This window comes from Stegostoma tigrinum, chromosome 15, assembly GCF_030684315.1.
Source record: "Stegostoma tigrinum isolate sSteTig4 chromosome 15, sSteTig4.hap1, whole genome shotgun sequence".
In the NCBI taxonomy this organism is placed as follows: Eukaryota; Metazoa; Chordata; class Chondrichthyes; order Orectolobiformes; family Stegostomatidae; genus Stegostoma; species Stegostoma tigrinum.
The window spans coordinates 49,223,322-49,367,500 of NC_081368.1; the positions used below are offsets into that span (position 1 = coordinate 49,223,322).

The window sequence follows — 144,179 nt, forward strand, 5'->3', positions numbered from 1 at the left end:
ACAAGATTTTATGTCCACAAGGGGGTCATTCCTACAAATATTGTCATTGACAGATTGTATCTACATCAGACAGATTGGTGAGGTCTGGTGAGGTCAAGAATAGTTTTCTCTTTGTTAGTTCTTTCATCATTGCTATTCGACTGGTCTGATGGGCATTTCAACTCCACTTGCCTGCACTCTCCCCATAGCCCTTGATTCCTTGTGAGATCAAGAATTTGTCGATCTCTGCCTTGAAGGCATCTAACGTCCCGGCCTCCACTGCACTCCGTGGAAATGAATTCCACAAGCCCACCACTCTCTGGTTGAAGAAATGTCGTCTCATTTCTGTTTTAAATTTACCCCCTCTAATTTTAAGGCTGTGCCCACAGGTCCTAGTCTCCCCACCTAACGGAAACAACTTCACAGCGTCCACTTCTGCTAAGCCATACATTATCTTGTAAGTTTCTATTAGATCTCCCCTCAACCTTCTAAACCCTAATGAGTACAATCCCAGGATCCTCAGCCATTCATCATACGTTAAACCTACCATTCCAGGGATCATCCGTGTGAATCTCCACCGGACACGCTCCAGGGCTAGTATGTACTTCCTGAGGTGTGGGGCCCAAAATTGGACACAGTATTCTAAATGGGGCCTAACTAGAGCTTTATGAAGTCTCAGAAGCACATCGCTGCTTTTATATTCCAACCCTCTTGAGATAAACGACAACATTACATTTGCTTTCTTAATCACAGACTCTACCTGCAAGTTAACTTTCAGAGAATCCTGGACCAACACTCCCAGATCCCTTTGTACTTCTGCTTTCCGAATTTTGCTGATGAACATTGAAGTTGCCCACCCAGAGTATATGCTATGCCCTTATCTCCAGGGCTTAGAAATTCAAGTTATGCTGAACATGGGAGAGTACACAGATTCATGAGCTGGAGTTTGGGGGTGCGAGGCATAACAACGTACTGCAAGGCAACGTATGCCACATGCAATCCACCTCAGACACTCAAACCGCATCGAGAAATGTTAAGACAGTTTTTACCTGATGACTCACACTTCTCAAGTGAGCACGAGCAGATGGTTATGGCAAGTACAGAAAGGAGATCAATGTTGCAGGACACAGCAAGCTCTGTTCAGCTCAACATAGACATTGGCCCTTGAAGCATGTGGATAAATAGCAGCATCTTTCAGCAACAGAGAAAAATGCCTTGTACTAACAGACTTGCCAAGGACATTACAAATGTGGTCAGAGACAATGAAGGAGTCCACTTCAAGTATGAGTGCAATAGTATTGCTGAGGCAGTGCAATAATTTTCTTAACTGGATAGTGTGGCCAGCTACACGATGCAGTGATTCCTCCTGTTGTCTGTATGTAACAGAAATTAGGATGTGAATTCACTTTACTTGAAGATCTCTTGGGGGTTTATTTACCGCTAAAAAAAAGTGCAGTAGTTATGGTTAGACATCGTTGACCTTGAGTGCTACAATACAGAGTGATACTTTGGTCATATGATGGCATCAAAGCCCTTGTTCTATTTGCATATTGAGCTCTTAAAGTAGCAACAGTCAAAGCAATAACAGTACATTCCATTTTATTTCCAAAAATTAATCTTATATACGAAAGCCTGTATTTCCATCTTCACTGTTCTGTTTTTCTTTTAAACCGACAATCACTGATTCAATACCATGTAATGCTTCCTTCTGCTACCTAAATGAAACAGAAATAACATGTAGATTCAGTTTACTTGATCTCTTTGGAGTTTATTTAAAATTAATACATGCAATACAGAGTAATCTCTAAATATATTCTTGACTTTGGGTGTTGCAAAGCAGGTTGACTGAGATCTTTGGTCATGTGATGACATCATGATCCTTGGTCATTCTGCATACTGATCTCTTAAAGCAATGTCATTCGTAAAGTGATAATACACTATGAGGAATGTCAAAAGTGGCAATCAAATCAATTTACATCTTGACCATGTCTGTACAGACTCCGTATGTCTATATGTCTGCCACCATAAAAAGGATGACAGATACCTTTAATCTTTGTTTTACAATCCCACATAGATCCACACCAAAGTGTCTCCTCCAAAACAATGATGCAGTGAAGTATGGCTGAGCCATGAGATAGATTATTGAAAAAACAGACATGTAAATTTGAACATAGCACAAAGCCACCTCCTCATTTGTTGCTTCCTTCCATCTCAGTCTCAACTCCACATGATTGGCCTCATGTATACCACCTTAGAGCAGCATGGTGGTTCAGTAGTTAGCACTGCTGTCTCACAGCATCACGGGCCTGGGTTCAATTCCAGCCTTGGTTGATGGTCTGGGTGGAGTTTGCACATTTCCCAGTGTCTGCATGAGTTTCCTCTGGGTGCTCCAATCTCCTCCCACAGTCCAAAGATGTGCAGGCTAGGTGGACTGGCCACTCTAAACTACCCATAGTGTTCAGGGATGTGCAGGCTAGATGGCTTAGCCATGGGAAATTCAGATTTACAGGAATAGGGTGGGATGCTTTTCAGAGGGGCGGTGTGGACTCGATAGGCTGAAGGCCTGCTTCTACACTCTACAGATTTTACGATTTATGCCTCGTTTCCTGATGCCGAGTGTGTCCTCATGCATTTGTGTGCTAACTGTTCACTTCAATGCCTTATAGCCCCTCCTCTACATAGAGCCACCACATGCACACACACAAAATCTTCAAGTGGACAATTTAAGAGCAGCTTTTGGGTATCTTTTGGGTTATTGTCGACCAACAATTGCACTCAACTTAGGGGAAATATTGTTCCTTAGTATATGGCAAGAGTGGTTCTTTCTGACCATGAAAGTATTCCATTCTGGTCCTTCACTCCAAAAATTAAACTAAAAACTCTGTGATTTAGTGATTGCAGTCCTACCTGCTATTGTCAACATCCTGCCTATCTCAATTACAAAATTAAACTCCCTCTTCTATTTGCCCATTATATCTTATCACATTACAGTGTGGATATAAATGTTGCCCTAATAAGACCATAAGACCATAAGACATAGGAGTGGAAGTAAGGCCATTCGGCCCATCACGTCCACTCCGCCATTCAAATCATCGCTGATGAGCATTTCAACTCCACTCTCCCCATAGCCCTTGATTCCTTGTGAAATCAAGAACTTGTTGATCTCTGCCTTGAAGGCATCTAACGTCCCTAATAAGTCGACAATCAGTCTTTTTTCTGCCATAATGTTATCAATTGAAAAAAAGTGTTATACATCTTGCCATCTTCTTCTTTCCAGTCTTTTTGACTGTGGTTTGAGGGAACTGTGCCAGATTTTTGTGGAGTTGAGCCAAATCTTGAGACCTTTTAAAATGGTCAGCAGGATCGAGATGTGAAATCTAGCCCACATCTTCAACAGATCCCATCGGGATGATAGAGAGAGGGGGTTAGGTATGAATCCTGAATTTAGCAATGCCTTTTGAAACTTAAAAGGCTGGTTATGTTGAGAAAGTTTTTCTAGGCCAGTGGTATAGACATAAACAGGTAGGACCAGGACAAATCATTAAAGTATTCACATAAGACCATGACATATATGAGCAGAAGTAGGCCATTTAGCCTACTGGGTCTGTCCTATCATTCGATGTTGGCTGATATGTTCCTCAACCCCACTCTCCTACCTCTACCCATAACCTTTGATCCTCTTACCGATCAAGAACCTATGTGTCTCAGTCTTAAATACACTCAATGATTTGGTCTCAACAGCCTCCTGTGGCAATGAGTTCTGCGGATTCATCACCCTCTGGTAGAAGGAATTCCTCCTTATCTCAGTTCTAAAGGGTCGTTCCTTTACTTTGAGCCTGTGCTCGCAAGACCTACTATGGAAACATCTTCTCCAAGTCCACTTTATCCAGGCATAACATCACACTTTCCCATATTGTGCAAAGAAGTGGCAGGTGGAATACATTGTCTTAGCCTGTCCATGTCCTGCTGTAGCCTCCCCACTTCTTCCTCATTACCTGCACGTCCACCTATCTTTATGTCATCTGAAAACTCAGCAGTTCCTCTGTCCAGATCATTAATGTATATTGTGAATAGCTGTGGTCCTAACAAAGACCCCTGCACACATCCACCAGTCACAGGCTGCCATCCTGAAAGAGACCCGCATATCCCTAAACTCTTGTCTTCTGCAGTCAGCCAATCCTTTACCCATACCAGTCCCTTGCCTCTAACACCATGGGTTCTGACCTCATTTAGCAGCCTCCTGTATGGTACCTTGTCAAAAACTTTACGGAAATCCAAATAAATTATGTCCACTGACTTTCCTTCATCGAACTTGCTTGTCACTTCCTCAAAGAATTCTAAACAGATTTGTCAGGCATTACCTCCCCTTGATGAAGCCATGCTGACTCAGCCCTATTTTACCATGCCATTTACCAAATACTCAACAATTTCTTCCTCAATACAAGACGCTAAAATCTTATCAATGACTGGGGTCAGGCTAACCAGTCTATACCTTCCTGTCATCTGTCTCCCTCCCTTCTTAAACAGGCATGTTACATTAGTCATTTTACAGTTCTCTTGGACCCTCCCTGACTCCAATGATTCCTGAAAGATCACCATCAATGCCTCTACTATCTCCTTCAGTACTCTGGGGTGTAGTGCAGCTGGTCCAGATGATTTATTCACATTCAGATCTTGCAGCTTCCCTAACACCTTCTACTTAGGTGATGGCCACTACACTCATTTCTGCCCCCAAATCTCTTGAAGTTCTGGTATGCTTCTGGTGCCTTCCATCCTGACAACTGATTCAAAATACCTACTCTATTCCTCCAGCATTTCATTGTTCCCATTACGACTTCTACAACCTCATTTTCCATCAGTCCAATGTCCACTCTTGCCTTTCTCTCAGATACCTTAAAAAACATTTTCTTCTATATTATTAGCTAGTTTACTCTCATACTTCATCTTCTCCCCCACCACCTCTCCCCCCAGCAACCCCTGAATCTTTTTTTCAGTTATCCTCTGCTGGTTTTTAAAGGCTTCACTGGCCTAGCACTAATCTGCACCACATTGTATGCTTTATCTTGTGCTTTTATGCTGCCCCTGACTTCCCTTGTCAGCCACAGTTACCTCATCCTTCCCTGAGTATGTTTCTTATTCCTTGGAATGGATTTTTGCTGTGACGTCCAAATTACCCCAGAAACTCCTGTCATTGCTGCTCCACTGTCTTCTCCATTAGTTTCCCCCCTTCCAATCAGCTTAGGCCAGCTCCTCCCTCATGTCTTTGTAAGTACCTTCACTCAATTGTAATACCATTACTTCTGATTGCAGCTTCTCCCTCTCAAACTGTAGTGCGAATTCTATCATATTATGGTCGCTGCCCCCAAGGGATTCTTTCACCTTAAGCTCCCTGATCAACTCTGCTTCATTACACGTCACCAAATTCAGAATTGCCTCTTCCCTGGTGGACTCTACCACAAGATGCTCCAAAAATAAACTCTCCCATACTTATTCCCAGAATTCCTTTTCTTAAGATCTGCTACTAATCTGATTTTCCCAGTTCACCTGTATATTGAATACTCCATGATTATTGCCTTTCTTATATGCCTTTTCTCTCTCTTGATTTATTTTCTTCCCCAATTCCTAATTATGCTAGGAGGCCTGTATACAAATTCCACCAGGGTTCCTCAACTCTACCCACATAGCCTTCTGACCCTGTATCCCTTTTTGCTATCAATTTAACTTCATTTCTTACTAGCAAGGCAACCCTCTCCTCTTTCTGTCCATCTGCCTGTCCTTTCAAAAGGACTCATATCCTTGGATATTTAGTTTCCCTGGCAAGTCATATCTCTGTGATACCCACCTTATCTTACCTGCCAATTTCAATGCAGGCTACTATGCCATCAGTTCTGCATTGATTGCCCTCCTTCTCATAGTTGTCCCTCTTCTGCTGTACCTGAAGTTAACCTCCTGATCCTTTCCACATTCTCTTTCCAGAACAAGTAATAGGACACTTTAATAATGTCTGCTGAGCCCTTCCCACTTTAACTTCTTCCATAATTTTTCAAGCAAATGAACCCAGCACCTCACTATTTAGTTCATCCCTAGCTATGCAATTCACCAGGATTCCTGTTCCAGCATGATTCAGGTGGGGCCTGTCCAACTGGAACAGCTGCCTCCTTCTCCACACTGTTGCCAATGTCCCATTCGTTCAAATCTATTTTTTCCACACCAATCCTTGAAACACACATTTATCTGTTTAATCTTCTTGACTCTGTGCCAATTTTCTTATGGTTCGGGTAGTAATCTTGAGATGATTATCTCTTTGGATGGTTTTTAATTTAGCCTCTAGCTGTTTGTATTTCCTCTTTATACCCACATTTCATCTTTTATTGGTACCTATATGGACCACGATAATTGGATCTCTCTTCTCCCACTCCTAGATCCTCTGCATCCCAACTGAGATATCCTGAACCTAAGCAGCAGGAAACGCCTTCAGGGCTGTCAATACTGGCCTCAGAACAGTGTCTATTCTCCTAACTATACTATTCCCTATTACAAATGCATTTCTCATTTCTTACCCCCTAATGAATGGCTCCCTGTACCACGGTGCTATGGTCAGTTTGCTCATCCTCGCTACAGCCCCTGCTCTCATCCACACAGGCAGCAAAAATAATCAAACCTGTTAGACAGGCTTAAGAGCTGAGGCACAAAAAAAAAAGTTGCTGGAAAAGCTCAGCAAGTCTGGCAGCATCTGTGAAGGAGAAAACAGAGTTAACATTTTGGATCCGGTGACCCTTCCTCTGAACTTAAGAGCTGACGCTACTTCACTACTACCTCCTGGATCCCTCTACCCGTCTCACTCATACTCACACTCTCCTGTCCCTGACCACTCACCAAATTCAAGGTAGTTAATCCAAGGGTGTGACTTCCCCCTGGAACACAGCATCCAGGTAACTCTTTCCCCTCCCTGATGTTTTGCAGTGTTCAAAGCTCAGTCTCCAGCTCATCAACTCTGAGGCAGAGTCCCTCTAGCAACCAACAGTTGCTACAGATGTGGTCACTATGAACCATAATGGAGTCCAGCAGCTCCCTTATCATGCAGTTACAACAGATCCCTTGGCCAGGCATTTCTATTTTAATTACTCTCTTCTTAATGGGATATTGAAAAATTTCATACTGGCCTTTTAGTTTGTAGTCTGTAAATATTTCCCCCATTTTCCTTCAATCTGTAAGTTACCTATTATATATAGTCAAATTAGTAGTTATCACCGACCAAACAAATAAGTTAGCTTTGATGCCACTCATTTGTGAACGCCTGATCCTGGACTTCAAAATAAAACCTTACAACTTTGAGCCAAAAACGCAAGCAAAAAACATATCTTCCCCTCTGCACTGACTTCCCACACTGCCACCAAACTCCCCAAACTATACACTCAATTGGGCTTTGTCTCTGGATGTGATCCCTCCTTCCTGACCGTGCAAAGTTTACATGGTGTTGCTAGTGCAGTCTTACCTGCAGGTCAGTGGGGCAGAAATTAGATCTTTTCTAAAAGACTCTCTATCTGGTTCACCTATCATTCTTGTAGTTGGCTAATGCACTGATAATTTAAATGTTGAATAATCACAACAATCAATCTATGCCAACGCTGTGAGAAGAATTATCTTTCCAAATAACTGTGAAAGTTGTTGATTCTTGAAAGGGTTTGTTAACTGCATCATGTTCCAATTGCAAGTACTTCAAATATTTATGTTACTGTTAATGTTGTTCCATAGTTCAACAGCTTCAGAGGTTTTATCACTTCCTGCATTTTGCGCGTGGTCTTTTTAGCATAGCAGGGACGCATTCACAAATTTTACATGCTGTTTAAGCAGGAAGGCATTGTCTTGCACAGACCTTCCCCGTAACTTTAACCTGAATTCATTAACTTCTATTGCAACATTTTGCTATAGAACTGGGGAGAAAAGTGAAAGTCGGTACAAAGGATGTGCATACCACAGTTGACAGACAGTAAGAAACTGAACACTAGACATTTAGAGGTTGGTGAGGAACAACTAGTGGCTAAACATGAGTCACCTGTACCATCAGTGAGATACAACTTGAGACTGGATGCTTGCTTGTCTGCCTGTGCAGTAGTAGGACAGAACTATATCTCAGTCCATAAAGGTCTTTTTTTTTATTTTAGTCTGTTGTCAGGACAGGAGTGATACTGAAAGTTATTTCTCATCACCAAGAGCAAGGCACTAGTGAAAAGATTTATACAATCACATGTAACCCATATTCGTGTTTAATACATATTCATACATAATATTCTTCCCCTGTAATGCTCTTAATTCATCTCCTCAGATGGATCCCAATGCTACCACCAATATTGATGTACCTATACCCACAAAAGACAATCTAGTATTATATTGACACACCTGTACCCATGAGTATTGCAGGTTACACAGTCAACTCTAGCCACCAGTACTGTATTACAGGGTTACAGAGAAATACATGTATCCACCAGTACTCTTCCCCCAACATTAAACAAAAGCCATGTGTATATACTAGAACTGCATTATAGGGTTGTCAAATATACCTGTACCCACAAGTGGTCTAACCAATATTAAATGGTCAACTCCATACCTACCAGTTTCAGGGCTGTACAGACGCATCTGTACCCACCAACAGTCTGATCCAACATTATTCAGGTGGAACCTGTACACAATAGTACTGTAACACTATGTTAGACAGTGTGACACACCAGTAATGCACCCCAGTGACAGACTTGCATCCAACAGAAATGGACAAAGACCACTTGTCCTGCTCTGAAGTTTCCTAGAAATAAGCATAAATGCCATGAACAGCCAGCTAGAATCATAGAATCCCTACAGTTGAACGAGGCCATTCAAACCATAGGGTCCATACAAACTTCAAACAGCATTACATGTGGACCCAGCCATTCCAACCCCATTCTATCGCTGTAATCCCATAATTACCATTGCTAATCTACCTAGCCTGCATATCCTGGTCACTATGGACAATTTCGCTTGGTCAATCTACCTAGCTGGCACATCTTTGGACTGTGGGAGGAAACTACATCACCCAGCTTAAACCCATGCAGACCCAGGGATAACATGTAAATTCAACATAAATCACTCGAGGCTGGAAGTTAACACAGGTCACTGACACCATGATGCAGCAGTGGTAACCACTGAGCCACCTTCCACCCTAAAACTAACTTATTTGCTTGCTGTTTGGATAGCTGTAGAAACATTGATACAGGAATGTCCAAGCTTTCAGCTATGTGTACGAAATCCATTTATGCAGTGAATGCTTGGGGAGCTGAAAGACTAAAATCTCAGGAATTACAGATATGAACAGATCTCTGTTCAAATTGGGGATTTATAGTTCAACCAATGTAAAGAGGACATCCATGTTTAATCAATCTTCCCTGTGTACACAGTGTGGTTTCACTCGTGATATTAAGAACTGGGTTTCATTTTCTGATCCTCCCAGTATAATCAGGATTTAGAACTAAAATGTAAGATGTAAGTAATTCCACCACCCCACCCCCCAACTTTTGTCTCAGATTGAGCTGGCTGGAAAAGAGTTCTGTTTGGAAGTATTAGCTAGAATTGGGCTTTCAAGATATCTGTAACACAGGGAGGAGTTCGCAATTTAGGATGTGGTCCTGCAGTAATAACTGGAGTCCCAGTTAACTACCACTGAATTTGATGCTTTTATGTCACTATCCAATATAAGAGTACTCTGGAGTTGATTTATGTATTGATAGAAATGCTTATAATACTGCAAGTATCATAAGGTAGACTTCGGCTGTCGTTTGATTAGTACGTTGAACAGTTGAAATTAAACCTCTTTAGAGAAATCAGACAGGCAACCATATTCCAAAAGACTTTTTTTTAAAAAACCGGGCGCCATCGAGGGGGTCAGATAGGCTTGAAGATGAGAGTTAAAATTTTAAAATTTGACATACGAGTATCCCACTTGGGAAAGCAAAAAAAAATCTGTGATTCGAGGTTTTTGTGCCACCCAGGAGCAGGGAAGTCACGAGGGGTGACTGAAGGTTCAGCACTAGCATGATATTCCCTGTAGAGAGAGTGGCCAGGCGCTGTTCTCTGCAGATGTGACGAGAAATGAAGTGTTTGGTCCCATGGGGGGGAGAGAAGAAATCAATGACTATTACATTTGAACTAATGTGTTGAATTTTTGGTGAAGAAGACTAAAATAAGAAGCACCTGCAAATGAAATGACACTGGTACATGTTCTGTTCCAGCCTGGTTGCCGTGGCTCCGCAGGTGAACCCCGCCCCCCTCTGTTGCCGTGGCTCCGCAGGTGAAAGGTCAAGGTGTTGGCGGCAGTGTCTCCGGATCCCGGACCAGCTGAAAGAAAGTATTGGGTGGTCGAATACAACTTGCTGAGGCGTAAAACAAAAGTAGGTGTAAATGATTGCTCCTTAGTCTGACTGATCTTGTTGAGAGGCGGGAAGAAAGCACATAAGCACGGAACTGTCATTGTAATCATGTTAGAAACAGTGAGTGTGTCTTTCTCATCTGCTCTTATTACTGTCTCTGATCCTGGCTCCAGTCACCAAGGGTTCAATTACCTTTAACCTAATGCACATCTTGTAGAGTAACCAATAAGCAAACTTTTTCTTTGAGGCACAACCACAGAAGTTGACTATAAAACAACACTTTTACGTTTTTAGATTCCCGGTATCGACTGCACCCTCAGGCCCCTATCGGGCTCGATGAGGATCATCATATCCCCTTATTTCAAAGCTGTTGGGCACAGAAAAGACAGCGGAAATACAGCCGTGTCTTCGTGTTCAGGCCAATTTAAGTTGCACATCATACTAATCAGAAACATGTGAACAAGTACTGAAGCCACGAAAGAAATTGGAGTAACAATTAATATCGGATTGCCGCATACTATGACTAAAACGAAATCTAAATGTTACTGTCTGAATCAGTGCAGCTGCTCCAGCTTTAGTTCAGGCTCAGTTTCACCATTGAAGGGCAAGTAAATTTCCGCATATAAGTTAATTACTTAAAAATAGCTTTTCATACACTGAAAACTTAAAAATTACAAGAATGGGGCCTCATTTCTACAGATTGATCGTAAAACTTAAAATTAATTGCATTTCCTTGTTGTACCTGCTTTGACATTGAATTCACCTATTGGAGTTTGCACTTCCTTCTCAGACCCTGCGCTGTTATCTTCGCAATCCTTCAGTCTGATTAAGGAAGTATACTGTTGTTTGCCTTGTTCATTCATGCCTGCTTTCCCATTTTACTAGATGTATGGTGGAGTCAGATTAAATTGAGGTATTGAAGAGGTTATTGGGTAATTTAGTCTGATAGAAATAATATGCCTGGGTATGGAGGAAAAATAGGAAATTGGTAGTAAGTAATGTTGTCTATTTTGAAGAGCCACTGCAGACACCATAGTCAAGTGGCCTTTTTCTATGCAACAGTTTTGGCATTGTACTTTTATCATTTTGTAGTTTAGCAACATGCTGTACAAGAAATTTTAAACATCTATCCCCGCAAAGGACAAAGTCTAAGAACTAGTTAGATCTCTTGGATGCCCTGCAACTTGTGTCCCATTATTTCAGCAGGTTTAAAAAAAGTCACTTCCAATTTCCAAATTTGCACCATAATACTGATTTCTACTGACACTGTGAACAGTAGTTATTTAGACACAATCATCTGTGCATTTACAAGAATAATCCTGGTTGAAATGGATATCATCATACAAACAAAAGCAGAAAAATGTCACAACATATTCATTAATGGACTAATGCACAGAATACAAACTTCAATTTTCTCTGCTTTATGAACTTGTTTTTTTTTTGTTTGCCATTATCCAGCCATAAACTAGAAAAAAGTCAGTAGAAGTAGAGTTGCCCTGCACCTAAAGGACACACAAATCTGACGAAGAGTTTTGGCCCAAAACATTGACTTTCCTGTTCTTTGGATACTAAGTGACCTGCTGTGTTTATCCAGCTCCACATTTATTGACTCTGGCTTCCAGCATCTGCAGTCCTTACTGCGTCCTAGTCATTTAAAACCACTTAAACTTGCATCTTAATTTACAGGTTTGGTAATTTTCAATTTTGCTGCACTATAACCTGTCAAAGCAGATTGCCCATATGTTGTTCCACAAGGGCTCAGATTAGGTGGTCAACATGGTACAGTAAACCTAATTTGTAGTGGTCCCAATTTTCCAACATCTGTTCAATTGACAGTTTATGCCAAGAATGGAGTCTTCAACATATCATGTAAATGTAATAGAGGAATCCTAACAATTTGCTTCCCTTTTACAAGAAACTATGCACCTTCAGTTAATTTCATATCTTGTGGTCTGTGGACTGACTCTTGTGTTTGCTGAAGACATTGAGGTTTCAGAATTTCAAGCGGAAGAATCTCCTCATTCAAACCAGGTGAGTGCTTTTCTGGTACATATTCATAGATTAAATGCTCCAATTTCCACCTTTGGCAATAGCTGTTGAATTTGGTAGAGCACTTCCTGTGCATAGTTGAAAAGTAAAATATCAGCACCGCAGCAGCTAGCATCAAATTCATCACACCTTTTCCTAGCTACAATTAGTTCTATAGAAGGGTCACGGGAGCTGAAATGTTGACATGCTTTCTCTCCACAGACACTGCTAGACGGGCTGAGTTTGTCCAGCTGTCTCTATTTTTATTTTTGTTTTTGTTACAGATTTACAGCATCTGTAGATTTGTTTAATTACAGGTTATGCTGATTTAATAGACGTTGTTACAGAGACTTTGAGCAGGACCAAGTGTTAGATCTCAAACCTTCAAGGTCCTAAAATTCCTTTGTCCACTAGTCCATACGATATCACCATTAGTGAATTAGTGATTAGTTACAGTGATAGTTGAGTACCATTAGTAGTTATAGCATTCCTCTATATTAACTCTTCTAGATCCATATGCAACAGTGACCACCATGGTTTTTGATACTCAATTGTAAACTAAGTAATGGATTACCTACTGACCCATCAGGAAAATAATTCCCATTTCTTTCAATTGCTGTATTGATGCAGTATCAGATCAATTTCTTTCAGGTTTTAATGTAATTACAGGATTTACATGGTTGGTTGGGAGAATTGTGTCTCTGATCTTTCCTCACTATGAGAAAATTCCTGATTATAGATTGACCTAATGCCAGATGGTGGCTGTGCAATATAGCAGTGACCCTAGACCAGAGAATTGAATCACTCATAGATAAGAACTTTCCTAAAACACAAAGCTACATATTAGTGCCATCTCATATACTCTGTACATTTTTCAGATTGCTTATAGGCCACCAAAGCCTGCCGGTGATGTTTACTTTGTGGCCTCCTTTGACGCAGATGGTCTTGAAGGGTAAGTTTGCCCAACAGTTGATCTCACTGCCTGTGTAATAAGTGTTTGTGTGTAATTAATTCACTTGTGTGGAATCTCTCATGACTAAATGAAATTGAACATACGGAAATGTAAAACTATTTCATAAATATTAAAGCACCAAAAATTTGATTGATTGATCAGATAAATGGGCTATGTGTAGTTAAAGATGGTCTGTCTGATTTTCAGTGTAAAGGCCAGTTGATAACTTGACTTTCCAGTTGTCGGCAGAGGAAGTAGGATGGTGCTGCTAGATTTCCAAATCCCTTCTTTCAACGTACTTTTGCTGCAGTGTTCTTGGTAAACTGGTCATTACATCTAGATTGAGATGTTATGGTTATGTCAGTTTAAATAAGATTTGTCTGAAACTGGTCTTTATGTACTATGATATACATATTGTCTGTAGGTACAGCCTGCACTAGTTGTAAGAAGTTGTTTGGAAGAAATGCAGGAAAAGTTGGGCAAGGAGGATTGTCCAGCATAATGAAGCCTTCGCAATTTTCTGTCCATTATGTTAATTTGACTGAATATTTTGCAGGCTGCAATAAAGGAAAATGATTCACTTTGATCTCTCTCTTGTTCCATCAAGTTAATTTTTACCCCAAGCATACACGAAGATTCACCCTTGTATTAACTGGTAATTAACACCTGGAAAAATAAAAGTTCCACTATTTCTTCTAGATCTTAAGAATCCCTTAGATTGTGAGAATGGGAAGACCGGAGTATGACTGTTTAAAATACTTTAGTTGGTATGCAGCAGTCATCCTTTTTAGTTAAACTATTAAATGATCCTGTATCCCTTACAAAGATATTTTCAGCCATGAAAAATTGGGTTATTCACAAATGGTGAACTAGACATTGTGATTAAAAAAAGAGTCTTTTTTCATGATAAATCTGTTTTCGGCTATGCTGGATTTAGAAAGTTGAACCAACAACTGATCTTAAATGCATCAAGGGATATTTTGTATTCAAAATTTTTTAAATATTGGGGTTTTCTACAATTCGGTCAAATTGTGCAGGTTCATGTCAAATTTGACATGGTCCAAAACACAAACTCCTAGCCATAAAGGCAACGATATTAACCACCAGAATGTTAATTGTTTTCCCAAGTCTTTGGAGGTTAACCAGAATATTCATGTTATCCTGACACCCACTTTGATGCCAGAAACAAGCATTTGCTTCAAGCTAGAATGACCACTAATTTGGAAGGACAAATATTGTTTTCTGACCAACCTGGTGCGAAATATCTCAAGGGAGAGGCAATAAATACCAGCCAACCAGTGATGCCCACATTCCACAAGAGAATAAAACAAAATTGACTTTTTTTTTCCTTCCATCTTCTCCTGAAAGCACAGCCTCCTTACAGCTCCATAATTGCATTACACAACCTTACCTACATAGCTCTTTCCCCTCTGTCAGTTTATATAGTATCTGTAGTGGATTCAATCATGGAAAGAACTACAACCAAGTTTAAAGGTGGACTCATGACTTTGAGGTCGCATAAGGCAGTTGCCCTTTATTACTCCTTCATGAGATGAGTGTCACTGGCAAGGCCAATATATATTGTCTATCCCTGAATCCCCTTGAGAACATTGTGGTGAGCTGCCACCGTTACACTACTGTAGTCCATCCAGATTGGGTGCACCCCTAGTGCCATACTCAGGCTGAAGAGACATTAGGAGTTCAGTAGGCTCAGCAGGACCCAAATAGTATATTGTAAGGAGGTTATTGCTGAGTAAATACCTCTTAATAGTTCAGTTGATGAGAGAATTGGTCACATTTGCATTTTGCAGATGGGACATACTTGTGCAATTTTTCAAAATTTAACGTAAGTATCAATATTTTAGTTATACTTTCCACAGCTTTGTTAAGGCTTTGATCAGTTCCAGAGCACAATTCTTCTGCACAGCTGGATTTTGTCATCCCCCACGGTCTTTGCAGGATCCAGTGCCTTCAGTTAATAACAACGAACAGTACAACACTGGCTCAAGGCCTTTGGCCTACCAAGACTATGCCAACACATGACACCTTTCTAAATTAAAAGGCTTTTGCCTCTACATGGTCTGTATCCTTCTTTTCCCTGCATATTTATGTATCTGTCAAGATGCCTCTTAAATGTTGCTATTGCACCTGTTCCTACTACCACCTCTGGCAGCACGTTCCAGGCACTTTCCACCCTTTGTGTTTTTAAAAAAAAACTTGTCTCTCACCCCTTCGCTGAACCTTCCCCCTTTTTACCTTAAACCTATGTTCCCCAGTAATTAATTAATATTTCTAACCTAGGATAAAGACTCAGATTATACACTCAATCAATGCCTTTCATAATTTGTAAACTTCTATGAGGTCACCCCTCCGCCTCTAATATTTAAGTGAAAATAAAATTTGTCCAATCTCTCCTGAAAGCAAATACCCCACAAACCAGGCAACATCTCGATAAATAATAAAATGTGAGGCTGGATGAACACAGCAGGCCAAGCAGCATCTCAGGAGCACAAAAGCTGACGTTTCGGGCCTATACAGCTTTTGTGCTCCTGAGATGCTGCTGGGCCTGCTGTGTTCATCCAGCCTCACATTTTATTATCTTGGAATTCTCCAGCATCTGCAGTTCCCATTATCTCTGAACATCTCGGTAAACCTTTTTTCTGTACTCTTTCTGAAGCTTCACCTATTCCTAGTAGTGTGGCAACCAGAACAGGGTGCAGTATTGCAAATGTGGCCTAACTGAAGTTGATTATGACTACAGCAAGACTTGCTAAGTTTTATATTCTATGCCTCGACCAATGATGACAAGCATGCTCCTCCTTATCTACTTGTGTTGTCACTTCCGTGGAACTGTGGACCGGTACGCCAAAATCCCTCTCTATCTTAATGCCTTTAAGGGTTCTGCCATTTACTACACACTTCCCTCCTGTATTAGGCCTTCTAAAATGTGTCAACTCGCATTTATCTGAATTAAATGCCATCTGCCAATTCTCTGCCCGAGTCTCCAGACTATCTATATTCTGCTGTATCCTCTGGCAATCCTTCTCACTAACACAACTCCCCCAGTCTGTGTCATCTGTAAACTTAATAATCAGATCACCTACATTCTGATCCATAACATTTATATACATTATAAACAATAGGCGTCCCAGAACTGATCCCTGTGAAACACCACTAGTTACAGATCTCCAGTCAGTAAAATACCCTTACATTGCTGTTCTGCCTTCTATGGTGACGCCAGTTCTGTGTCCATCTTATCAACCCTCACAGATCCCATGTGACTTCACCTTCTGTATCAGGCTGTCATGAGGGCCCGTGTCAAAAACCTTGCTAAAGTCCAACTAGACAACATCCACTGCCCTATTCTCATCAGTCATCTTTGTAATTTCCTCAAAAAACAATCAAATTTGTGAGACACAACCTTCCCTCCAGAAAGCCATGGTGTCTCACTAAAAAGATCGTATTTTTCCAAATGTGAGGAAATTCTGTCCTTAATCTTTACCAATAATTTCCCGATCACTGACAAGATTAACAGGCCTGTAATTTCCCGGATTATCCCTGTTCCCTCCTCAAGCAAAGGAATAATGACATTAGCTATTCTCCAGTCTGCTCAGACCCCTCTGGTGACAAAAGAGGATAAAAGATTTCATTCAAAGCCCTAGCAATTTTCTCACACCCCCCCCCCCTCGGTATTCTGGGATAGATTCCATCAGGCGTTCTGGGGACTTGTCGACCTTAATCCTCTACAAAATATCACCATTTTTCCTTTATCCTGTTCTTCAAGAAAATTTCATGTCCCCTTTGAGCTTGCCTAACTCTGTTTTAAGTTCTTTCTTCCTTCAATATTCTTTGAGGGCTCTGTCTGTCTTCAGTTTCCAAAGCCTTATGTATATCTCCGTTTTCTTTTTGCCTAAGCTCATATTTTTCTCTTGTCATTCAATGTTCTGAAATCTTGCCATCTTAATCCTTCACTTTCACGGGAACATGCTGATCCTGAACTCTAAACAAAACTGAAAGAACTGCGGATGCTGTAATTCAATAACAAAAACAAAAGTTGCTGGAAGATCTGAGCAGGTCTCACAGCATCTATGAAGAGATATCAGTTAACATTTTGGGTCTGATGACCCTTCCTCAGAACTGATGGTAGCTAGGAAAATGTTGGTTTAAATGTAGATAGGGTTGAGGAGTAGGTCAGGAGTAAATCTAGCCAGATCGGTATCCACTGCTTTGTTTGTCCAACTGTTCTTCTCTATCTTTTGGCTCTATCCCCATCTATCATTTTACTCCTGACGCCCTCCCCACAACCCTGTCTTCTGCATATAAACCAACATTTTCCTAGCTACTATCAGTTCTGAGGAAGGGTCACTAGACCCAAAACGTTAACTCTGATGTCTCTTCACAGATGCTGCCAGACCTGCTAAGCTCTTCCAGCAACTTCTGAACCTAATCAACGGGCCTTTAAAAGATTGCCACATAACAGATGTGCATCTGTTCTCAAACAGCTCCCTCCAATCTACATGCGCTAGTTCCTACCTAATATTGTGAAAACTAGCCTTCCCCAATTTCGTATTTTCATGCAAGGACTACTGTTATTCTTATCCATTAGTAACTTAAAACTGATGTAAATATTGAGTTTTCGAACGTCATCTACAAAAGTACCTTGCAAGAACTGTGACAAACACTACATTGGACAAACAGGCAGAAAGCTAGCCACCAGGATACATGAACATCAACTAGCCACAAAACAACATGACCCACTATCACTCGTATCCTTCCATACAGATGAGGAAGGACACCACTTTGATTGGGACAACACATCCATCCTAGGAGAAGCCAAACAGAGACACGCACGAGAATTCCGAGAATCATGGCATTCCAACCGGAACTCCATCAACAAACACATTGATTTGGAGCCAATCTACCATCCCGTGAGAAAAAGAACAGGAAATGACATCACCAACCCAAGGAAACCTAACCAGATAAATAGAAAGCGGGACATAACACCAGCACTTCATCGGAGGCTCACTGTTGATGTTACCTAGAATGGTGACAAAACATCTGGGAACAAACCTTCAAGCTCAGTGAACCAGCTTACGTCTTGAACAAAATAAAGACCCACTCTCTTGTGGACCGAGAGGGGGAGAGTGCTGTGTTGGAGGTGGAAGGAAGACGTCGGGTTGGCTGTGCACCCTTGCAACCAGTGGATATTAATGCTGGCTTCGGCCTAATGCTGGTTCAGGGGAGCAGCCAGCCTGCAGTGATGGCTGCGGCAAGTGCTCGTGCCCCAGGTCAGGGGGTCCGGAACACCATCCGTGTTTCTGTAAAGAAGGTGGATGAAGGTGCACCTGTGGACCGCACCTTCTTCGTGAAGAGGGTCCTGTTGGACTGTTGTGGGTTCGCTGCTGCGGACATTTACTGCCTGCAGGATTTCCCAGGAGGAGGTTTTTGCAATGTGACCTTCAGGAGTGCCAAGCTTTGCGAGCGCTTCCTGGAGGTTTTCAAGGAGAAAGGAGGTGAGGGCCCCCTCTCTGTATTGACCGCTGTCCCGCTGTTTGTGATGCCAGCACAGAGGAGCCGTATGGTGACTGTGCATATGTACAACCCGCATGTGCCAGCAGTTGATGTCCTGACCTTCCTCGGAAGGTATGTGAAGGTGGAAGGGGACCTAACTGACATCGTGGACCCCTTTGGCATCTGGACGAGTAAGAGGCAGGTCAAGGTGACGCGAGGATGGGCGCAGACGGGAATGTCGCACACCTACCGTCCAGCTTCGCGATCGGCGGGAGCAGGGGCTACCTGACCTATGCAGGGCAACCTAAAGTCTGCCATGCCTGTGGTAGGTCAGGGCACGTGGCGGCCGACTGCAAAGCCACCATCTGCAGGAACTGCAGGGAGGAGGGACACCTTGCAAAGGATTGCCCACGAGAGAAAAGCTGCAACCTTTGCAGGGAAGTGGGCCACTTCTATAGGGCATGCCCGCGGCGGGGTACCACCTACGCCCAGGTCGCTGGCAGGGGAAATGCGGGGCCAGCCCCCCCCGGAGGAGAGGAAGGCACCAGGGCCCAGCAAGGACCCCACTAATGTGCATGAGGGCCAGGCCGTGCAGGAGGGCCCAGCCCTGCAGGATGGGCCCGAGGCCAGCAAAGCACCCCTGCAGGCTCCGCTCCCCCCCCGACAACCCGGAGTCGATGGAGGCGGCAACAGGCGACCCAGGGGAGTGGACAACAGTCCGGAAAGCGAGGAGGAAGGTGCATCGACGGGCCCAGGAACCGCAGCCATCAGGCGGGAAGAGGCAGCTACAGGGGGGCTATAAGAGCTCCTCTGACGAGGAGGATTCGGAGAGGGCCCACCCAAAGCAGAAGTTAAAGATCTCGAGGGGGAAGGAAAGCAGCACCCCGCTTCCAGGTGACGGGAGGCATCCTGAGGCTCCCTCCGACACCCAGTCAAGTGCCGCTGGAGCACTGGAGGGCCCCCCGGAATTTCCAGGCGGGAAGGAGGAAACAGCGCGTCCCCAGCCTGACCCGGAGCCGGACCCCCCTGCCTCCGCACCCCTGACGGGGGGAATGCCACCCAGAAGGCAGCACGGACGGTTTCCTGAGCCCAGAGAGCGTCCAGCAGTTAGCCCGGGCAATGGGCATGAAGGGACAGATGGAGGGGCTGGACCTTGGACTTGGGGAGGGTACTGCGGTCACTGCCCACAATGGGGGTATGAGTTGCGAGCATTAATGTGCGCAGCGTCAAGTCACCCGCGAGATGTGTGTCCACGTTGGCCTACCTGACCACCATCAAGGCGGACCTCCTGTTTCTGCAGGAGTGCGGGATACCGCACCTCGGCAGGTACGGGAAATGGTCCGGCGCCTGGACCTGTGGGCCTTCGATCTGGTCGGGGGGTAACAACTGTCGCTCCTCGGGCCTGGCTATTCTGCTGCGGGGGCGTGACTTCACCGTCTCTCAAGTTCAGGAGGTGGTGGGGGGCGCCTCCTAGTGGCTGACATCACCTATAGGAATGCTCCCCTGAGGCTGATCAACGTGTATGCCCCAGCGGTACGGAGTGAGCGGTTGGCCGTCCTGCAGTGGCTTCCACCCCTGCTGGCTACGTCCAGGCCGGTCATCCTAGGCGGAGACTTCAACCGCATCATCGATGCAGATGGAAGATCTGGCGTGGGGACAGCGGGTGAGGGGAGTCAACTGGACGTCACGTCCAGATTCCTGATGGGCACGGTGAAGGACGCCAAGCTGCTCGACGTCTTCAGCTCCCCTGCAGATGGAGCGCAGCAGAGGTACACCTGGTCGCGGCCAGACGGGTCTATCCGCTCAAGGATAGACTTTCTGTTTGTGTCATGGACGTTCTCGGTCAGGTCCACCGGCGTCGAGCCGGTGTTCTTCTCTGATGACTGCCTCCTGCTGGCCGACTGTCAATTACAGGATGACCAGCCGGCCGGCAAGGGGACGTGGAAGCTCAACACGACTCTGTTGACCCCAGAGAACGTCGAGGAGCTTAAGAGGGAGTACGCCGGTTGGAGAACTGTGAAACCCCTCTTTGAGTCTCCAGGCGACTGGTGGGAGACGGTGAAGGAGAACATCAAGAGGTTCTTTGTCCTCAAGGGTGTTCAGAAGGCAAGAGAGAGGCGGGGAAAGCTGTTGCGACTCCAGAAAAGGGTGCAGAACCTGCTCCTTCTGCAGTTGATGGGGGTCCATGTCACGGAGGTCCTCCGCGAGGTGAGGGGCCAGCAAGCCTCGCTCTTCGCCGCGGAGGCCTCCCGGATAATCTTCTGGTCCAGGGTCCGCTCCGTGGAGCAGGACGAGACGTGCTCGCGTTTCTTCTTTCAGAAGGTGCACAAAGAGAGCTCTGTGCTTAGCCGGCTGAAGGAGGACGACGGCTCGGTGACATCGTCTCGGCCCGACATTTTGAGGATCAGCAGATCCTTCTATGCCGGACTGTATGACACGAAGCCCACGGACAGCACGGCCTCCGAGTCGTTCCTGTCGTCTATCACGGAGGTCTTAGACGACGGCATGAGGGAGTGGCTGGACCGGCCGATATCCCTGGACGAGCTGGCCGGAGCCCTCAAGTCCTTGCAGAGGAATAGGACTCCCGGAAGCGACGGCTTACCGGTCAAGCTGTATTCCGCTCTGTGGGGCCTGGTCGGCCAGGACCTGCTGGAGGTGTACGATAGTGCGCTTCGGGCAGGGGAAATGTGCAAGTCCATGAGGAAGGGCATCATCACCCTCATTTACAAGAGGAAGGGGGAGAGGGAAGAAATTAAGAATTGGCGTCCCATTTCACTTTTGAACATGGACTACAAAATCCTGGCCAAGGTCATAGCCAACCGGGTCAGGTCTGTCCTGGAGTCGGTGATTCACCCTGACCAAACCTGTGCTGTGCCGGGCAGGAAGATCGCTGAGAGCCACGCGCTCATCAGGGATACGATCGCCTACGTACAGGACAGGCGGGTGGACACCTGCCTCGTCAGCCTGGACTAGGAGAAGGCCTTCGACAGGGTCTCTCATGCTTACATGAGGGACGTCCTCTCCAAATCGGGGTTCGGGGAGGGCATCCACAATTGGATCCGGCTGCTCTACGCCAACATCGTTAGCGCAGTCTCGATCAACGGGTGGGAATCAGACAGTTTTCCTGTTAGATCTGGAGTCAGGCAGGGCTGCCCACTCTCTCCTGCCTTGTTCGTGTGCTGTGTGGAGCCCTCCGCCGCCTCCATCAGGAAGGACGTGAGCCTGAAGGGCGTGACTATCCCAGGCAGCGGAGGCCTTCAGGTCAAGACCTCCCTGTACATGGACGATGTCGCCGTCTTCTGCACCGATCGTCGGTTGGTGAGTAGACTATTGGACATCTGCGGCCAGTTTGAACTGGCCTCGGGTGCCAAAGTCAATAGGGGTAAGAGCGAGGTCATGTTCTTCGGGAACTGGGACGACCGCTGCTTCATCCCCTTCACCATCAGGACAGACTACCTGAAGGTGCTGGGTGTTTGGTTTGGTGGAGCTGCGGCGTGCACTAAGACTTGGGAGGAGCATATCGCCACATTGAAGCAGAAGCTGGGCAGGTGGACGCTCCGGTCCCTCTCCATCGCGGGTAAGAACCTGGTTGTCAGGTGCGAGGGGCTTTCGGTACTGTTGTATGTGGCGCAGGCCTGGCCTATTCCCTGGACCTGCGCCGCTGCGGTCACCCGGGCCATCTTCCACTTCATTTGGGGGTCGAGGATGGACCGGGTCCACAGAGACACCATGTACAAAGACCTGGGAAATGGGGGAAAGGGCGTACCGAACGCCACCCTCGCCCTGACGGCTACCTTTGTGTGCGGCTGCATCAAGCTGTGCGTAGATCCTCAGGACGCAAACACCAAGTGTCACTACTTACTGAGGTTGTACCTGTCCCCGGTGTTGCGAAGGATGGGCCTGGCCTCGTTGCCGCGGAACGCTCCGAGTAGTTGGACCGTTCCATACCACCTGTCCTTCGTGGAGAAATTTTTGAAAGGAAACACCTTTGACCACAAGGCCGTCAGGCAGTGGTCAGCACGTAGTATCCTCGGGACCCTTCGGGAAAAGGAGAGGGTGGATCCCGTCGTGTGGTTCCCCATGCAGACTGCCAAAGTCGTTTGGCAGAATGCCTCATCGCCAGAACTTTCAAACAAGCACAAGGACATTGCTTGGCTGGCGGTGAGAGGGGCTCTGCCAGTGAGATCCTTTATGCATGCCTGGAATCTCTGTGCCACCGCACGCTGCCCTCAAGGTGGCTGCGGGGGGGACGAGACTGTCGATCACCTTCTGGAGTGTGCCTATGCGCAGGAGGTCTGGAGGGGGATGCAGTGGTATTTGTCGAGGTTCGTCCCGAGCAGCTCCGTGACACGGGACTCAGTGCTCTACGGGCTGTTTCCGGGGACGCACACCGAGACCAACATCAACTGCGCCTGGAGGACCATCAATGCGGTGAAAGACGCTCTTTGGTCTGCCCGCAACTTGCTGGTCTGCCAGCTGAAAGAACTGACCCCGACCGAATGTTGCAGACTGGTGCACTCCAAGGTCCAGGACTACGTGCTGAGGGATGCGCTAAAGCTTGGGGCAGCCGCCGCCAAGGCGCGGTGGGGAAAGACCACCGTATGAGCCCCCTCATCCAGAAAAGGAAAAAGAACCCTATCTGGTAACTGGGCCCAGCTGGCGCCTTCCCCAACTGGTCAGGGGGCCAACTGGGACTGTGCGGGGTGACGACTGCCGGGGTGGTTTCTTTGCTTTGTTTTTTTTTTCTCTGTTTTGTATTTTTCCTTTAGTTGGTCTACGTACCCCCTGGGTAACCCGGAGTGGCTTGCATGACTGGGTAGGTGTATACATGTTTTATTTTTTGTACATTCTATGAATAAAGTATATTTTTTCAAATTAAAAAAAGTGACAAAATGTCTGAAAACGAACCTTCCAGCTCAGTGAGCAAACTCACATCCTGATGTAAATATGGTCATTGTTTCCAAAGTGTTACGGCACTGAAACCTTGATCACCTGACTGGGCTTATTCCCAATTCCAGACCTAGTATGGCTCCTTCCCTAGTTGGACTATATACATATTGCTTTAAGAAACCCTCCTGGATACACGGCACAAATAGATCATCAATTTGGCAATTCCAGCTTTTGCTTCATCTTCTGCAATGATGTTCTGAATTCCATCATCATTAAGGATAGGGAGTGTTTGTGGAGTGTTCTCAGATTGTCTAATTGTCCACCATCATTCTGACTAGTTGTGGTGATGCTGCTTTATGTTCATAGGATCACTTCAGTCTGTCTACAGAATGTTGCTCCTGCTATTTAGCACATGTTTAGTCTCATGTAGCTTCCTTGGGTTGATCCCTTGGCTGGATAACAATAAAGTGAGGAAATATTCTTGGCAGTGATCTTACCAGAGGAAACTGAATTATGATCAGGGACAGGAGCTAGTTTTTTTTTGTGATGTTCCTGCTAATTTGGCTGAGACCAGCTAACTTGTTGCAACCAAGCATCAAATCTTGGACTTTCTAGTCTGTGGCACCTCAGTAATGTAAGAAATAAAATTATCAAAAGAATTATCCAGTAGATTATATGTTGTAACATTCAAAAGATGTTTGCTGACCAGATCTGGGTATAAATAGTATTCTCGAACGTTTTCTTTTACAGTTTCTACTGCAATCAAACACTATGATTTTGTTAGCCTTTTACTATTGGTTGTTTTGCCTCTGTTGCACCCTCCCCTTCTTAACTGGTAAATAATATGAAAGGTGGAAGGGCCCAAGGATTACTTGTTGCAAGAATGAATCATCATGGCAGTCTGCTTAATTGCAAACAACAGTGGAACTATACGGCCATTAGAAATCAGAGCAGGAATACACTGGTCTCCCCACATCTGCTCCACCATTCAGTAGGATCATTCTTTCCATCCATTTTCCTGCCTCTTCACCATGACCCTCAATTCTCCTACTGATCAAGAACATATTTATCTCAACCTTATATATACAAAATGATTTCTGTCTCCACAGCTCTGTGGCCAAGAGTTTCAAAGACTCCCCCATCTGAGCAAAGAAATTCCTCCTTATCTCAGTCTTAGATTGGTGCCCGTTAATTCTGAGATTATGTCTCTGGCTCTAGACACTCCTGTCTTTCCATCTATTTTTATGTTGTCTGCAAATTTGGCTATAGTACATTTGCTTCCTTCTTCCAAGTCATCGATATATATTATAAACTGTTGCAGTCGTAGCACTGGTTCCCGTGGAACACCACTGGTTACAGGTTTCACCAAGCTGAAAAATAATTCCTTATCCTCATTTACTGTTTCTTGCTTGTTTCCAATTCTTTATCCATACCAAAATACTACCTCCAACACCACGGGCTCTTATCCTATAACTTAACCTTTTGTGAAGTAGTTTTTGACTTCTGGAAGTCCAAATGCAACACATCTATTGGTTCCTGTATTCCACTCCAGTTGCAACTTCTTTGATTTAAAAAGACACTATTTCCCTTTCATGAAGCCAAGCTGACTCTCCTTGATTAGATTATGATTTTCTAACTGTACTTGTTATTACTCCTTTGTTCCTCCTATTAAAGGTTTACATAATGTAAATTTCTAATTGGCAAGATTCCAATTTGGGCTTTGAAAAAGGGAACAGATTCTGACAGAAGACTATGCCTGATTTAAAAACAGGGCAGGGATATTAGTAAGTTAGCTAATCAGAGACCAGTGCTACAAGCATCAAAGTAAACGGCAACAAGCAAAGCTAACTGATGTTTTAGTATTCTGGGGAATATATATTGTTTTTATGTTAACTCATGGAATGTGAACATCACTGGCTGGGCTAATACTTATTGCTGTCCATACTTGCCCTTGAGAAGGTGGTGGTGTTCTGTCGCCTTAAATCCTTACAGTCCATCTACTGTAGGTAGAGTCTGCAGCGACAATATTGTTTACCGTATAACAGCTGAAAGATTTTGCATTCTTTTCTTCAGGTGGGTGAGGTCTGAAGCAAAAAAGGATGACACTAATGAGAGCAGATATAATGGTAAGATATATCTTTCCCTGTGAAACATAAATGGAATATTAAAAATAGAAAATAGGAGCCAGGGTAGACTATTCAATCCTTTCGAGCCTGCTCTTCCATTCATAATAATGATGACTGATGACCTAATTCAGTGCCCTGTTGCCGCTTTATCCCCATTCTCATTGATATAGTTCTTAAGGTTAAAGGGATCAAACTCCTTCTTGAAAACGTTCAATGTTTTGGCCTCCACCACCTCCTGCAACAGACAATTCCACAAGCTCACCAAGTGAAGAAATTTCTTCCATTTCTGTTCCAAATGCCCTATCCCAAATCCTTAAACTATCAGACTAGTAAATCTTTGTACACCCTCCATAGCCAGAACTTTCTTAATTGCCTTTGAACTGAGTGATTCCCGAGACCATTTCAGAGGGCAGTTAAGAATCTGGAGTCCCATATAGGCCAGATCAGGTAAAGATGAAAGATTTCCTTCCCTAAAGGGCAGTAGTGAATGAGAGGAGTTTTAATGACAATCAAAAATGGTTACTCAGTTGCTATTAAACTCACTTTTAATGCCAGATCATGTTGAATTCAAATTTCATTCTGATGTGGTGGGATTTTAATCCATCTCCCCACAGCTTTAATCTGGGACTCTGGATTACCAATATTCCCAGTATTCCACCACCTTCCCAATAACATGTATTCAATCTTCATCCAAGCTAATTCCTTTAGCTTAGCGATTCATCCTTCTATATAGAAAATACCCTGTCCTGATCAGTGATTTAAGCTGAATTATATTTAATTACCTGTTTGTTGTTCTTCCTTGGTATGTCATAATTTGATCCCCAACTTCACTTTCTGTTTTTTAGTTTTTCTTCATGTCTGCTGCAAGTTTTGACTTGCACTGGAGTACAGTACCAAAGGCCCCAGAAACCCTTTCTCAGCCATTTTCCACATCCTGAGTCCAAACAACTATTTGTTCATAAATGCTGTTCCCAAATGCAAGTCTTTGGCTCATTGATAATCAATGTGTCATCCTGAACTTCTCTCTTGGCAGTGATAGTTCATTGCCTTGTGCTGTCTGAGGCAAGCCTCAGAGGGTCTCCAGTCTACCTTTAAACAGGTAAAGAATCAAACCCATGCTGTTGTTATTATAAACACCAGATGACCATTTAACCAACTGAGCTAATCTGTTCCACAGACAATGATTTAGGCATGTTTTTAATCATGGCTGGTATTAATGATTGTCTAGATCCTGTCATCCACTCACTTGGACATATTGACTTGCTATATCGCACAGTACGTGTATGAAATCACTGAATAGTCTGCTTTGCAAATACTATATTGAACAGGGTAAATATATGCCAGCACAAATCTGGGGTACTATGCTTATGGTGCAGCATGTGATACTGAATTGACTGGCTTAGCGTTTGATAATAATATGTTCTTGAAGTAGTGGCTAATTGTGCTATATGATTTCTAGGAATGTGGGCTGTAGAAGAATCTTTTGATCAGAAAATGCCAGGAAACCAAGGACTAGTGTTGAAGTCCCCGGCCAAACATCACGCCATTGCTGCCTACTTCCAGAGACCCTTCCATTTCAAAGACCTGCCCCTCATTGTGCAGTGAGTATTGTGCTTTCATTCAAAGCTTCTTATAATTTGTCACTCCAGTGCATCAGATGAATGAACAGGACCACTACTCTCAGGTATTTAACTGTGAAGTACAACTCCATTCCCTTGCCCAAGTGTTCATTCTTTTGCACAAGTTTAAATAACAGCCTAGAACTTGAAACTTCCATCAAATAACGACAATGTTTGTCTATGTAAAGCTTAGTATGCCTTCAGAAAACCCAATACTGCAGTTTCTCAAAATCTGGAAGAAAAGTGTGCAAGAAGCTCAGCAGGTCTGATAGCATCTACAAAGAGGGATACTGAGTTAACAGTTTAAGTCTGCTCTCTACAAATTCTGCCAGACCTATTGAGTTTCTTCAATACTTAATGTTCTGATTAGTCTTTGGAAAGATGAGCACTTGAATGTTCAGCATAAGGACTTGCATAAATAGAGGAGAATCCTATTGCAGCAAAGTCACCAAGGAAGAAAGTTTAAATGTTTGTATTTTTTTCTGAAGAATATGTTGCAAATGGACAACTGAAATGAAGCACTATTTTGGTACATCAGCTGCGTTATATAGCTAGGACTTCAAATTTCCTTAGTTTATGTGGATTTAATCAGCTTTGTACCCAGTTGAAGCATCAGCTCTTGGCATTTCATTGTGTCAGATATGGGGAGGCCACAAAGTTAGCTGTGCTTACATATAGCTTCCACATCTGAAGCAATACTTGGGATTACATTATTCTTCTTTTACAGCTAAGCACTGTCCGTTTGTGAAACTTTGCAAACTATTGCACGTTTGCAACAGAAGTGTGTAGTTATTTCCAGAATCTTATCAGCCACTATTTTCACATCCTTCTTCCAGTTTCATAAGCCATTAAAATGGTTGAATTCCCTACCTAAAGTGTGAGTCAATCTTTGTTCGAGAGTTAAAACATTATTTGAACAGCCTGTTGATACTTGTTGCTTGAGACTTCACACTGACCCCGTTCCTGTCCTAGGCTACATCAGTGCATTAGCACCTTTCTCGCAGGGATGTTAATAACTCTCAAGAGTTTGAGGTATGTCATATATCCCTTTCCTAAATCTATAGATACTGAGGCTAGTTGTATTGTCATTCCCCTAGATAAGATAAATTACATTTTTTGTTTGATGGGATGTTCGTTGATTTGATGGCTCATTGGTTAATGCACCCATATACTGCAGGGCATAATTACAAAATGTGCAGCTGACCCAAACACTCAAATATAGTAAACCAGTAACAAAGATGGTAATGATAAAGAAGCTATTAACAAATGTGGTAGATTGAGTTTAAGGTACAGAAGAAGGAAGAAACCCAAATAAAACAAAAGCACAATTTTAAATGGGGCGCAGATAGACCATGGAGTCTCTGTGCAAAGGTCTTGCATATTCTACAGAACAGTTTAAGATCACTATTAAAAGGACATAAAATCCTTTGCTTTGCAATGTTGCAGCCAAGGCAGGAGAAGTACATCATCACTCAGTCCCACTATCCATGGATCACAACATAAAGTAAAAATAGTTTTCCATAAATGCCTCCTCTGTCCGATTTTAAATAATAAGATCTATCAACCGGATTTCTTAACGCAATCATGAATATATTGTCAAAAATTATTCAACAAAGACGCAATAACTGGTTAGCGTACACAGTAATACAGAAGTATAAATATTCCCAAAACACACATGCAATTGCACGCCATGCTCTTTAGGAAAATGGGGGAATAAAACAGATTCCTGTACAAAAATAGGGTTTCTGAAAAGAAAGAAAAAATCAATAGTTTGTTTTTGAGAGGCAAAGGATAAAGCACAGAGTATTTTATAGCCTGTGCTGTGATTATTCTTGCACGTGATCAATTCACAAAACATGCACCGTTGTCTCAAGCCTTATGAACATGCTTACTCAGAAAATGCAATTGTGAGAAGTTTCTTCAGTCATTCTTTCAAAACAAAACAAATAGTTTTCACTCTAAACTCAGCAGTGTTTTCTTTTCAGAAAGCGAGAGAGCTTATTCTTAGCAGGCTTTCCTCCAATTTAACTAGATAAAACAGATGCCTTTCCATGCCAATCAATGAATAAGAACAACCCAGCAGGGGTTTACAGCAAAGCAAACTGTCATCAGCATTCATATGATTTACAGGAAGCCATGCTTAACAGGCAGTCAAGGAAAGTGTCCAATCAAAAACTAAGACATACAAAGCAGCACACACTAAAGTGATTTTGTTGATTGGTGAGAAGGTTTGAGGGACTGAATGGCCATTTTCTGCTCTTATTTCTCATTCTTGCGAAGAAGATTTGATGGGTAGAAGACAATATTTATGGTAATAAAACAAAACTGCAGATGCGGTAAATCAGGAACAAAACCAATGTTGCTAGAAAAGTTCAGCAGGTCTGACAGCTTCGGTGAAGGAGAAAACAGAGTTAACTTTTTGGGTCCGGTGACCTTTCCTCAGAACTGGAACCTGAAACATTAACTCTCTTTTTTTCCTTCACAGATGCTGCCAGACCTGTTGAGCTTTTCCAGTACATTGGTTTTGTACAATATTTAAAGTTACTGAAGAAGAACCAAAGGCAAGATATCAAAAAACATTTAGTTATGCTCTAGAATGCTCTGCATGAAAGTGATCAAAGCTGATTGAATAGTAACTTACCAAAAAGAATTGGATAAATGCTTGAATTGGTTAAAACCAATTGCTTCCCCATAATCCAGCATTGAGTTGGGACTTGTTGAATAGCTGATTCAACGTACTAGCACTGACGTGAGGGGCCAAATAATTTCCTATTTACTGGATCATTGTATGGATTCTTTATCATCAGTTATTGGTAATATTCAATATTGTGGTCATGTAGCCTGTCACTGAGTTTGCAAAGTTAGTTATAGTACCAGTGGTTCACTGACTGGAGGCTGGTCACTTTTCCACAGGGATTCATAGAAATCTACAGAGTTTCATTGCTGGCCTCTCTCTTGCCTGTAGCTCCTAACAAGACATTAAGCGAGTGTATGAACCTTTAATGAGGAGAAACTGGAGAACAAGCAAACAAGAAATATTAAATGATTTTTTTTTTAAATGGTAGAAGCATCACTGCAGTTAGAATGCACTGGTCTCCAATTCTTATTCTTTCCTGTAGGTATGAAGTACATTTCCAGAATGAAATCCAGTGTGGGGGTGCATACCTAAAGCTCCTCTCTGAAGATGATCAACTCGACCTTGTAAGTTGTCCCGTTGAGAAGCTCAACATCTTTTCTTGTGGGCACTGTAGTGCAAAACATGTTATTACTGAATGCAACTGGGCACTGATTGAAAAACAGCATCTGCATTAAATATTTCATTAGTTGACTGGTGTATCTCTAACTGTAATGTTTCAATGGATTTTCTTTTTCTACATTAAGAGTATCAAGTAATGTAAGTCATTGTGCTGGCAGTGGTAGTAGCACAAGTAGAATTAGCTTAGTATCCCAGAGTCCTCTGGTGTAAATAGCACTAGTGTAAAACCTGAGGAACTTCTTTCACCAAGGTTGTGACTTCTGTCATTTTTCTTTTTGACAAGACAGAGGCGTGCAATTTTGCACTTTGTTTTGGAGATGCTAGTGTTGTAGCTGTATTGGAACATCTTGGCTAAAGCTTAGCTAGGTCTGGTGCAGAAGCCTTTAGCATTATAGCTATGATGCTGTTAGAGCCCGTAGCCTTTGCTGTATTTAGTGTGTTCAGCAATTTCTCTGTCATGTGAAGTGAATCAAAGTGGTTGAAGACTGCCATCTGTGATGTTGGAGAGACCAAAATGGAACATCCAGTCAGCAAGAAAGGTTATGACTCATGTACTGAAGTAGTCTCACAGTGCAGTAACCATTCAACTGATAAAACCAGAGTTTGTCAAAGTCCAGACTGTTAGTCAATGATTACAGGAAATATGGGGTTGTGGCATTTGGTAATTAGTCATTCTTGGATTGTTAGTTGATGATTACTTTGATCTCCATTGCATTGATAAGTCTTTACCCATCAACCCCAAACGCAATCTAAATTGTTATGTAGAATTACAACTGTGCTAAATGGGATAAATCCAGAACATTTCTAGGAACTCAACTGGGATTCGTGAATTGTACAACTGTACGTCTCCACAATCTGTAACCTCAATATCCAGCATATCCCGCTCTCTGCCATTACCTTTTTTATAAAAAGAAAGGGATCAACCCTGGATCAATGAGGAGTGGAACACGTCAAGACCAGCAAGTGGTATTATCGCTGGACTATTAATCCAGAGACCCACATAATGTTCTGGGGACCCAGGTTCAAATCCTGTCATGGCAGATGGTGGAATTTGAATTCAATAAAATATGTGTAACTAAGAATCTAATAGTAATAATAATAATAATAATAATAACCGTAAGCCTGTTGTCAATTGTTGGAAAAACCCATCTGGTTCACTAATATCCTTTAGGGAAGGAAACACTCATCCTTACGTGGTCTGGCCTACATGTGACCCCAGACCCACAGCAATGTGGTTGATTCTTAACTGCCCTCTGGGCAATTGGGGATGGGCAATAAATGCTTCCTGGCCCTCAGCCTGAGAATGAATAAAGAAAAAAAGGCATATCTATAACTGTGGTGTCAACTGGTGAGATTATATCATGGGAACAACATGCATGCTTCAACAGTACAGCAAATTGTGGGATCATTTAGTTCTATCTATACAACCGACAGATCAGATCAAAACGCTGCAGTCCTGCTACATCCAGTGATGAATGATGGCGAACAAATAACAAAAGATGAGAGAGCTCCGCAAATATCCTTGTATTCAATGATAGGGGAATCACCATGTAATGGCCTTAACAAGCCTGAAACATCTGCCAGATATCTTCAGCCAGAATTGTCAAGTAGATGTTCCACCTTGATCTCTTGAGGTTTTCAACTTTTTTTGAAATTCATTCTGTGATGAGGGCCATACAGGCTAGGCCAGCACTTACTGCCCAAAGTGCTGTTAAAAATTAGCTGCATCGCTGTGGATCTGGAGTCTTACGTAAGCCAGACCAGATAAGGATGGCAGTTCCCTTCCCTAAAGAACAACTGGGTTTTTCCAATAATCAACAATGGATTCATGGTCATCGTTTAAACTCAAATTCCACCATCTGCCATGGTAGGATTTGAGCTTAGGTCCCCAGAACAATGCTTGGCCTCTGGATTAACAGTCCAGCGCTAATACCACTACACCGTCATCTCTCAAACTTCATGATGTTAATCTTCAACTAATCTGATTCACATTATGTGATATCAGCATTCTGCTGGACACACTAGAAAAGAACAAATAGATTTCATCTTGAACTGGCTAGATGATTTCATTTTCAGAAGTGAGAAGTCAGTTAATCACCTTGTACCTCCAACTCAACTGCTTTACTTTTGCATGTTTCCTCCAAATTAACTAGATAAGTTAAGAACTTCTCTAAACCAGAACAAAGCAGAATCTACAGCAAAGAAGCAGTCTTCACCAGTCATGTGATTTCTAGGATGTTTTGAAGAAAATCTCACTGTCTGCAGTATACTTTCAACTACCCCTTTTAAAGAAACCATTCCAACAATGTCCACAAAAATTAAAATATATTGCTTTTCACAATCCTTTAAAACTTACATCCTTCAAGGATATTAAATATAAGATGTGTTTGTAATAGAAGCGATACCTAACACAAAGATGATGTTGTGGGTACTGAAGATAATCATCTCAATCTCTGGACATTACTACAAGAGTTCCTCAGCATTATGTCCTAGCTCTAGCCACTTTCAGCAACATGATCAATGCCCTTCCCTCCATTGTTTGATCTGAAGTAGGATGTTTGCAATGTTCTGTTTGTAATTCCTCTGATACTGAATCAGCCCATGCTTGTATGCAGCAAAGCCAGAATAACATTCAGGATTCAGTTGACAAACAATATTTGTGCCATGGAGACAGTAAGGACTGCAGATGTGGAAGCTAGAGTCAATAAATGTGGAGCTGGAAAAGCACAGCAGGTCTGACAGCATCCAAGGAGCAGGAAAGACAATGTTCTGAGCTGAAACCTTTCAACAGGACTCGGGAGGGGGAGAGGTTGGGACTGGAGGGATAACCAGGGGGGTTGCAGTGGGAGAGAGACTCACTGAGCCCTCGTCGAAGGGAGGAGGAAAACTTCTTCAAGGTGTGCATCATTGACACTTAATCTAACCATCTTCCTCAATATGCAATTGCATTATCTTTCTGAAAGCCACACAGCATACATCTTGGAATTACCATTCTTCAGAAACCTAACTGGGCCACCATTGTAAAGATTGTAATAGCTAGAACATGTTAGAGGTTGAGCATTCTACAATGAAAACTCATTGTCTGACACACCAAAACCTTTTCACCATATAAAAGGCACAGTCAAGATAGTGATGAAATTATACCCCGTTTACTTGAAGGAATGTGGCTTCAACAACACTCAAAGCTCAACACCACAAAGGACAAATGTTGATGGACACCTCATTCAATACCTTCAGCATTCAGTCCCTTTTTTAGCCTCCACATCCTGGCAGTGAGGATGCACTGTAGAAACTTACCAAAGCTCCTTGCGCATGTTGCATGTGAATGGGAACACTGATTCCTTTAAGTTCTCCGCTGTGTTGTGTCACAGCCCAACTTAGAAATGCATCACCTAACAATGCTGTTCAGTACTTGAAATATGGAGGAGGCAGCAGTTCAGAGAGACTGCTCGTTCCCATTTTCCAAGACAATTAGACATTGCCAATAAAGCTCGCTTTTATTATCTATGCTGACATCCCAGAAAATAAATGAAAAATGATGGTTAATGTCAGTTCCACGTATCAATAATTATCATTAATCAAGGATTACATCAATAGATGATTATTAATACTGACCTCTAACAATGTTTAATGTTTCCAGTTATTCTAGACTGTGAATCATTGATTGCCACTGATATCGTACATCTTCAGAGAGCAGATGGGTACCAGCTTGATACCGAGTCAGGAGCAGTTAAAATAGTTTGAATAGGTTTTAAACATGGCGACACAATCTGGATGATTTGAATGACTCGCTTGTATGTTCCTTTTTATAAGTTTTAACACTGTTTTTACAGAGGCAGTTCTTTGACAAAACTCCTTACACAATCATGTTTGGACCAGACAAGTGTGGACAGGACTATAAATTGCACTTCATCTTCAGACATAGGGATCCAGTGACTGGTGCATATGAAGAAAAGCATGCCAGGAAACCAGAAGTGGACCTTCAGAGTTACTTTATCGACAAAAGACCTCACCTGTATACATTGAGTAACACAATTCTCTTAATCATTCTAGAGCAATCAGAAACAGGTCCACAAGAGGGATGACAATCTTTAAGGGAGTACCCTCAATGGGTTAGGATTAGAGTGAAACTTGCAGGCTTCGTTTGTGAGATAGTAATCATTAAATAATGAAATAGATCATGAACGAATAACACGGAACAGGCAAATTGACCAATCCAAACACACTTGAATATAGCAACTGAATAATCTAGCAACCCTCTAGATATCTAATGATAAAAATAATAAACTGTATAGTAATATTAAAAGGTGTGTTTAGACAATCTGCAGAGCCAACCTTCTTGTAGCAAGTTTAGATTAGTAACAGGTACCAAAACCTAGCTACATTGATTTATGTTCACCTGCATTTAGTTATTATACCTTAGTAAGTTTTTATTTTAATATGATACAGTATAATTGCTGTACTTGAAATTACTTCTGTCTTTGACTTATTCTCTTTTATCTCTCTTTTTCTCTCTCTACGTCCAATAACAATTTAAAAATGATTGGTGTAGTTGTGAGACCTGACAACAGTTTTGAGATACTAATAGATGAGAACAGTGTGAGCAAAGGAAGCCTCCTACAAGACATGACTCCCCCTGTCAATCCTCCCAAAGAGATTGATGATCCCAACCATCAAAAACCTGAAGACTGGGATGACAGACGTCGGATACCTAACCCAGATTCAGTGAAGCCCCATGACTGGTGAGAATTAAGCAAGATCAGGTTTGGTTAAAATGTTTTTGTATTTACTATTGTCTCTATGTACACTAAAGCTATTTCTGGCACTAATATTAGAATTAATTTATCGTGAATTCAAAGTCAACAAGCTAAGCCCAATAGTAGAGACCGACAAATGGATTTCTATCCTCTCAGGAACACTCTTCTCCCAACGCTGCACACCAATGTGGAATACAGAAATAATAGAGAGCATCAATTTGAATACAGTGACATAACTCTTCCTAACAGAGTCCAGCAGCACACTCAAAGGCTACCCTCTGCTGACATTAAGGCCACAAGTGAATAGACGTGAACAACCAGGAAATACAAAGAGATCCTTCTGCCAACGCCAGCAATCACAAGTAAATATAGAAACCACCACCTTCAACAGTAAAGACTTTGATTGAATACAGGAACAACCTTCCATAATACAATTTTCAAATGACTGTTTGCAGTTTCTGCTGGCACTAGTGGAGTCCCAGCCAAAGAGCTCGATTTCAGTGAGAAGAATAGTGGAAGAATCGTAATTGTCTTGCTGATCCTAACTGCAGCTGAAATGCAGCCAATTCAGAAAGAGATTCGTGACGAGAATCCAGAAGTTCTTGGTTCAAGTTCATAACATTGGGTATGAACCTGAAGGAGCTCAGCTGTATTTTCTCCTCTAGTCACACACCTTCTAGTATTGAAGTTGGGTGTCAACTTCAGAAAGAAAGTTGATTGGGAAGAAAAGAATGCACTGTTTATGATCTTCCTGTCCAACTGATTTCAAACTCCTCACCTGGGTCCTTGGGCCTATGTAAAATCTGGAATAGTTAATATGTGCTGTATTTCATTTATAGTCCTGCATGTTTTTTGTGTAACTTGTATGAAGATATGTCAGATATTCTTGTGTCCAGATGCTAAAGGATGTCATCATATTCTCCATGACAGGGATGAGGATGCTCCTCCTTATATTCCAGATTCCACAGTTATGAAACCGGATGACTGGCTAGATGAAGAACCAGAGTATATTCCAGATCCCAAATCCAAAAAACCTCCAGATTGGTAAGTTCCGAATTACTTCGGATTGATTATAGTTTTCAGATAGCCTCTTTGACTAGGCAGTGATTGTAGTTACAGATCTTTGGTGCACATCAGTCCTTCATCACGTGTATGATATTTGCTACAACGTTTCTGATATTCTTTCATATCCTAGCTTTCACTGTAACGTTCTCTGATACATTCAGTTACTCACTGGAATATTCTTCATACATTCCTTGCCTCTCATTGTAATACAGTTTCATCTACCCCACAAAATTCATTGATATAACCTTCATTCCTCACTATAAGAGAGTGCACATTGGGTTATGCTAACCCATGCATGCCTGATCTCAGAATCCTTGATAATGATACAGTCCCAGCAAACACTTTGTTCACTTTGAACAAAAAATATTTGCAACACATATAAGTTTAACATTACAATTAATTCAAAATAACGTTTACCCAAAGTTCTGCCTGGAATTGTTTTAATATCAATATAATATTGTTGTACTTTACAGGGATATTGATATGGATGGTGAATGGGAAGAACCCAAAATCCCAAACCCAAAGTGTAAGGCTGCAGGCTGTGGAACCTGGAAACCTCCCATGATCCCTAACCCTGCCTACAAAGGCAAATGGAAAGCACCAATGATTGACAATCCCAAATACAAGGTAAATTAATTGATGTTACAGTCTTTCTTACATAGCTGACATTTAAACTTCCCTTCTGATTCACAGAATGTATTCTTGGCAAATACATCACATGTGAAATTCCAGAATATCTTTTGTGAATTTGAGTCCCTGCAGAGTTAGCTGACCTCAGTTTAGCAAAGCTTTGAGTTTGGGTTTGATATGTACTCTTGGTGCTGTTGGATTAAATAAATTAAAACCACCACAACTGCAGTCGAGACCCATTGAAATGTGCTGTACAGCGCTTCAGATTTGATGAAGGTATCCTACGTGGTCACATTGCTGAGAGACATTCACTGGGAGGATTGACTATTTGGATTAAATACTGAAGAACATGCAATCCCTCAGAATCAAACAGCAGTGACCATCAGAAGTGTTTTCACATAAGAAAGTGGAAATTTGACAGAAATAAATTGCGGCAAACTTTGTTTCAACCAACGCTTTTATGAACTGACCTCCCCTCAGTAAACCAGCAAAAGTTTTATATACCTCAAAAAATTGGAAGTTTACTGTATTATTGCAATTTCCACAATATTCAAGTAGTTAGTTGAGGGTGTAAGTGAAAGGGCTGTATACCAGTTAGTTTTATTTAAGGCATTACTATTTAAGTAATTCAGTGATATATGTAGTCCCTGCATTATGTTTCTACATTGATTATGTGAACATCTTGATCAAACAGAATATTGATTAACTGGTACCTTCCGGGTCTCATAGGTGTCAGTTAATAAAATGTTTGTTGTATATAAGGAGATGGGCTTAGCTGTGTATTAAGGGAGAAGTTGTACCATATGATGGCTGTGGTTTTAAATCATTAGACTAATTGTGTAAAATAACAGAGACGGCTTTGTTTAATTCTTAAATAATTTGTCATTTAAAAAGTAGATTGTAAGAAGCAGGTCATTTAAATTTTTCAATATCAGACCTTTATACATTTCTTGCACTCACCCTGATTCACAAGACTACTTACATTTATCTAAATTATTTGATTGACCTGTCCATGACAAGCACTAACAACGATTGCCTACTTACTGCATGCTTGTAACTTGGTGATTGTAGTTACACATGATAGAGAAACTTACCATCTTGAGTTTAAAATGTAATGCTGTGACAAATTCTTCTCTGCAACATACTTTTCTCTATAACAATCTGCTTCTCACACCCTCTATTCTGTAACTCAGCTGTTTATTACAGAGGGCAGTGGAGGTAACTCAGTCTTCCCTTCTCATTAATTTACTTATTAATTTAGAATTCTATTTGTTTATTGTAGCTTGCTGCCTCTCCATAGCATTTGCTTCACTCTCTCTTTCTTTCTCTATTAATAACATAATTCAGAATCTAGGTATAAAACTTGATTAATAGTTTTTACAATTTTGTCCCAAAAGGGAGTCTGGAAACCTAGAAAGATTCTGAATCCAAACTATTTTGAGGATACAAAGCCATTCCGCATGACTCCTGTTGCTGCAATTGGGCTTGAGCTATGGTCTCTGACCCCTGACATAAAGTTTAACAATTTTATTATATCCTCTGATGAGAAAGTTGTCAAGCAGTGGGCGAAAGACACATGGACACGAACAAAGGCAATCTACGATGCAGATGGAGTAAGTAGATTTGATGTCTACGTGCATATGATCAATGTGGGGAAGAACCTTGTTTCATACCACTGCAAGATTGCACAAAAGATGACAGGTCAAGTAGACAATGAGCCTGCTCTGTCAAAGTACTTGAGGTATCACAACTCCTCCTGGGGTGTCTTCTGTAACTAGCAGCAGGAGTTCACTCTGGTTGGGTCTGTACTGGGTTGCCACGTGGAAGATGAGGGTTTTAGAAAGTAGAGGTGAAAACTCCAAACCTTCAAAAGCTTAGGATCAGAGAGTGGTCCTCCCCATCTGGGAAATTCGTTGCTTTCAGTGAGACCTGCAATTCCAACCTACCGGACAACTACTTGTCCAGTGAGTCCATTCCTTGCCTTACATTTCCTCATTTGCTTCAGTAAATATCCTGCCAGGATCCCACTGCAATGAAGGAAATGTAGTGAGATAGATTCAGTAGGCTGGATAGGAGTTGTGCGACATCAAAATCCTGCTTGTGAGAAGATTTTCCCCCATTCACATGCCTTTGTGTAACTGGAGTGTTTATTGTGACTGAGACAGTGAGTATTTCTTTCATCAGTAACTGAGGTGATTGCTACTCTACTCTGTTGTCCACAGCCTGGTTTGATCATGCAGCTGTTTTTGGCAGCAGACAAACGCCCTTGGCTCTGGGGAGTCTACGTATTCACAGTTGCTCTGCCAGTTATTTTATTCATAAGTTTCTATTGGCCAAATCAGGTATGTCTGTTTAACAATTGTGTACTTCTTAGTGGAGGATTGTTGTAAGAATTAAATATCTAAAGTAAAAATAATCCCTCTGTTTAGATTGCTGTTTTGTTTCTATTCTGCATTCTGTAACTTTTCTGCATGCTGTTGTCCTGTGATGCTTCCTCTGTCCTATACTTTCATGTGCTAACCTCTCTTGCTCCATCCTATAATATCCTGTTGTAACATGTTCTTTTGCCATGTTGTAGTGTGATGTGCTATCATTTATTCTCCCAGCGATTTGGGCCCCCTGATGATTATTATTACAAGAAGACAGATGATGTGCAGCTCAATGATGAAGAAAAAATAACAGAAGCACAGTCTCCAGAGTCAGGTAAGGAAAACGTCAATAACAATAATGGTGATAGAGTACAGTATACCTTGTACAACGTCCAAGATTCCCTGTGTCACAGCTCAATATTGGCCGACCTTCTCTAACATTAACATTAACCACCTCATAATGGGGATGGTAGCCTCAGCACCCCTCTACCATTTGATGCAGTGGTTTTGTCTCGAAAGGGGCTTACTGCTGGGTGGACAAATTGTTACCTTGCTACAAATTGTCAGGTAATGGGGCTTTTTTAATAAGTTATAGGCTGTTTTGGTTTGGAACTAGCCATCGGGTTTCATAAGTGATGGAAACTAGGAGGCCTGCTAAAAGTTAAAGTCCAATAATTTCTGTGGGTCTTGTAGGCAGAGGTACTCTTGTGTCTACAAAACAGTGAGTAGCTACTGACGCCCATCTTTTGTGATCACACCCTTGGGTGAAAACAAAAACACCTATTACCAGTCAACACTCATTGTTTAGATAAAGCATCAGTGCTGCTCGGACACTTGGAACCAGAATCTGGTTAGTGCTTAGTATAGAAGAGGCAAATTTGGACAGAAAGTATAGAAAATTGAGCAAAGTAATAACATTATTGTAGATTCCACCTGAACAATTTGATGGCAGCACCAGACGTTAAGAAATGGTTCACATTGTTTTAAAAAATGCTGTGTGCTCAAACGGTTACACTGCCCCAATAGCCCCACTGGGAGGTGGCACGAATGATACTGGTTGTCACTACTTCTCCATTGAGGAAGCACCTGATCTCTAATTGGATACTCTGCCAGACAGTGCAGTTGATATTAGAACATATTGTAAGGGAAATCTGACCAAAATAACTTCTTTTTCAATGGGCTGTTCAACATACATTCTACACAGTACACAACTGTTAGGTTAGTTTGGGAATGATTCTTGTCTGTGGTTTTTCTGCTTCATAGTCCCATGAAGTATCAAGTATGTATCTAACAATGAAGCTCAGCTGAAAAGAAAACCCTTATCTTTAGTGAATATTTACTCAAAATTCTAGGAATTTATTAGCTCTGTTATATGGCATGCAAGTTGACTGAAAAAAAGGATTCCTGTTTAAAATTAAAAATGAACTGATAGTGTCCACTTTACAGGCAGCCCAGTCAACAGATGACAGCTCCAGCTTGAATAATATTTGATAATTAATTATCTGTATTTTACAGCTCTTCATGATCAACGAGGAACTGTAGATAAAAGCAAAGAGAGGATGAAAGGAAGTAACCTGCTTAAAACAAAAGTAGACTTGGAGACAACTTTACAGGTTGGAGGTTTTGGCATTTTTTTAGTATCATAAATGGGACAGATGTTTTTACTTTGTCCAAACTTTGCCCATAGTATTTTACAGCATGATTAGCTTTAAAAGAAACATGGTATAACATGGTTAATAGCCAGAGAAATATTTTTCTTCAGATAATTTTAAAATCTTGGGAAAGAGGAAGAGTAATCAATCACTCCACAATCAATTGCACTGCATTCAAGGAATGTGCTATGGGAACATCTAGACAAAGAGTATTTCTAGCAGGGCTCAAAATACACAAGGAAGCAAGTGAGTGTACTGCTGATAGCCGCAAAAGTCACCTGACAAAATTCAAACACCAAGGCGCAGGCAATGGAGAAAACTTGTCTCCATAAATTGAATAGACAAAAAAATCTGGGGAGCTGCTCCTACATTAGCAGCAAACACTGGAGAGCATCCGCCTTTAATCAGGGAAAGAAAAACAAAGTTGATGGAAAAGCTCAGCAGGTCTGGCCACATCTGCAAAGGAGGTAAGAGTTAACATTTTGGGGCCAGTGACCCTTCCTTGGAACTGATGGTGACTGGAAAAATGTCAGTTTATCTGCAGAAAATAGGGAGATGGGTGGGGGAGGGAGTAAACGATAGGATAGAGCCCAAAGAGAGAGACAGACAGTTGGACAGATCAGGTTGGGAGGGTGAATAGTTGTTAATGGTGACTGTTAGTGACTTACAGCGGGTATGTAATGGTGCTAGATAATTGTTTTGATTGATATTGGCTGAAGAGTAAATGTTGGCCAGAACAAGGGGATAAATCCTTTTAAAATTATAACGTGGGATTTTCGCTTCTGTGCGAGGCAGGCAGAGTTTTGGTTTAAGATCTTATTTGAAAATGAAACCTCCAACAATAGAGTTCCCTTTGAGCCCAGCAGTTGTGCAGAAGCCTGGAGGTTCCTATGCAGGCTGAGCAAAAATCGGCCCTTCTTGTAAGATGTACGCACAAAAAGAAGGTAAAAGGGCCCAACTACTTAAAATGTATTAAAAAAAAATGTTGCTCACTTGTGGTAAAATGTCAGCTGCTGACATTTTATGATCAAGTCTCAAGTGAGGCTTGAAACTGTGTCTATTGCAGAGATGATACTACCACCACTGAGCCACAGTTACATTAAAACCGCTTCTAATTTAGTGCATAGATTCGTTAACATATTAATTTACAATCATTCCATCTCCTAAAATCACTAACCCCAAATACTGTGGTATATTAAGAATACTGGCCACAAATGAGGACAGCATTCTTGAATTCCTGAAAATCAGCAACATGGTTTGCGACTTTTCACAATTGCTGCTTATTCGTGAGAAGTGATTAGCAATGCAATGTGTTTGCACGTTGTTGTAATACTGTGGGAGGGGGATTCCAGTAGCTGAGCAGATGTGGATGTACAATTATGTTTACATAAGTAGTATAGCACAGAATGCTTATGGAATTAATTCTGGTTGCAGGCTCAAGGAGGTGGTGAACCAGATCCAGGTCAGGTTTCAGAGGAGGCTCTGAGACATCGCAAGACAATGTCAAAATAATGACCACCAGGTTTCATGCTGTTTGAAAAAAATGAACTTTCACATAAGGCAGTCACTTGTTTAACAAAAGCCTTTGGGACATAACTGTTAGTGATGCATATTGTGCAGCAGACATTGGAGGAAGAACCTCTTTTCAAATGTGTAACATTATAATAAATGTTTTAATATTTGTAAGTTTACTGTGCATAAGACAGATGGATTTCTTCCACATTATAATAATAAATTCTAACAAAATAAAGCACGTTTTGTACTCTCTGGAATGAGATGCATTTTCAAAAATTTTAGTGTAATCAGAATTAGTAGATAATTTTTGGGTAAGTTTTTTTGAACAGCTTATCATAGATCACAGAATCCCTACAGAGTGGAAATTGGCCCTTCGGCCCAACAAGTCCACAATGACCCTCCGAGCACTCACCCAAACCCCACCCCCTCTAACCCACCTAACCAACGCATCCCTGAACACTACGGGCAATTTAACATGGCCAATCCACCTAGTGTGCACATCTCTGGACTATAGGAGGAAACCTACGCAGACACAGAGAATGTGCAAACTCCATGCAGACAGTCGCCCAAGTCCCTGGTGCAGTGAGGCAGCAGTGCTAACCACTGTGCCAACATGTCCTGCTCCATTATGCTCTTCAATATTCTGTATCCTAGGCATTATTGTTTCTTCTCCTGCAATAAACTAGACCTTATCTGCCCGTGAAGCCATCTGAATTAAATTGAGAGCATCATTTTAAATATAAATTAACAAGATGATTTTTTTTTCCAAGTCTTCCTTAATTAGAGACAAGTACATATAAATATGTCATCAGGATGTGGGCAAGATGGCACTTTACCCCACATTAGCTGCCTCTAAAGACATTACAAATTTACAACTTTACTACCATAACCATCTCACATTTGCCCTCCTGCTAGTAATGCAATATTTCTTAAGAGAACTGAATGTTTTAATAAAACAATCTTTTCAGCTTCTGGAGCAACAAACTTCATGATGATCTATTATTATTGAAAAGAGACGCGTTGCTGAGACCTTTTGTTTTGCACTAATCTGGACAATAGTGTTAAATTATTAAATGATCCCAATAGGACAAAAGCTTGCTGATTGTTTTCTAAATTGACGTATGGCAATGCCTTGGTCAATCAAAAAAAGAGCAACAAGGAATCAACTGGACTAGCAATTCAGGGTCCTGTAACAAGTAGCTCCTGCCTTACACCAACAAAGCACAAGAGTGTGGCGGAATACTCTCTACTTACCTGCATGAGTACAGTGCTATCAAGACGTGAAGCTCAACACTACCCAGCAAAACAACCCACTTGGTCAGCACACCATCCACGACCAAAGTACAGTGGACAACTGTGTACACAAGATTCACTGCAATAAATTAGCGAGCCTGCTTCAACAGCACCGTCAAAAACTGCAACCTCCTCTACTTTAAAGGACATCGGCAAGAGATGCATTGGAATACCACAACCACAGTGTTGCCTTAAAAGCCACAATGTATCCTAACTTTAGTGGTGCTCCTTCACTCATTGAATCAAACTCCTACCACTGTCTTTGACACCATTTTAGGTGTACCTACACCAGTGATGTGATAAACACTAAACTTGCCAGCAATGTTTACACCTCATGAAAGATTTAAAAACCATGATCAGACAAAAATACCAGAGTTCAGAAGGACTAATGTTATCAGAATCTTCTCCACGTCAAGAAGTTTGAATATGTGGAACAGACTTCCAAGGGGGAAAATGAAAGCTGAATGCATGGTGGTGCTGCTTCAGAGGCCAATGTTGGTAATTCTGCACCAGTCATTCAAAAGCTGGGCCAAAGTAAAAGCCTCTCTCATTGGTCCTATTTTTGGTAATCATGAGATTTTAAAAAAAGTCAGGGCAAGTTGCTGATCATCAACAATCATTTCAGAACAAGAAAGAGTTTAAGACTCACTTCTTCTTTCCCAGTTGACATTTTTTTCTTGGTCTATAATCTGGGTATATGTGCATTGGGCTAATTGAGATCTAATATCTCTCAGAATTCAGTTTAGATAATTAATTTATGCAAAATAAGATGTGAACACAAACATAATATCAGCATTAGGGTTTATTATTACATAATTAAATAGACTAAATACAAAAAAAATGCGCAAGCTGACTTGAGACAATAAGCTATGGATTCTAACGGTTTACACTCCTAATACTGGACAGTCGTGACTCCCAGTACCCTTTACTATTATTATTATTTGTCTGTCTTCTTGGAGCTTTTGGTTGGTCTGGAAAATAAAAAGGACACTTTTTATTGAAACTGATTTGTCATTTGTGGCAAATGGACTGAATGAATGCAATAATCTGGCGATCTGACCCTTTCACCTTATTTGTTTCAATTGTTCCTCGTTTCACATCAGCTATTAGGGACTAGTATATGCGGTGTGTGTGGGCCATGGAATATTCCGTGTCGTACACCGACCTGGTCACCAGAAGTTCTTGGCTGTACAAATGCCTTTGGTTCAATTTTTCAATTCAGAACATTTTTTTAAATGAGTTTATAAATCTTATTTCCAGTTGCTAATGTTTTGAAAGCGTTTTGTAAATCAATTCTGATCAACTTGCAGTTATTAGGTTCTATCCTGTTATTCAGATCTTTGATTCTGTTTGTAAATTAGGAAGAAAATTCTAACAGTCCTGGATCTTGAGGTGAAAGGGTCAAATTAAGTTTTCACACAGATAAACACAACATGCAGATAACCCACTACACCTGTCGAGATATAAAGCTGACTGGTATCAGTGGCATGAGCTCCTTACTTTCTCTTGTTCTTTGAGTCTGTGGTTTGAAAGACGCTGGAGGCTGACATAAGGTTTTCAATGTACTGGCCAAGTACTTGGTTCTCAGATTTGAGTTTCAGGTTCTCCTCTTTCACAGCATCAACTCTGGCTGATAGATCTGAAACGCAGATGAAGTCATCAGCACAGAAGCAGAATACCCTTATTGAGCAGGCCACCAATGAGAACGACTCAAATTGAACTAGATACGGAATACATCAAGGCAACTGCTTTGGGCAGGTTGCTGGATTTATGTTTCACATAATCCAGACATTATTGTATCCCCTTAACATGACCCAACCATTCTAACAAGACAACAATAAAATGTAATGGCATCAGGGGATAGGAGCTTAAAGGGAAAAATGGACCATCGTTTGCAAACGACACTGGCAGTTGCTCATCCATCTTCAGTTTCATTCTAAAAGATGCAGGAGTAAGGAATAATGAGTACATTAAATGTTTACAGCGGTAAATGATAAACGTTGTGATGAAGTCCTTGGTAAGCATTCTGTATGCTGAAAATCAGCATCCTGTGAAAATGGCAACATCGTGAATATTCAGAGTTCCAGAGTGACTACATATCATCATTGAATTCTGTCCTTCAATGGAGCAAGGTTTAATCTATGCATTTTGATAGGTCACTTAGGACAGCATAGGGGCCACTGAAAAGCAATTCATGGAGAAAGAGAGAGCCAGACTCCATTTCAGGAGTTCAGCGGTTAGCTGGACTGATGGGAACGCAGCTCGAATGAGGAGTCATGAACATTCAAATAGCTGTGTATTGTAAAAACAAACTTGGGAAGTAATAATAGGAATCAGTAAGCAGACAAAAATTTGAGAGGAGACTCAAAAGTCATGCTGAGGAGCTGCAAAAGTGGTAAGGGCACTGGTTCCATGATGATGAAAGCCATGAGGATCTCAGAAGAAGGCTGTAGGGTTAATACTTCAGTGCAGCTGTGACAATGCGGGGACTGAAGTTGGTACCGGTAGTTTGGTAAGGAGGGAAGTCTCATGCAGACGTTCAATTTAACCAAAAAGGTAGAGAGATTTTTCCTCATTTGCTAACAACTTGAAGTGACCAAAGGATTGGTGCTACAAAGTAGTTGAAGTGATGGATGTTTGTTCCAGACTTTTACAGAAACAATCCTCAGATTATGAGACAGTTAAAATTGTAGTACCTGTTTACCAGTGAGTTTTGAGAAGATTTGTAGCTCAGGTTGATGTTCTGGATGTGAGTGTGCTCGCTGAGCTGGAAGGTTCGATTTCAGATGTCTCGTCACCATTCTAGGTAACATCATCAGTCAGCCTCCGACAAAGCGCTGATGTTATGTCCCGCTTTCTGTTTATCTGTTTAGGTTTCCTTGGTCATGAGATCACCAACCCAAGGAAACCTAACCAGATAAACAGAAAGCAGGACATAACATCAGCGCTTTGTCGGAGGCTCACTGATGATGTTACCTAGAATGGTGATGAAACGTCTGAAAACTAACCTTCCAGCTCAGCGGGCAATCTCTCATCCAGAACCTGTTTACCAATTAAAACTTAGGACGGTAAAGACAATCTAATCTGATATGTGTTGAATTCACCAGAGAAAAATAAATGGAATGGGACCATTGGTTATGTTAACTGAGGTTAGAGTGAACTTTTGAAAATATAAGGTACTTCGTAATTATGGAAGGATACATACAGGAATACCATTAACAATTAAATCCTACTTGGATGAGTGTCAATGTATAAAGTAAGATAGGCAGCAGTTCTCTCATATGTATATGATATTTCTCACAGGTAGTTGTTCATATTTGGCATATGGAAGCCAACAGGAGCTTGAGAAATAGATAAATAGAGGGTCGTTTAATCTGTGGAATTCTTTATACCACAGGGCAGTGCAGGCAGGTTCATTTAAAATATTTTCAAGAGAAGTTAAAATTTTGATTGACACAAGAATCAAGGATTATTGGTGGAATGGTGGGAAGTGGAGGCGATACATTCTGCAAGGTGGAGTTGAGGACACAGATCAGTCACAATATTAAGGACTGAAGGCCTCAGACATGGGAACCAGTATATAAACAAGAACAATGCCAACATGCAAAATAAAGAAGCAGTGAGAGTAAAAAGCCAGAAACAGAGAGGAAGAGACAGAAGAAGACGATAACATCGAAAGTTAGGGGGGCTCAGTGCAAAAAGAGGTGGAGAGACAGAGAAAAACATACAAAAGCAAAGGGAGAAAATTTATTGTTAAACTAACAAAACAGTCAAGTAGTCACCTTCGAGTGTATGCTGCAGTTCCAGAACCTGGTTTATTAGCCTTGTCTTCTCCTCCAGCTCCTCTTGATTATCATAATCTGTGCCTTTGGAGGGGCAAAAAAAGCAATCATTTAAATCTTACACAAAATGTTGCAAGTGCCAAGAGACCTTTGTTTACAAAAATTCTCTTTAACTATGTTCTCTGGCGTATTATGATTAAACGAGACTACTGCATATTGAAGGTATCAGTAGGTACTGCAAAAACGGGAGCGGCAATTCAGCTTTCAAGACTAAGTAAAAATGGTGTTGGCCCCTTTACTGTCCGTTATGAAATGTAGCCAGAGTTATGTCTGTGTTTATTAAAGTTAGCGATGAGTGTTGCAATCGTAAAAGATACAAGAGTGTTAAATCATGATGCTCTCAGAGACCAAATGAACGGGCAAACTTTGAATTGAAAGGCAGTGTCGTAGAAGTGGAAAAGATTTCAATGTATTAGAATAGATTATCAACTGGATAAAGGGCTGTTCTGAATTCTGTGATACTGAAAGACTGTCACAGTAATACAGAGGCAATCACTTACACACTTCCCATTGCTTTCATTCATTTATTCAGTTTTGCTGATATCAGCTGCACTTCCTCCTATCACTCTTTAACCCTAACTCATTGAAAGCTACAACCAAATCACCCATTTGCCTTCCACATCTCGGCAAAACAGCACTAGTTTACGTGACCTCTTCACATAATTTGATGCTTGGAGACCAGGTTAAATGTACATTGGACTTCCTCCAAGTCTGGTATATTCTTCCGAATGTGTGAAAGCCAGAAGTGCTCACGTTCGTCCAGGTATGATCTTACCAAGGTTTTATACATGCAGATCAATTTCTCTCCCCTTGTTGTGTTCCATTAACCTTTGATTGTTTTCTGTACCTACCTACAACATTTTACTAGACAAATGGACTCCCAAATTTCTTTCAACATCCACTATTTCTCATTTTTCAGTATCTATAAATATTCTGTTCTATCCTTATTCATTTGCCAATGTTTTGTCTATTTGACTAATTCATTAAGATCTCAATGTAGCTTCATCTTATTATCTGCACTGTGTACAGTGATGACTTCATCCATGTCAGCTTGGATGTGGGCTTCCTATTCCATCATCTAAATCATTAATAAATATTGTGAACAGTTGGAACCCCAGTACAAATTCACAAGTCACATGTTTCTAATTAGAATAGTTTCCCCTTTTTCATATTCTCTGTCTCCTGCTACTCAGCCAATTTCTTAACCATTTACCTTCATTTTGTTCCTTTTATTGCATGAGGTCTCCTTTTGAATCCAGAAATGCCACATCAAAAGTATTTTCCTCACCTACCCTCTCTGTTACCTCAAAAATAACTCAATTAAGTTATTTAAGTATAATTTCCCCATAACAATCCATGCTGATTTTGCTTAATTAACCCACTCTGCCCAAGCAACTATTAAATTTATCCACTATAGTGGCTTAAAAAACTTCTCCCCCAGTGAGGTTAAACAGATTGGCCTATAGTTGCGAGGCTTGTAACATTTACAATTCTCTTTTCCTCTGGCACTATCCCTGGGTCTTTTCCTGGTTCTATGGAAAATTTGAAAACTATGGTTAATAACTCTATAATATCCACTCATTGCTTCTTCCATTCTCGTTGGATGTATCTAATCTAATCCTGATCTCTTATCAACTTTAAACACAGATTGTCTGTGCAATCTTTATCAAATTTAAACCCTTCAAGTGTACAAACACACCTCGTGTTTTGCCACGACTTGTCCAGCATTACTTCCAGGGTAATGACAGTCATGACCACCGCCTCCTTGTGTAAATCCCCTTTTTGGACTCAAGTGCCTTCATTCATTCTTTAGTACCCTAATACTATTTATGTGTCAACAGATGGGATTTGAATTCCCTTTTATGTTATCTGCTAGTGTCTTCTCATTTTCTCTCTGTTTCTCTTAATTGCTTTTCTAAATTCCCCTCTAGGCTTTCCTTGTTTGGCCTGTTTCTTAATCATATTATCCACCCAACATCTGTCAAACACCCCCATTTTCTGCTTCATCTTGATCTTTTTTCTTCACAATTCAGAGAGCTTTGCATCGGTTAATAAAAGCCAAAAGAACTGTGGATGCTGTAAATCCAGAAACAAAAACAAAGTCGCTGGGCGAACTCAGCAGGTCTGGCAGCATGTGTGAAGAGAAATCAGCAGCTTCTGTTTTTGTTTCTGCATTGGTTAACCTATCTTTCTTAACCTTCACAAGAAAATACCTCGACTCTACTTGAATTGTCTGTTCCTTTTAGTTTAATTACTGAACCTTTACTGCTGAAACCCCATGCAAGATGGGTGCCAGGCTAACAGAATCTGCATGTGGGCTCTTGTCCGGGGCCCATCTGCATTCCTCCTTTGCTTTATTTTTGCTTCGCTTTTCTTTCACTTTATTTTCCTTTTCTTTGGTCTCTTTCTCTCCTTTTGTGTGGCGGGTTGGTTGGCAGCACCAGCATGGCAGAGAGTGTGGGCTGCATGCGGAGTGGCAGGTATGACTTCCCCCAGCTTTCGGAGACAGCAGCAGCAAGTGCTTACTCCCACCATTTGGGGCCCGTGGCAGTGACAGCGAGGTCGTTCTCGCCGTGTTCAGGGGCAGCGGACTCTTCAAGACGGAGGTGCTGGCAGGGTGATATCCGCGGCCGAAGCGGGTATCGTAGCCTTGTGGCCTGGTAGTGGGGCCAGGGACTCTTGGTTGCTGGGGCGAGTGTGGTTTCAGCAGGGTCAGCGAAGTGGGCCCACCAGCAAAGAGATGATGCCTAAAGTGGGGCAACTCCTACGTTGGTTGGTCTAATGCAGGCAGCAGTGAGGCGGTGCCCTTCAGGCTAGTTGATGGCATGGGCTGGGCCAAAAAGACTAATATTCTGAACTGTTTACTATTTTGTTTTTCCTAATTTATTTCTATGACCCATGACAGCTTTAGTGTGGCACCAGCGAGGGCATACACCATCCTGGAGTCATAAGCATAGCTAAAGAAATGTCAGTCTGTTTCCCTAACTAATGAATCCTTTATAATTATCGCTGTTCTCCCCAGTCCCCTTCGTTCTTGTACAACTGAGCTGCCTGTGATGCAATAAACATGGCTTTACCTGCTATCTTTTGAGAAGCCAATACCCCTCACCAGCATCAAAAACAGATAACCCATTTATGAGCAGGTCTCAGGTGACTCCTGCACTACTTTTAATCTCTTTCTAATTCTGCATATTTGATAAATAATGTAGATGGTTTACTTTGCTGACATTTGTACTGTAAGATTCCTTTAGTGTGTTTAAAATAACGTAATCTTGGGGCATTAGTCTCTTAGTGAGTGACTATCATTTTAAATTGAGTCTACTTTTACTGAAACAAGCTTACTGTTCCTGAATCTGATCATGACAAAACTTTGAAGACTTGTTTGGGATTGTACAATAATTTGGAGATTTGGCCTGAGAACATAACAGTATACCATGTACAAGAGACATTTCAATAAGTCACTTTGCCTCCTTCAACATCTCCCAAACCCAAAGGCATCTCCCAAACAGTAAGCCTATGACTGCCATGCATGGGAACACCGCCCTCTGCAGGTTTCTCCGTGGGCTGCATCCTGTTTTGGAACTATCTCACCGATCCAATTCGCTGTCGTTGTCAAAATCCTGGAACTCCATTCCTAACAGCTCTGTGGGTCTACCTTAACCACCACAGTGTTCCAGGAGACAGCTCATCACCTGTTTTCTCGGAACAGGTTAGGTCAACAAATACTGGCCCAGGCAGAAACTCACATTCCAAAAGCAAAATTAATCATTGGTGTGAATTTTTCAGAAATTTACCAGAATACAAAACAAAATACTGCTATGTCACAGAAACAGCTCGCCAAACCCGGTCAGCCTTTCTACCTCTGTATTCGCAACACAGTTCAATGAACCAAAGATTGAATTATCACTCCAATGGTTCCTAACCAGACTTTGATTAATCGTTACCAGGCTTTAATGAATAACTACCTTTAGACACGACTTTTGTATCTTAACAAAATACTGTAGCAGAGAAAAATTAAATAAAGTAATCTGATTAGTGTCTATGTTTTAAACCTGAAATGTTTTGAGCCCTATTCACATTAACAACAGGCAGACAAATAAACAGAATTAAGGGATAAATAAAAGAAAATTTTAAAACTGACTAGATTACTTAAATGATTTTTACAATTATTGTTTCACAGGTGTAGATTTGGAATCCGTGTTGTATTTGTGGAAATGTTGATCAGGGGTCTTCCAACTTCACTTTCTACTGTATCGGCTTCTTGAGACTTGTGTTAGAGATTAGCCAAGTAGCCTCCAAAACATCATGCTGCATCACCAGCAGCCAAACTCATCTTCCCAGAAATATAGTTCACAAACAAACTTGAACTGTGTTCTACCCTGATAAACCAACCGTCCCTTCCCGAGACCTAAATTACCATTCAACGTTTGCTTGAATACAAGATTTCTTCCAGACTTGCTGGAACCAGTTTTCAGGTACTAACTTTGTAAATAACCAACTTCTGCTACCTGTTTAAACACAAGGCTCCTCCTGGGGTCACTGATTGCAGGGATCCTTTTTAGGGGCAGCACGGTGGCTCAGTGGTTAGCACTGCAGCCTCACAGCACCAGGGACCCAGGGTCAATTCCAGCCTCGGGCGACTGTCCATGTGGAGTTTGCACATTCTCCCCGTGTCTACGTGGGTTTCCTCCAGGTGCTCCAGTTTCCTCCCACAGTCCAAAGATGTGCAGACTAGGTGGATTGGCCATGTTAAATTGCCCATAGTTCTCAGGGATGTGTTGATTAGGTGGGTTAGAGGGGGATGGGTTTGGGTGGGTGCCTTAGAGGGCCTGTGTAGACTTGTTGGGCCAAAGGGCCTGTTTTCCACACTGTAGGGATTCTATGATAATCAACACCTATTAACTTCTAGGCCTGGCCTCACAAACAAACGAAAGCTTGTTTGGTCTGTTGGACCACAAGCCATTCTCAATTTACAATTCACAGCTCCAAACCAACATTGATAAACATTTTTTAAAAATGAAAGAAACAGCAAACGTTTAAACAATATCAAAGTTAGTTTCCATATCGTGTCTCCTCACCCATTCTTTTTGTGCGTGTTTAAGAAATCATAATCTCATTCCTAAACTTGATTCAAACATATTTTCTCCAATTCTGTTAACAGGGAAACCTCTCGTAGAATGCTTTTGAAATCATCAAACATGGAATGCAGCAGCATAGACCCCGGGGTACACCATTCTCCTTACCCGTACATGTCACAATAGCGCTCTTGGCTATGAAGTCCCAGATTCTACATGAATGTAAACAACATTAAATATGGTGAAGTTGTTGACTTGCTCGCCAAGCTGGCTTGTTTTTGTTCAGACATTTCATCACCTTGCTCAGTGACATCATCAGTGCAGCCTCCGATGAAGTGATGTTATTCTACTCTGCTTAGAATTTATACTGTCTGGTCCATTATCGTGAGTACTGTCATTTCCGGTTTTGATCTGTATGAGTTTGTATTTGGGGTCCAATTCTACATGTTTGTTGATTGAAGTATGGATGGAGAACCAAGGGGACTGGGAGTTCAAGGGGACTGTGTGCACATCATTGAGGAGACTGAAAAGGCCCAGAAGAATTGTCATGTATGAAACTATGTCCTAGTAACATTCCATGCTGCTCCCCAAATATTCAAACACACGCACACCTCTGCGCGAACCAGCTCCATGCCATATACGTTCAGCACTCCATCACTCTTACCCCCGCTCACTCATCAGTGCAGCCTCCGATGAAGCAATGTTATTCTACTCCGCTTGGAACTTATACTGCCCGGTCCATTATGGTGCATACTATAATTTCTGGTTTTGACCTAAATGGGTTTATATATGTTTGTTAATTGAGGCAAGGGTGGAGAACCATGCCTCTAGGAATTCCCATGTGTGTCTGTGTTTGGCTTGGGCTACTATGGTTACTTTGTCCCAGTTAAATTGATGGCCTTCATTAATATCAGTATATTCAGACAATGAAGGCCATCAAATTAACTGGGACAAAGTAACCATAGTAGCCCAAGCCAAACACAGACACACATGGGAATTCCTAGAGACACGGTACTCCACCCATGCCTCAATTAACAAACATATATAAACCCATATAGATCAAAACCAGAAATTATAGTATGCACCATAATGGACCGGGCAGTATAAGTTCCAAGCGGGGTAGAATAACATTGCTTCACCGATGAGGTCACCTAGCATGATGAAACGTCTAACAAAGACAAGCCAGCTCAGCGTGCAAGTCAACAACCTCATCCACATACCAAGCTACAGATCTTTACCAAAACTTTAAACTAAATATGGTTTAGCACGGCTTCTAGACATCCTGACCTAAACAGCTTTCTATTTTATTGTTCAATTTTATGATTATAGATCAGTATACTCCTGTCAACTCCTGTCTAAGTAAGTTAGTATGTCTAAGCCAGAGGGGCCAACCTTCATGAATTTTCCAGGTTCATTCCAAAATTTGTTTTTTTCTTCCGCCTTTAGTTGGCTTCCTTGGGCATCATCTTTCCTATTCCTCTGCATAACAGCTGGGAGGCTGCAGAGAATCTCCTCTTGCCACTGCCTGAGTATCTTTGCATGTGCTACTCACTCAAGCACAAGGAACACAGGAGCAGAAGGCCTGGTAAGCAAATGCTCAGCCCTTATGTCTGCTCTGACAAAGTCTCAAAGGAGGCTGGTTGGCAGATGAGTCACTTAAGTGAGGGTGTGTGGAATTGTGAGAATGTGAAGGATCAGGTAGATTTGGCAGGTCTGAGTCCCATGCAGTGATCCACTGGTAGCCCTTTTCTGTGAGAGGTTAGAATGTGATGGAGTCCAGCAAGCTTATGTTTTGGGTCAGGGATCCGGCTTCATTCCTGGATGGATGAATTCCATTGAGAATAGGGCCTGCTGAGTGAGCAGGGGTAAGAGAGATGGAGTGCTGAACGTAAATGGCATGGAGCTGGTTCGCGCAGTGGTGTGCGTGTGTTTGAATATTGGGGGAGCAGCATGGAATGTTACTAGGACATAGTTTCATACATGACAATTCTTCTGGGCCTTTTCAGTCTCCTCAATGATGTGCACACAGTCCCCTCGAACTCCCTGTTATGGCACCAAACCCCAACCCTACCCATCAATCTCATCACAAGCAATGCCTCCAACCCATTCCCAACCATTCCATACCCAATCTCCAGTCTTGCCGCTGCACCCCACACAGTCACAGTATCCTTATGTCATTTCCTCAACATTGGTGACTCTGGACTACACCAATATTAAAGGTATCAGTTGTCACTGGGACCACACTGGGTCACTAACAAAGGCAAACAGAGAAGAAAACTGAGAGATACTGACAAAGTGAAAAAATAAATGACAGCAACACTAAGATTATAAACTGGGCAAAATGTGTTTAAAGTTTTGGCAAAGAACTGTAGCCCGAGTTGTGGATGAGGTTGTTGACTTACTTGCCGAGCTGGCTCGTTTTTATTCAGACGTTTTGCCACCATGCTAGGTGACCTCATCACTAGAGCCTCTGATGAAGTGATATTGTTCTACTCCACTCGGAATTTATACTGTCCAGTCCATTATGGTGAGTGCTCTCATTTCCAGTTTTGATCTGTATGGGTGTGTGTATATGGCTCCACTGATGATATCGCCTAGCCACGGTGGCGAAGCATATAAACAAAAAGAAGCCAGACTGGCGAGCAAGTTAACAACCTCAGGCAAAATAGGTATTCAAAATGTTAAAATGTTGAGGCAAAAAAGCTAGGACCTTCAGAAATATCTCAGTGGATCTCTCTCCCCCACTGCAACCCTCTGGTAATCTCTTCGGCGCCGATTTCTTAAGAAGGGTCCCGACCCAAAACATCAACTGTCCTGCTTCTCTGATGCTGCCTGGCCTGCGTGTTCCTCCAGCTCCACACTGTGATATCCCTGACTTCAGCATCTGCAGTTCTTGCTATCTCCAACTGAATCTGATACTCTTTTGTCTTTTTACTGTAAATCATTTACTTCTGTGCTATCAGCAAATGTTGATATTCTTTTTTTAAAAAAAAGTTCCAAGTAAATAATGAATGTAGGGAACAAAAGCTGATTCAATACTGATTCTGGAGGTATGACACTTCATTTCTTGTTCCCAATCTGAGTTGCACCCAACATCATTTGTCGTTAACAATTTTTTTCTACTCGATACTAGTCTTCATACAGATGCTGCTCCTCCAGAGTTTTTCCTACACTTTGTTTTTAATTCACATTTTCAGCATCCATAGTATTTTGCTTTAATGCATCCAACTCTGTTTCCTTTTACATAGTGGATGTGACTTATTTTTTAACTGCAGCTTAGTGACAGATGTCTTATCGATGTTTTCTGAAAAATCATGTTTGCCTCTACACCACCACCTTCCCTCGAAGTCACTGGAATAGTAATCCTGAGCATCAGGTCAATGATCTGTGGACACAGACTTGAATTCCACAGTGGCAGATGTGAAAATTTGAATTCAATAAAAATCTGGACTAAAAAGCTGGTCTGATGGCAGCCATGTAACCATTGTCAATTCTCGTGAAAGCCAGGGAAAGAAATGTTAGCCCTCACTGATCTGGCCTATATATGACTCCGGACTACTGCAATGTGATTTACTCCTAACTGCCCTCTGAAATGGACGAGAAAGTCACTCAGTTCAAGGGCAATTAGAGATGTGCAAAAATGCTGGCCCAGCAAGTGACGCCCAGATCATATGAACAAATGAAACTAAAAACATTTTTTGATGAGGTGACCAGGTGTGTAGATGAGGTCAATGCTTTTGATGCGGGTCTACTCGGACTTCAGCAAGGATTTTGACTTTATTTAGAAGATTTATACCAAAAGGTTAGAGTCCATGGGATCTAAGGGAATTTGACAAATTGGATCCACAGTCAACTGAGTGGCAGCAAGTAGAGGAGATGGTTGTGGGGATTTTTCCCGACTGGACGTGTGTTACTAGTGGGGTGCCATAGTGTCAGTATGAGGGGTCATCAGTAAGTTCACAAATGATACAAAGGTTGGTGGAGTGGTAAGTAATGCGAAGGATAACTTGGATTACAGCAGGATATAGATAGACTGCTGAGAAGATATGATCACTGGCAAATGGAATTCAATCCAGATAAACATGAGATGATGCATTTGGGCAGGACAAATGGAGCAAGGGAATACATGATAAATGATGGGACCTGGGAAGTACCGAGAATCAGTGGGTCCTTGACATGCATGTATGCTGGTCCCTTAAGATAGCAGGGCAGGTAGATAAGGCAGATGAGATACTTGCCTTTATGAAACAAGATGCAGAATTTAAGAGCAGGGAGGTTATCTGGAGCTATATAAAATATTGGTTAGGCCATAGCTAGAGTGCAGTTTTGCAATCAACATTATCGGAGAGATATAATTGTACTGGAGAGGGTACAGAGGAGATTTATCAGGATGTTGTCTGGACTGGAGTGTTCTGGTTATGATGAGAAATTGAACAGACTGGGACTATGTTCCTTTGTGCAGAGGAGATTGAGAGGGGACATGATTAAGACTTATAAAATTACAAGAGGCATGAGTAGGGTAGACAACAAGACACCTTTCCCGTTGGTGGAGGTATCAATGACTGTGGGAGCATAGATTTAAGTTAATGAGCAGGAGGTTTAGCCAGGATATGAGGACTTTCTTTTCACCGAGAGGATGGTGGGAATCTGGAACTCATTGGGCTAGTAGAGGCAGAACCCTCATAACATTTGAGAAGTATTTAGATGTGCACTTGTAGTACCTATGCATACAAGGCTGCAGGCCAAGTGCTGAAAAATGGGATTAGAATAGTTGGGCGGTTGTTTCTGATGGGTGCTGATGCAATGAGCCAAAGGCCCTTTTTTGAGGTGTAGACATCTATGACTACCCCACTTGAATAGCTTCCTGTGCCACAATCAATTCATTGCACCCTACAGCTGTCACTTCCATCCATTTACACTGTAAAAACCTTTAACCTCTTAAGTAACTGCAAAGGGTGATGTTCTTTCAGAAGCCTCTGACCTGCCCCTGAACACTGATCAAATGATAAGAACCTAGCGTAAGGCGTATAAGGGCCTCCTGTAATAAAGTACGCAGACAACTTCCCCCTCTCTGATGCGTCACTGTCTGCAGTTCAGCCTCAGATCAAATTGACTGAAGCTCTCTGAGCTGCAGTACCTATTGCAAACATATTTGCTCTAAATCACACTAATTTATATTTTATTTATTTATAATTTGTGAACCCACTCTGCCAAATAATGGAGTCATACAACTTGGAAACAGACTCTTCGGACCAAAGTCATCCATGCTAATCAGGTTTCCCAAACTGAACAAGTTCTGTTTGCCTGCATTTGGCCCATATCCCTCTAAACTTTTCCTATTCATGCACCTATCCAAATTTCTTTTCCATGTTCTAAGTGTGCCTGCCTCTGCCACTTCCGCTGGCAGCTCGATCCATGTACATACCACCCTCTGCATGAAGTAGCCGCCCCTCAGGCCCCTTTTAAATCCTTTCCTCCTTACCTCAAACTAAGCCATCTAGTTTTGGACATCCCTACCCAGGGAAAAAGACCCTACCTATTCACCTTAACTATGCCGCTCATGATAATATTTCCAATGAAAGTCTCTTCACTGGTGGCCTTGCCTTCAATTACCTGGACACCAAGGTCCAGAGTTCCCTCCCTGCCCATCCACCTTGGTCTTCTTCCTGAACATGCTGTTTCATACCTACCCTCTGACCAAGCTTTGGGTGATCTGACTTCATATCTTCTCAGATGTCCTAGTGTCAGGCGCAGTTTCATTGCACTCCCGTGAAGTGCCTTGGAACATTCCATTGCCTCAGATTGTTGTTAAAAACTCTTCTGGAGGAACAAAAACTGCTGCCCTTTAGTTGATCTGGCCTACAAGATCTCTAGACCCAGAACAATGAGGCTGACTCTTAAAAAACACTCCAAAATATTCAAGCGAGCCACTCATTTCTGGGGCAATTAGGGACAGGGTGGGGAAAGTGTTAGACTGTCAGCAACACCCTTATGCCATGAAAGAATCTAAGAAAGGGGGACAGTAAGGATAACGTCACTGTGCTAGCCATCCAGAAGCTCAGGCTAATGCTCTAGGGAAAATGGGTCCAAACTCTCCCCATAGCAGATGGTGAAGATTCAACAGGGTGAAATCAGGAATAAAGAGCTGGCCACCAATGGTGAGCATGACAGTTGTTTAGATTTAAAACAAAACACCATCTGTTTCACAAACATTCCTTTCTCCACAAGGTAATCTGGCATCCTCACCTGGTTTGGCCCACGTGACTCCAGACCCACAGCAATATAGGTGACCTTCCACTGTCCCATGGGATGGGCAACATGTGCTGCCCCAGACAGTGATGACCACATCTCATGAAGTAACAAATAAAAAGGATAATGGAGTGATTTGTCAGGTGAAGGTATAATAGTCTCATCTGGAGTTCTTGTTGAACATTATACAAAAACTTCAAATGATCCAACAGGTGAGGACCAAATACCATCAGAAGTGAGGACAAAAAGAAACAACAGAAAAGAAAACAGCAACGTTCAAGAAAAATCGTTTGTAATCACATGCTGAATCAATTCCAATTGGTTTAGTACCATAAAAAGTATCAGCAGATTTTTTTTTAAAATTGCTCCAGGTGGGATATAATTGAATATTATTTCGATCCTCATTGTGAAATTCAGTATCAATAACTTTACAAAAAATTATTTATGCAGCCACATAGGCTATTTATCATTTTGTCCTCTGCTTGGAGTGAAATATCTCATACATATGAATAAAACAATTATGTTCATGCTTGAGTATAAAATCATTAAATGCTCAAAGAGTTTTCAGCCTGAAACTATCACACACTATACTGTCATAACAGTTTCTGTCTTTCAAGATCTTTATTATCATTCACAAACTTTACTGATGTGAACAAAATCTCTCAATTTTTTTGACTTTAAAGGGATAAGTAAGCAACACATTCGCCAGTCAGTAATCAAATTCCTTGTGATGCGGCTGGGAGTCTCAGAATCCCAAATGTTGTTAGCTTTCTGTCCAGCCTGGTGCAGCTTTTCAAGTTCTGTTCTGAAAGGAGACCCTGCCTCACCAAAATCCCTTAACTAACATTCAGTCTCAAGCTGCACTCTGTGACCTGATGCTTGTCAAACATATCAGAAGATAACCTGCTACAGCTTTATTCAGATTAAATTATGTTGAGCATAAAAGAAGGTAGGAAAAACAGGGCAATGGTTTCTTTCCTCATCCTAATTTTTCTAATTCTAATCATCCTAACTCTCATTCCAATTTTCCAAAAAAAGTTACAGTCTGGAAGCACAGTCTTTAATTAACATTTTTTGATGGAGTCAGAAAATATACATACTAACAGAAACTGAAGCAGAGTTTCAGGATCAGAAAAATACCCAAAGCCATGTGTCTGCTAAATGACATGAGTTCTCCGAAGTAAGAAAAATTAGATAAAGATAATGCAGTTGACTTAAGAAAGATTTTGGTAAGGAAAAATACAGTACATTCTGGCCATGGAGAAGGCAGGAGATGGGACACGTAGCACGGTGGACAGCAAGCTGATCACTTCGTGGGTGTCAAAGCTGCCTCACAATGCCAAGAATCCAGGTTCGATTCTACCTTCAGGTGACTGTCTGTGTGGCGTCTGCACATTCTCCCAGTGTCTGTGTGGGTTTCCTCCAGGTGCTCCATGCTCATCCCACAGTTCAAAGATGTGCAGGCTAGGTGGATTAGCCATGCTAAACTGCCCATAGTATCCAGGGATGTGCAGGCTACATGGATTAGTCATGGGAAGTGAGGGGTAAGGGTTTGCCTCTGGGTGGGATGCTCTTCGGAGGCTAAGTGTGGACTCAGTGGGCCAACTGGCTTGCTTCCACACTGTAGGAATTCTACGATTCTATGAGACAGTTGTTAAATATCATGAGAGAGCTTAATATGGCAGACATGGAGAAGATGCTTTCATTTGTGCATGAGACCTGGTCTGTGGGCCTCAAACATTTAAAAAATGAAATGAGAAAAAAAGTCTTTCTCCTGACGTATTGGGAATGTGAAACTCAACATCATGTAAAATAATCACTAACAAATGTAATGGGTAACTCAGGAGCATTTTCTTTTATTCAGACAGCAGTTAAGGGTAGCTATATTTTGGCAAGAAAAAAGCCAAGCATTACTTGAGTTGCACATGGATCGAAATGGGGTAAAGGAACAGACAGTGACTGTGCAAATATGTAAATCACAAAGTCATGATGCAGTCAATAAACCTTTACAAAAGCAAACCAAGCATTCAAGTTCATTTCTAGATGGACACAAGCAACAAGTAGAAATGTTATGCCAACAAACTTCAGGCACAAAGTCCTCATTACTATGCTATTAATAAAGGATTGTATAGACACTGGGGAGGATGCAGACAAGGTTCACATTTGTAAGATTGGACTCTGGAAAGGATGCACAAAAGAAAGCCATAGACAATGGACTAGATCTAAACTCTGCAAACATCCAGTCGTGGATGATCATGGACAATTATCATCAACTCACTAGAGCAGAAGATTCCACATATATCCCATCAGTGATGGAGGAACCCAACACATCAGAGCAAAAGATAAGGCTGAACTATTTGCAACAATCTATAACAAAAAGTGTGGAATTGATGATCTTCCTCAGCCTCCTTCAGGAGATCCCCAGTAACACATTTACTTGTATTCAGTCAATTGATTCACTCCTTGTGATATCAAGAAATGACTGGAGCAATTTGATACTACAAAGAGTGTGGACCCTGACAACATTCTGGGAATACTGCTGAAGACGTGCTCTTAGTTACATCCTTTGGATAAAAACCAAGACAAGTCCAATCCAGCAATTACCACCCCACTCTTCTCTTAATCACCAGTTAAGTGATGGAAGGAGTACTTAACACTGCCATCAAGCAGCATGTACTTAGCAACAATCTAAACAGAAGTTGCTAGAGACATTCAGAAGATCTGGCAGTGTCTATGGAAACAGAAGCCAATGTTAACGTACTAAGTCCAATAACCCATCTTCAGAACTGATAGCAACAAGGAAAAAGTGGTATTTATGCTGTTGACAGTGAGTGGGAAGGAAGGAGTAAGCCCAGAGAGAGGGATAAATAAAAAGGACGGCAGACAAAGGGATTATTTATAGTAAGAGAGGGAAGAGGAGAAGTTAAATAGGTGATAATGGGGGCAACCACCTGTTGAAAATGGGTTGGCTATACTGAAAGCAACCCATTTCAGGGCAGGACTTGGGGTGGAGTTGGATGGGAGCTAACTAAAATGGAAAGATGTGGTCATGCTCCAAAATTGTTAAATTTGGGCAGCACGGTGGCTCAGTGGTTAGCACTGCAGCCTCACAGTGCCAGGGACCCGGGTTCAATTCCAGCCTCGGGTAACTGTGTGTGGAGTTTGCACATTCTCCCCGTGTCTGCGTGGGTTCCCCCTGGGTGCTCTGGTTTCCTCCCACAAGTCCCAAGATGTGCAGGCTAGGTGGATTGGCCATGCTAAAAATTGCCCGTCGTGTTCAGGGGTGTGTGTGGGTTATACGGGGATGGGTCTGGGTGGGATGCTGCAAGGGGCAGTTTGGACTTGTGGGGCCGAAGGGCCTGTTTCCACACTGTAGGGAATCTAATAAATCTAATAATCTAATAAACTCGATACTATGTCCTAAAAGGACCTAGGGTTCCCTAGGGGAGGATAAGGTATTATTCTTCCATACTGCGTTGAGCCTCACTAGAGACTTGCAGCAAGCTTGAGACAGAAAAGTTGGTGTGGGAATGCAGTGTTACAAAGTGATAGGTAACTGAAGCTTGGGTCACTTTTATGGACAAAGCAGTCACTAGTTAGTTTCATCTCCCCAGTATGGAGGAGACTGCATTGTGAGCAGAAAATGGGAGTACCACCACCTGCAGCTTTCACTCCAAGGTACAGAACCACACAAGCCATTCTGATTTTGAAATATAACAGTTTCTTCAGTATTGCTGGGTCAAAATTCTGGACATCCTTTGACTGGACTGAAGTGATCTGAGTAAACAGCTCACCACCATCTTCTTAAGAGCAACTCGGAATTGGCAATGTACGCTGGCCAGCCAGCAATGCCTACATTCCCACAAACGAATAGAAATGTCAAGCAATCTCAAAAATCTGCACACATTTGAAGATCTCATTAGTCTCCTGTCAAGCTCACTATCGAAGGACAAGAAGAAGTTGTACAGCATTTACACCTAAGCAGCTGCTGCTATGGAGGTGTGTACACCACTTTCAGAATCAGTGTTTGATTTGGCTAGCGAACCAAAACAACAGAACTGTTTCACATTTGTCACACTTTCATGACGTACAAGATGGATGGCATGCAGTGCAGGCTGTAGGCATTTAGAGTGGCATACCTGAATGTATCAGCAGCAGCAACAAAATGGGAGGTGGCAATTTAACAAGGATAGCAAAAGGCTGATGCAAAAGTCAAGCAGAAGCAAAAATGGATTGTACCATGTTGGGGAATGGACTAGAATGGACAGTCACAAATTCTTTAAAGCACTGTCTGTACCATTTCAGGTTAAATACTACAATTTAATGAAGTCTGAAATATACTACCCTTCAGCCTTGCTGTTACTTTATTGAAATATTATTCAATAACTTTCGCTCAATTCTGGTTGGTCTACTCTATGTGCTTACCTGTACGTGGTTTTCTCTTAGCTCACCTCTGTCTAATTCTGGCCACATTGTGCTATTTATTCCCAGTGGGGAACAGATCCATAACATCAATGCAAGGTTGTTCCAGGATCCAAAAGCCCTTATACAATGATAAGTAATGCTTATGTGACTTAAAAATAACAGAGCAGGTCACTATTACGTTACTGCTTTTAGAGCTATATTGATTTAAAATATGTTAACGTGCCAAAGACCAGGATGGAAGCATATGACCAACTTAAGTGTGCAGTCCAGAAAAAGCATGCTAGAAGCTGGTTACATCCATGTTTATCTGTAACTGCAAGTTCTATTCTGAGCTATTAAATATACCCATGCAAGCTTCTCATTAAATTCATCCCATGCTATTTAATGCTTAACGGTGAGCAAAACGGATTGAGTGATAGAGTTCTACTGTAACATTTTACTAATATAAAACAGTAAGATTAGAGCATATGAGACAACAAAATGTGAGGCTGGATGAACACAGCAGGCCAAGCAGCATCTCAGGAGCACAAAAGCTGATGTTTCGGGACTAGACCCTTCATCAGAGAGGGGGATGGGGTGAGGGTTCTGGAATAAATAGGGAGAGAGGGGTATCCCCTCCCTACCTCCCCACCTATACTCTCTCCACCTATCTTCTTTTCTCTCCATCTTCGGTCCGCCTCCCCCTCTCTCCCTATTTATTCCAGAACCCTCACCCCATCCCCCTCTCTGATGAAGGGTCTAGTCCCGAAACATCAGCTTTTGTGCTCCTGAGATGCTGCTTGGCCTGCTGTGTTCATCCAGCCTCACATTTTGTTGCCTTGGATTCTCCAGCATCTGCAGTTCCCATTATCTCAGATTAGAGCATATGTCAGATTTCAATGAATGTGGGAGGTGACAGTGATCAAAACTGGGGATTTGTCTCACAAACAAGGCAGAGATGCCAACTCAAAAGCCATGGGAAAAGCCAAGTCGTGAAGCAGTGCACCTTTACCAGAACTCCAGAAAATGTGAGTATCTGATTTATTAATCATAGCTTAAGTTGCAGCTATAATGCACAGAGCTATTAAAATAAAGCACAGGAAAACAATGCAGCTGCATCGTTGAATTTCCACACAAGGTAACCTTGTAGTAGCAAGACAACTATAAATCACCTACACACTGATAGCACTTGTACAAGACAGGGAGTATCAGAAAGATGACTATCAAATTCACGTGCATGAATTACTAGGGTTTCATTTAAAAGTAAATTTTGGAAGTCACTGTTTGGTTCTGATATCTTACAAGCAATGGCGACAAGAATCAGTCGAGTGGTTTGTCAGTAACTACCATGACAAATGCAAGGTCTGTAAGTTTTCAGAGGCTGAGCTGTCTGACTGAGCAGACAACCGAACCAGTTCTAGCTTCAACTCCTATTGAAGCTCTCCAAAGAGACGTTTTGGAGAAGAAGAAAAGCCACAACATTCACAAGTTGCTTAAGAATAGTAGAACATATCAATCTATTGTAGCCAGCCAGGAAATAACATCTGCGAGCATTTGTTGCAGTTGCCAGTATTTGCACAGTAGCCAGGATATGGAAAGCAGGCATGTTGTGTGGGAAGCGCAGTCTGTTGCACACACTGTAAAGTTATCTTAGGGTGCCAAATTTATTCAAGTCACGCGGTACAACAGAACACTAGGCTCACCACACAAGAAATCAGGTTCCAAAAAGATACAATCAGTGCAACAACGGCACACAACAGGAAAAAGAAATCACATGCAACATGCTGGTAGAAACAACAGGGTGCACACCAAAGTCCTGCACAAGTGCAAGCACGTATATCAGGCTTTCAGCAATTCTGACCAGTGTGAAGACTTGGAGAGGAAGGACTAGCTCTCACCACGATTACCATTATATGCCAGAGAAAACTAGGCAACACAGGAGATAGTGCAAAGTTCCACCAGTCAGAATTCAGAAGGATGTTTTGGAGGTCACTGACACAACCTACAGCAGCAGCAAGTTTACTGCGTATATCAGGTCACCCATCCCTTACACTGGTACATTAGCAGTGAAATACAATTCTGTATGGAAACCAAGTATTTTACCTGTTGGACATGGATAGTTCAGGAATAGCAAGATTATCAGCATGAACAGATCTCAATATAGGGACCACTCACAAGATCACCAAATACAAATTACAGCAAAAGTGACCATCTACAATAATTTTCCCCCAGCCAGATTCAATGTAATTGCAATTTAAAAGGTGACCCCCCCGCCCCCCACCAACCCCGCAAGCTGCACTTCAGAAAAGATGCAATTCCACAAGTCAACCCTCGCACCTAGTGAGATATACAAGGTGTAGAGCTGGATGAACACAGCGGGCCAAGCAGCATCAGAGGAGCAGGAAGGCTGATGTTTCGGGCCTAGACCCCTCGCAGAAAGTGTAGTTGACAGATAAGAGAAGCTTAACAGCCCCTTGGTTAAGTCAAATTTAATGACATTATCCATCATGTACATCAGCACACAGACTGGCGCCATTAATTTACAGGTATGTTAATGAAGGAATGGCACAATCAAGGCATATTTGAACTCAAGATGTCTGAAGAGATGCTCACACAAATTTCAAACTCTGAAGGAACTGAATCCTAAGTTCACAAGTGCTAAATTCTTCTTCAAGCTGGATGGCAAACAAGGATATTCTCAATTCACAAGATGGCAGCAGCAGCAAGGTAGGAAGCGTTAGGCTCCTGATCCCGAACACCTCCACTGACTGCATTCTCTTTTTTTAAATTGCTTTTCATTTCTCTATTGTATCAAAATTCACCTTTCCTTATTTTCTACAGCTACGGCAGAGGAAGACGGTTGCGAGGGCCTTCTGGGGTGGCAGCATTGTTGTGGATCCAGATGTCTGTTCCTCATGGCCATGGCGGCTGAGGCCTGAGCAAAGGCTTCATCATTGGTGACTTGGGGGATCTGTTCCTCCTGGTGGCAGTGAAATGGTTTCAGCGGAGGTAGTATGACGGTTCCCATTTGGTCCTCGTGGCTGTGGCGGCTTCAGTTGGAGACTAAAGTGGAAACAGTTCAAGCATTGGTGAATTGGTGAGGCCGACCTGTTCAGCTTCGCTGTTGACTTCAGCAGTAGCAGCATGGTGGGTCCAGTCCGGAAATCCCTGCTTTGGTGGCCTCGCACAGTTTTGGCAGCGACATCTCGTAGCCACTCCATAAACCACGAGCCATGGAGGGAACAAAAGATGAACTTGGTCCTAACTTTGTCTCAATTAATTTCTGTAACTGAAATTATGGCGACTTGTACATTTTCCACGGTATTTTCATAAATACAAGTGGCAATAAATTACTGTTCAGTTCTACTTTGTAAAAATAAAATCACGGGAAAACACTGATTTCACTTCATTGTCTGGAATCTTCCTGAGACTACCTTTCTGTCTGTCAGTGAAGATCCTTTCCAGCAATGTATGGACGGAAGTACAGGAGATATTTGTGGATGTGTATGCACTGTCAATGATGTTACAGTAAAGGGCAAAACCAAACAAGAGCACGGCTAAATTCCATACTGACTGGTGGTGGCAAATTGACTTGGAGGACTCACTGTGCTCTCAAATATACAACATTACCTACTGCTCAAGACAAAGAATAGCTGCAGAGACATCTCCAGTTTTTAAACTCCCAAGTACCATTCATACCATGCTTTTCTGATACAGTAGGAGAACTCTGAAAGGAAGACATGCTATATTTGCATATGGCAAACATGGACCAACAACACATATCTGAATCACTCAATCAAGTCTTGTCAACACAGCATGTATGCTACCTTACTATGACCTGAGGAAGATGAAACTCCTGGAAGTTAATGCAGATCAGAAAGTGTTAGGATCACACATTATGCTTGTTGACACACCAACTGTACTTAGATTGAAAGGTCTATCACAAGCACAATTCAGTTATTCACATAGACAGCATGAAACACTCCCTCCAGACTTCAGCATCATAAGATTCCATAAATAATTGCTCAGTAAGTAATCCACTGCAGAAACTGACCACAAGCTTTTGAAAATAATTTGGCACAAACCACTGACAAATGTATCAGTGGATGGCAATGATTTTGATGACTGCTAAAAAGCTTGGTACCAAAACGGCTACACCTTTGGGTTTACCATCACCAGCAATGTTCACATTAGGGAGGTAGCTTAGGGTAACCCTACCAAGCCATCAACTGTCCAAGTTCTCCAAGATTTAGAGAAGATATCAAGATATCAAAAATACAAAGAAGAATGAAGATGGTAAATGACTGACTTGTAGATATGGAATTGCCCAATCTGCCCGTGGGACTGACGGTCAGAATTCAACATCCTAAAAAGGGAACATGACTACCCACAGAGGTATCGAAGTGTGCAGTCAGCCTAGAAACTTTGAATGGAGCAACAAAAAGGAGAAACAGAAGACAATTCAGTGATTTAGACAATACTCCAACTGTGCACAAAACAGACAAAAATAAACTCCAAACACCAACAACATGCAAGATTCCAAAGCACCTAGAATTCACAAATATACCAAAAGATCTGTAAAGATTTCCAAGCACCTATGCATTAGAAAGACTCTCAGACTCACAAATCTTTAAAATTTTCAATTCTTTTTCTTGTTAAATTATAGAATCCATGCAGTGCAGACAGAAGTCATTTGGCCTATCAAGTCTTCATTGACCCGCTGATGGGCATCCCATCCTATCCCCAGCATTTACAATGGCTGATCCAACTAGCCTGCATACTCCCGAACACTACGAGCTAACCCACACATCTTTAGAACTGTGGAAGGAAACTGGAGCACCTAGCAGGAATGCACACTGATGCAGGGAGAACGTGCAAACTTTAGTTTGTCTAGGCAGACTCTAGACAGTCACAAAAGGCTGATATCAAACTCAGGTCCCTGGCACTGAGAGACAGCAGTGCTAACCACTGTGCCACCATTTCTGTGCAAGCAGTTTTGTAACAACCCTGACGTGCATGTATAAATTCTCATTCTTAATGTGTGTAACGTTGTCGAGAAAAAAGGGGAAAGTGTGTTATGCTGCAATGCTTTAAGAACTAATAAATCAAAGACTAGAATGAAGCCACATGACTAACCGTTACTTGCAGTCTAACAGAGTATGCTGAAGCAGGTTGCATACATAGTTTTCTGTGACTGCAAGTTGTAGTCTAAGCTATCAAATAAATCTGCATGAGCTTAAATCGGTGTTGCTTACTCACAGCTCAAGTCACATGACAGTAAGAGATGCATAAAAATGTACATATGGAGGTCAAGCTTCTCACCCCATTCAACAACTACAGTACAGGTCAAAGGTGGACATTTCCAGTGTTAAAGAAACCTCAACTACTATAATATAAATTTGGGTTGAGCTTTTTGAGCCATTTTATGACAGTCATTAGTTGGGTTTTGCACTGTAAAGGATCTGAAATATGTACTCTCTGCTTCAGGCACGATACTCTTTCCCTGCTTTTTTGGAGCTCTGACCACAGGCAATTCACTCCTTTAAGCTGATGCTGTAGGCCCTTCGAAAGTAGTTGTCCTACACAATTTATAACCTCCAGAAAGACAAGCTTTTGGACTGCATTTTTATCCCTGCAGTTCATCAGCCTCATCATTATCAAGCTTTTCGGCGTGCAGATCCAAGATCACTGAAGGTGGCAGTGCAGGTAGATAAGGCAGTAAAAAAGGACAGGCAAGTTATGCTGCAGCTTTATAGAACTTTTGTTAGGCCACACTTGGAATATTACGTACAGTTCTGGAAACCACACTACCAGAAGGATGTGGGTGCTTTGGCAAGGATACAGAAAATTTTACCAGGATGTTGCCTGATATGGAGGGTTTTAGCTATGAAGAAAGGTTGGACTGACTGAGTTTGTTTTTACTGGAATGCTGGAGATTAAAGGGCAACCTGATGGAAATTTATAAAATTATGAATGGCATGGATAGAGTGGAAAGTATGAGGCTTTTTCCCAGCATGGAGGGGTCAATTACTAGGGGATACAGGTTCAAGGTACAAGGGGGGGATGTCTGAAAGAGATGTGTGAGGCAAGTTTTTCATACAAAGCGTGGTGAGTGCCTGGAACACGCTGCCAGAAGAACAACATTCAAGAAGCATCTGACGAATACAAGAATAGGAAGAGAATAGCAGGGCATGGATCCTGTAAGTGAAGACAGTTGCAGTATGGAAGGGCAAAATGTGCCAGTGCAGGCTTGGAGGGCCCAAGGACCTGTTCCTGTGCTGCATTGGTCTTTGTTCTCCGAGGCGAAAAGCAAGTGAATCCCAAACAGATTTGATCAACCAGCACACACAATCCATTCTCCCCACCCAACTAACACAAATGGAAATTACTTACTGTATTTTCCCCCTCATGCACTTTTTGTTTTCAATATAAGTGAAGAAATATGAGTGTACCTTCAGTTTCATTTGTAAATCCAATATCATTTTTGTTCCTGTCGCTGGATTCTAATTTGCGCTGCTCCCGAGTTGTCAGCTTATTTCAAAATTACGTCTGCTAGCACTTATAAATCAATAATGCATTACCTTTCAAGCTACTTATCCAATGCCATTTTGAATAAATCTACTTGACCTTACAACCTCTCACCATTAACTAATCCATACAATGACTAACCTTTGGAGTAATGTTTTCTTCTTTCACACGTTTGGTCTTTTAGATTAGATTTCCTGCAGTGTGGAATCAGGCCCTTTGGCCCCACAAGTCCACACCACCCCTTGGAGCATCCCATCCAGACCCATCCCCCTATAACCCACACAGCCCTGAGCAATACAGGCAATTTGGCATAGCCAATCCACCTAGCCTGCACATCTTTGGACTGTGGGAGGAAACCGGAGCACCCGGAGGGAACCCACGCAGACACAGGGAGAACGTGCAAACTTCACACAGACACTCACCCAAGGCTGGAATCGAACCTGGGTCCCTAGCGCTGTGAGGCTGCAGTGCTAACCACTGAGCCACCATGCCACCCTTTACTTAAGAGTTTAATTCTCTTTTACCGCATTCCATTGTTCAGTTACTCAATATCAATCAAATATTCCAACTGATTCACTGTTTCCAAGAAGTTTCAACATCTTCGTCATATTCACCCTTAGACTGTCCCTCTCCGGTGAGTTCTGTTTAGTCCTAGAGGTTCCACAAGTTAATTCCCAATCATTCAAATCAAACTTCCCTTTAACTCAACCAGCTCAGCTGCACCCTTCTTTTTGTGGTCTAGTCCTAGATGGCATAAAATTGACCAGTTGTCCTGACTAATTTTTTTATACAATGCGGGATACGTTCCTGAGATGACACCCAACACCTTCCGAGCAACATGCTCACACCATTTCATTTTTTCCACAACTTCCAGATGTTAGCATATGTCTTGGGGGAGTTAACTGTCATGATTTCTGGATGCCCGTACTAACTGGTCTTTGACAGTGTTATTCCATTAGTTGTTTAACGCTGCGCCACGCGCACCCCCCCCCCCCCCCCCCCCCCCACAACATGATCTCCCACACGCTGACATGAACATTTCCAATGTTTTGCCCACCACCCTAAATAGACTAAAACCTTTATTCTAGCTCGGACAGTATTAACCTCTGCTACTTTGCAGTCCTCTACAAACACCTGTTGAATCTACAGCATGTTATTTGAGATTGTTTATGAACCCGTATCCGTTACACTTAACCCAATTTTTTTTTGCCATTTACGTGCATTCCCTGTTTCTTTTCATCAAATTTCTCTCACTATCCTGCCATGAATATCATCTCTATTGAGGTTTTGCAGATTCCCATGTGATTACAAGCAACAGGAAACTAGCAGGAGATGGCTATTCAGCCCTCTGTCGGTAGATAGATCACATGGGATACATATGCCACAAATGACAACCCTTAATTGTCGATACCAGCAACATTTTCAAAAGTGCCCATAATCAGCCACATTGCCCATCATCCTCTCACCCACTAGACTTATTTGCTGGTCAAAATACTGCGTAAAATTCTGGTCTCCCAGGAAGGATGTTGTGAAACTTGAAAAGGTCCATAAAATATTTACAAGGATGTTGCCAGGGTTGGAGGGTTTGGGATATAGGGAGAGGCTGAATAGGCTGGGGCTATTTCTCCCAGAGTGTTGGAGGCTGAGGGGTGACCTTGTAGATGTTTATAAAATCATGAGGAGCATGGATAGAGTGAATAGCCGAGATCCTTTCCCGGGGTGGGGCAGTCCAAAACTAGTTGGCATAGGTTTAAGGCGAGAGGAGAAAAATCACTAAAAGGGACCTATGGGGCAACTTTTTCACATACACAGTGTGTACGGAATGAGCTGCCAAAGGAAGTGATGGAGGCTGGTACAGTTACAACATTCAAAAGGCATCTGGATGGGTACATGAATAGGTGAGGTTTAGAGGGATTTGGGCCTAATGCTGGCAATTGGGACTAAATTAATTTAGGATATCCGGTGGGCAGGGACGAATTGGACCGAAGGCTCTGTTTCCATTGCTGTACAGCTCTATCTAAGGCATTGCTAAACAATCTTGTGTTGTCAAACAGCTGCTTTGGGCAGTAGCTGTACAGTGACAGTGAAGGGGGGGATTAGCCACTTTTGCCCATGATGTAGGATTTGTATTGGCCTCGTTGACCGACACATCATAAAGGTGATGGTCAGTCTGTCCCCTCACCATCCAGGCACCAGGACAGTCCGAGATTCAATGCCGTTTACAGGTTTCACAGGGGAATACCCACAAAGATACACCTCATTCTGAGGCAGGCTCACGGTGTCTACTACCTTCTGTATCCGCCGCATTCATTTTGTTAGCAGCCTCTTGTGGAATTTTCATTCGATGGCGTCGCCCAGGAACTCCTTTGAACCGAGAAGCTGGAATAAACAAACAAAATGAATAAATAACCAGCAGTCCGCAGACAGAGCTTTCTATTGTGTTGCACGATTTCTCGCCCCAAGTGACACTGAAACAAATAGCTCTGTATAACCAGAGCCAGCTGGTAGCACAGGAGGGGTGGAGGATTCATTCCCCCACCGTCACAAAAACCTCCAATATAAGCACAGCTCTACCATAAACAGCTCAGGTAAGAACAAAAAGGACCACTTTAACCAAAGCTGCTCCACCAAAGTCCTATTGCAGCATTTTGTTATCAGTCTAAGCTCATTTACTGTCAGCTCCCGATTGAATACAAGAACATGCAACCTTTTCTTCCCCCCCCCCAAGCCACTCCCCAAGCCACCCCGCCTCGGTTTTATCTGCAGACACGAGGGGATGTTCGTGACCCCATGCAGATTTGTTCCCGGCTCCTAAGCTTACTCTGCCAGAAGCAGTGAACGGAACCTGAGGGCCTTTGCCCTGGAGCAAGCAGAAGCTGTAGGGCATCGCTTTTACCTTCACCGAGAGCCGCGCCAGTCGCTGTCTGCAGCGAGACACACTGAGCAGATGCGTCAGCCCGCAGTGCGCAGCGTCAGTGTGGGGCAGAGAGCCGGCCCACTGCACCGTGTGCCCCTGTCTCACCGCCACTGCAAACTGTGCCCCTGCCCCCCGCTGTCTCACCGCCACTGCACCTTGTGCCCCTGCCCCCCGTCTCACCGCCACTGCACCCTGTGCCCCTGCCCCCCGCCTCACCGTGACTGCTCCCTGTGTCCATGCCCGGTCTCACCTCGTTAGGTTGTTACAAATAAAATTCACTTGGAAAATAAAAGTCCCAACAGGAAAAATGATCTAAATATGATTACCTAGAAGTTAAATACTGTATCAGATTATTATGGTTAAAAAAGTAGAGATGGGTTTGTAATGTTATCAAAAAAAAGTAGCAGGTGAGAAGATTGGGAAGAATTCAGATTGAGTAAATAGGATGACCAAGAAATTGATAAAGAAAGATAATGAGAGTAAACTAGTCTCTCCTAGGCGTTGATGTATTCCAAAAGGAAAAAAAAGACAGGAAACATTAAGTAAGACTTGACAATGAACATTGTTGGGCACACATGTTGAAGCATACTAGATAGCTTGGACCAATATGTATCATTCGTAATTGGTTCCAGAATGACGGGTCTCCCACTTAAGATGGGGATGAGGAGGAATTCCTTGTCAGAATTGTTAGTTTCTGGAATTCTAAATTCCAGAGAGCAGCGGAGGCTGGGTCAATGAATATATTGTGGTCGAGTTGGACAGCTATTTCTATCAATCAGTAAGTCAAGGGTCATCTGGAGCAGGAGGAAAGTGGGGTTGACGTCAAAAACAGATCAACCATAAACTTATCAAATTGCACAGCACATACATTCTTATATTTTCAAATACATCAAGCAAGCTACAGAGAAATTTGATTCTGGCGGATATACAAATTACTAATGGATTGGTTAATATGGCATTAGCATTTGCCCAGCTGGTGGTAGGCAATAGAACCAAATGCTAACAGAAGTCTGTAGATGCATGCTTACAGACAAAACTCATTATCTCAAATGTCTGATTCATTCAAAAGAGGATAAGGGGAGACATTAGACAATTGATGTCAATATATGTTGAAAATGTGTTAATTTCACAAAGAATATTGTCATATTTCCACATTTCCCTTAATGGAAGTATTTATGTATTATTGCCATGCACCGTTACCTCGAGGACTAGGAAATTTTCAAAACATTTAATTAAAACTTATAAAATATATCGAAGTAATACAGCTTTTTGCGTACACAAAACACCAGATCCCAGGTGGACTCAGACTATGATGTCAAGTTTCTACTGAGGGTCCTCTCAAAAGAATTGGGAAGAGAGCAATGGAACTAGTGGGTGCATATGGCTTCAGAATCAGATCACAACACAATACATTGAATGCCAAATGAAACCTACTTTTACAATATTTGATCCAGCAGTAACTGCTCAGGATACTTCCCTCCCAGGAGCCAAGTTAGTAGCTGCCACCTTCACAGAAACTGCTCAGAGAGCATTGTAGGGGGATGTTTTGCAGAACAAATCACATCACAATCTGACAGTGACACTTGATAAATCAGGACCCAAACATTATCAGCCTTTGAAGGCAGGGGCCTGGAGAAGGGCAGGGCAGGGGCTTGCAATGAAGATGGCCACTGGTTGGGAACCAGTGGAGACCAGGCAGACCATGCAGAAGTCCTTATTGAAGGACTGTGGCGTCTACCTTTTTAGCTTTATTTCTTCTTTTCCTAACTTATATTATGTATATCTGTAATGTTTTCTTTACTTTCTCTTTTTTTTGTACCTGAGATGGCACTGTATGTTGGTGACATTCACTTATCACTGTACTCCTGTTCTTTTATAACTTGAATACATTTGACAATAAGCCTAATTCCAATTCAAAGTTTGACCATAACAACCAAAAGGTCCATGCGAACTCTCGGTGCTTACTAGTAGACAGTTGATTTAGGTAGTGGACTCACACTTTGGACACTCAGCTGGGCAAGATGTTTTCTCATGCAAAAGATAAAGTGCTTAGTGGTACACAACAGTGGACCACTGAAGTAGAGGAAACCTCTCCTGTGGATTAACGCCCCTAGCTTTTCTACATAGTCTGTTGAATCGCACCACGTACCTGAAGGAATCCCGTTGTGAGGGACAAAGCTCACGGCCCTCTGAGCCCATGTGGTCCCAGTCAAATTCTTTGCAAGTGTATATAATGTTTCCTGGCAGTGAGCAAAATGGTCCTTTATCCTGACATAGTCATAGAAGTTACAGTTGTTCAGGACCAGAACGATCTTGTGGATGCTGCCAAAGCAGAGGTTTTCCATTGAAGAGAAGCTACTGAGACCCCTGGCACCTCTACATTAAAACAGTTAGAGGCACTACAGCAGCCACCACACTTTGACAGATGCAATGGTAATGTCTTGAGCAGTCCAGATAGAATCATAGAAAACAGGAGGCAGCGGCCATTTGGCAGATTGAACTTGTATCGACATTCATCATGATAATGGCTGAACTCAACTCAATAAACTGTTCCTGGTTTCCTCCCACATCCTTTGATCCTTTTAACCAAGTACTACATTCAACTTGCTCTTGAACTCATACAATGTTTTGGCCTCAACTGCTTTCTATGGTAACGAACTCCACAGGCTCACCACTCTCTACCATCTCTTACCAACAAATGGTTTATCCCATATCCTTTGACTGCCACCCTTGGCTCTGGATTCTGCCAGAATCTAAAACATCCTTCCTGCATCTATCCTCTCTCTGATGAAGGGTCTAGGCCCAAAACGTCAGCTTTTGTGCTCCTGAGATGCTGTTTGGCCTGCTGTGTTCATCCAGCCTCACATTTTATTATCTTGGAATCTCCAGCATCTGCAGTTCCCATTATCTCTGCATCTATCCTGTCTGGTCCTGTTAGAATTTTATACATTTTCACAAGATCTCCCCTCATTCTTTGAACTCCAGCAAATATAATCCTCATTGATTTACCCTCTTCTCAAACATCAGTTCCACCATGCCTGGAATCTGTCTGGCAGATGTTCACTGTGCTCTGTCTATAGCCAGAACTTCCATCCTCCGATAAAGGAGACTGCAACTGCAGAAAATATTCTGGGTGTGGCATAATCAAGACTCTGTATAATTGGAGCCAAACATCTTTGCTCTTGAACTCAAATCCTTGCTCTATGAAGACCTTCTTTATGACCTATTACATTTAAATGCTGGTCTTCAGCAATTGGTGTTTGAGCACATCCAGGTCTTGTTACCTATTCCTGTCACTCAATTTGTAGCCAAATGATAATCAACCTTCCCTCTTTTGCTCCCAAAGTGGATAACCTCACATTTATCCACATTACACGCATCTGCCATGCATTTGCCCACTCATTTCAGTTTGTCCAAATTACACCAAATTATCCCTGCATCATCATCCCAACTCACCGAACTGCATATTTGGGGATATCATGTTTAGCACCGTCATCTAAATCATTAAAATATCTTGCAAATATCTGGGGCCCTAAAACTGATCCCTGTGGTAGGCTACCATTTGGAAAAAAAAAATACACCTTTATTCCTTTTCTGCTTCCTGACTGCCAATTAGTCAGGTTGTCTATCCATCTCAATATACTATCCCCAATCCCATGCACTTTAATTTTACACATCATTAAATTTATTTGTGGAACTTTCAAAGTCCAAATAAACCACATCCACTCAACGATTCTATAAGTCACCTCTTTGAAGAATTCGAATGTATTTGACCAGCACAATTTCTGATTTGTAAATCCATGTGATGTCTGATCCTCCCACTGTTTTCCAAGTGCTTAGCTATTAAACCTTTTCTACATGAGCACGGTTGACTGGTCTACAATTCTTCATTTTCTCTCTGCCTGCCTTCTTAAATAGAAGAACTATATTGGCTACTTGCCAATCTGTAGGAAATGTTCTAGAGTCAGAGTCAACAGAACCTTGGAAGATAATGAAAGCATTCACTATTTTTAAGCACTCTGGGATGTAGATTATCAGGTTCTGAGAAATAATCTGGTTTCAATCCTATCAACTTCCTCAACAACGCTTCCTTACAATGAGGAATTTACTTCACCATCTCCATCTCACTAAACTCTGTGATCTGTGACATTTCTACTATGGTATTTAGGTCCTCCCCTGTAAGGACAGAACTAAAGTATGCATTTAGCTGGTCAGCATTTTCTTCATAAAACTTTAAATTCCTGTTTGATTGTGAAGGGCTCACAATTGTTTTAAAACATTTTTCTTTTCACGTACCAATAGAGTATTAAAGTTTTTAATGTTTTCCACCAGTTTGCCCTTGTATTCTATTTTCCACTTTCTGAATCAATCCCCTTGTCCTCCTTTGCTGAATTCTAAACTGCTTCCCTCTGCTCAGGTGTGTTGTCTTTTCTGACTAATTTGTATGCCCCTTCCTTGGATCAAATGCAACCTCAATGTCCCTCATAAGCCATAGTTTGGCTACCTTTCCTTTTATGCAGCCAGGAATGAACACTTGCTACAGTTCAGCATTGCTCTCATTAAATGTATGCCATTGTCTTTCCACCATCCCTTCAAGTTCCCTAATCTTTCATAGCCAAATCATGTCTCATACCATCAGTTTCCTCTATTTAGACACAGGACCTTAATCTCAGGATTAACTGTGTCACTCCATTTTGATGAGGGATTCTATCAACCTATGGTCACTCATCTCCGACAAGGGCCTCACACAACTAGATTGCAGATTATTCTTTTCTACTACCCAGTCTAGGATGGCCTGGTCTCTATTTGGTCCACAATGTTTTGGCTCAGAAAGTCATTCCATACACACTTCAGAAATTCCTCTACAGTATTGTTACGCATTTGATTTGGCCTAGCTACAGTCAGATTGAAATCACTCATAATTACAGATGTTCCTTTACTTGGGCATCTTTAATTTCCTCTTTAATGCCTGCCTTAAGCATGCTCTCTCTACAGTGTGCTGCATCAGTGTTGTCTGTGTTCAGTAAAATGCAGGGTCTCTAGAGAGAGGCAAAGCCTTAGTAAGGAAGATATTGCATACCAGCATGGCTATCTGGGGGATGCGAAAGATGCACTGGAGCAAAGTGATCCTGTGCTGCATAGATCTACTGAAAACTCAAGCCATCAATTGGGCAAATGTCCAGTTTCCATGATTCAGTCACACTTATCCAGAGTACGTTATAACAGAATGCTCAAGGTGCTCAATAAGGGCTCAGCACCACATCACGTGTACAAAGAATCACACCCAAATTCCTTCTGTCAAAACACTTCCACTCTCTCTCAACACATCTTAATGTCACACATCCATTTCTTTATGCTAGACCTCAATGCCTTCAAACTAACAGGATCACAGCAGGGAAAGCCACTCGTTATATTTATGCAAAACTAAAATGCCAATGGTGCCTGCTCATGGTACTGTTTGGGCTAGTGGTGCCTCCACCAAAGGCTGTCCCACCCATATCACTAGAAACACATGCCATGGAGTATGAAAACAGCAGCTCAGTCACAACGACAATGCAGGTTGCCACTAATTGGCTAAACCATAATCCTTCACAGCTCTGATACATGTCTGGCAGAACCAGTAGGTGGGGGAGTCAACTATTCATGCAGCTGTATACTTTCAGTGCACAATGCTACAGAATGTGACATGTATTCTGTGTAATGGTAACACCACACTTATAGCTCCATTCAGCTTGATGCCACAATTGGCTCTCTACCAAGGTGGTGACCATTTCTGTAGAGGATCTTATGCAGCTCATAGGCCTGAGATATTTTGCAATGCAGCTCTACTCACTATTCCACACTTTCTCAGTGAAAAATCAATAATAGATCAAAGCTGCTGCTTCGGAAAGACTTTCCCCAAGACAGTCATTCTCCAAGATGGAGTAACTTACTGCAGACAATATAGATATGGTTGTCTGAGAATGCAATGCTGGCCATAAACCAGTTACCTCAATGTAGTTATAGCATTCCAGCTGCCCTGCCATGCTTTAAATATGTAAACTAATTTATAAATTTTATATATTAAATTAAAGGTCCAGTAATCAATAATTCCTCTTTCACAAAGAGGATAAAAAATCTTATTCCCTCTTTTGCCAGCAGTTCTGTAAATTATTGTAATTTTTAAATGGTCCATTCTGAAGTGAAATCATTGTAATTTCTTGCAGACAGAATCCATTAAATGCATCATTAGTACATTTGCTGCTTTTTCTGCTTGTGTGGGATTATTTACTTTGTACATACATCTGATGTTAAGGAGAATTGCCTGATGCAATACTATTCTTGCTTTTGGAATGATACATGTAAACCTGTGCATTTTATAGGCCTATACTTGCAACTGACCATAGACCTATACTTGCTGTAACATACTCATTTCACAGATAAAGATACAAGATTTGACTTATGCTGGCTGTTTACTAAAATCTGTTGGCTTGGAACACAAATTTTAAACATTCAGAAGCTGCTGTACCCCAGTAGATTCTGAGGGAAAATACAGTAAATAATGGGAATTAGGAAAATTTAAAAAAAATAAATACCAGGGAGTGCAAATGCAGTGGATATAATGAGTTCAGCAGTAGACTACGCACCGTCGCGGAAACCGGATGTCAAGCCAGTCAAAATATCACGTCAGAGTGCAACAGCACCTCTATATGACAGATACAGTGTAAAGAAATGTGGATCTTTAGCAGTGGTAGTAGTTTACCATCTCTGGTTTAAACAAAACAATCATATCGGAGGAATTAACCAATTGTTTACAGTCGTGAGATGTGAATATACCACCTCCTCTGATTTCAACCAATCTATTCAGTTAAAATTAGCTTAAGTATAGTGAATCCTCAGTAAGTACTACTGTTGAAAAAGAAAACAATTTTGTCAAAGCTTTGTGTCATGCACTCAATTAGACAATTCACAAGAAATAACAAGAGTGGTGGGAGAAGGACATAAACATTAGCTAATTTGATAGCTTGTGGTTTAACACAGAACTATTTGTGCTATTGTCATAGGGATTTAGACTGTACAAGAATGCTGCTAATTAGATCACCTCAGAACCTGCTCACAGTATTGTCAAATGTTAAAGTGCAAAGCTGCTTACAACTTTTGAAACAGTCAATATCCAGGAAAACTGTAGTGATAGAACAGCATGCATGCAATAGTCCATAAAATTCAGGGCATGCACACTTGGTTATATGCATAGAAGCGAATTCTGAAAAAGTGAATTATACTGAAATGAAGCCAGTTCAATGTTGAAAAGATATTTTAAAAAGTAACAATATTTGAGGGTTTTTCTTCCATACCAGAATATTAAAACAGAATTAGAAACTTCTACCAAAAATAACCCCTTCCTCACCAATTTACATCAAGAAAATTGACAGCAAATAAACATTGAAATCTAAACCGAAAAGAACGATAATCAAGTAAAAAAGGTAAAGACTCCATAGCTCCAGAGATCTACAGGGCTGCTCTGAGAAATACAACCTGGTAATGGTTTAATCAGAGGGTCACCATGCCTCAGGCAAAGAATGAGGTTGAGAAGTTGGGGCTTTCATAATAACCTCATCACTGAACCTGCGCTGCTGATATCACTCTGCATGGCAAGCCAGCCGTCCAGCCAGAGTAGAACATAGAACATAGAACATAGAACAGTACAGCACAGAACAGGCCCTTCAGCCCACAATGTTGTGCCGACCATTGATCCTCATGTATGCACCCTCAAATTTCTGTGACCATATACATGTCCAGCAGTCTCTTAAATGACCCCAATGACCTTGCTTCCACAACTGCTGCTGGCAACGCATTCCATGCTCTCACAACTCTCTGCGTAAAGAACCTGCCTCTGACATCCCCTCTATACTTTCCACCAACCAGCTTAAAACTATGACCCCTCGTGCTAGCCATTTCTGCCCTGGGATTTATCACATTGATATTTGTGGGATCTTGCTATGTACACACTAACTTATGCTTTTACAACAGAACATTTTCTATTCTCTACAAGTATTTCATACATAACCTTTTAGGGCATGAAGCCATGAAAGGTGCAAACAAAAATTCATGTTCCTTTTTTTCAAATTACTTAATTGCCAAACCCAGTTTCCTGAATTGTAAAGAGTGTTATATTCAGTGAGTAAAATTCAAAAGATATGCATGAAATAAATTCACACTTATTCACCCTTACTGACTGCAGAGATTAAAGTTTTCTTTTTTATTTTATTCATGTCACTTTTTTCTTCAAGTTACATGGAGTGGACAACAGAAAATTCAATAGACCACAACAGACACAATTCACCAAGTGCAGCTGGAGGAACAGAGAACCAATCCTGTGAGACTTGCAAACAAAACAACTGTATCACATGACTTAAAAGTTTGTTGATGCTTGGATTTAAAACAAAAAAGTCAGCAGACATACCAATCAGTTGCAATGTAATGCACACAACATCCTCATCAGCTAAAAAGTGCAGTTTTACAAAAGAATAAAAGTAAGTATTACAGTGTAATCTGAAAGAAGTTCAAAATGATTCAACACCATATCAGATATTAAATTATTTGCACTATTTTAACAGGAATTAAGCAGATAATCCACTTCTTCACGTTTAGCCAATTAAATGCTAGGAATCGTACTGAAGTAGCTTGGGGAAACTTGTCATAGCTTCTCCCATTTTGGAGAGTTAAGGAGGGGAGAAAACAAAAGAAGTTAAATGTTGCTAGTTCATCGCACCTCAAAGACAAATTCATGCTTGGGAATGGAGGGGAACAGGAGAATGCTGAATGATCTAGGTGTGGTAATGGACCATATATTATTCAACTTCTTTCAATAAAGCATCATTACTTTGGAAGATTTAAAAAAAAATAAAAAATGGTAAATTGCATACAATGTATCACTGAACACATTTTTGGGGTGGGATACGGTGGTAATAGCCATGCCATTCATTCCAGAATGAACGTTGGATAAATATTGCAGGAAATGCTTACCTTCATAGCTCCTTGATAAATACAGATATCCATTCCACTTGGGCAGGGTGTTTTTAAAACAGATACAACTGATCATAATGCGCTTTTATTTGTAGTTGAACACGAAGTTAGATTGTCAGGTCAAGAAAAGTAAGACAGTATATTTTATGTGCAGATTGCAAAGTCAAAAGCCTGGTTATTAAAGGCTCCCACAGATGCTTCTCTACAAAAGGTTCCAGCTCCTGCATGGATTACCATAAAAATGGGGCTTCTACTGGAAAGTGGCAAAATCTCTTGTTCTAAGAGTTTTACAGCAGAGTCTGGAATGAAGAGATACTGCTGCTTTCAGGAGATGACAAATATTTGACAAAATGCTCAAAGTCACAAAAAAATGTGACAACTGCAGCAATTACTCAAAAAACAGACACGATATAAAGAATTATATCAAGAAATATCAATCTGTCATACATCCATCTGATACCCAGTCTATACCAAAGGTGACCTTCAGCGCACCAAAAGACTATGTTTAGGGCCATCTACTCTCTCCAGCTTCTCAAAATGTTTTCTGGCATTACGAATATTGATGAGTGTGGCTGCTGAAGCTGTAAAAAGTTTAGAAGAATACAGTTATTAATTAAATACTTTTAGACCGCAGTATACATTAAACTAAAAACGGAATCATGAAAATCTAACATTTTAATTACATATATTTCTACTTATTTTCAAATCTTGGAATAAGCAGATAAAATATGAGAAAGCTAGGACATCTACAAAAATCTACATCCGTTTAAAGATTTTACATTAGGCTAAGGTTCATACCTCGCAAATGGGTTAGACTCTATTAGACGTACAATGTGGTTGAGAACAAACTTGGTTTAGTGTTGCTTACAGCAAGTAAAGAAAGATCAAGATGGATTTAAACAATTGTGTAAAAGAGACTAAACAACTTGGCAATAACTTTGGCTACTTACGTATCGAAGGATCAGACATGATTACCATCACATACGTGTTGGATGTGAAGACATCAATGAATGCTGCAAAATTGGAGTTCCTAACTTCCATACTTTGGAAAGAGGCAGCCAATTTACTACAGAAAAATCAGTATGGAAAATATATTAATTAAATGTCTATATCAAAAGGCAATTAATACAATAAACTCTGCAAGCACCACCCCTTTTCCACAAGAACAGATTATCAAAAGAAACGAACAAAAAAAAAGGATCCTACAAAAACATTAGCTGCGGATAGTGAGTCTCAAAACCCAAGAATTAATCAAAGAGGTTACAAGTTCCTTCGTTTTGGCTGTAGTTTTCCATCAGTTCTTAAAACAAAAACAAATGTGTATTTAATTTTCGTTTGTTCGAAATAAATCCAAAAGAAGAAAAAAAATCAGGCACAGAAAAGGGAAATATTTATACACTGATGTAGCTAGGCATGTTTCTGAAAGAAATAAAGAAAGGCACTGTGTGGACTGTTACCCTGCAACTAATCAATGAATTACCTTCCTGAGAAATGTTTTACATAGACAAACAAGGTATGGTTAACACCTAGCATTGATCTCACTTTGAGAAGCATGAACATTAAACAGAAAATAAGTGCGGTTTACCTGCAGCTTAGCTTAAATTGCTTAATAATATTGCTAATCTTTTCAAATCTGTGCACATCTCTCTGTTCTTTGCACTGATAGTGAGAGATCACCTAAAAATGAAAAAGAAAATATATCAATAATTCAATCTCACTCAAAAGAGTCTACATCAAAATATTTTATTGGAAGATAGTTTTGTCAAATACATCCATACCCAATTATAATCATTTTATTGAGAAGAAAGCTGTAACAGCAGAACAAAAAAAAGGTACTTTAAGAATTAATTCACTTTTCCATGATTTTGTCATGTATAACACTTGTAAATGTCATCCGGATTGGAAGCCAGGGGTGTGCAGCAAGGATCAGACTTGTGTTGAGTGTTTTCTGTCACTTGTATAAATGATTTGGATGAGAAAATAGGAGACATGGCTAGGGAGTTTGGAGATGATACCAAAATTGATGGTACAGTGGACAGTGAAAGTGGGTATCTAACAGTACAATAGAATCTTGATCAATTGAACTGAGGAATGGCAGATGGAGTTTAATTTAAATAAATGCAGAGACAAACCAGCATAGGATTTACACAGTTAATGATAGGAACCTGAGAAGCATTGTCAAACAGAGAGATCTAGTGGGGTAGCAACACAGCTACTTGAAAGTGGCATCACAGGTAGAGGGGATGGTTAAGGCAGCGCGAGTGCAGGAGTTGAAACATCATGTTACGACTGTAAAAGATGTTGGTAAGGCCTGATTTGGAGTACAATGTACAATTCCAGACGCCCTGATACAGAAAGGATGCCGTTAAACTGGAAAGGGTGAAAAAAAAATTTACAATTATGTTAACGAGACTGGGGGGTTTGAGTTATGAGAGGCTGGGACTTTCCTCCCCAAGGAGCATTGAAGGCTGAGGGGTGACCTTATAGACATTTATCAACCCATGAGGGGCAGAGATAAAGTGAACAGCCAAGGCCTTTTCCTCAGGGTAGGGGAGTCCAAAGCTAGACGGAACCGGTTTAAAGTGAGAGGGGCAAGATTTAAAAGGGACCTGAGGGGCAACATTTTCACACAGAGGGTGGTTCGTATATGGAACGAGCTGCCAAAGCAAGTGCTGGAGGCAGGTACAATTACAACATTTAAGGGATAGGAAAGGTTTAGAGGAATATGGGCCAAACGCAGGCAAATGGGATTTGTTCAGTTTAGGAAACCAGGTCAGCAAAAACAAATTGGGCTGAAGGTTCTGTTTCCCTGCTGAAGGACTATGACTCTATGCTAACCTGGATTGGCAAGAAAGCCAATAATAGGGAAAATTCTAGTTGACCTTGCAGTCACCACACCTGCTGCAGAGGCTTCAGTCAGGACAGCACCGGTAGGAGTGACCACAACGCTGTACTTTAGTGTTAAGTGCCATCATCGCAATAAGAATACTGTGCATTACGTTGCATGGTTCTACCATCATGCTAAATGGAACAGATATTAACTAGGTCCAAAGACCAAAACTGGGCATCCATAAGTCACTGTCGGCCATCAGTCGTAGAGCCATATTTCAGTACAATCCGTAACGTCATGGCCCATAAGATACAGAAGCAGAATTAGGCCTTGGGCCCAGCCAGTCGGTTCTGCCATTCCAATGACTTGACCTCTGTTGCCTTCTGTGGCAATGAGTTCCACAGATTCACCACCATCTTGCTAAACTCATCTTCACTTTCAAGGCTCATTCCTTCACTTGGAGGTTCTGCTCTTTGGCCGTAGTCTCCCCTGCTAGTAGAAACATCTTCTCCATGCTCACTATCTCCATATTCCATAAGTTTCAATGAGAACCCCCCCTCTCATCCTTCTAAACACTATCAGGTAGAGATCCAGAGTCCTCAACAGCTCCCTCATAAAACAAGCCCTAAGACCCAAAAAACATAGGAGTGGAAGTAAGGCCATACGGCCCATCGGGTCCACCCCGCCATTTAAATCATGGCTGATGGGCATTTCAACTCCACTTCCCTGCATTCTCCCCGTAGCCCTTGATTCCTTGAGAGATCAAGAATTTATCGATCTCTGCCTTGAAGGCATCCAACATCCCGGCCTCCACTGCACTCCGTGGCAATGAATTGCACGAGCCCACCACTCTCCGGCTGAAGAAATGTCTCCTCATTTCCGTTTTAAATTTACCCCCTCTAATTCTAAGGCTGTGCCCATGGGTCCTATTCTCCCTGCCTAACAGAAACAACTTCCCAGCCTCCACCCTTTCTAAACCATATACTATCTTCTAAGTTTCTACTAGATCGCTGCTCAACCTTCTAAACTCTAATGAATACAATCGCAGGATCCTTAGCCGTTCACCGTACATTAAACCTACCATTCCAGGGATCATCCGTGTGTATCTCCGTTGGACACGCTCCAGCGCCAGTAAGTCCTTCCTGAGGTGTGGGGCCCAAAATTGGACACAGTATTCTAAATGGGCCCTAACTAGAGCTTTATAAAGTCTCAGAAGCACATCACTGCTTTTATATTCCAACCCTCTTGAGATATACGACAACATTACATTCGCTTTTTTAAAATCACCTGCAAGTTAACTTTGAGAGAACCCTGGACCAACATTCCCAGACCCCTTTGTACTTCTGCTTTATGAATTTTCTCACCGTTTAGAAAATAGTCCATGTCTGTATTCTTTTTCCCAAAGTGCAAAACCTCACATTTGCTCACGTTGAATTTCAGCCATTTCCTGGACCACTCTCCTAAACTGTCTAAATCTTTCTGCAACCTCCCCACCTCCTCAGTACTACCTACCTGTCTACCTATCTTCGTATCATCGGCAAACCTCGCCAGAATGCCCCCAGTCCCTTCATCCAGATCATTAATATATAAAGTGAACGGCTGCAGCCCCAACACCAAACCTTGCGGGACACCAGTCGTCACCAGTTACCATTCCAAAAAAGAGCCTTTTATCCCAATTCTCTACCTTCTGTCAGACAGCCAATCCTCAATCCAAGCCAGTAGCTCACCTCGAACACCATACGCCCTCACCTTGCTCAGCAGCGTCCCGTGGGGCACCTTATCAAAGTCTTTTGGAAGTCTAGATAGATAACATCCACTGGGTTTCCCTGGTCTAACATACTTGTTACCTCTTCAAAGAATTCTAACAGGTTTGTCAGGCACGACCTCCCCTTACTAAATCCATGACGACTTGTTCTAATCTGACCCTGCACTTCCTGGAATTTAGAAATCTCATCCTTAACAATGGATTCTAGAATTTTACCAACAACTGAGGTTAGGCTAATTGGCCTATAATTTTCCGTCTTCTGCCTTGATCCTTTCTTAAACAAGGGCAACAGCAATTTTCCAATCACGTGGAACTTTCCCAGACTCCAGTGACTTTTGAAAGATCACAAATCAAAGCCTCCCTTTGTCCCTGGGATCATTCTTGTAAACCCTCCTCTGAGCCTCTTCCAATGCCAGCACCTGCCTTACATACAGGGCTGAAAATGGCTCTCAATATCCCAAAGAGAGTCTGACTGGACCCTTACATATGCCTCAGCAGTGCGTTGCTAGAATACAAGAATTGCATTTTCAAAACTGATGCTAACACTGTAACTGCCTTCCGAAATTCCAACTGAACCTGCATGCTAACATTAATTGAATCCTGAATTAGAATTCTGAATTCTCCTATAAACACAATCGTTACATTCTTATGAGACCTCAAGCCATAAAATCACACCATTGGGAAATCGTTGTACTCTATGTTAGAAAACTTGCACTATCCAAACTGCAACCACTATTCATCAATCATGTCACAGCCAATTCACGTTTACAAAACACACGTTATAGCAGAAATACCTGTATTTTGCCATCTTGTGTTGTTTGCACAAAATGTGTTTTCTGGAGAGCTGACCTATTTTCTGCTTTTAACACCTACTCTTCATCTACATCTCTTCTATGATACCACTAACATTCCCTTTGCCTTTTGTTCTTAGGCACTTTTATCAACTGTTTCATTTGACCCTTTGACCCTCTTTTTCTGCAGCATAAAACCCACCTCTTTTCCAACCCCTTCAATGAGGGGATGTACCAGACTCAAAAATTGTTAGCTCCACTTCTATTTTGCTTTGCCTTGTGCCCAGCACTCTGTCTTAAAATCATGGATGCCTATGGTTGCTGCTGTCTCAAATGATATGCAATGTGCTATTACATAAAAATCACTCATTCTTTGTAAAGGAATCTGGAGGCATTTCCACTGAATGATAAAGTGACTTAATTAGGGAATGCTCAACTTGAAGTTACTGCAGCCAAAAAGTCTGAGCTCGCCGAACTAAAAACAGGAGTAAAGATAAATTTAATAAACTAGATACAGCAGTGCAGTGGTTATGACTGAGGTAGTCATCGAGAGGCTTAGTCCAAGCCAAAGAACATAGTTCAAATCTTACGACTGCTGCTTGACTCCATAATCCACTAACAATCACTCTGCATAATCTGATTATCAAGTAAACTATCAGGATGCAAGCAACACCCAAGGAACTACATAAAGTCAATTCATTAGGCAAGAAAAGAATTTGTAGCACTTACTAGGAATGTGGCCCTTTCAAATAGTAGCACCTCATCTGCTTCAATAATCTGAGCAAAATTCCTCAGGTTGGTTTCCAACTGTTGTACATTAGGGATCAGCTGGTACACAATGCTTGACCAAGCCTAAGAAGTGAATCTCAAACATTAGGAAACATAAAAAACTTAATGTAAACAGTTAACACTAATGCAAAATAATTCCATCATTTGGAAGAGATGCTAATGTATGGAATAGGTTTTTATTGCATTTTCAGAATATTAAAAAAAACAAACCTCCTGGAAAAGATATTATCTTCAAAAACATGCAAACTAATATTCTGATGCAGCTGTAGAGTTATGATAGCCTTCAATCTCAATTTTGATTTGCTTATTTCCCCCAGTTTGTCCTCACCAGGAGGCTTTGACTGTCAGTTGCATAATTGGCTACAGATGTACACCTGTTCAAACCAAGTCCAATATAATCTTTACATGACAGTACACCTTCCAGTTGAAATCTTTGGGTTATGAGCAGGAACAAAAAATTTGATGATTATTTCTTTTACTAGAAACATTAGCTCACAGTTACCACCATCCAGTCCAGGAGCAGACACTCACCTCCTGAAAAGGTATGTATTTTATAACAAATTGAAGTCTTCATCCGACGTTAAATCCAGCACAACAGCATTTTAAAAATTACAGTCGTACAGGTCTTTCACACAGCCTTATGAATTCAAATCTACAATGCTATGCCATATCTCTATGTCATTTTAAAATGAGCAACTTCTTCCAAGTATGTGTGTATGCACCATCCTCTGCATGAAAAAAAGTTGTCCCTTTAGGTCCATTTTAAAACTTTTTCCTCTCACCTTAAACCTATGCCCTCGAGCTTTGGACCCCCCCTACCCTGGGAAAATGACCTCGTCTACTCACCCTATCCATGCCCCTCATGATTTTATAAACATCCATAAAGGTTACCCCTCAGCCGCCAACATTCCAAGGAGAATAGCCCCAGCCTATTTAGCCTCTCCCTATATCTCAAACCCTCGAACACTGGCAACATCCTTCCTATAGCAGGGAGACCAGAATTGCACACCATTTTCCAAAAGAGGCCTAACCAATATCCTGTAACAGTCACAATATGACCTCCCGACTCCTATAATCAATGCACTGACCAATAAAGCCAAGCGGGCCAAATTCCTTCTTCCCTACCCTGCCTACCTGGGACTTCACTTTTAAAGGTACTACAAACCTGCACCCCTTATCTCTTTGTTCAGCAACATTCCCCAGAACCTTACCATTAAATGTATACATCCTGCCCTGATTTGCCAAAATGCAGCCCCTGACATTTAACTATACCAAACTCTATCTGCCAATCCCTAGCCCATTGGCCCATCTGATCACAATCCTGTTGCACTCCCAGGTAGCCTTCTTCGATCTCTACCAAACCTCCAATTTTGTTGTCATCTACAAACTTACTAATCATACCTCCCATGTTCACATCCAAATCATTTATGTAAATGACAAAAAGCAGTAGATCCAGCACTAATCACTGTGGCACACCGCTGGTCACAGACCTCCGGTCTGAACAGCAACCCTCCACCACCAGTCTATCTTCTAGCTTCAAGTCAGTTCTACATCCAAATGGCTACTTCACCTTGTATTCCACGTGATCTAGCCTTACTAACCAGTCTACCATGAGGAGCCCTGTCAAACGCCTTACTGAAGATCATGTAAATCACGCCCATAACTCTGCCCTTATCAATCTTCTTTGTTATTTCCTCAAAATACTGAATCAAGTTAGTGAGACAATTTCCCATGCACAAAGCCATGGTGACTATTCCTAATCAGTCTTGCCTTTCAAAATACACATAAATCCTGTCCCTTAGGATTCCCTTCGACAATTTGCCCAACACCGATATCAAACTCATCCTTCTCTACATTAAACACCTGGCAAAATACTAGTTTAGGATCTCATCTCCTGTAGGGTTCCACACATTGGTGGCCTTGCTGATCTTTAATGGTCCCATTCTCTCCCTAGTTACTCTTTTGTCCTTAATATATTTGCAGAATCTCTTAGCATTCTTCTTATTTTCCAAAGTTAACTCAGGTCCCCCTTTTGCCTTCATGATTTCCTTCAAGTATATTTAGAACATAGAACATAGAACAGTACAGCACAGAACAGGCCCTTCAGCCCACAATGTTGTGCCGACCATTGATCCTCATGTATGCACCCTCAAATTTCTGTGACCATATACATGTCCAGCAGTCTCTTAAATGACTCCAATGACCCCAATGACCTTGCTTCCACAACTGCTGCTGGCAACGCATTCCATGCTCTCACAACTCTCTGCGTAAAGAACCTGCCTCTGACATCCCCTCTATACTTTCCACCAACCAGCTTAAAACTATGACCCCTCGTGCTAGCCATTTCTGCCCTGGGAAATAGTCTCTGGCTATCAACTCTATCTATGCCTCTCATTATCTTGTATACCTCAATTAGGTCCCCTCTCCTCCTCCTTTTCTCCAATGAAAAGAGACCGAGCTCAGTCAACCTCTCTTCATAAGATAAGCCCTCCAGTCCAGGCAGCATCCTGGTAAACCTCCTCTGAACCCTCTCCAAAGCATCCACATCTTTCCTATAATAGGGCGACCAGAACTGGACGCAGTATTCCAAGTGCGGTCTAACCAAAGTTTTATAGAGCTGCAACAAGATCTCACGACTCTTAAACTCAATCCCCCTGTTAATGAAAGCCAAAACACCATATGCTTTCTTAACAACCCTGTCCACTTGGGTGGCCATTTTAAGGGATCTATGTATTTGCACACCAAGATCCCTCTGTTCCTCCACGCTGCCAAGAATCCTATCCTTAATCCTGTACTCAGCTTTCAAATTCGACCTTCCAAAATGCATCACCTCGCATTTATCCAGGTTGAACTCCATCTGCCACCTCTCAGCCCATCTCTGCATCCTGTCAATGTCCCGCTGCAGCCTACAACAGCCCTCTACACTGTCAACGACACCTCCGACCTTTGTGTCGTCTGCAAACTTGCTGACCCATCCTTCAATTCCCTCGTCCAAGTCATTAATAAAAATTACAAACAGTAGAGGCCCAAGGACAGAGCCCTGTGGAACTCCACTCACCACTGACTTCCAGGCAGAATATTTTCCTTCTACTACCACTCGCTGTCTTCTGTTGGCCAGCCAATTCTGTATCCAAGCAGCTAAGTTCCCCTGTATCCCATTCCTCCTGACCTTCTGAATGAGCCTACCATGGGGAACCTTATCAAATGCCTTACTGAAGTCCATATACACCACATCCACAGCTTGACCCTCATCAACCTTTCCAGTCACATCCTCAAAAAACTCGATAAGGTTTGTAAGGCATGACCTACCCCTCACAAAGCCGTGTTGACTGTATTTGATCAAGCCATGCTCTTCCAGATGGTCATAAATCTTATCCCTCAGAATCCTTTCTAACACCTTGCAGACGACAGACGTGAGACTTACCGGTCTATAATTGCCGGGGATTTCCCTATTTCCTTTCTTGAAGAGAGGAATTACATTTGCCTCTCTCCAGTCCTCAGGTATGACTCCAGTGGAGAGCGAGGATGCAAAGATCTTCGCAAGTGGCGAAGCAATTGTATTTCTCGCTTCCCAAAGCAGCCGAGGACAAATCTGATCCGGGCCTGGCGACTTGTCAATCTTAATGTTTGACAAAATTTTCAGCACATCAGCTTCGTCTATCTCTATCCATTCCAGCATGCACACCTGCTCTTCAAAGGTTTCATTCACTACAAAGTTGGTTTCTCTCGTAAAGACAGAAGCAAAAAACTCATTTAGGGCTTCCCCTACCTCCTCAGATTCCACACACAAGTTCCCTATGCTATCCCTGATCGGCCCTACTCTTTCTTTGACCATTCTCTTATTCCTCACGTAAGTGTAAAATGCCTTTGTGTTTTCCCGGATTCCTTCTGCCAAGCCTTTCTCGTGCCCCCTCCTGGCTCTCCTCAGACCATTTTTGAGCTCCTTCCTTGCCTGCATGTAATCCTCTCTAGCTGAACTTGACCCTAGCTTCCTCCACCTTATGTAAGCTACCTTCTTCCTTTTCACTAGAAGCTCCACCGCTCTCGTCATCCAAGGTTCCTTAATCTTACCCCTTCTTGCCTGTCTCAGAGGGACATATTTACTCATCACTCCCAACAACTGTTCCTTAAACCGTCTCCACATGTCTATAGTTCCCTTACCATGGAACAACTGCTCCCAGTCCATGCTTCCTAACTCATGTCTAATCGCATCATAGTTTCCTCTTCCCCAATTAAATATCCTCCCATTCTGCCTAATCCTCTCCTTCTCCATAGCTATGTAGAATGTGAGGCAGTTATGGTCACTATCACCAAAATGTTCTCCCACCACAAGATCTGATACCTGCCCCGGCTCGTTTCCGAGCACCAAGTCTAGAATGGCCTCTCCCCTCGTCGGCCTGTCAACGTACTGCGTTAGGAAACCCTCCTGAACACACCTTACAAAAACAGCTCCATTCAAATCTTCTGCTCGAAGGAGGTTCCAATCAATATTGGGAAAGTTAAAGTCACCCATTACAACAACCCTACTGCGTGCACACTTTTCCAAAATCTGTCGACCTATGCTTTCTTCAATCTCCCTGCTGCTATTGGGGGGCCTGTAGTAAACCCCTAACGAGGTGACTACTCCCTTGCTGTTCCTAATTTCCACCCATACTGACTCAGTAGGCAGATCTTCCTCGACAAAGGAAGCTTCTGTAGCTGTGATACCCTCTCTGATTAGTAGTGCTACACCCCCTCCTCTTTTTCCCCCCTCCCTATTCTTTTTAAATGTTCTAAACCCTGGAACATCCAGCAACCATTCCTGCCCATGAGAAACCCATGTCTCTGTTATGGCCACAACATCATAGCACCAGGTACTGATCCATGCTCTAAGTTCATCACTTTTATTCCTGATACTCCTTGCATTAAAGCAAACACACTTTAACCGATCCCTTGGTTCCTTCCCAGGAAAATCCTTCCCACTAGCTGGTCTACCTCTTGCTACTGCCTCACTGCCTCTTTCTACAGCCTTTACATTCTAAGGATTCACTTGATTCCTGCTGTCTATACCTGATGTATGTTTCCTTTTTATTCATGACCAAAATGTCAATTTCTCTGATCATCCAGCATTTCCACCAGCTTTGCCCTTTACCCTAACAGGAACATAGTATCTCCAGATGCTCGTTATCTCATTTTTGAAGGCTTTTCATTTTCCACCTGACACTTTAGCGGCAAACATCCGTCCCCAATCAGCCTGAAAGTTCTTCCCTAATACCGTGAAAATTGGTCTTCCTCCAATTCAGAATGTTTAACTTTTAGATCTGGTCTATCTTTTTAAATAACAGAATTATAGTCACTGGCCCCAAAGTGCTCCCCTATTGACACCTCAATCACCTGCCCTGCCTTATTTCCCAAGTGTAGGTCAAGTTTTGCACCTTCTCTAGTAGGTACAGCCACATACTGAATCTGGAAAGTTTCTTGTACACAAATTCCTCCCCATCCAATCCTTAACACTATGGCAGTTCCCATCTATGTTTGGAAAGTTAAAATCCCCTACCATAACCATCCTATTATTCTTACAGATAACCCAGATCTCCTTGCAAGTTTGTTTCTCAATTGCCTGCTGACTACTAGGGTGATCTACAGTACATCCCAATAAGGTGGTCATCCCTTTCTTATTTCTCAGTTCCAAACAAATAACTTCCCTGGATGCATTCCCAGGAATACCCAAAGTACAACTGTAATTTGGCCCTAATCAAAAACGGCACACTTCCTCTTCTGCCCCCTTCTCATCCTTCCTATAGCATCTATACCCTGGAATATTAAGCTACCAGTCCTGTTCATCTCTGAGCCACACCTCTGTAATTGCTATGATATCCCAGTTCCATGTCCCTAACCATGCCCTGAACTCATCTGCCTTACCTGTTAGTCTTCTTGCATTGAACGAAATGGAGTTTAATTCATCAGTCTTACATCTTTCTCTGCTTTATTTTGACTGTTGGACTTGCTCCTTTTCCCAAATAAGCTGACTGATTTCTTTCCTCTCCCCCTCCCCCAACTCCACCACTACCTTTCTAGTTTAAATCCTCCCGAGCAACTATAGCAAATCTCCGCACCAGTATATTAGACTCTTTCCAATTCAGGTGCAAACCGTCTTCCTTATACAGGTTACTTCTACCTCAGAAGAGATTCCAATGATCCAAAAATGTGAATCCTTTTCTGTCGCACCAGCTCCTCATTGACTCAATCTGCCTATTCCTACCCTTGCTAGCTCGTGGCATTGGGAGTAATCCACATATTACTACCCTTGAGGATCTACACTTTAAATTCCTGTCTAACTTCCAAAATTCTCTCCTCAAAATCTCGTCCTTTTCTCTTACTATGTCATTAGTTCCATTGCGTACAATGACCTTCTGAGAATATTCTGCACCCTCTTCAAGATACTCTTGATCCTGTCACCAGGGGGGAAAACACACCATTCTGACGTTTTGTTGCCGGCCACAGAAACATCTGTTTGTCTCTCTCTAACTAGAGTTCCCTATCATAATCGATCACTTCGAATCTGACGCATCCATCATTACACTGGAATCAGAAACCAGACTGTCATCACCTGGAAGTGCTACATTCACGGGAGTCCATCACCCCCTACATTTCCAAAACAGCATACTTGTTTAAGATGGGGCTATGAGACAAGTAAATGGTTCAGCAAACCCAAAATTTTATAATCCTGCCCAAACATTTAAATGTCGACTCCTCTCATTATCACATCAAACCTATCGCAGAGAAGCTGGACTATCACTTCTTTACTCCTCAAGCTCTCTCTACCCCTGTTCATTTAATCCTTTCATTCTATTTCATGCACTATCTTTAACCTCTGCCTGTGTCTATGTTCTTTGCCCCAATTACTCTCAATGGTACGATATTCTACATTTTTACTGCACTTTGAGGAGAGAGGATTTTTCTCAATTTTCTGTTGAATTTATTAAACATCACGTTACATTTATGACCAATTTCAAACCTTCTCGAAGGCGAGCCACCTCCATGTCTATCCAAAAATTTTTTATATGCCTCTATGCGGTAACTGCATAACTTTCTCTTTACTGCATGTTGAAACTTTTAGTTATATAAATCAGCTTTTATCTTTATCCCGTGGATTTGGACAGAGGTAGGATTCTTTAAAGAAAATTTTTAAAAAGCAATAGAATTTATGACCCACGTCACACATAAAGTTTGGCATATCAACAATCTTACTTTATACAAGGTCTCATCCCAGATAGAGGTTCGAAAGCAGGTGCATTCTAGAGGACGGGACAAACGCCTCAAGTCATCTTCACGTTCCTTGAAAATCTACAACAAAGCAACTACAATAAATGTGGCTATTGAATTGTTCAATTCCAGCACAGAAAAAGAATATTATTCCCAGCATGTCTGCATTAGATAAACTATCTTTCAATTATTTTTCTGTCCCAGGTCTAAAATGTACATTGAGCAATTATGATCCTAGGACATGTTATAAAACCACAGGAATTTCCAACCTTGAATATTTCTGCAAATCTACTAAACTTAAAATAAAAGCAAAGATATTAAAACCCAAGGGATATTCAATGCAGGAAACAAACACTTCCCCATTTCCAACATCTCACTTCAGCTTTAAAGTTTGCAATAGATCAGTTCAAAGAGGTTCTTTTATTTCTTCCCCAAGCTAGGAACTTCAAATACCACTGTAATGTTAATTCTTCTCCATATTTCCCATTTCAAATATCATTTACCTTTCAAACTAACATTTGAACTTTTTGTGCAATAGGTCTACATTCACTAAGAATTAAAGTTGCTGCACACAATGTTCATAATGTCAAAAAAATAGAATTGAGGGGGTAAGTTGAAACCCAAGTCCAAAATCTTTTGCATTTCACGTCGCTGAGTCTTTTCTTTTGTAAAAGATGGAAGATTTTACCCTGCTTTATTAGTTAATTTGCAGATGAAAATCCAGCATCAACTTACCAAGTCTCGTTGATCTTCCTGCACAAGATCCATCTTGTGGACAAGGCAGAAGATTTTGGCATCAGGCGAGTTTTGAAGGATTGCCTCCAGGCATGACTGGTAGTAGTGCATATCTTTCTCTAATTCACGACTTTCCACATCAAAAACATAAATAAGAACTTCCACATTACGGAATATGTTGTCTCGTTGACTAGTGAAGTAGTTTTCCATGAAGGTGTCCTGACTGAGAGCCAAAAGAAGAAAATATGTCCATTATCATTCATTTAGTCAAAGTAAAAGCCCAAGGATAATTTAACAATTTAAAATTCATTTCTCACACTTGTGATTATTTAGTAAACATAGCTGAAAGGTTTCCTGAATATAGGTTCCCTTAACAACAACTTATTTATAGTCTTATGTCTGCATGCAAGAACCTTGCCTCTCACCTTCAAATCCCATTTCTCTAGTGCTAATTTTTGTCATTACAAGTTTACATCAAGGCAGTTAAAAAGAGACAGAGATATCTCCATGCAAAAACAACAGACTGTTAGAAAAGAAAATGCGCCTGTTTCAATATACATCATTGGAGACTGGTCAGTATGGAATTAGATTTCAATATCACATTGCGGCTGTACGGAAGATTGGTGAGGCCACTTTTAAGAATACTGTGTACAATTCTGGTTGCTCTTCCACAAGAAGGATGTTGTTAAACTTGACAGGGTGCAGAAAAGATTTACCAGGACTGAAGAGTTTGAGTTATAGTGAGAGATTGAGTAGGCTGGGATCTTTTAGCCCTGGAGTGTCAGAGATTGAGTGACCTTAAGAGAGATTTAGAAAATCACGAAGAGCCTAGATAAGGTGAATAGCCAAGAGTCGAAAACTAGAGAACATAGGTTTAAGGTGAGAGGGCAAAGATTTAAAAAGAAACCAAGGGAAAACTTTTTCAGGCAGAGGGTGTTGCATTTATAGAACAAGCTACCAGAGGAACTGGTGGAGGCAAGTACAATTACATCTAAAAGGCATCTGGATGGGTACATGAATAGGAAGAGGGCCAATAGAATAGAATATGGGCCAGTGGTCAATTCGGATTGAGTTGGATCAAGGGGTCTGTTTCTGTGTTGTATGACTACGACTATGGTGGTTGCACAGTTAAAAGCTTTTACATGTCAACAGAAAACAGAGCTTTTATAAAAAATATATCCACACTTGTCCATGGAATGAGAGCATCCCTGACAAGAGCAACATTTATTGCCCATTCCTAAGTGCCCTCCAGAAGGAGGTGGAGTGTTGCTGCAATCTATCTGGCAGTGCTGTTAGGAAGGGAGTTTCAGGTTTTGCCAACAGTGAGAAACAGTGATACATTTTCCCCAGTCAGAATGGCATGTGATTTGGAAAGGAAATTGCAAAGGTAGGATGTTCCTCAATGTCTGCTACCTTTGCCCAGTCAAGGACATGGGTTGGGACAGTGCTGGCAAAGGATTGCCAAGTTGCTGCAGTGCATCTGGTATATTCTACATGCTGCTGTCACTGCATGCCAGTGGTAGAGGCAATGAATATTTGCAATTACAAGCAATGTGTTGGTCAAGCAGGCTGCTTTGTCCTAGATGGTGTTCAGTATCTAGGGTCTTGGTGAAACCGCACTGATCCGGGCAAATGGAGAGCATTCCATCACTCTCCTATCTTGCATCTTTTGGGTTCAGGAGTTCTCCATGTACAATACCAGGCTTCTGAATCACATTTTTACATGGCTGGTCCAGTTCAATTTCTAGTCAGAGGTAACCCTGCATGATGTTGATAGTGGGCCTGAGGGCATAGCCTCAAAGTAAAGGGACAATTCTTTACAACAGATGAGGAGGAATTTCTTCATCCAGATGGTGGTGAATCCATGGAAACCAATGCCACTGAATGCTGTGGCAGCCATATCTTTGAGCATATTTAAGGCACAGATAGATAGATTCTTGATTGGAAGGGAATTAATGTTACAGGGACAAGACTGGAGAATGGTATTCAGAAACATAATCATGATCAAATGGCAGAGCAGACACAATGGGCTGAATAGCCCAACTCTGCTACTGTATCTTGTCATCTTATAAATTCAGCGACCGTACTCCTTTGAATGTCAAGGGAAGGTTGTTAGTTTCTCTCTCGTTGGAAATGGTAATTGCGCACCAATTGCATGGCAGAACATTATTTGCCACTTGTCAATCCAAGCTTGGATATTGTTTAAATCCTGCTGCATAGACTACTTCATTACCAGAACTGAGAATGGTTCTGAACGTTGTACAATTACCAGCAAACTTTCCCACTTCTTGGCTTACAATGGAGGGAAAGTCATTGATGAAGCAGCTAGGATTGAAGGAAGTTTGGAACACCACTCCAAGGAACTCCCACAACGTCCTTGGCCCAACTCAACTGGCTTCAAACAATCACAGCCGTCTTTTTTCATGCAGGCTTGAGGCCTTGAACGGCCTACTCCTGTTCCTATTTCTTATGTTCTCAGCATGGCTCCATTTGGTTTAGAACTTTAGTAAATTAATTAGGCATAAACCACATCATAATCAAAATGACAAACCAATATTTTGGTGCTAATTTTTAATATCACCCACACTCTTTGAATAACATGTTGCCAGGCAGTTGGGTAATTAAACTATAAATAAACATCCACTTGCCTGTAAATTAAGACTCCAATCCCTTTGATTAAGAAACGCAGTCTCTATTTCCCTGAACGAAGCATTATACCACATAAGGCATATTTCTAGTGCTTAGAATGCTGCAGTGTATGCATTGTCACTTATTTGCAGACAGATAAGTAGCATTTTATCAAATTTTATTATGCAGTTGCTCAACATTCTACAATACGTGTTGAATTTCTCTTATATTACACTCAAATATTTTATCTTAATCAGAAGTATCCAGTTAAGTTATGGATCTGCCAAACAAATACACAGTGAAACATACTTGGATAAGGGGAAGAAAACAGATGGAATCAATTGATTCTGTCTCGAAACACCTACCCACCACAGTCCCATAGATTCAGGACGAGGTTTCCCAGGAATCGGACATGTGAATGTTCCACATCAACTATTAAAAAGAAAATATATTTCAAAGTCCAAAACCCATAATGTAACATTACCTATAAATTACACTATAGCTTAAAGTTAGCTATTGCAAAAGCCATTCTACATTGAAAAGTCCGAACTGTGCCACTTATTGTTATTGCAAACAGCTGTCCAACACAGATCAGGGTGAATAACAAATAGTCTAAAAAAATGCCTGCATAAAGCTTCATTTTCTTCAACTGAATTACTTTTATGTAAATGACAGGACTACAAAATCAAGTGCAGTTCTCATCTTAAGACATCTTCTCAATCCAAACTTTTTTTATTCACAGAACTTACTTGTAGCTGCAAGGCGTCGTGTGTCCCTGGCTATGTAGTTTGCAAAGATAATAGATCTCATGCTAGTCTTACCAGACCCGCTCTTTCCCATCAATAGCACCTAGTAAGAGAACAACATCATGGAACAAATTCATGGGTATGCAACATGGTATTCAACAGCACAGGCATGAGACCACAGCTTACCATCATTCAACCCAGCAGAAAAGATTTGAGTTTAACGCAGGACACGGGAAGAACAGATGGACAAACGGGCAAAGTTGAATTGCTTCAGGGCACATATGCATGGTTACAGAAAATTTCCCATTTGAAGTTAATATCATCCAAGTATGTATCTTCAATACATGCTGGCCAGGGACAACAATATCCAGAGATATTGTAGTTCCCATTATCTCTGATCACAATTTTAACCTCTCTCTCCAGAGACATAGCATCAGTTTTCACCAGTTCTATTAGCACTGCGATACCATCTTTTCTCCCAGCAACCATTCTCCTAGAATACCTTCCACAGCCCTTCCTGAACATTGTCTCAGAGAGATCCAGTCTGTATCTAACTTCGGTGTCCAAACCATGTCCCCATCAGAAAATGATTTGTTGTTTAATTCAGGACAAGAATAGGTGGACATCCAGGCAAAGTTGAATTGCATCTTGATAGCTTTAAGCCCATAAACAGCTTAAACAGCAATCCACAAATTTCAGACCTAATGATCATATTGTTTCAATGATCTCCTGGCTTATAATATTTTGCAAACAAATGATGTTCCTAAGGTTTGCCATGCTGAAGCTACTCAGTAACTACCTGCTTAACCATCTCTCTTGTCTTCACTGACCTATCAAGCGTGTGATGACACAAAGATAGCTAGATAGGTAAGTGCTGAGGATGACTCAGTCTGCAGAGGAATATAGTCAGGTTAAGCGAGTAGGTATAAACTTGGCAGTTGGAATAATGTGGGAAAATGTTAGGTATTGCACTTGGGCAAGAAAAGAAAAGCTAAATATTATTAAATGAAAAAGACTGCAGAAAGCTGCTGCACAGAGGGATTTGAGTGTCCTCGTGAATAAATCGCAAAAAAGCCAGCACATACGTTCAGCTAATACTAGGGGAAGGCAAAAGGAATGTTAGCTTTTATTTCAAAGAGAGTAGAGGATAAAAATAGGGAGGTCTTATTGAAACTATTCAAGGTACTAATTTGACCATGCCTGGAATACTGAGCAATTTTGGGCTCCTTATCCAGGGAAAGTTATACTGACATTGACAGTAGTCCAAAGGCAGCTAATTAGGCTGATTCCAGGCATGGAGGACTGTTTCATGAGGCAAGGTTGAGTAATTTGGACCTGTATCCATTGGAATTTAAAGGAATAAGAAGTGACGTTATTGAAACACAAGATTGTTAGGGGGCTTGATAGGGTAGATATGGTAGCAGTTATTTTCCTTTGTGGAAGATCTAGGACCAGAGGGCACTTTAAGGGGTCGCCCATTTAAGCCAGAGACAAGGAAGAATTTCTTTTCTCAGAGGATAGTCAATCTATGGAAACCTTTACTATAGAATGTTGATGAGGCTCTGCTGTTACATATATTCAAGGCTGATTGAAGACCTGTTTCAAACAATATGAGAACAAAGGATTATTGGGAAAAGGAAAGAATGTAGAATTGAGGACTACCAGATCATTACATGGTACAGCAGATTCAAAGGACTGGGTCGCCCACCAGGCCTCATTCTCACACTGGCATTTGGTTGCTGGAGTATAAAAAATAATTCTTAAGTTTAAATCTCTATAGTCTTGCTTCTCTAAATTGTTAACCTCATTCAATTCTTGTAATAATAACCTCCTTCACTGGGAAACACCCCAGTCCAGTCACTCTGGTCTCCTTTGCATTCCCATCACTTTATCATACAATTAATAAGGTGAAATGAGAGTAACTGCTCAACATCAATATAGCATTTGCCTGTGATAGCTAGGCACACTTGTCAATTGGAAGTGGGGAGAATTTCCATGACTCGAGTCATAGCTAGCACAAAGTGGCGGCAGTGGGTGTCAATCATCTCAACCCAGAGACATTTTTTCAGGAGATAATGGGAACTGCAGATGCTGGAGAATTCCAAGATAATAAAATGTGAGGCTGGATGAACACAGCAGGCCAAGCAGCATCTCAGGAGCACAAAAGCTTTTGTGCTCCTGAGATGCTGCTTGGCCTGCTGTGTTCATCCAGCCTCACATTTTTTTCAGGAGTTCCTCGGGTTACGCTCAAGTCACAACTATCTTCAACCAATTCAGTGATCATCAATCCAGTAAACATCCCACTTTTGGTCATATTGAGACTGCAGTATTCCATTTAATTTGCAACTGTTCAGATACTGAAACAATCTGCCTCTGCACTCACAAAACATGGACAATATTAAGGCTTGGTTAATAAATGGCAAGTAATACACATGCCACAGAAATCCCAGGCCAAAGGTTACAAGCTCTGGACAAAGTCTTGCTACCTCTACAAGAAACAAGGTCTGCAATGTGATAGAATACCCTCCAGTTGCCTCGATTATTGCAGGTCCAACACCAAAAATCTCAACACTATCCAAAACAACTGCTTAATTTGCACTCTATCCACCACTGGCCCACTCACCAAGGCACCTGCAGAAATGCCTCGTATCACCGCTCCTTCAAAATCTTGGAAGTGCTTCTCTCACAACAGGTGTAACTACTCCATGTGGATTACAGCAGTTACCTTTACTACAGCAATTAAGATGGAAATGAAATGTTAGCATTGCCAATGAAATCTATATCCAACGAAACGAATGAAAACAATGTAAGCAGGGTCATGCAACTGTTACTGGTGAAGAACAGGAATTGGGCAAGGAGGCTAGTCTAATAGCTTTTCTTCTGTAAACTTCTCCTTCCACCTTCAAAATTTGCCTAAACCCTCAGTATCATAGATCATAGAATCCCTACAGTGTGGAAACAGGCCCTTTTGCCCTAAAGGTCCACACCAAACCTCTCAGCTTCCCACCCAGACCCATCCTCATGTAACCCACCTGACCTACACATCCCTGAACACTATGCACAATTTCGCATGGCCAATTCACCTAACCTGCACATCTTTGGACTGTGGGAGGAAACTGGAGGAAACCCACACAGACACTGGGAGAATGTCTGTGTGGAGTTTGCACAGTTGCCAGAAGATGGAATCAAACCTGGGTTGCTGATGCTGAGGCAGTAGCGCTGAGCCGCCGTGCTGCCCGTATGATCAAATCTTTTGGTTTGCGCCCTCATATTACCTTACAAGACACAGTGTCAATTTTATAATCAACACAAAAATGGAAAATGCAAGGAGGGATAGGCCTTTGAACCCTTTGAGTCTGCTCCATCATTTTGATGACTAACCATCAAACTCAATAGCATCTCCTCATTTTTCTGTCATAACCTTTGATCCCATTAGCCACTATTGCTCTTTACAACTCCCCTTCTTGAAATCATACAATGGTTTGGATGTGACTGCTTTCTGTGGTAGCAAACTCCATAGGATCACCACTTTCTGCATGAACATATTTCTCATCTCAGTCCTAAATGGACGCCACGGTCTTAGGACTGTGGCCCCCAGTTCTGAACTCCCTCTGCTATCAGGAACTTTTTTTTCTGCATATACCCTGTCTAGTCCTGCTAGAATTTTGGAGGTTTCAATGAAATCCCCTTTCATTGTTCTGAACTCGAGCAAATCTAATTGTAACTGATTTAACCTGTCCTCACGTCATTCCCTTCATCCCAGGGATCAGTCTGGGAACCTTCACTGCATGCTGTCTACAGCAAGAACAACCTTCCCCAGATAAGGAGACTAAAACTGTACACAATATTCCAAGTGTAGTCCTACTAAGACCCTGTATAATTGCAGTAAAACATTCCTGCTCCTGTAATGGAATCCTCCGGTTATGAAAGCTACATACCATTAGCCCTCCTGACTGCTTGCTAAATCTGCAAAGTCTATTCTCACTAACTCTTGTACAAGGATACTCCGGTCTCATTGCATGTTTCCTACTCAATTTTCGTTAGTTAATCCACCTTCTGGTTTGTGCTCCCAAAGTGGACAACTTCACATTATACTACATCTACTATTTGCATTTGCCCACTCACTCAGCTTGTCCAAATCACTCTGAAGTATCTCTTTCCTCCTCACAGCTCACCCTCCAAACCAGTTGCGCTAATCTGCAAATTTGGAGATATTATATTTAGTTCCCTCATCTAAATCATTGATTTGGATGAGGCAACTAAATATAATATCTCCAAATTGATCTCTGCAATAATATCTCCAATATCTCCTGCAATACCCCATTTACTGCCTGCCACTCTAACCAAGACCTTTCTTATTCCTTCTGATCCCTGTCCAGTAAGCAATTTTCTGTCCATCTGAATACATGATTACAAATGCTGTACGCTTTAATTTTACATTAATATCTTACACAGAACTTCAAAAGCCTTCTGAAAGTCTGAATAAACCACATATAGCCCCCATCCTATCAACTCTCAGAATCTCATCCTCAAAGAATTCCAGAACATTTGTCAAGCATGATTTCCCTTTCATAAATCCATGCTGACTCTGATCCTATCACTACTTCTCAAGTCTTCAGGTATTAAATATTTTACGATAGGCTCTAGCATTTTCCCCACTACCAACAGGCTGACTGGTCTATAATTCCTAGCTTTCTGCTTCCTTCTTGAACAGAGAAGTCACATTAACCACCCTCCAATTGGTAGGAACTGTTCCAGAGTCTATAGCATCTTGGAAGATGGCCAAGGCACCCACTATTTCTTTGACCACTTTTTTTTTTTTTTAAGTACTCAAGGATGTTATTTAATCAGGTGCTGGAGATTTAACTGCCTTCAATCCCAATGTTCCCCAAGACGGATTTCCTTCAATACCTCTCTATCAGTAAATGCTCCATTTCCCAAACTGTTTGGATGTTTTTTGTGTCCTCCTTTGGGAGTACAAAACCAATGTATGTATTTGTTGGCCAACCATTTCTTTGTTCCCCATTATAAAATTCCCTTGCTTCTGAATGTAAGGGACCTAAGTTTCTCTTCACACACACACACACGAAGTATTACAGTCAATATTATGTTTCCCACCAGCTTGTTCTCAGTCTATTTTTCTTTTCTTAACCAAACCTTTTGTCCTCCTTTAATTTCTCTTAAGTGCCACAGTTTGGCCACCTTTCCTGTTTAACTTTTGCTCCAGACAGGAATGACCAATTATTGTAGTTCACCCATATGTTCTTCAAATGTTTGCCATTGCCTTTCCATTGTCATCCTTTAAGAAAGGTTCTCTAAACTAGCCAATTTGCACCATGTCATTGTAATTTTATCTTGAAGCTCCTTGGATGCTTTATTAAAGATGGTATAAAAATACAAGTTTCTGTGGCTGCTAATACCTGCCATAAATCAGAGTTTTCCCACTGAACATCAGCAAACTATAAATAAGGTGATAGACACTTGCTCGTGGCTAACTTATGAGAGAAGCTGGTGGGTCTGAGCAGTGCTGTCATCATAATTTCTAATCACTGGGATTTAAATGGAGCAATATATCTTTACAAACAGGACAGTCAAGTTTTCATTATTGGGAAGAGACAGGGCATTCCATTAACAACTGGATACAAAGTAGTGCTTTAAGAGCAGCCACAAAATATTAATTCATCCTTCACATTCTTTAAGAAAATAAAATTCATGCTGGTCGGTTGAATAAATATTAATGCATCCATCCTATTCAATAGAAGGTAGACTAGTCTTTTAACTATTTCAGATGAAAAAGAGGACAAAGGTAAATTCACCGTGCTCTATGTGGTTCAGTTTCGTTCAAATCATATATGGCACAATTCCTCCAAACTGTGGCACTTAAGAGAAATTAAAGGAGGACAAAAGGTTTGGTTAAGAAAAGAAAAATAGACTGAGAACAAGCTGGTGGGAAACATAATATTGACTGTAATACTTCGTGTGTGTGTGTGTGAAGAGAAACTTAGGTCCCTTACATTCAGAAGCAAGGGAATTTTATAATGGGGAACAAAGAAATGGTTGGCCAACAAATACATACATTGGTTTTGTACTCCCAAAGGAGGACACAAAAAACATCCAAACAGTTTGGGAAATGGAGCATTTACTGATAGAGAGGTATTGCACCATATGTCATTGTCCTGCTTTGTCTGACTTTAAACATGTTTCCCCATTTTAGACTCATACCTCATTGCTTTCTTAAATGTTTGAAGTCTAAGTATGCTGATTTTCCAACTTTTTTGTGTATATCTATTAGGACAGTAGATTTTCAAGATGCAAAGAAGAGGAAGTTGAAATGAGGGAAATAAGGTAGTGGATGTTTACAATGATAGATTTAAATGAGTAAACATGGGAGAATGAACAAATGGGGCATTAACACGAACATAGACTAGTTGAGTTGATGTGACAATAGAAACAAACCTAAGATTTTTTATCCTGTTTTTACAGATTAATTCATGTACCCTATGATAAGAAATATGACGACACTTTTTGTGGGTGGTACTGGAACTGATCATGAGTCGAGGCCATTCCTAGATATATGCAGATCAGTTAATTAACATGTTAGTGTATCACACTCTAAACATAGGCAAGTGTTGCTGCAAGCTGCACAAGGCATTAGTGAGAATGCACCTAGAGCACAACGTACAATTTTGGTCCCTTTACTTGAGGAGGGATGCATGTGTCTTTAAGGAGGTTCACCAAATTTTTTTTTCCAGAAACAAGGAGCTTGTTTATGAAAGAGAGATTCCACAGTTTAAGTCTATATTCTCTGGAGCTTAGAAGAATGGTAGGAGATCTAATTGAGATAGACAAGATACTAAAGAGGACGTTTTCAATTCTGGGGCAATCTAGAATAAGACTACAGTTTTAAGGCGAGGGGTAGCAGATTTAAAAGAGCTGAGGAGAAATTACTTCCCCCAAAGAGTTGTCAAACTGTGGAATTCACTACCCCACAGTGCAGTGGATGCTGGGGCATTGAGTAAACTTAAGGAGATAGATTTTTAATCGGTAATGAATTGAATGGTTACGAAGAGCAAGCAGGGAGTGGATTTGAGGTCAAGATTATAATAACCATGATGGTACAAAACAGTGGAGCACACTCAATGGATTGAATTGCCTGCTCCTAGTTCTTATGTTTTTATGGTGAGTGAAGAAGCAATCTTTGATGGGAAAGATACAGTGTTGGAGTGCACAGTCATAGAGTTGCACTGCAGAAACAATAAAAATTAGGTTAAAAATCTAAAACGCGAAATCCACGAGCCGAGCAGTGTTAGGAGTGGTGAAAATTAAAATCAGACTGCAGCTAGAGCCATGGACAGTTTGCTGATTCTGAGTGGTAGCAGCAAAGGGAAGGACATTGGAGAAGTGCAACTATAACCATTTGACAGTTTGTGAGAAACTGAGTTGCCTCATTGGAAAGAGAGATTTGGGAGGAGGAAGTTAAAATGTTGCAGCAACTCAGCACGTCTAGCAACATAAGTAGACAGAAAGAGAGTTAATACTGAGTCCAATATGGAAAAAAAAGAGTCAACCCTGTTTCATATGGTCCTTTCACTATAAAGGATAGTTGCCCCCCCCATCATCCCAATTAAAAAGGGTTTGGGTGGCAGCTCCCCAAATTCATCCCACGGTCACGGTAACCCTTTTCCTGACTTTTCTTAGGAAAAATATAGAAATTGCTGGAGAAACTCAGCAGGTCTCGCAGCATCTGTGGATAGAAAGTAAAGTTAATGTTTTGCGTACAATGACCCTATTTCCGTACTGACGGCAGTTAGGAAAAGTATTCTGAAAGGAGGGGTAGGGGAAAGTGGGGTAAAAGAGTGGAGACGGAGCCCAGAGAGAGAGAGAGAGAGAGAGAGAGATAAGCCAGGGAGAAAGACGAGCTGCTAACGGGGACGTGAGAGGTGTGGGAGTACCTAATGGACATAAAGATGTCCAAACCTTAAAATTATTGACAAAAACAGAAAATTGGAACAGCTCAGCAGCTTTAGCAGCGTCTGTGAAACGAAACCAGAGTTTAACGTTTCGGGTCTGCTGACCCTTCCTCAGAACGCACAAATTACTGAAGTCGATGTTAAGTCCGGCTGACTTTCCTTAACCTCCCTCCACACTCCAAAGTATGATTGTTTACTTTTACCTTTTTCTTCATGGCTGTACTCGGCATTCCCCCTCCTACAAAATATCTTGATTTATTCCAGGCTTTTCCCTGCACTAGTATCACCCTCCAATTGCTGCTGCCAGGCTTCGATTCACCACAGGCCACAGTCACGAGCTTCAATTACGTCATTTCCATAACAACCATTGCACGGCATATCCTCCCTGTTTGCGACAGTCACAAGGCGGCGTTTTCGCCGAAGCGCGCCGCTTTGAAATGCTCGATGTGCCGACTTAGGGGGGTTTCGGCCGGAGTTTGGATGGAAATGCAAAGATCGGGACTAGGGACAGAGGAGATCAAGATTCGGGAGGGAAAGCGGGGGTGTGGAGAGGTGTGGTCGACAAGTAGAGCCCAGGAGCTGGAAGTCGAGCAGAAGAGAGACATAGTAGGAGAGGACCCTCGCGCTTCCTGGGCTCTCCTCCTTCGCCTGAGAGTTCCTCGTCCCGGCTGCTGAACCCGATTCAAAGTCGCGCGCCTTTCCCTCTGCTTGCCATTACGTCATACGTAAGGTCTCCGAGATGGTGTGCATGAGACAATTCATGCCGAATAAACACGCATGCGTAGTGGCCCACTGTTTTCAGTGAGCAGTCTGGCAGTTTTTGAAAGGCTAGACAGGAATAGATCCTTCATTATTTGTGCATTTCGATTCAGATTTGTTGAGTCTTTCCCTACAAATGGCTGCAATCCCTCGTCTGCCAAATCTGTAAACACCTCCAGCCCCGATACCTCTGTTTTTATCTCCTATTCTTGACTGCAACGGCTATCCCTCACAGCGCTAAACTCCAGATATTTGTAAACCATATTGAATGTTACATCATTTCTCCGTTTCAAAGTGTCCTTAAAACCTTTGCATAGGTCTTTGATCATGTTTCCCCAGTCTGCTCCCATATATATGAGGGCGAAGCTTTACTACCTTTAACATTCATTTTATGGAAGCAGGCCATTGGGCCCAGCGAGTACACACCGACCTTTTGAAGAGCATCCATCCAGACCCAGCTGTACCTTGTCCCTGTATTTCCCACCCTAGACATTGTGGGCAATTTTACATAGCTAATCCACCTAACCTGCACATCTTTGAGCTGTGGGAGTAAACACACGCAGACACGGAGGGAATATGCAAATTTCATACAGACATTCGTGTGAGGCTGGAATCGAACCCGGGAGGCTGGCACTGTGAAGCAGCAGTGCCAGCCACCTTGCCACCTAATGAACATAGGAACTAGGAGCAGGAGTAGGCCGTTCGGCCCTTCAAGCCTACTCCACCATTCAATAAGATCATGGCTGATCTTTACGTGGGCTCAGATCCACTTACTCGCATTCTCATCGTATCCCTTAATTCCTTTATTGTTAAAAATAATCTACCTTAGCTTTAAAACGTTTACTGAAGTAGCGTCGACTACTTCACTGGGCAAAAGATTCCATAGATTAACAACCCTCTGAGTGAAGAAGTTTCTTCTCAATTCTGTCCTAAATCTGCTCTCTCTAATCTTGAGGCTATGCCCTCTTGTCCTAGCTTCACCTGCCAGTGGGAACATCCTCTCTACTTCTATCCTACCTATTCCCTTCATAATTTTATATGTTTCTACAAGATCCCCTCTCAATTTTCTGCTTCCCAATGAATATAATCCCAATTTACTCAGTCTTTCTTCATAAGCCAACCCCCTCAACTCCGGATGTCAGTACATCCTTCCTCAAGTAAGGAGACCAAAACTGCACACTATTGCAGGTGTGGCCTCACCAGCTCCTTGTACAGCTACAACATAACCTCTCTGCTTTTAAACTCAATCCCTGTCGCAATGAAGGACAATATTCCATTTGCCTTCTCAATTACCTGTTATACCTGCTAACCAACCTTCTGTGATTCATGGAAAAGGACACCCAGGTCCCTCTGCACAGCAGCATGCTGCAACTTTTTACATTCAAGTAATAATCCCTTTTACTATTACTCCTACCAAAATGTATGACTTCACATTTATTTACTTTGTATTCCATCTGCCAGACCTTTGCCCACTCACTCAATGTATCTATGTTCCTCTGCAAAGTTTCACAGTCCTCTGCACACTTTATTTTGCCACTCATCTTTGTGTCGTCTGCAAACTTTGACACCCTACACGTGGTCCCCAACTCCATATCATCTATATAAATTGTAAATAATTGCGGTCCCAACACCGATCCCTGAGGCATACCACTAGTCACTAATTGCCAGCCAGAATAGAACTCATTTATCCCCACTCTTTGGAAGGTTAATACACAACACAGCTACTTATGGGGAACACAGATTTGAAATAAAGCAATGTGACGATATGAAAGATGATGCTGCCACATTGACAGGTCTTTTACTTCTACTGTTGATTGACAGCTGCGTAGAAGAGGGGTTGTGCCAGGGTGGGACCGGACGTGGGCAGCTCGCGCATGTGCAGTGAAGGCAGTTGGTATTTTTAAAGACCGGGTGAATGGACTGCAATTGGATTGCCAGCTGAGTTTCTTCAACTGTTGTTAGTCCTGACGTGACTGGAAGTGCCCAGTTTTTGGTTTTGGAAAGTTTTTTTTTTGAAGTATCTGCGAGGTCCTGGTTATTGGCTCGAGGAGGAGCGGTAAGACCCGGTGTTAAGCCGCCGAATCGATCCATAGGATGCCGCCTCTCTGGTGTCTTGTTTCCCCGGGTTAGAGAAACTTTAGGAAGGCCTTGGAGAACCAGGGGTGGAATGTGCAGGAGTTTCACCTCTTTTTGGTTCTTGTAAATACTTCTGTGAGGGGCTCGAATTGGTCTTGGTAGGGAGAGTCTCAAACACACCTCGGTCAATTTTTCAGTGGCTTTCCACCTTCAGCATGAGTGAACTTTAAGTTGAGGGCTCACTCACTGAATATGTTCAAAACATTTTGCAAATGATTTCCCAGCGATGTTAATATTAAAATAAAAGCTTGAAGTCATCAAACTATCAGTTATGCATGTATTACTGCAGCGTACTTATTCAGGTTTTACCTACGGAACAAATCAGAAATAACGCACACAGTGGAAGAAGTGCCAGGGATAATATTGGCTTTTTTTGGTTGCTGCTGTGGTTAAATTTTAGGACTCTGCAAATTAGTGCAGCTAATTTTAGGAAACACTTGGGTTTTGTGTGGGGAAATTCTGGGCTACTTGAAATCTAACCGTGGTTTGTGCAAAATAAAGGTAAATGTGACCTGTAGTTAAATCAAAAATGATTTACCAACGGTGTGGATATTTCTGTTAACTTTTAAACCAGTTTTAATCTGCATGTGTAACTGCAGAATCTAACAGATGAACACTTTTCTACGAGATAAAAGTGTGGAGCTGGACGAACACAGCAGGCTATGCAGCATCTTAGGAGCACAAAAGCTGATGTTTTGGGGCTAGACCCTTCATCAGAAAAGGGGGATGGGGAGTGGGTTCTGAAATAGATAAGGGGAGGTGGACTGAAGGTGGGGAGGGGATAGGTCAGTCCAGGGAGGATGGCCAGGTCAAGGGGGTGGGATGATGTTAGTAGGTAGGAAGTGGAGGTGTGGGTTGAGGTGGGAGGTGTGGATAGGTTTAGAGGAGAAACAGGTTAGTGTGGTGGGGAAGAGCTGGGCTGGTTTTGTGATGCAGTGGGGGAAGGGGAGATTTTGAAGCTTGTGAAGTCCACATTGATACCATTGGGCTGCAGGGTTTCCAAGCAGAATGAGTTGCTGTTCCTGCAACCTTTGGGTGGCATTGTTATGGCACTGCAGGAGGCCTGGGATGGATGTTATCTAGGGAATGGGAGGGGGGGAGTTGAAATGGCTCACAACTTGGAGGTGCAGCTGTTTGTGAACTGAGCATAGGTGTTTTGCAAAGCGGTTTCCCCAAGCCTCTGCTTAGTTTCCCCAAGCCTCTGCTTAGTTTCCCCAATGTACAGGAAGCCACAACAGGTACAGTGGATGCAGTATACCTCATTGGTAGATGTGCAAATGAACATCTGCTTCATGTAGAAGGTCATCTTGGGGCCTGGGATAGGGATGAGGGAGGATGTGTGGGGGCAAGTGTAGCACTTGCAGGGGAAAGTGCTGGGTGTTTTGGGGTTGGAGGGGCGTGTGGAGCGGACAAGGAAGTCCTGGAGAGAGTCGTGTCTCTCCGGAAGGCAGACAAGGGGTGGGGATGGAAAAATGTCTTTCGTGGGGTCAGACTGTAGATGGTGGAAGCGTCGGAGGATGATGCGTTGTGTCTGGAGGTTGGTGGTGTGGTATGTGAGAACTAGGGGATTTGCTTTTGGTTATTGTGGGGTGGAGTGTGAGGGATGAGATGCAGGAGACACGGTTGCAGGTGCTCCCGCCCACTCTGGGTGGGGAAGTTGCGGTCCTTGAAGGAGGACATCTGGGATGTACGGGATTGGAATGCCTCATCCTGGGAGCAGATGAAGGAGTTGGGAATAGGGGATGGAATTTTTGCAGGAAGGTAGGTGGGAGGAGGAGTATTCCATGTAGCTGTGGGAATCAGTGGGCTTGAAATGGACATCGCTTTCTAAGTGGTTGCCTGAGATGGAGACAGAGGTCCAGGAAGGTGAGGGATGAGTTGGAGATGATACAGGTAAACTTAAAGTTGGGGTGGAAGGTGTTGAAGTGGATGAACTGTTCATGCTCCTCTTGGGAGCATGAGGCGGTGTCGATACAGTCCTCAATATAACGGAAGAAGAGGTGGGGTTTATGGCCAGTGTAGGTGCAAAAGAGGGACTGTTCCACATAACCTACAAAGAGGCAGGCATAGCTTGGGGCCCATGAGGGTACCCATGGCCACCCCATTTGTCTGTAGGAAGTGGGAGAAATCAAATGAAGTTGTTGAAGGTTTAGGCCATCTGCATGGGAATGCCGGTGTATAGGGACTGGATGTCTATGGTGAAAATGAAGTATTGGGGACCGGGGAATTGGAAGCTCTGGAGGTGGTGCAGGGTGTGGGTGGTGTCACGGATGTAGGTAGGGAGTTTCTGGACCAAGGGGGAGAAAATGGAGTCCAGATAGGTGGAGATGAATTCAGTGGGGCAGGAGCAGGCAGAGACAGAGTCGACCAGGGCAGGCAGGTTTGTGGATTTGGGAAGGAGATAAAAGTGGGAGGTGCAGGGTTGGAGGCTGTGGGTAGGAGGTCACCTGAGGTGATGAGGTCGTGAATGGTTTGGGAGATGATGGTTTGGTACTCGGGGGTGGGGTCATGATCCAGGTGGTGGTAGGAGGTGTCGAGAGTTGGTGTCTGATCTCAGCAATGTTGGGGTCAGTGTGCCATACTACAACTGTATCTCCCTTATCTGTGGGTTTGATAGTGAGGTTGGGGTTGGAGCGGAGGGCTGCACTGTCTGCAGGGGAGGGGTGAGAGAGGTGGAGAGGTTGAGGTGATTGATAGGCCATTGGAGATGAAGAGGTCAAGGGAGAGTAGGAAGGCTGGGGGTGGTGTCCAGGAGGAGGACTTGTGTTGGAGGCAGGTGAAGGGGTCAGTGGAGGGAGGGTAGGCAACCCGCGGTCAAGGTTTGCAGTAACAGCAACTCATTTCACTTGAGAACCCTGCGGCCCAATGGTATCAATGTGGATTTCACAAGATTCAAAATCTACCTGCTGCCCCCCCAACTGTGTCCCAAAGCCAGCCGAGCTCTTCCCCACCTCCCTAACCTATTCTTTGCCTCACCTATCCCCTTCTCCCACCTCAAGCCGCATCTCTACTTCCTACCTACTAACCTCATCCCACCTCTTTGACCTGTCTGACCTGCCTGGACTGACCTATCCCCTCCCCACCTATACACTCCTCCACCTATCCTCTCCTCTATCCATCTTCGGTCCACCTTCCCCCTCGCTATTTATTTCAGAACCCTCTCCCTATTTCCCCTTTTACTGAAGAGTCTAGGCCCAAAACATCAGCTTTTGTGCTCCTAAGATGCTGCTTGGCCTGCTGTGTTCATCCAGCTCCACACTTTGTTATCTCGGATTCTCCAGCATCTGCAGTTCCCATTATCTCTGAACCATTTTCTACGTACTGATTTGCTTGGTAATACCCACTTAGCTGACTATCATATTTCATGGTTCTTCAACGATCAACACAACACTAACCAAATAATGGAAAGACTGAATCTTGTCCTCTGGGCCAGCTGTCACAATACTTTGATAATTGTATTGAATGTTACAATTGCCTCTGCCTCCCTTCTATGATTATTGTGAATCATGCAGATATTTGAGGTTTGATAAGAGGCTCTGCTGAATTGACTGATTGCAGTTGAGGGAATTGCATCAAATGAAGCAAAGCAGCAAGAGCAAAGCCCACCTTCAATAGCCTGATTACTCACTTTTTTTCTTAAATTGACAAACTGCTATCTGTCTAATGATTTCTCCTTTTGCACTTACTGAAGTAGGCAACAATTTGCATAATATAGTGCTTTTTAGTCAGTAAAATTAGGCATGGTACTTCTCAGGAATGTTAAACAACTTGTCCCCCCACATGACAAAACAAAACTCCTGGCAGGTTCAAGTGAGAAATTGGGGTAGAATGGCATAGTTCCCTTAGCTATTTTCGAATCAGCCTTTTGAGTTGTTATGACACACCTCTTGAACAAGTGGAGCTAGAACTCCTGGCCAAGGGGTGGGGACATTACTATGCCATGAGTCTTAGTCTTCAGGGGAATGTTGTCGGCCCAACCATCTTCAGCTGCTTAATCAATGACTTTCCTTCCATCATTAGGTTTGAAGTGGGATGTTACTGATAATAATGTACCATTCAGCATCATTCATGACTCTTCAGATGCTGATGAAGCTTGTGTTCTAATGTAGCATACCTGAATGGAATTCAGGTTTGGGCTGATAAGTGGCAAGTAATGTAACACAAGTACCAGGCAATGATCATCTCTTCAAGAAAGGTTCCAATAATTGTCCTTTTGACATTAATGGCATTAACATCAATGAATCCTCTTCTGTCCACATTGATGGTTATCATGGACTAGAAACTGAATTTGACTAGCCATATAAATACTGTGTTCATGTGTAAGTTGCAGACAAAAAAATCCTGCAACAGTAACTCTGCTCCTGACTGTCTGAAATTTGTCCACCATGCAGAAGGCACATGTCAGAAGTGTGATGGAAATGCTCTACTCTACATTTGCCTGGATGAGTGCAGCTCCACCAGTACCCAAAAGGTGTGATGCCATTCAGGTTGAAGCTGTTCACTTGATTGGCACTACATGCACATTCACTTTACACTTCAGGAGGAGTCTGTACTATCTCTAAGATGTACTGTAGAAATTCACCAAGACTGCGTAGATAGTACTGTCAAATATCAAGGGCAACAGATTCATGAGACCACCACAATCTGCAAGTTCACCTCCAAAGTACTCACCATTTGTTGCCACCTCGGTGTTGCTGGGTCAAAATCCTGGAACTCCTTTCCTAATGGCAGTGAGAGTGTAGCTACATCAAATGGATTGTCGTGATTTTAAGAAGTCAAATCACCACCACTTTCTGGCCCAGCCAGCTACATGCATATCCCCTGAATGGGATTTTTTTTTTAATCCCAAAGTCCCTGAACACAACAGGGCTTATAGGTCAGAGCACAAGGAATAGGAGCAGGAGTAAGCCATCCAGCTAATCAAGCCTGTGCTGCTACTCAGTGAGATTGTAGATTATCTTTTCCACTTCAATACCATTTTTCCATGCTTTTCTTGTATCACCCGGTTTTAAATGTAGAAATCTATCATATCGGTTTTGAAAATACTCAACTAGTGAAATCCAGATAGTGGCTCAGCAGGCTATTAGGATAGTTTGCTTTGTTGAGCAAGCAAAATGAGTGGAGTCTATGGTAGAATGTTGTATAACAGAAGTTAAACAACTAATGTGTTAGATACAGTTATGGTCGCTGCATTACAGGAAGGATATGACTCCGGTTGAATGTCTACAGGATATGAATGAGGGAAGGATCCTTCCAACAACAGAACTATAGTTGATGAAAGAGTGCACAGGCTTGCTATACATGCTTTGAAATGAAGGTGATTTGAGGGAAGTCTTGCAAATGATAAAATTGAGGTGTCTGGATAGGAAGGATCTAGTACCTTTTTTAGAAGATAGATCAATAATTATGTGGTTGGTATAGGTTTAAAGTAATAGATAATAAACTGTGAGGCTGGATGAACACAGCAGGCCAAGCAGCATCTCAGGAGCACAAAAGCTGACGTTTCGGGCCTAGACCCTTCATCAGAAAGGGGGATGGGGAGAGGGAACTGGAATAAATAGGGAGAGAGGGGGAGGCGAACAGAAGATGGAGAGAAAAGAAGATAGGTGGGGAGGGGATTGGTCAGTCCAGGGAAGACGGACAGGTCAAGGAGGTGGGATGACGTTAGTCGGTAGATGGGGGTGCGGCTTGGGGTGGGAGGAAGGGATGGGTGAGAGGAAGAACAGGTTAGGGAGGCAGAGACAGGTTGGACTGGTTTTGGGATGCAGTGGGTGGAGGGGAAGAGCTGGGCTGGTTGTGTGGTGCAGTGGGAGGAGGGGGACGAACTGGGCTGGTTTAGGGATGCGGTGGGGGAAGGGGAGATTTTGAAACTGGTGAAGTCCACATTGATACCATTAGGCTGCAGGGTTCCCAGGCGGAATATGAGTTGCTGTTCCTGCAACCTTCGGGTGGCATCATTGTGGCACTGCAGGAGGCCCATGATGGACATGTCATCTAAAGAAGGGGACGGGGGAGTGGAAATGGTTTGCGACTGGGAGGTGCAGTTGTTTGTTGCGAACTGAGCGGAGGTGTTCTGCAAAGCGGTCCCCAAGCCTCTGCTTGGTTTCCCCAATGTAAAGGAAGCCACACCGGGTACAGTGGATGCAGTATACCACATTAAGCAGAGGTTCACCTGCACATGTGCCAATGTGGAATGTCATCTTGGGGCCTGGGATAGGGGTGAGGGAGGTGGTGTGGGGGCAAGTGTAGCATTTCCTGCGCTTGCAGGGGAAGGTGCCGGGTGTGGTGGGGTTGGAGGGCAGTGTGGAGCGAACAAGGGAGTCACGGAGAGAGTGGTCTCTCCGGAAAGCAGACAGGGGTGGGGATGGAAAAATGTCTTGGGTGGTGGCGTCGGATTGTAGATGGTGGAAGTGTCGGAGGATGATGCATTGTATCCGGAGGTTGGTGGGGTGGTGTGTGAGAACGAGGGGGATCCTCTTTTGGCGGTTGTGGCAGGGGCGGGGTGTGAGGGATGTGTTGCGGGAAATACGGGAGACGCGGTCTCGATCACAGTGGGGGGAAAGTTGCGGTCCTTGAAGAACTTGGACATCTGGGCTGTGCGGGAGTGGAACGTCTTGTCGTGGGAGCAGATGCGGCGGAGGCGGAGGAATTGGGAATAGGGGATGGAATTTCACCTTCCCGGACCTCTCAGTCTCCATCTCAGGCAACCAGCTTGTAACTGGGCTTGAAATGGACATCAGTTACAAGCTGGTTGCCTGAGATGGAGACTGAGAGGTCCAGGAAGGTGAAATTCCATCCCCTATTCCCAATTCCTCCGCCTCCGCCCCCACGACAAGACGTTCCACTCCCGCACATCCCAGATGTCCAAGTTCTTCAAGGACCGCAACTTTCCCCCCACTGTGATCGAGTCCGCGTCTCCCGTATTTTCCGCAACACATCCCTCACACCCCGCCCCCGACACGTTCTCACACACCACCCCACCAACCTCCGGATACAACGCATCATCCTCCGACACTTCCGCCATCTACAATCCGACGCCACCACCCAAGACACTTTTCCATCCCCACCCCTGTCTGCTTTCCGGAGAGACCACTCTCTCCGTGACTCCCTTGTTCGCACCACACTGCCCTCCAACCCCACCACACCCGGCACCTTCCCCTGCAACCGCAGGAAATGCTACACTTGCCCCCACACCACCTCCCTCACCCCTATCCCAGGCCCCAAGATGACATTCCACATTGGCAGATGTGCAGGTGAACCTCTGCTTAATGTGGTATACTGCATCCACTGTACCCGGTGTGGCTTCCTTTACATTGGGGAAACCAAGCGGAGGCTTGGGGACCGCTTTGCAGAACACCTCCGCTCAGTTCGCAACAAACAACTGCACCTCCCAGTCGCAAACCATTTCCACTCCCCCCTCCCCTTCTTTAGATGATATGTCCATCATGGGCCTCCTGCAGTGCCACAATGATGCCACCCGAAGGTTGCAGGAACAGCAACTCATTCCGCCTGGGAACCCTGCAGCCTAATGGTATCAATGTGGACTTCACCAGTTTCAAAATCTCCCCTTCCCCCACCGCATCCCTAAACCAGCCCAGTTCGTCCCCCTCCCCCCACTGCACCACACAACCAGCCCAGCTCTTCCCCTCCACCCACTGCATCCCAAAACCAGTCCAACCTGTCTCTGCCTCCCTAACCTGTTCTTCCTCTCACCCATCCCTTCCTCCCACCCCAAGCCGCACCCCCATCTACCTACTAACATCATCCCACCTCCTTGACCTGTCCGTCTTCCCTGGACTGACCTATCCCCTCCCCACCTCCCCGCCTATACTCTCCTCTCCACCTATCTTCTTTTCTCTCCATCTTCGGCCTGCATCCCCCTCTCTCCCTATTTATTCCAGAACCCTCACCCCATCCCCCTCTCTGAAGGGTCTAGGCCTGAAACGTCAGCTTTTGTGCTCCTGAGATGCTGCTTGGCCTGCTGTGTTCATTCAGCCTCACATTTTATTATCTTGGATTCTCCAGCATCTGCAGTTCCCATTATCTCTGATGCTAGGTTTAAAGTAATTGGCTAGAGAATTAGGAAAGAATCTTTGAAAATGATGTTACCCAAAGCGCGAGAGAAAGTCCAGGGATCGGGAACCTTCCTTGAGAAGAGACAACTGTACATGCAGGCGACATCTCTAACTGGCAACAAATGTAAAGAAACGGCAAAGCTTGGACCTTCACTCCACTTTCAGAAGCAGTGACAGCCAGGTCTACGGTGCATACTTGTACCCAGAGCTATTTAACAGCTAGGCTGAAAGTCACCAAAAGTCCAAGAGTGACATTGGAAAACTAAGTGCATTGATTGATGTAAAGCTACTGTTAATATTAGAAAAGCTTATCACTTTTATAAAGAAGTAACTACGTGGATTTCAATAAGAAATATTATCAAAAGGGAAGTAAGTTTTTAAATCAAGTTTAGAGGTTACCAATTAGCTACAGACAGAAAACAGAAATAGAAGGATCATTCTCATGTTGGCAGGCTGTGACTAGTGGGTTACCTCCAGCATCAGGACATGAGCCCCCACTTTTCACAATATATATTAATAATTTTAGTTGTGTAGACCAAATGTAGTATTTCCAAATTTGCAAATGATAAAAAGCTAAGTGTCATGACGAAGATGTACAGTAACTATAGGTGATTTTGGATAGGCTTAGTGAATGGGCAGGAATGTGATAGATGAAATATCATGTGGAACATGTAAGGATATCCACATTGGTAGGAGGAACAGGTATGTAGAGTATTTCTTAAATGGAGATAACTTAACTTAAAAATGTAGATGCACAATGGGACCTAAGCATCCTTGTCCCAGTCACTGAAGGTTAATATGCAGGTGCAACAACTATTCAGAAGGGTAATGAATGTTAACCTTTATTGAAAAATGATTTAAGTACAGGAGTAGTGAAGTCTTGCTTCAATTGTGAAGTAGTATCAGAGATAATAGGAACTGCAGATGCTGGAGAATCCGTGATAACAAGGTGTAGAGCTGGACGAACGCAGCAGGCCCAGCAGCATTTTAGGAACAGGAAAGCTGACATTTTGGGCCTAGACCTGAAACGTCAGCCTTCCTGCTCCCCTGATGCTGCTTGGCCTGCTGTGTTCATCCAGCTCTATACCTTTGTTATCTCAATTGTAAAGTAGCTTGGTTGTGCTCCCGGTGCAGTCTAATGTAATTTTGGCCTTCTTATCTCGGGTGTATATTTATTGCTATGAGCATTGAACAGACTTGTTCCTGTGATAGTAGGACTGTCCCATGAAGAGAGATTGGGCAAACTCCAGAGTTTTGAATAATGAGAGGTAATCTTATTGAAACTTGCAAAGTACTTGAAATAAACAGGATAGATGCAAGTAAGAAGTTTCTCTTGGTTGAGGAGTCTAGAACCAAGGGGCACAATTTAAAAATAAGTCAGTCTTTGAGTATGGTCAGAGATTGATAGTTTTCTAGTTATGGGTAAAGAGCTGGAAATTGTGCGATCCAGTCTGATCTCAGATGTCATGATCTTGCAAGCCTTGTGTGTTTCTAACTGGAGGTGACAATCTCTCTTATTTGCTTAGTCTCTGTGCAAGGTTCACTTGTTATTGCTACTGGTTGAAATCAAATGATATTTCAATATTAGCAAAGCTGCCAATACAGTTAGTTCTTCTAATGGAGATTTCAACAGCGGCCAGAGCTGTTTGACACATCTGTCCACATGAATATAGCTGCGTTACTTCACATAAGCTGTAAAGAACTTCAGAATGTGTGGCAAAAACCTGAAAGAACTGTGGATACTGGAAATCAGAAACAAAATCAGAAATTGCTGGAAAATCTCAGCAGGTCCAACAGCATCTGTGGAAAGAAATCAGGTTTGATGTTTCGGGTTGAATGACCATCCTTCAGAACTGTTCTGAATTTTGTTTCAGAATATGTGCACCCATGTACAATTACCACCAATAACTTGGGAGGCATGAATATCATTCCTGAAAATCATCTTTTGTGTTCTTAGATGTCTTGGTACCGCTTTCTCCATATTAGTGCAAAGCATCTGTTCAGACCTGACATTCAAGGACGGGAACCGTGGAATTGTTGGATAAGGAAGCATCTACCTGCAGTAACCGTAAGACGTTGGAAACATGGTGCTCCAGATTCGTTGAACTGTTCCTGGTTGATGCATGATCAACACTTGGGTAAGGCAAGATATTCCAAATTGAAATTTGGACTGACAATTTGTGTTGTGCTGTTTTAATGCAACCCCTACTTTCAACTTTCCACTTTTGCAACTTCTTTTGTATATGTATCACCTGTATGTTGTTCATGTACATATCATTCTCCAGTTCGGATGGTAAGGTGGTCCTAGATTGTAACTTTTCAATTGAATTGAGCACTTTTTTATTGACGAATGACTGACAGAGTTGGCTTAGTAAAATTTAGTGTTTGGCAGTGTTTGGAAATTGAAGATGTTGTAAATTTGGTGACATTTGGAACTGCAGTAACAGGAATATTAAAGTGTTTTTGGGGGTATCTTAGTTGTTTTTAGTTGAATGTCTTATGAACTTTTATTTTTAAAAAGTTTCTCCACAATAAAATAAAGCGAGTAGCTTTCAAGAAAATCTTGCTATTTTTATTTAATGTCAGAGCTTCTGACTACATCCTTTCATGTTGCCATATTTAATTTGAATCATTTCTACTCGTTTGAATTGATACCAGGCTTTGGTGATTCTCTTCATGTAAATAGCTCACGGATAATCTATACTGGGTATCTGAAGTAATGTTTAAGGTAGATTTAAAGTCTGCATGGTGCTTTTTGTTTTTAAGTGTCTGAAATAACCATCTTGATTACTAATCTGCCTGAATCTAAAGCACCATAAATAAACAAAATTTCCATTTATTTATTTGTGCAGTATTCTACATTCATAAGTTCCATTTCTTAATTTCAAAAAAATTGTGATTCTGTGAAACTTTATGCATATTGTCCCTTTTGACTGCAGAGAATCAAATAAATGGCTCCAAAACTGTGCAAGATTCTATTTTTTCCTTCTACGAATGCATGAATAAGAATAAAAGCTTTGATTTGTGAAGGGTGATATTTAATTTAAAAATCAAACCAGTTCATATGTGCTGGCAAAATTTGTGGTATTTCATTCACATTTCAGTTGTTGGGGTTAGTGTCAGTTATAGCTTTTAAAAGCAATGGTCCTTGGTAAATGGGTTTTTAAAATTTCCATTGCTCCATGATCCATGTTTATATTCGGATTAATACTCCTGTATTTATTCCACTGATATCTGAAGCTATCTAAATGCATGCCTTATCAAGTCAGTTAAGATTGAAGAATTAAAATCTTATTACTACTATAGAATTGAAATTTTCTGACATGGTGATGCGATTAAATTACGTTTGGCTGCGAGATCATTGTCGCTCTGCGTCGTGTTACAACCCAAAGACTAATCAGCGGAGCTTGGACACAGCTCAGGTGGATTTGGCTATTAAACCAGCAAAGATACGTTCTGACAATGATACAATCTACATAACCTGTAAGTTATTTCTTCTTTTGTTACGTAATGTGTATTGTCTTTTATATCTCTCTCTGAACTGAGAGAGATCTTTGAGCTAATTGAATTTAAATTGTAATGTATTTTTGATGCTAGCTTGCAACACACGTTCTTTTGAGCATATCTAATATGAATGTTTTTTAGTTTGCTGTAACCATTTGAGTTTCTTCCTTGTTTAACAGGGCCAGATAATCACATGACCAAATACGCCTTGTCATGGTTGGCAAAATATTCTTTCGAAGGCCAGAAACAGACAGTGCAACGTCGTATCCTCTGGAATGCTTCCGTTTATAATGAAGCCCAAATGCCTTATGTTACATACAATTCTGTGATGGAGTCAGATGAGGAACTGAAAAAATTTTTGGAAATCTTCTTGCTTTATGGCATTGCTTTTGTTGATGAAGTTCCTGTGAGTGTTGAGGCAACAGAGGCTGTAGCTTTACGTGTTGGCTTGATCAGGTGAGATTTTCTTACAGATGGTAGGAATTTCTTCGGATGTAGGATTTAAAGTTTTAAATTCTGAACAATCAACTTTTTTTAAGTGTGTCGAAAAGCAATCGTAGGTCTATTTTGATATACTGAATACGGAGGAAAATAAGTTGTCTACAATTTTTAAACTTGTATCAGCTGTTAAGATTTCAGTTAGGACCAGTAATCTTTTAAAAAGAACTTCAAACTTGTGGGTATCAACAGAATTGCACCATAAGATTTAATATTTTAACCTATAAAGAGTTACTATACAGAAGTTAAACAAAGTAAGTACCACTGCTGTAAGACTCTATTTTATGAACACTTGTCCTTCATGACCCAAAATTTCAATGGAACACTCGCTTTTCTACTTGTATCTCCAGGTGAAATTTGTGCTAACTTGCAGAATCTTGAGATGTTCCCTCACCTTTTCCTGTGACCAAACCAAGGAATGCCACACTTCTCAGGGATTTGCTTTGTTTCTCCTCCATGTTCCTGGTTTCTCTGACGTACGAAATTTCTTGGGACCATTCCACTAGCTCTTGGCTAGCTGATCCTTCAATACTTCATAATTGTGAACATACAGGCTTGAACATGAGCCTCACTGCAGTTTTGCTTTCTGACTTCAACTCAGAAATACTGCTGGTTGCTAATTGCCCACTATGCCTGGCATATTCTTTCTCTGCCTTCCTCAGAAAGCTTTAAATCCAGACTTTGACCTTTCTTCCAAGATACCTACAGATACTGTGTATCCTGAAGAGATATTCAGAGTGGCCACTACGATCCTAAGTATTGATACCTCTTCCTCACCATCTCGGAAACTCAATAATTCTTGCTCTTTGATTTGTGAGTTCTGATGTAACTGACTTAAACAATTTTGACCAAGCTTTCTTGCATTTATCCAGCATTCAAAAACTGGCTATCACAAAATCACTGATCTCTAACAGTGCATAAATAGGCCATTTGACCCATCAGATGTGGCTTGGTGTCCTTACCTTTTTTCCTATAAACATGCTTATTGTTTTCATTTAAACAATCACTGTAGGAGCAACCCACATGGGACATAAGTTTCAAAAGACAGCAGAGTTCAGGCACGTGGCAGTTCATTCAAACTGTCACTGGTACCGTGCAAGGAGAGGCACTTGAGATACTTCACACAATGCAGTATCGAATGCACTCTATCCTAGTACAAGCAGAATCTCACTTTATATATTTTCTTTGTCTCTCCCTGAAACTGCAGCATACATCCCTCTCCCCCTGTGTATTACTGGTCAATAGCATTGGGTTATCCAACTGTGATTGGATCTTTGACACACAATTCTATATCAGCAATGTGCTTGCTGCTGTGTTTAATCGCCAATTCATCAGAAGGGTTTTGACCTGAAATGTCAACTTTCCCGTTCCTTTGCTGCCTCACCTGCTGTGTTCCTCCAGCTCCAGCAACTGCAGTTCTTGCTTCGCCCCTCTGATTCCTCTCTGTAATGATTAAAGGGGGCGGGGGGGGCACTTTTGCTGTCTGAACCTGGTTTGAATCTTTCCTCTAATGCTTTTGGTGATTTTTTTTTAATATGTGAATCTATAGTTACTTTGTAATCTATATCTCTGATTATGTGAAAAATCTCAACTAAAACCTAATCCTAATAGTATAAAGATTAATTAAATAATTTAAGACAAACAGCTAATCAGCATGAAAATGTTCTTATCTATGTAAGCAATTGCAGCTGCACATTGTATCTCATATAATTCAGACCTACTATTGTTCTACTTTCTGAGACTACATTTAAGTAAGTATTTTCCCACTTGCAGTAACTACTGTCAGCCATCTTCTACAGAGCTTGCTGGGGCACTTGTCAGCCATTTTGTGCCACTGAGTCATGGGCAGCCTTGACAATCATCTAATGCCTTGAATGCCTGGATTGTATCGGCTTCCAACATACCTGTAAGCTGTGCATTCTTGACCATAGCTATTCTCCGGATTTTTTCTTTTCTGTTGTCTCATATGTTTCTTTTGTGAAGAGCTTTATATCTGTGTTCTTTGGTTCTCAATCTTATACTCCAGAACAGTTTCTCCTTAATACTTTATCTAGACCTTTGATTTTGAAAACTTGCTGTCTGAACTTCTCCCATTTATCGTTAATAAAGTTTTTCACGTTTGGTACCATTCTCAAAAACCTTTTTTTGTACTGTCAACGTATTCACATTCTTCCTAAAGTGTACAGTTCTGGGAACCTCAATCTTTTAACTGAGGTCTAACTAGTATTGCCCATAAGGTCAGCATAATCTCCCTGCTTTTGCAATAGGTGCCCCTATTTATGAAGCCTAGAATATTGCATGTCGTAATAACCGACATCTCTGCCTGTCCTGCCACCTGTTGATAACTTATGCACATATCCACACAGAACTCGCTGGATCTGCATACGCCTTTGGAATCGTAGTTTCCTTCATCCAAAGTGTATTATCCCTCACTTTGCATGAGACTTCAGCTACTATGCATTGCCTACTCTACCAATACTGTCCTCCTCACATACCTTCAGAACTTTGCAACCTGTATCGGCTGCAAACATTTGGAATTAATCCAGATCTTGGTGAATTGGGCCAGTTATTTATACATAATAAACATACAATACATTAGAAAAGACAAGTGTTCCAATCCTGATCCTGGGTAGTCCACTAGAAATCTTCCTCCAGCCTGAGAAAATAACCATGAACAATTGCCCATATCCCTGAGCCAATTTTGGATTTACATTGCTACTGTTCCTTTTATTCCACGAATTATTACTTTTCTTATTTCTGTATAACAGAAATGTATCAAAGGTCTATTGGAAGTCCATGTATACCAGATCAACAACATTTCCCTCCTCATTACTTTCTGGCACTTCAAAGAAACTCCAGCAAGGTAGTGAGGCACAATTTTCCTTTAATAAATCTATGCTGCTGTTCTGAATTCACCCATATTCTACCATGTGACTATTATTCCTATCCTGAATAATTAATCTGTAATTGTTGGGCTTATCCTTATAACACCTTTTAAAACAAGGGTACAGTGTTTGCAATTCACAAGTTCTCTGGTATCACCCCTGAATCTAGGGAAGATTCAAAGATTCAATGCCTGTGTACTCTATCCTCTTTCAGTATCCTTGGATGCATCTCATTTAGTGTTAGCAATTTTAATTACTGACAGCTTATCCAGTACCACCACCACGTCAGTTTCAAACTTTTCTGGTAACTGGATTTCTTCTTCTGTCACCACACTATCCAAACAAATAACATTTTCTAACACAGCAGACAGCATTGTTTTTTGTCACCCCTGCAAATATATGAAATTAATTAAACTTACAGCCAATTATTAATGCGACAAGATCTTATTGCAATAATTTCATGGGTAAACAAATTTAAAATTCTGGATTGTAATCTGTGGTAGATGCTTTGTGTGTTTTAAGTATACAATCTAAACTGAGTTTAAGGAGTGATGGGGTTGAGGGAGACACCTGAAAGAAATTATCAGGACATTAATATACACTGACAATCTGTTGGAATAGACAAAATTTGGTCAAATAAATCCTCGCAATTACAGTTGGGAATTACTGTTTGGAATTATAGAATGACATCACAAAAGGAGGTTGTTCAGCCTATTCTTTTCTAATGTTAAAAATTGCCACTTTTTCCAACAGTTATTGTAAGTCTGCATTCTCTGGTTCATGTCTCTTCTGCCACTGAAAACAGTTTCCAATTTATTTTATCAAAGTCCTTTTGTAAATTTGAATACTACCTGTTAAATCTCTCCTATGTCCTACATTCTGTAACCAAGAACGAAAGCTCCCTTCTCTGGTGTCCAAGGAAATAAACATGCATATCCCTAATACCACACTAATAAAATTTTTTGTGCCATTTCCTTGGCCTCCTTAGCCTTCTCAGAGCAACACAGCCTACTCCTGTTCTGCTATTCGACTTAAAGTATGATTGATCTCTCAATAAGTTGCAATCTCTACGCATTTTCCAGTCTGACTCCGACCATCCATCAATAATCCTTGACTCCATTATCTATTAAAAGTTTATCTAACTCTGATTTGAATAAATCAATGATTAACCTCCACTGTTTTGATGAAGCAAATTTCATAGGTTAATGATCCTCAGAGCAAAATTCTTGTCATTTTTTTGTCTTCAAAGGGAAAGCTCTTGTTCTTAAACTGTGTCCCCTAGCTCTATTCTTCCCCATAAGAGGAAACCTCATCTCATGCAATTGATTCCACCAAATATGCAGTGATTGGGACAGGTGTCAGTGGATCAAAGGCCTATTGTTCCAAAGATGCATGATTCAAATAATCTTTTTAAAAAGTGTTATATCAACATGTGTAACAGATCATGAACTCTTAATCAAAGGCTACTCTGTTACTTGCAGGAGTGACTTGTTTTTTACTGTTGTACCCAGTGTCTTTTACAAAGGCCACTTCATTCCTTACAGGAGTGATTTTTTTTAAACTGTTACACCCAGTGCCATTTCCTTAACAGAGAGCTTAGGTGGAGGTCATAGAATCTGGGGAACCTTTTCAGAGAAGTCCTATGGTCCAGTTTGTGGGTGGAATAAGACTATGCAATTCTTCTCAGCAAAATGAGAGAGCTGAAAGTCTACCATAAGTTATCTTTGCCTCTTATGGTAGATTCCTCAAATATGTTGTGGAATCTATAAAACTGTAATGCTTGAATTGTCCACATTACTCAGACAGACCTTAAGGGTCTTTTGCCGATTACTATAAATCTATTTCCTCTGTCTTATGTGGGCTACCATAACTTCTTTGCATTGCAACTGTGTATCTCTATTAATAAGAATCAAAATCCTATTTGCTTTAAAAGCCTTTTCCAGCTTGACCTGTCACCTTCAAAGACTTGTACAAATGCACTTTTAGGATTTTATGCATTTCAATAAAATTATGGACTGGATTTTTCCACTCCTTTCTTTTTTTAAACATTACTATAGCTCTACATTTCTGACAGGATATTCTGATCAGCAGTCCTGCGGAAATGTGAAGCTGTATTTTAAACCTGACAGGTCCTTCAATGCAGATTAGCCAGGGAAAGGCTCTTGGCAGTCAATGCCATTTTCTAATATTGTATTGTCTATCATGGCAAGCAGCCACTTTGACATCTCCTGTGAAAGACCTAAGTATGTAAGGTAAGTATGAGGTTAGGGTGCCAGATGGGCAGAGGTAGTGTGGCAGTGATTGATGGCTTGTTTAGGGTTGATAAGAAATGTGTCCAGGATTATGGGAAGGATTTCTAGAGTTGGCGGGCGGGGGGGGGAAATGGGAAGTGGGGATATCTTGCCCCAGAATTTGAGTGAGATGTAATAAGGAGGGGATTGGTCAGTTGAGAGGTTAGTGCAATAGTTACACAGGAGTTAGACAATATGCAACTAAAACACTATTTGCTTTCTCTATAGCCATTTTGCACTGTTAATGTTCATTTGGGAAGACTATGACTCCCAATTTACAAGAGTAGGATTAATCATCGTTTGGACTGTAGACCAATACAAGCAGTCCGAATCAGATGAAAAGTCTGATACCAGTAGCTGAAAAGTTACCATCCACCACTCTGTTGCTGGAAAGCCAAACATTGTCTTGATGTTTTAACTCTGGGGTGGTTAGAAGTGAATAGTCTTTTTTAAAAATCTCAACCATTAAAATTCAAACTAGATTATGCATAATCCATTCAGGAGATCAATGTGTTTTCTGTATTGCTATGCTGTAGTGTTTCCGGAGAACACTGTTATTCAGTTTATACATCTGTACCTTTTAGAGCCTTCCATATTAAAATGAAATGTGATTTATACCAAATTAATCTGTTCTTTGTACTAATTAGAATACGACTGAATATACAAATAAGTACAATATAGATACTTTTGGAAAGGCAAATGAGGGCAGAACTTATACACTTAATGGTAAGGTCATGGGAAGGGTTGCTGAACAAAGACTTTGGAGTTCAGGTTCATAGTTCCTTGAAAGTAGAGTCGCAGGTAGACAGGATAGAGAAGAAGGCCTTTATTGGTCAATACATTGAGTATAAGAGTTGAGAGATCATGTGACGGCTGTAAAGGACATTGGTTAGGCCACTGTTGGAATATTGCTTGCAATTCTCAATTCTGCTGTCCCTGCTATAGGAAGGATGTTATGAAACTTGAAAAGGTTCAGAAAAGACTTACAAGGATGTTGCCAGATTGAGGGCTGAGGCTGAACACACTTGGGCTACTTTCCTTGGTGCGTTGCCAGCTGAGGGATGATCTTTATAGAGGTTTATAAAATCAGGAGGGGCATGGATAGGGTAAATAGACAAGATCTTTCTTCCGGGGTGAGTGAGCCCAAAACTAGAGGGCATAGGTTAAAGGTGAGAAGGTAAAGATTTAAAAGGGCAACATTTTCATGCAGAGGATGGTGGGTGTATGGAATGAGCTACCAGAGGATGTGGTGGAGGCAGGTACAATTACAACATTTGAAAGGCATGTGGATGGATATACGACTAAGAAGGGTTTCAAGCGATATGAGACAAATGCTGGCAAATGGGACTAGATTTACTTGGGATACCTGGTCGGCATGGACAAGTTTAACTAAAGAGTCTGTTTCCATGCTGTAAATCTTTGTAGCTGTATGACTTTGTGCAGTTATTTACAGTTCCACTTACAATCCAAACCGTAGATAATTTTAATGTGATAACTAATGCTTTTACATTATGTACATCATAATTGTGATCATGAACATCTCCATAAAGTGCAGTGATTGATTTATTGTCACATGTATTTTGTTACAGAAATAGTGAAAAGTGTTGTATAGTGTTGCCAATCTTGTGTCATCTTAAAACACAGAAAAATGAACCGAAACATAGAATATGAAAGGCAGAAGAATAAAGAAAGTGTTAACTTTACAACTCATCTTAAGTGCCCCACCATGCCCCTTTGTTACTCCAGCACCACTGGAACAAAAGTTGCAACTCCTTAGTGCTATCTCGCCTCCACCAACACCCTTATCACTGAGCCCTCGATGTAGGTGCCATCGCCAGGTGCCGTACCAGCCCAAACTCGACTTCGTTGCTGTTGTGAGTCCGTTTTGGACCTACCTCGCTGATGCAGCCACAGCTGATAGCACAGTGTCCTGTGCTGGGCCAAACTCAACTTGACTGCTGCATCCGTGAATCTGTGTTGGATGCAGATACTGCTGGGAACCCAAACTCACCTCCATTACAGCAGGCATGAATCGGTAGTAGGATTGCCTCCTTGATGCACCCAAACCCCCTCTGACACCATTGCCACAAGTCTATGCTGATCCAACTTGCCACCGCCGATGCTGTCACTGTGAATTCCTGAACTTTTCAATAAGAGATGGTAGAATAAAAAGAGGAAAAATAAAACAAAAACGAGGAATTAAAAGAAAAAGACGAAGAGTGGATGGGCCCTGGACTCGGAAGCAATGCTCCGCCACCATTTTACTTGAACCAGTCTGTTACACACCCTAATGGTTGAATAAAAGGTCCATAATCAATGTGTATGTCATGATACTTTACTCTTGTATCATCAGGTTTTGTTACTTCCTCCATTCCAGGAACATGGTTAATTCACTGGTTTCTGTAGTTTACATAGCAATGTTGGGAGTGGTTGAGTACTGGGAGCAGGTTTGCTACATTTATTGATGGTTTGAAGGTTCTTGTATCAGCAATCCTTTGTGCATTGTTATGATATATTTGAATATTAAAACTGACGTGAAAATCAAACTAACAATTTATTTCAAAATTGAAGTTGGATTACAAGGTCATAATTGTCGAATTATTTGAATTAAATGAAGATATTGATTTGAAACAGCAACTTCATCTTGGTGATTGTTAAACATCTAGTCAGCGCTGCTGTTACTCTTGAATTGAGCTATCGACTTCTTATCTTTCTACAGAGAAAGAGATATGGTCAAAATTTCTGGCTGGAAAATTGGTTGGTTTGTGGAGAAGGTGCTTGTTTATGTTATTAGAATTCTTACTTCAAAAAGCAAGCAACTTGTAATTTCAGTTACTGAATAGGGACTGAATAGATACATATTCTAAAATCCTAAAAGTATTTTAACGTGGTTATTGATTGCCCTCCTTTCTCTTGTTTCTGAAGGGAGTCTATTTTTGGCCGAATGTGGGATTTTACTTCGGATTTTTCTCGTGGTGACACGGCGTACACAAAGGTGGCTCTGGATCGCCATATAGACACTACTTATTTTCAGGAACCTTGTGGGTATGTGTATTTCTTATTAGTGTAGAATTACAAGATGTTTTTCTGTTTCATTTCTTGTCACCTATTCAGGCACATGATTTGTCTTTCCATTGACTCCGACATTGCGGATCACCAGATCATTTGTATGACTACCTTTCCTTTTAAAAAGGGCAGGGGAGAAAAAAATCTGAGGTACATTTTCTGAGATATTATGTCACAACCATCTCTTTTTTTTTCTCAAAGGGGCTGAAGAGTCACTCTGTTGATATGAAATTTAAAGTGAAATTCTAAAATGTATATTCATTAAATTAATTGAATAATAGTCTTTGCATAAGGCGGTGAAGGTCAGCTGGAGCCTGTGAATTTTGAAGCCCACTACAGAAATGCCTTATTCAAGTTGAAATTAGGGAATGTCACGGGATGGGAAATCTATGTTTGTATCATGATCGAGAAACCAAATTTTTGTGTATTTGACTCTGTTTTCATTAATGGGATCCTAAATAAACTTGTTGTTCATGTCTTCCATACAGCTGACTTCTGGCTATTTGTCTATCCATTTTAATAGAGTTCAACTGTTCCATTGTTTGAGGCACGACGGAACTGGTGGAAGAACACTGTTGCAGGATGGGTTTCATGCTGCCGAAAATGTACGAAAAGAAAATCCACATAACTTTGAAGTGCTTACCAAAGTACCAATAAAACATGAATACATAGAGAATGTAGGAGGATGCCACAATCACATGATTGGAATTGGACCAGTTCTGAATGTTTATCCTTGGAATAATGAATTATACCTAATGAGGTGAGCTTAGAGGTTTATAAAATCATGAGGGCCATCGAAAGGGGAAATAGACAAGGTCTTTTCCCTGGTGTGGGGGAATCAAAAACTAGACAGCACAACTTCAGGTGAGAGGCAAGGATTTAAAAGGGACCTAAAGTGCAATTTTTTTTCCACGCAGAGGGTGAGGTCTACATGGAATGAGCTGCCAGAGGAAGTGGTCGAGACTGGTACAATCACAGCATTTAAAAGGCATCTGGATGGGTATATGAATAGGAAGGGTTTAGAGGGACATGAGTAAGATGCTGGCAAATGGGACTTGATTTATCTAGGATATCTGGTCGACATGGACAAGTTGATCCACAGGGTCTGTTTCTATGCTGTACATCTCTGACTCTAAGAGGCAACAGATTATTTTGCATCACCACAGAGTCCCTTCAACAGATGGCAGTAAAATCCAACAAGGAAGTTGTTTAATTTTCCTTTGCACCTTTTACCCCTCTCTGTATATAAAGTTTGCATCGATGCTTCCAGAATAAATACGGTAATCCTTCAATGATAGATTCTCCAGCTTCTGCAATTCCTACTAAGATAACAAGGTGTAGAGCTGGATGAACACAGGCCGAGCGGGAAAGCTGACGTTTTGGGCCTAGACCCGTCTACAGAAATGGGGGAAGGGGTTTCTGAAATAAATAAGGAGAGAGGAGGAGGTGGTTAAAAGATGGATAGAGAAGATATATGGAGAAGAGATGAACTGGTCAAAGGCGGGGATGGAGCCAGTAAAGGTGAGTGTAGGTGGGGAGGTAGGGAGGATGAATAGGTCAAGGGGGGTGCGGGATGAGGTTAGTAGGTAGGAGATGGGGGTGGGGCTTGAGGAGAGGATAGGTGGGAGGAAGAACAGGTTAGGGAGGCAGGGACGAGCTGAGCTGGGTTTGGGATGCGGTAGAGGGAGGGGGGAGGGGGCCGGATTTTGAAGCTTGTGAAGTCGACATTGATACCATTGGGCTGCAGGGTTCCCAAGCAGAATGAGTTGCTGTTCCTGCCACCTTTGGGTAACATCATTGTGGCACTGCAGGAGGCCTAGGATGGACATGTCTGCGGAAAGGGAGGGGCAGTTGAAGTGGTTCGTGACTGGGAGGTGCAGTTCTTTAGTGCAAACTGAGCGTAGGTGTTCTGCAAAGTGGTCCCCAGGCCTCCGCTTCGTTTCCCCAATGTAGAGGAGGCTTCAATGATTACTGTAAACTAGTCTAAGAAATGGTTGAAACAGGAACTTTAGAATATCTTTTAAGGTGAATTGCATTTTTTTAAATTTTATGAAATAAAAAGGGACAGTGGCATCATGGATCCAAAATTGGCTAAATGACAAGAAACAGTAATGTTTAATAGATGTTTCTTAGTGGGGGTGACAGAGTGTGTTGATTCGTTGGTTGGGTTGAAGATTTGTGGTGTGTTTCCCCAGGCATCAGTGTTAGGATCCTTGCTTTTACTGATACATGTTAATGATCTACACCTTGGTATGTTGGGTGCAGTTTCAAAATTTACAGACGAGAAAAACCTTGAAAGCACTGTCAACTGTGAGGAAGGTAATGTCGAACTTCATGACAACATAGGCAGGTTGGTGAAGTGAATGGAGAGGTAGCAGGTAAAGTTCAATGCAGACAAGCAGGAGGTGACATGTTTTGGTAGGAGAGACATGATGAGGGACAATGGTGGAACTCAAAAGGAGTACAGGAGCAGTTGGAGCTTATGTATATGTGCATATGTTACTGTTTGAGAGTGCAGTTAATAAAACAGTACTGTAAGTGTTAATGGGGGGGATAGAGTACAAAGTGGTTATGTTAAATTTACACAAGGTATTCGTTCACCTTCATCTGGAGAATTGCATCCTGATTCAGGTGCCACATTTTTACAAAAGATGTGGATGCATTGGGTGGGATGCAGAAGAGGTTTGAGAATTATTTCAGTGATGAAGATAGATTGGAAAAGGCCTTCAAGAAAAGACTGAGAGATGATCTCCTGGAAGTATTCAAAGTTATGAGATCTGAACAAAGATGACTAGAAAATGTTCCCACTCCTGAAAGAATCAAATGGCTCAAATTTAATGTAGTGAGTAAAATATGAGCAAAATCTTTTTGTCTTTCAATGACTGGTTGGTTGATTGTAACAATAAATCAAATCATGTACCAAGTACAGTGAAAAGCTTTGTTTGTGAGCAGTACAAGCAGATCATAGGGTGAAAAAAAACTTGGACAGAGTGAGGCATTCAGGTTATGCCCTGTAGAATTTACTCTAGGCAAGAACAACATTAACAAGATCAACATTATTTGGAGTCAGACAGTCCATTCATCAGACTAATAACAGGGAAGAAGCTGGTTCGAGTCTCGAATGCAATGCCAGACTCTTAAGACATGTTTAGTTAAGGCCTTTGAAGGGAAATAGACATATTTGAAAAGGAATAATGTTCAAGTTACGTGAGGAAAGGAAGAGAGTGGCATGGAGATGCGCATTTGGAGAACCAGTTGTGCTCCTGAGATGCTGCTTGGCCTGCTGTGTTCATCCAGCCTCACATTTTATTATCACAGACACTACCTCACTGCCTTAACAATTCTGTGATCTCTTTCTCTTCCTCTTCCTTTCTGTTGAAACTTCTTAAACAAAGTGGCTTAGTGCTATGCCCTGTGTATTTTCTCAAGATAATTGAGAGAATCTGCTTTTAGTTTTCAAGAAATTTCAGCATATAATGAGCTTAGTATCTCTAAAACAATGTTGCTCCTTGTTCTCCACAAGCAGAAAGTTGTATTTCTTGCCCCCAGGACTTTAGCTTTGCCTTCAATGTTAATACATCCTGTAAAGTATTAACTTCCAGTAAGATACTCTTGCAACAAAAGGTTTACCTGCATAACTCCAGATGTCTTGCTTTTAATCATGAGACTCCTCTTATTGCAACACTTCAATTTACTTTTGGTTCCCTTTTAGACTCCTCAACTACTGGGAATAGTCTGTTTTCTACTTTGCATGTCCCCACCTCTATTTGTAACTTGAAACTTGAACCAAATCACCCCGTGATTTCTCTTCTAGGAACAGCTCCTTTTGTTAGCGTGATTTGAGCTCCTTTGTTTCAAATCTCATCAGCACCATCTTTCTAACGTTTTGCTTTGTCAACAGGTATAACAATTATGACCGAACCGTTATAAGCACAGTGCCTCATGATGTTGTTCATCAATGGTATGTTGCACATCGAGCCCTTACGACAGAACTCAGAAAACCAGAAAATGAAATCTGGGTGAAACTCAAACCTGGAAAGGTAAGGAGGTAAATCATCCTGCGGTTTGGGTGTTGAGTGGGTGGTAAATATGATTTATCTATGCTGCAGTTACAGGGCAAAAAATGCCTTTTGAATACTGCTGACTGTAGATATTTTACATAAACATACTCTGGGGATGTTATTACATATGTGATATCAATCATCTGAACCAGGCCTTCTGGTTCAGAGACAGGGACATTACCGTGTGCCACAAGAGCCCTTAAACATTGCAGTTTCATATCAAATGGCTAGCAGGTACCATATGTCAATTAAGCCACTGTATTCATTTGCTTGAATTGGTAGAATTGCTTCCTTTTGCGAGACAAATTGATACTTTGAAAAACCAAGTACTTTCCAAAGGGACTGAGAGAGTTAGTTTTAGTGCAAGATCCACTTACCCACCTGGAACTGTAGTAACGGACTACAATTTGAGCAAGTGACTGAATCTTGGATCTGTAATAAACAATCAGACATTGCTGAAGAAACTCAGCAGCATCTTTGGAGAGAAAACAGGATTAACATTTCTTCAGAACAGAACAGCAAATCTGAGACCAAAGTGTTGGCACAGGAACACAGTAGTTTATTGAAATGGCAGGCGACTATAGATTCATGATGGTTTAAGTGATCACAGAACATGACAGCTTTCATGCAGCTAACAGTAGTCATCCATTCTGTTGTGGATGAAAACATTTTAAGTTATAAATTATTTCACATCTCACTCAGCTACATATCAGAACAATTATTTACACATCACCTGTATAAGTATGTTCAATCCACTTATTGAACGTAACGTCACCATCTATTGACTCTAAACTTTGACAAATTCTGCACAGTTCAGATTAGAATTATATATGTATGGAGATGTGTAACATACCTACGTGGAATTATTTCTGATATATGGAAATTCTTCTGGACGTACCTCATTTCACTGCCAAGTCATTCATCTCTAGAAGAGGCATGTCCAACAAAGAGCTTTGTGGACACAAGATATAGCATATTGTGTATAACATTTTATGCCTAATCCATGATGAATGTTGATTCCAACTTGTGCAGTTGTGAAGTTTTTAAGTTAAGTTTACTATTCTGTAAATGCTCTGGTTGAGCAGAAGTGTTATAAACGTTGTAGCAAGCAAACTGTTATTCCTGCTGCTCTTGTAATTTTTTGCTAGATGTTTCTTACCCATCTGCCTTTTGTTTATGTTAAAGTTTGTACTTTCACAACCTACATTAAGAGCATTTTTAAGGAAAAAGTCAAACTTTCATCTGCATGTAAAGGTTCATTTAGTGATTTTAATGGTTGAAGTTTTGAAAAGCTCAACCCGTTTACAATTGTAAATTATGTAGAGCTGCTTAAGATGGTGTTTTACATTTGAACAGCCACTTATCTCAGTCACTGCCTGTTGGATGTGATATCTAGTTGTCCTAAGAGCAGGTGAGTCTCAGGTGTTACTTTGTACATTTTCACAGTGATCTATTTGAGGCAAAGAGAGTTAAAGGACTTTCATAAGTAGAGTACCAATGAGCTATATACCAAAATTGTTTTTGGATTTTGAATGCTTCTCTACGTCAGTCTTTGAAATAATTGTTTGTGATGAAAGAACAATGCTATTCATCAAAGGCAGAGATTGATAAATCCTTGATCTCACAAGGAATTAAGGGCTGCGGGGAGAGTGCAGGTAAGTGGAGTTGAAATGCCCGTCAGCCATGATTAAATGGCGGAGTGGACTTGATGGGCCGAATGGCCTTACTTCAACTCATATATGTCTTATGGTCTTATTGTTTTGTAGTTGTTGTTTCTCACTGGGAAGTAAAAATTGATACATATGTACTAAAATTGTAACATTTTAAATGAATGCTTGCATCTACTATAGGTTTTATTTGTTGATAATTGGAGAGTCCTTCATGGACGTGATGCATTTACTGGATACCGTCGTCTGTGTGGCTGTTACCTGATGAGAGATGATGTACTGAACACCGCAAGATTCCTTGGGATCGAGATTTGAAAAACAAATTTCTGAACTTCTTATACAATTTGTTGACTTCAGAGTTTTGACATGTATCTGAATTTTAGATTTCTAGAGAAACTTAAAAGATCATGAACTATATATTCATTGAATCAGACAGTTTTACAAATTATATTTAGTTTGCCCAGCTGAACCATAATGTTAGTTTTAAATCTTTATTATTATTATCTTTCAACTACTGCTTTTTTCATTTTGACCCACCCTCCTCCTAATGGATTAATGAAGTTTATTATTCCAATTATGTAAAGTGAAATTCATTGTATACAGTTGCCAAAGAAATTGTGATCAGAACCATTTGTGAAAGACTAGAGTGGTCAACTTGAACAACAAGATCAAAAGCATGCTCTCTACATTCAATATTGTTTAGTTTAAGAGTATTTATAGTTTATAGTGCTTAAATTTGAACTTGGCAGTTGCTTGCTAATATGTAACTGGGCTTTTCCTCCCATAATCACTTTATATGACTGTTAACAACTGCACTATTATGGATAATGTTTTATGCAAAGCCTAGTAAAAGCATAGTAACATTCACGATGTGGAAGTGTTGATGTTGGACTGGGGTGAACAAAGTCAGAAGTCACATGACACCAGGTTATAGTCTCAACAGGTTTATTTGAAAGTTTATTGAAGTCTTTAGCTTTTGCAGTGCTGCTCCATCAGGTAGAGATTCAAATAAACCTGTTGGACTATAAACCTGTGTCATGCAACCTCTGAATAATATTTATGTTCCATGCTTTATACAGATCATTTCTGGATATTAGAATGTTTTGAATTAATACCTAAATAAAGCTCCACCCATACATTTCTGGCAATGAGGAAACTTTTTTCTGAGACACAGTTTTTAAATGTGATATAAGGAAGTTGTGAGGATTCTAAATCTCGGTTGTAAACACAGCTATTCAAAAGGGAGGAGAAACAGAAAATTGAATAGGTCAATTAGTTTGACACCATAGTCGGGAAAATGCTAGGATCCATTACTAGCAATGTTCTATCATATGTTTGGGTAGAGTGGATGTAAACTTATGAAATTAAACAGTTTTATCAGAAATATTGTAAACTTTTTGAGGTTGCAATAATGTATGTTCAGGGAACTACAGAATGTTAATCTTCTAAACTTTCAGAAAGCGTACAATAAAATATATCACATCTTTACTACAAATGGGGCCTAGGGGATTGAGTAATATTTTGGCAATGATTTGAAGATTGTTTAACAGACAAAGTACAGGAATAAATAGATTATTTTCATTTTTGGCAGGCTGTAACTAATAGGATGCTGTATGGATCAGGTCATCAACTACTTAAATCCATAAGAATGTGTTGTGGAGCATCAAAGCAATGCATAAAGTCTGTTGACTTTACAAAATTACTTACTTTTGCAAGTTGTGAGAGAGATAAATGTGCTTATAGACATGTTAAGTGAGGGGCAAGAATATGACAAATGGAATGTAATGTGAATAAATCAAAGCTATTCATTTCAAGAAAAAAATGAAATATTTAGAATTGTAAGAGACTGAGAAATATTGCATTTAGAGGAAGCTGCATGTTCTTGTGCATGAGTCACGAAATGAACTTTTTAGGTACAGAAAATAATGTAGATATGCAAATATTGCTAGTCTATAAATGGATTGGAATGCAAAAATAAATAAATCTACTACAACCATTCAGCTCATTGGTAATGAGCAGTACAATTGTACATGAATGTTCTGTACAATTTGTTAGGAAAGGTATATGTGCCTTGGGAGAGGGTCTTATTGCGCAGCTGTAGAGTGCCTATCTCTGAGCCAGAAGGATTGTCCAAATCCTAACAGCCCTAGACATTTCATATATATGAACATGTTGATTTTAAAAATACTTTTAAACTGGCCTTGGAAGATGGGATAGCTTTAATATGGCTATGAACTGAACAAGGGAATGTGACCTGCTTGTCCTCATAGACCAGTCACAGAAGGTAAACACGCAGAGGCAACCAGCAGTAAAGAAGGCAGATCATATGTTAGCCTTTAGAACAAAAGGTTTTGAGCACAGCAGCAGAGAAGTCTTGCAGCAATTGTACAGGGCCTTGGTGAGACCCCATCAGGAATATTATATGCAGTTTTGGCCTCCCTGTCTGGGGAATATGCTCTTGCTTTAGATGGAGGGCAGTGAAAGCTCACCATATGAATGGCAGGACTAATATGAGGAGAGGTTGAATCAGTTGGATTGTATTTGCTGGAGTTCAGGGGTGATCTCATAGAATCTTAAGATTCTAACAGGACTAAACATAGTAGATGCAGAAAGAATGTTCCTGATGCTTTTGAAGTCCAGAAGCAAGGATCAGAGTCTAAGGATATGGGGTAAACCATTTAGTACTTGGACGAGGAGAAATTTCATCACCCAAAGAGTAAAAAGCCTGTGGAATCTGTTACTGCAGGAAGCTGTTGAGCCCAAAACATTGTACAAGTTTAAAAACGAATTGCATATTGCACTTGGGCATACAGGGAGTGGTGGGGAGAACATACAGTATTGAGTTGAATGATCAGTTATGATCAAAATGAATGATGGAGCAGACTCGAGGGGGCAAATGGGCTATTCTATCTCCTACTTTCTATGTTGAACAAAAAAACAGACCAGTGATCTCTCAGGATTAACCGAGAACAAACAGACCATATACCTGCAGTTTAGAAGAAAGAGTTGCTCCAGAACTAGGTGTCACTGTTTAGAAATTAACTTATTCCCATTTAAAACAGATGAGCCAATTTTTTTTTAAGGAAGTCACGTCTTTTTTAATTACCAGCTCAGGAAGGCAGTGAAAGCAGTGCTGTTAATATTTTTAAAGCAGAGATGATAGATTCTCGTGAAGCAAAAGAGTGAAAGGTTATCATAAATAGAAGGGCATGTGGATTTGAGATGACAATAAGATTAGACATAATCTTATGAAATGGCAGTCAAGATCTGAGTTGAATTGCCTACCCCTTTGTTTGCATGTACCTCGATGTTAAGTTTCTTTAAGAATGTTAAACATTCAATGTACATGTTTGGAGGATGTTTTTACCTCTGGTTGGGGAATTTAGAATGAGGGGCCTTCACGATCTTGTCTTACGGAGCTAACAGTTAGGATGGAGAAATTTCTTCACTCTTTTATGAAGAGTTGTGAATCTTCTGAAATTTTATAAACTCATCATTTCATAGATTGCTGAGGATAAGTTCATTCAACACAGCTGATCGAGATGCAAAGATCAGGTATGCTATTCATGGCTGACTGTGCAGAATAAAGGGGCTGAGTGGATTCCTGTTGCTCCTGTCTAAATTCTAAAATGGTGAAATAAAAACATAAAGAATGGAAAAATGGAATAACAGCTCCTCGTTTGGGGTGGGAGGAAAGGTACTTGAGATACCTGTATGAGACCAGTGGCATAATGGTGAATATTGGTCAGTAATTTATTTGAGGAAATAGAAATTTAAAAATTGAGAAAGGGAAAGGGTTGAGATGAACCTTGTGAACGGGAAGGAGGTAGAAATTGGAGACAAAGTTGTTAATATTGTCCATTTGAGCAAGAGGGGGAAAACAGTGCTGTGTAGCCCCATGGATCCCCAAGGCCCCAAATGTCACTTCAGGATGAAACCTCAAAACATTTTCAATGTGGTATTTTCTAGAGTTCTCAATTTCTTTGCTTCTACGGCCCCTCTGTAATGAAGCACAATCATTTTTCTCTATGTAAAAGCCACTCGGCCATTTCTCTACACAAAACATTTCAACTGAACATGTCTTTCTTTCATACTTTAATGTGAAACTTATGCTGGTGCTGAGTACTAATTCTGTTGAGATGTAGAAGTATCTATTGCAAGTGCATGTCAGGTTAACTTCAGCACAAGTGGACAAAAATGGAGACTCTTGCCAAAGTTGGTAGTTATGCTGAAGATGGTTGGCAGTCACTAAGGTTAATAAATTGTGACTGGAGTTTATAAGAACTTCTAACCTAATTCCTTATTTTCTAGTTAACATTAAAGTCTTTTTAAAATTTAAACTATTAGATTTATTTTTCTACTTGATGAAGGTAATGGTTAACTTTTCAACTCTAAGTTTTTTTTTTGTACCTAAGATGGCTTTACCTCTGGTGACATAATACACTTTTCACAACACACTTTAGTACAGTGAAAAGTCTGTGTGGACTCAGGTAGAGATGACGACCAGAGAAGTCTGAAAGGGAATCTGACTGAGTTGGACAAAATTGAGCATCATTAAATACACAAAACTTCTACATTCGAGAAGAATCAAGAACAACAGTGCATAGATTTCAAGAAAGGGGCAAGAGGTTTAGAGGGATTTAAGGAAGTTTTTTTCAAGCAGAAGCTGTCTGCAACTCAGTCTCTAAGCACATGGCAGCTGCACAAATTACCACAATATTTCAGAAGTATTTTGATGATCACTTTAAAACACCATAGCATACAGAAGTTGAAGGGTTTTGATAACTGGCACAGACATGATTGCTGCAAAATTGAGGCTCATGATGCTGAGACTAATGTTAGCAGCAGAATGAACTCTTTGCTTCTCTTGTCTGTTGTTATCAAGCAGAGTGCAGTTCATGGGCTGAGATTGAATGCTGTTTGGATAGACTGATATACAAGTATATGCGCACACTCTAATTCAAGTGGTGATTTCTGACTCTGTCTTGTGCTAGTTAAGGAAGAATAAAGGTATGGGATGGTGCCTCTGATATAATAATGACATAATCAACCTATTCAGAAATGTTATTACACACTTCCAGAACAGGTGAGACTTGAACCTAGGTTTCCTGGCTCAGTGATAGGGATTCAGCACTACAAGCACCCTTCCTCATATCCCAAATTAGCAATAAATTGATTTAAATTATCTGTAGAGGTAGATCTGGAACCAAATGGGGAGTCCTTAGAAAACTTCTGTCAAGTCTGGACTGCAGAAATAATTTCCCTTCCCCATTCCCTTCTGATCTCTCTGAACTTGGGTATTTAATGAGCCAACCCAAGTTTAAGAAATACCAGTTCAAATATTGAGACACTTTACAACCTTCTTCCCTCTTGAGTTCAGCAGATTGATCATAATGTGTGGCACAATGGCTCAGTGGTCAGCTATGCTGTCTCACAGCACCAGGGACCTGAATTTGATTCCACCTTCGGGTGACTGTGTGGTTTTTCACATTGTCTCTTGTCTGCATGCTTTTCCTCCAGGAGCTCCGGTTTCCTCCCACAGTCCAACGCTGTGCAGATTAGGTGGACTGACCATGCTAAACTGCCCATAGTCTCCACAAATGTGCAGCCTGGGTGAATTAGCTATGGGAAATGTAGGGTAGCGAGGTGAGTCTGGGTGGATGCTCGTCGTAGGGTCGTTGTGGACTCGATGGGCCGTTTGCCCTGCTTCCACTGTTGGAAATTCTACGATTCTATAAATACTGCATGTATTTTATCCAGGAGCATTCGGTGATAATCATGCTAATCCCATTTACGTCTCCGTTAGACTGATCTTGTTTTTATGTCTGATTTCATTTACTATGCACCATCATTCGTCTTCTAATTTCTCCTGCTTCCAGCTGATCACTGACTTTTAATATTCCCCCCCCTTTTCGTAAATGTGTATAGAAACGTGTATACTAACACTTTACCGTTCCGACAATAGGGTCAAAATCCTGCCCTTCCGAATATTTCTATATTTTTAGCGGGTAGCTATATTTCAGATTTTCCACCATTAACAGGCTCTTCTTATAGACTGGGCATGCGCCGTCTTCCATCCTCCGCCATCCCCCCCTTATAATTGACATGCGCGCAGTAGTGCATTGTGGGGCGGGTGTTTAATTGGCTTGCGCGGAGTGGAGCGCGTTTCTTCACTTGGCGATCGGAGCGAGAAGATGGCGGGTGGAGATGGTAAAGGGCATTGTTTGTCCGGGGTGGGGGTAAGGAGTCAGAATTAATACGGCGGCTGCAGAGAACGATCTGTAATTTGCAGACTTGTTTGAGGGGAGAGAGAGAGAGAGAGTGAAGCCGGAGTCACGGCGGCTTCAGGGCATTGCTTACTGCCGGGAGGGAGGTAGAGGCCGCGGCCTGTAGAGGGGAGACGGTTTTCGCGCCCCTTGTAACTCGCAGCAACTCCCTCCCCCACTTTTGGTGTTTGCTTTGAATGTCGGTGGTTTCCTGGTGGCTGGGGGATATCGCCAGCATTGCCCTGGACTCTGGATGGATGGGAACAGGCACCTGGCGCTAATCGGCGCCGAACACGTGGTCCCCACGTTTGGCGCCGGGCCTGGCAGTTCGGTTTGCTGTTTGTCGTCGCCACGAGTTTCCAGCCACAGATTCCATTTCCATTTCACAACTACAAGTACGCGGTTGGCAAGCTGCCTTCTGAGATTAAATGCCGTAGCAGTTAGACAGGCGATTTCAATCATAATGTGCATTATTATCTTACACACGAATTTCATGAGCATCATTTTCTGCCCCGTGATTGAATTCATATTAGCCTTCTATAACGAGTCCAGAATTCACTTAATGTAAACTCTAGCTGGTTAATTAATGTAGACAAACAAGAGGCGGGAAGAACAGAGCAAGCCAGACAGCATCTGGAGGAAAAGAGAGGTCAAGTTTCGGGTATTACCCTCTTGATTGCCTACCTTGGATTACAGCATTTGCAGTTTTTTTTGTCTCTAACTAAGTTTATACCACTGCAAAGTCCCTTCAAAGGATACCCATTTTGAAGATGTTTTCTGCCTCCCTTGGACATGAGTCGTGGAAGAAGGGTATTATCCAGAATGTTGACTTTTCCTTTCCTTCAGATGCTGCCTGGCTTGTTGTGTTCTTCTAGCCTTCTGTTCACCTACCTTGGATTCCTTGGCCAGCAGCATTGATTTTGCTTGTGTACTGAACCTACTGCATTATGTCTGAGGAAACAACCATATGGCAACAGATAGTAACTTGCTTTTGATTGTCTGAAAGTGTTTAAAAAAACTGTTAATAAGTGCATGCGTTTTGGTACGGTGTTTTTACTGTTTGAAATATTCCAATGTGGGAGTACATCCAATGACTTGAATCTTCAGTTTATTGAGGGATTCTAACCATCCCTGTTTGTTGTTTGCAGCATCTATTAAAAAACAGAAGAAGCAAAGGAAGAAAAATGGAGAAGGAATTGGGGTAATAATTTTATTTTCATATCTAGCATTGAGTGCAAAAATGAATTCCTACTACTGTCTGAAATTGTCCAAGAAGTGAAGCAAGGAGCAAAATGTGGGAGCAGCCTTGGAGGTGACATTAATGCAATCTCTGTTGGAAGGGAAATCCATGGGTCTGAAAGCCGATTAAATTCCCTGGATGTGATGGGTAGCAATCTCAGATGTTAAAGGAA

At 41.7% G+C, this 144,179-nt stretch overlaps 5 protein-coding genes across 15 annotated transcripts in view; 3 read left to right on the forward strand and 2 right to left on the reverse strand.

Annotated features, from left to right (window-relative positions):
• Positions 1 to 1,594: 1,594 nt before the first annotated feature.
• On the reverse strand, positions 1,595 to 73,352 carry LOC125458722 (short coiled-coil protein B-like). 9 transcript variants are annotated; one of them, XM_048544238.2, is made up of 6 exons: positions 73,271 to 73,352; positions 72,427 to 72,516; positions 47,822 to 47,905; positions 45,540 to 45,678; positions 25,707 to 25,841; positions 1,605 to 1,694 (listed from the first exon to the last, which is right to left on the reverse strand). In XM_048544238.2, the coding sequence occupies exons 1-5, from the start codon at positions 73,290 to 73,292 to the stop codon at positions 25,736 to 25,738; spliced, it is 441 nt and encodes a 146-aa protein (XP_048400195.1). In that variant the 5' UTR covers positions 73,293 to 73,352; the 3' UTR covers positions 1,605 to 1,694; positions 25,707 to 25,735. The 9 variants fall into 9 exon arrangements, with proteins under 9 accessions (XP_048400204.1, XP_048400195.1, XP_048400200.1 ...); XM_048544243.2 differs by lacking the exon at positions 73,271 to 73,352 and adding an exon at positions 72,959 to 73,168; XM_048544244.2 differs by lacking the exon at positions 73,271 to 73,352 and adding an exon at positions 72,712 to 72,801.
• On the forward strand, positions 10,285 to 42,922 carry LOC125458721 (calnexin). Of its 3 annotated transcripts, none has more exons than XM_048544235.1 (15): positions 10,285 to 10,397; positions 12,292 to 12,407; positions 13,283 to 13,356; positions 25,831 to 25,883; positions 27,343 to 27,484; positions 30,622 to 30,703; positions 34,592 to 34,784; positions 35,311 to 35,500; positions 36,446 to 36,559; positions 37,054 to 37,207; positions 38,608 to 38,823; positions 39,433 to 39,552; positions 39,817 to 39,913; positions 41,095 to 41,192; positions 42,666 to 42,922. In XM_048544235.1, exons 2-15 carry the CDS (start codon positions 12,297 to 12,299, stop codon positions 42,741 to 42,743), a joined length of 1,722 nt encoding a protein of 573 aa, XP_048400192.1. In that variant the 5' UTR covers positions 10,285 to 10,397; positions 12,292 to 12,296; the 3' UTR covers positions 42,744 to 42,922. The 3 variants fall into 3 exon arrangements, 2 of the variants coding, with proteins under 2 accessions (XP_048400192.1, XP_048400193.1); XM_048544236.1 differs by having other exon boundaries at positions 10,391 to 10,496; XR_009446711.1 differs by lacking the exon at positions 42,666 to 42,922 and having other exon boundaries at positions 10,388 to 10,496; positions 39,789 to 39,913.
• Positions 73,353 to 81,278: 7,926 nt separating the features above from the next.
• rraga (Ras-related GTP binding A) lies at positions 81,279 to 108,224 on the reverse strand. Its single transcript, XM_048544550.2, has 9 exons — positions 107,763 to 108,224; positions 99,593 to 99,692; positions 99,209 to 99,275; positions 96,216 to 96,438; positions 95,466 to 95,561; positions 88,176 to 88,298; positions 83,646 to 83,737; positions 83,011 to 83,126; positions 81,279 to 82,641 (listed from the first exon to the last, which is right to left on the reverse strand). The coding sequence occupies exons 1-9, from the start codon at positions 107,787 to 107,789 to the stop codon at positions 82,544 to 82,546; spliced, it is 942 nt and encodes a 313-aa protein (XP_048400507.1). The 5' UTR covers positions 107,790 to 108,224; the 3' UTR covers positions 81,279 to 82,543.
• Positions 108,225 to 110,190: 1,966 nt separating this feature from the next.
• tmlhe (trimethyllysine hydroxylase, epsilon) lies at positions 110,191 to 138,052 on the forward strand. Its single transcript, XM_048544973.2, has 8 exons — positions 110,191 to 110,374; positions 120,487 to 120,667; positions 121,836 to 122,012; positions 122,213 to 122,489; positions 130,633 to 130,752; positions 131,297 to 131,533; positions 134,675 to 134,813; positions 136,685 to 138,052. The coding sequence occupies exons 2-8, from the start codon at positions 120,487 to 120,489 to the stop codon at positions 136,814 to 136,816; spliced, it is 1,263 nt and encodes a 420-aa protein (XP_048400930.1). The 5' UTR covers positions 110,191 to 110,374; the 3' UTR covers positions 136,817 to 138,052.
• Positions 138,053 to 142,606: 4,554 nt separating this feature from the next.
• The window catches only part of dkc1 (dyskeratosis congenita 1, dyskerin), a 23,308-nt gene continuing 21,735 nt past the window's right edge, over positions 142,607 to 144,179 (forward strand). The window contains exons 1-2 of the mRNA XM_048544882.2: positions 142,607 to 142,711; positions 143,916 to 143,968. Coding sequence (XP_048400839.1) covers positions 142,696 to 142,711; positions 143,916 to 143,968 — 69 coding nt within the window. The 5' untranslated portion in view covers positions 142,607 to 142,695. The remainder of the gene's footprint in view (positions 142,712 to 143,915; positions 143,969 to 144,179) is intronic.

What these genes read in the sequence shown, in the direction of transcription:
- LOC125458721 (XM_048544235.1), top strand. Translation starts at nt 12,297, where the DNA reads ATGCACCTTCAGTTAATTTCATATCTTGTGGTCTGTGGACTGACTCTT. An exon ending in CAATCTACGATGCAGATGGA is followed by an intron (nt 38,824 to 39,432) that starts GTAAGTAGATTT and finishes TGTTGTCCACAG; the next exon opens with CCTGGTTTGATCATGCAGCT. An exon ending in AGCACAGTCTCCAGAGTCAG is followed by an intron (nt 39,914 to 41,094) that starts GTAAGGAAAACG and finishes TGTATTTTACAG; the next exon opens with CTCTTCATGATCAACGAGGA.
- LOC125458722 (XM_048544238.2), bottom strand. Translation starts at nt 73,292, where the DNA reads ATGGACACAGGGAGCAGTCACG. An exon ending in ACTGCAGCATACACTCGAAG is followed by an intron (nt 45,679 to 47,821) that starts GTGACTACTTGA and finishes TCTGCGTTTCAG; the next exon opens with ATCTATCAGCCAGAGTTGAT. An exon ending in GACTCAAAGAACAAGAGAAA is followed by an intron (nt 25,842 to 45,539) that starts GTAAGGAGCTCA and finishes TTTTTGCTTCAG; the next exon opens with ACCTCACCCACCTGAAGAAA.
- rraga (XM_048544550.2), bottom strand. Translation starts at nt 107,789, where the DNA reads ATGCCGAGTACAGCCATGAAGAAAAAG. An exon ending in ACGACGCCTTGCAGCTACAA is followed by an intron (nt 99,276 to 99,592) that starts GTAAGTTCTGTG and finishes TCTTTTTAATAG; the next exon opens with TTGATGTGGAACATTCACAT. An exon ending in CAATTTAAGCTAAGCTGCAG is followed by an intron (nt 83,127 to 83,645) that starts GTAAACCGCACT and finishes ATTTTTCTGTAG; the next exon opens with TAAATTGGCTGCCTCTTTCC.
- tmlhe (XM_048544973.2), top strand. Translation starts at nt 120,487, where the DNA reads ATGTCTTGGTACCGCTTTCTCCATATTAGTGCAAAGCATCTGTTCAGA. An exon ending in TTACGTGTTGGCTTGATCAG is followed by an intron (nt 122,490 to 130,632) that starts GTGAGATTTTCT and finishes TTGTTTCTGAAG; the next exon opens with GGAGTCTATTTTTGGCCGAA. An exon ending in TGAAACTCAAACCTGGAAAG is followed by an intron (nt 134,814 to 136,684) that starts GTAAGGAGGTAA and finishes CATCTACTATAG; the next exon opens with GTTTTATTTGTTGATAATTG.